Source organism: Pelodiscus sinensis, chromosome 5, assembly GCF_052426305.1.
Source record: "Pelodiscus sinensis isolate ZL-2025 chromosome 5, ASM5242630v1, whole genome shotgun sequence".
Taxonomy (NCBI): domain Eukaryota; kingdom Metazoa; phylum Chordata; order Testudines; family Trionychidae; genus Pelodiscus; species Pelodiscus sinensis.
In genome coordinates this window covers 87,706,891-87,848,695 of record NC_143056.1, presented here as the reverse complement: position 1 = coordinate 87,848,695, position 141,805 = coordinate 87,706,891, and the positions used below count along the sequence as shown (strand labels likewise).

Below are 141,805 nucleotides of genomic sequence, written 5' to 3'. Positions count from 1 at the left end.
AAAAAACTAGTTCGAATTAGCGTTTTGCTAATTCGAACTAGCATGTCCACACAGAGTGGACCCTGAACCAGGCTTAAGGATGGCCGGAAGCAGTGCCGGCAGGGCATCAGAGGAGGACTTAGAGCGTGGAGATGCTGTCTCAGGCTAGCCGAGGGCTGTGCTTAAAGGGTCCCGACCCCCACCCCGGACAGACAGTTCTCAGGGGTGCCCCGCTTACAAAGCAGTCCTGGCTTGGAGTGCCTGGACTACCCACACTGGGCACATCACAGCACTCGGCCATCAGACCAGCTGCACTTGCCGCAGGCTGCCATCTGGGGAGAGGGGGCAATTGGGGGGCTGCAGGAGAGGTTCCACCCCCAGAAGCCCGCAGAGCCAGCCCAGTCCTCCCCATAGGGGGCTCGTACCCCATTCCTCCCTCACCTCCTTCCACTTACCCTTCCCTAGCCCCCCTTCTTATTGATGTACAAAATAAAGGACAATTGTGTTCAAAAATAGAATCTGTCTTTATTGAACAAAACTGGGGGAGACTGGGAAAAGGAGGTGGGAGAGGGGAAGAGAGAGGCTGGAAGAGGGGAGGGCAACTACAATGATCAGGGGTTAGGAACAGGTCCCATATGAAGAGAGGCTAAAGAGACTGGAACTTCTCAGCTTAGAAAAGAGGAGACGGAGAGGGGACAGGATAGAGATCTCTAAAAGCAGGAGTTGGGTGGAGAGGGTGCATACAGAAAAGTTCTTCATTAGTTCCCATAAAGAAGGACTAGAGGACACCAAAGGAAAGGAATGGGTAGCAGGCTTCAAACTAATAACAGAAAGTTGTTCTTCACAAAGCAAAGAGTCAACCTGTGGAACTCCTTGCTGCAGGAGGCTGTGAAGGCTAGAACTAGAACAGAGTTTAAAGAGAAGTGAGATCAAGTCATGGAGGTTGGGTCCATGGAGTGGTATTAGCCAGGGGATAGGAGTGGTGTCCCTGCCCAAGGTTTGTGGAAGGCTGGAGAGGGATGTCACGAGACAAATGGCTTGGTCACTGTCTTCGGTTCATCCCCTCCAGGGTCCATAGGGTTGACCGCTGTCGGAAGACAGGCTACTGGGCTAGATGGACCTTTGGTCTGACCCAGGACGGCCATTGTAAGCTCAGGGCTCAGGGTCGGGGGTCTCACTGGACCCCCTTGATTTTCATGCACACCTGCTCCTGGTGCGGAGTGCGTGCCTAGTGCCTAGTGCGGAGGTCGTGGACGAGGTCCACGATGTCCGCACTAGCCCAGGCGGGTGCCCGCCTCTTGCGGTCCCAGGCAAGCTCCCGGGAGCCGCCAGCCTGGTCTCCGGAAGAGGGGGAGGGCTGGGGGGCATCGGGTGGGTGGCTCAAGCCGTGCCACATGCAGGGTCTGCTAGCTGGGTGCTGGCAGGCTTGCACCTGGCACGGGCACCGTAGCCAGCCCGTGCCCCTTTAAGGGGTCCAGGGCCGGGAGGGGGGCAGACGAGTTTCCCTGGTGTTGGCCAGAGTGGCCACCAGGGAAACCTGGGGAGAGCTAGCCTCCCACTAGTTCGAATTAAGGGGCTACACACCCCTTAATTCGAACTAGGAAGTTCAAACTAGGCTTAATCCTCGTGGAATGAGGATTACCTAGTTTGAACTAAGCGCTCCGTTAGTTCGAATTAAATTCGAACTAACGGAGCGCTAGTGTAGCACCTATGAAAGTTAGTTCGAACTAACGTCTGTTAGTTCGAACTAACTTTGTAGTGTAGACATACCCTAAGAGAATAGAGGAAGCTGTAGTAAAACAAAACAAGGATGTGGCTAGAGCAAGGGCTGTAAAATCCCATTTAAATGGTTCACAGATTACTTATTAAAGGGGGCCGTCAGAGCAGTCCCTGGCATGTTGCAGGCAGGGGGTGGTCTGGATGTCCTGATCAGCCCCTTTCTGTGCCAGGCCCCCTAGAGGGCTGGAGCAGCCCCCCCACCAACAGCAGGTGGGGAATTGCTCCTGCTCCCACCAGTTAACCAGAACTGGTAAGCATCACCTGTTAAGCCTTTTACAGCTAGCCAGAGGTGTGGTTCTCAACGTTTCCAGACTATTGTACTCCTTTTGTGAGTTAGATTTCTCTTACATTCCCCCAAGTTTCACCTCATTTAAAAACTCAGAGAAAAATGAGTGTTACAGCACACTTTTATTGAAAAGTTGCCTACTTTCTCCTTTTGCCTGTATGAAATTTTAGTATGCACTGACTTTGCTAGTTCTTTTTTGTAAACTATTGTAAAACTAAGCAAATATCTGAATGAGCTGACATATCTGCTAGAAGACCTGGTTGAAACCCATTATGACAGCAGGTAAAGGAGACCTTAAAAAATATGTTATGATTGTGAAGCCCCACGTACAGGGTAGGACTTAATTTATATTAATATATTGTACTGCATGTAAAGCTTCAGGGCAATACTTTAACTACTGGTCTGAGGTAATGAAGGCCAGGATTAGTACATTTGTTTGATTACAAAGAACCACCCAATCCCCATCAAATTACCTAGCATATGTTTTCTATTCCTGGATTGGAATCAACCCAATTCCCAATCATACACTTTCAGATTGTGGGCCTATTTCTAAATCAGGCCCAATAGAGGTAACATAGCTTCCTGGATAGCTGAGTAATAGAGAAGGTAACTTATTATACAGGTAGAAAAACACCATTTCTTTATCTTCAACAGTTGTGCAAAAGTCAACTTGTATAAAATTACTATTGGCATGTACATCAGATGGACTTTCATGCTGAGTGTAGTTAACAAATCTATCTCATCTATATTTTGTAGTGCGTCTGTGAGTCTGTTTGTTCAAGAACTCCTCCTAAACCACAAGAGCTAGTTTACCAAAAGACCATCAAATTTGGTATGCCGCTTCTTTTTTCCCTAACTTAAACCAAAGTCACGGTTTGGTTGTGCCTGGAAAACAGGAAATGCAAGGAACAGGACTGTTTTCAATAACATGAAAAGGGAAGGGACAGAGAACAGAGGGACACAAAAGGAAGGGGCACAGAGAAGAGGGATGAGATTCTGAGAGTGGCCACTGGGGGCATCTGCAGGACAAAGAGGCTGTGTCTAGACTGGCTAGTTTTTCCGGAAAATCAGCTGCTTTTCTGGAAAAACTTGCCAGCTGTCTACACTGGCCGCTTGAATTTCCGCAAAAGCACTGACTTCCTACTGTAAGAAATCAGTGCTTTTTGTGGAAATACTCTGCTGCTCCCGTTTGGGCAAAAGTCCCTTTTGCGCAAAACTTTTGTGCAAAAGGGCCAGTGTAGACAGCTGAGCTTTGTTTTGCGCAAAAAAGCCCAGATCACGAAAATGGCGATCGGGACTTTTTTGCGCAAAAGCATGTCTAGATTGGCCACGGACGCTTTTCCGCAAAAAGTGCTTTTGCGGAAAAGCGTCCGTGCCAATCTAGATGCTCTTTTCCGAAAATGCTTTTAACGGAAAACTTTTCAGTTAAAAGCATTTCCGGAAAATCATGCCAGTCTAGACGTAGCCAGAGAGTGGTCAGCAGGGCTGGGGCTCTGCCATCTTAACTGGCTCCTGTTGTGGCAAGCCTTGGCTACACCCTTATTCTGGGCCAGGCCTCCTCTTCTCTCCACCTGCTTTGTTTGCAGCTTCTCCCTCACCCCAGCTAGCTGTAGGAACTGCTGGGTGTGTGGTGGGCCTCTGCTTCCTTGCCCGTGGGTGGAGAACCGCCTTTTTCCATCTTTTTGGGGGACTATCTGCCCCCACGACCACGTGGTAACAGGCAGCGGAGTTGTCTTCTTCTCACAGGAGGTTGAAGCACTTGGCTTGACCCCGGCTGCCTCAGAGGGGGGTCATCTTGTCCTGGAGGAACAACAGCTGCCCTCTTCCTCTCCCTGTGATCTACCATCCTCACTTCTCTCTGCTTCCAAGTTGCCCCAAGGTGCAACCACCGCCCCGGCCGTGAGCAGCACTTTGACTGTGGCCACTGAGCCCCATGGCACTTTTAGTGGGCAGGAGTTCCCGTTGTTTCCCATCACCTCCAGTGTTGAGGCCTCCAGTGCTGCACTCCCTGTGGCATCGGGGCCTTGTTCTGAGGAGACCCTACCTTCCCCTACAACGGTTACTGGTCCCTTGCCCTGTGAGGAGCCTCCGCTGGTGCCTCTTCCACTGAGGCTGCTGTTCCTGTTCCTGCCCCCAACCCCTGTTCTACTCCTATTCCCTGCTTAACCTCTCTCCCAACCAAATGTTCCACTCCTCCTGTAGTTCCCCTGCTACCCCTTCCTCTTACTCCTTTTCCTAATCCCTCTCTTCCCCCTCCCTGTTCTCCCAGAATCTACAGCCTGAGGTGCTAGGGACTGCTGAGGTCATGCAGGGTCACCTGCTGTACCTCTGATTTGGGTGGAGAGGCTGATGTTAAACCTTCTTAATGTCTACACCCCGACATCTGGCCTAGAAAGGCTCCACTTCTTCCAGCAGGCATCTGCCTTCCTCAGCTCTCGGGATCCTCATGAGTGCCTGGTCCTGGGCAGGGATTTCAACTGCACCCTCAAGGAGCGGGACTGCATGGCATCAAGCAGTTCCAGGCCACCACAGACATCCTCAGGGAGTAAATAGATCAACGCTTCCTGGTGGATATCTAGCACAACCACCGCCCAGACAAGGTCACTGAATTCACCTTTGTCCGGGTGGTGGGTCAAGAGTCGTTTCACTTCTGGTTGGACCACATTCATCTTTCTTATCATCATCTTTCCCAGGCCCACTCCTGCAGCATTCAGCCAGCCCCGTTCAAGGACCATCACTTGGTAGCCATGATGGCCTCTCTTTCTTTGGAGAGGCTGGGGCCAGCCTGCTGGCATTTCAACAATAGTTTGCTGAAGAACGTGGGCTTTGTAGCGTCCTTCTGGGAATTCTGGCTGGCCTGGTGAGGGCATTATTATTATTATTATTTAAATATTTTTACCCTGCCTTTCTATTTAAAATATTCAAGGCATTAGTGTGCCTTTCCCTTGGCACTGCAGTGGTGGGATGTTGGGATGGTGCGTTCATGGCTTTTCTGCCACAACTACATCCAGGGTGCCTGTCGGTAGCAGGATGTTGTGAGAGAGCAGCTGCAATGTGAGGTTTTAGAGCTAGAGAGGCAGCTGGTCACCAGCCCCAGAAATCCATCCCTCTGTGGAATGTACCAGGAGGCGCTCTGGGCCCTTGATGACCTTCGGGCCCTGGGGCACCTTTGTTCGATCTCGCACCCATCTTCTCCGGGAGATGGACCACAGGCTCCCACTTCTTCTACGTCCAGGAGAAAAAGAGGGGCTGAAAAGCACATCATCTGACTTGTAGGGTAAATTGAGGCAGTCCATGGTATCTTGCTGAGAACTGACAAACTCAAATCTGAAAGTAGCAGGCCAACCCTGGGAAGTATACAGTTCAACAGTTACTGTGACCCTGGTTCCCCTAGCAACTACATTCCAAGGGGCCTTTCTTACTCTGATAAGGCCTGGCTGGTATCAGCCAGGCTGCATGGGTTCTCACTGTCTCTTGTGCTTTCAGATTAATGAGCCTGAGTCCCAAGGACTGTGCCAGCGCGAGAAGAAGTCATTCCGCCCTAGACATCACAATTTCAGCTAACAAGCTTACAGCAACATATTCATTCTGGGAGCTGCCATCCTGTTTATGTTGGCTTATTTAGCTTGTTAGGAATAACTACCTGCATTAGTGATAACATGTTAAATTGGCAATGGGCGGAGATACTGTGTAACTGTGGGTATGGCTTATGTGCATATCTCACTTCCGCTGCTAGACCTATCAAATCACTTCTCCTCCGTCCATTTGCTACCTATATAATCTAATGTATGTTTTGGTTAAGTCAGTGCTCACCAGGTTAACTCCTGATGGGTACTCCACCAGCTGTGTGAACCAATAAATCCTCTGCTTGTTTTCACCTGCACCCAGTGTGTCCAAGAAATTATTCCCTACATGACTTCTGATGGAGGATAGCACAGAAAAGCACCTCTCACAGATCTGGTGGAAATGCATGAGAGGCCTTGAGTCTTCTATGCCTCCCTGTTCTCCTCAGATCCAACGGGTGCTAAGGCTCGCAGAGCTCTCTGGGATGAACTCCTGACGGTCAGTATAGGCAACTGGGATTGGCTGGAGCTGCCTCTCTCTCTAGCCTAGTTCTCGGAAGCCCTCTATCTCACACCCTCCAATAAGTGTCCAAGCATAGACGGGCTGACCATCTATTGCGTGTTCTGTGATGTCCTCAGCCCCGACCTGGCTAGCGTCTAGGCTGAGTGCTTGGACAGCAGGGTCCTCACTTTATCAGGCAGGCAAGCTGTGCTCACCTTGCGTCCTAAGAATGGGGATCTCCATGATCTGAGGAATTGGTGTCCTATCTCACTCCTTAGCACGGACTATAAAATTGTTGCCAAGGACATCTCACTGAGGCTGCAGTCCATGTTAGCAGACTTGGTCCATCTAGACCAGACCCACACCATCCCAGGCCATAACATCTTTGATCATCTTCATTTGGTCCAGGATCTCATAGGTGTCAGGTGTGGGGATGGTCTGTCATTCACACTCCTGTCCTTGGATCAGAAGAAAGCATTTGACTGGATGGACCAGAGGTATCTCCTGGGCACTTTGTGGGCCTTTGGCTTCGGGCCCATTTTGTAGAGTTTCTCCAGGTGCTGTACGTTTCTGCAGAGTGCTTGGTAAAGCTCAACTGGACCCTGACGGCACCAGTCAGCTTTAGGCAGGAAGTGTGTCAAAGCTGTTTGCTGTCTGGTCAGCTGTATACTCTGGCCATCAAGCCCTTCCTTCAACTCCTTCGCAAGAAGTTGACAAGGCTGGTGCTCTGTGAGGCAGAGATATGGCTGGTCAACGGTTGTTGGGGCTGTGTGGCAGATGAGCTCCCTCCCACCCAGGCTTCATTCCATCTGGTGGAGCGCAGGTCCTCTGCTCTATCTTGGTGTTTTCCATTCTGCCATGCATCCCACCCTGCTGGAGAACTGGCAGGGTTTAGAGTCCAGGGTGGCTGAGCAGTTGCAGAGGTGGACAGTGCCTCTCCCTGCATGGAAGGGTGCTGGTGCTTAACCAGCTAGTCCTGTCCATGTTCTAGCACTGCCTCAACACTCTGCTCCTGACCCCGGGTTTCCTGGCCCCCATCCAGCAGCTGATGCTGCGGTTCTTCTGGCCAGGACTGCACTGGGTCTCTTCAGGGGTTCTCTATCTTCCCCTGGAGGAGACAGAACAGGGCCTGATGTGTTGGCGCATGTGGGTTCATGTCCTCCACCTCCAGGCCCTGCAGAGGCTCCTATTTGATTCAGGTAGTCCGGCATAGAGCACGCTGGCGCTCACTTTCCTTCGCCACTTCCAAGAGCTCTGATATGACTGGCAACTCTTTTATTTGAGAGCGTTCCGCGAGACTTCTCCGAGCTGCTGGCCTTCTACCAGCACCTCCTCCAGATCTGGAAGCTGCTTTCAGTGACCAGGTCCTTGGAAGCCACCGTGGGTGTAGACCTTGTGGAACTCCTGCTACGCAATCCCCATCTCCATGTTCTGGTGGTGGAGTCCCCCTCAGTGTGCCAGAGGCTGGTCTTGGCAGAAATCATCAGAATTGGAGACCTTGACTGGGGAGACTGGTTGGATCCTCCAGCACTTGCCCACCACAAGGGGATCTCCACCCTTTGTACTCCCTGGCGCGTACTTCAGGAAGTGAGGGACGCTTTGCCACCCATTACTCGGGTTTACCTCAACTGGGTCCTGCAAGAGGGTGCACCCTGACCACCCCTCACTCCTTGCCTTCTAGGTCCCCAGTCCCATTTGCTCCATGTGCCTTCCCGACAGTCTCCTCCTCATCTCCCAAGCCAACTGCACACATTGGAGCTGGTCCCCTTTCAAAACGCTTCAAAAAGCCATCTGTACATGCTCATGCTTCACACTCTTCACTTCCCCACCCTTGTGTCCCACCCAGATAACGAATGGTGAGATCTCTTACCTCCAATAGAGGGAGGGGAGCTCCGGTGGGCCAGTCTTTACTCCACTTTGGTTCAGTGACCTGCCAGGGACATCAGCTGGAGAATCCTCCACTGCACCATGAGCACGGGCTTGCATTTGGCACTGTTTACCCCTGTTCCCGACACTTGCCCCTTCTATGGCATGAGGGAGACCCTGGCGCACATCTCTCTCAAATACACCAGGTTACAGCCCCTCTTTTGGCTCCTTCCACTTCTCCCCAGCCTTGGTTGTAATTATGATACAATCAGGGCTTGCCCGAGCCCCTTTGGGGCCCTGGGCGCGGGCACACAGTGCTGCTCTCGGGCGCATGGCGCATGCGCGGGCCCGCCCCCCCAAGGTGCACAGGCCTGCCCCAAGGGCCCACAGCAAATGAGCACGCCAGCCACGGCTGCTTGCGTGCAGCCTGGGGCCCACCCCCGGGGTGCACGGTGCATGTGCTGCCCAGCTCGGCCTGGCCCGGCCAGCGCTGCTGGTGCACGTGAGGGGCTGAGCCGTGGGGGGAAGGGCACTGTTGGCCGGCGCCGCGGGGCCAGTGCTGCGGGAGCTGGGCACACAGCACCTGATGGCAGCTGTAAGGGACACCGCGTGTCCCTCATCAGTTGACACCCCTGGCAGCTGCCCGGCTCTCCCATGCCTCCAACCCTGGATATAATGATAGCTCAGTCAGCAACCCCTGCACTGACCCTGCTGGGAAAGATGGGAAATGACTGAGGTATAACAGACAGAGATTGTTTTCCCTAGCAGCCAGGCTTGAAGGAAAGGTCTGGCACATAGTCTGGAGAGGCACAGAGAAGTAATTCTATCTCACATCTGGGAGAACATCCAATTGAAGGAGGTGGAAAGCAAGAAGTCAAAGCCTTGCTGTACTGTCACCCGTGCCCAAGGTCTAGTTCAGTGTTTCTTAAACTGTGTTCTGAGGCACATCGATGTGCCGTGGAGAACAACAGAGTTCAAACTGACTGCCCTTAAAGGGGCAGGCAACTTTTTTTTTTTTTTTTTTTTGCTCAACAACTTCCCCCCTGAAGCATTCTTCAGTCTTAAAAAGTTTAAGAAACACTAGTCTAGATAAAGCAAGAGGCGAAGGAAGGCTGTGCTACTGTCAACTGCCAGGGCTTCAGCTATCCAGAGAATTCACTCCACCACTTCTCAGCTGGAATACCAGATCAGTAATTTATTTGTCCCCCCATAATCACTTGGTTTTCTGGACTGTTTGGACCATAGGCTGGGGGGAGGTCCTTTAGATGTGTGTGGGCTTAGACTCGCCCATCTCCCAGAATCCAATGGGACAACAGAAGTAGCTCCCCCCATCCCTCCCAAAAAGGAAGAGAGGAGGATGTAAGGGGGAGGATATGTGACCAACTCAGATCAGCCATCTGCTGCTCACTGGCAGAGGAAATGCATGCTGAAGCTTGGGTGAACAGCTTTCTCCTCCCTGAGTTAAAAAAAAAAAAGGCCAAGTCTAAGGGCAGCATAATCAGACAGGCACTTGGGGTCAATTAGAATTTGCTAGAACCTACAAGCTAATTAGATACAAGCAACCAATTAAGGCCTGTGGTGCTATTTTAAAAGGTCTCCCCCAGGCAAGGGAGGAGGCAGTGTGGTGTAGAAGAGCTGGATGGGTGTGAGATGATGATTGATAAGCAAGTATGAAAGGAAAGATGCTGGAAGGGATTGCCTGGGGGAAGTGGCCAGGGAAAAGCTGCCAGACTGAGAGGCACTGTTGCCACTGCCTTAGGATCTCTGGGCTGGAACTTGGAATAGTGGGTGGGCATGAATTCCTTCCAAACCTCCCTGTGACATCACAAAATCTGCCCCTGAGAAGGGAGATCAGGATGCCAGAGGGAAGTTTACCCCTAATTCCTGAACTAGCCTGTTATGAGTATGGCTCAGTAGGCTGCAGCTCCTGCCTCTAGTAAAAAGAAATAGGCCATGTGGAGGGCTCTAGCGAGCCTCTGAGGTTAACACTATCTGCCAGTAGTATGAGACCCATGGGGAACAGATGGAACTTTGCCACAATTTATATAAGAAAAGAGGAAATAATAGGAACCAATAGCATAAACAACCTGGCTACGTCTAGACTGGCATGATTTTTCGCAAATGCTTTTAACGGAAAAGTTTTCCGTTAAAAGCATTTGTGGAAAAGAGCGTCTAGATTGGCACGGATGCTTTTCCGCAAAAGCACTTTTTGCGGAAAAGCATCCGTGCCAATCTAGATGCACTTTTGCACAAAAAAGCCCCAATCGCCATTTTCGCGATCAGGGTTTTTTTGCGCAAAACAAATCTGAGCTGTCTACACTGGCCCTTTTGTGCAAAAGCTTTTGTGCAAAAGGACTTTTGCCCGAATGGGAGCAGCATAGTATTTCCACAAAAAGCACTGATTTCTTACATGAGATCATCAGTGTTCTTGCGGAAATTCAAGCAGCCAGTGTAGACAGCTGGCAAGTTTTTCTGCAAAAGTAGCTGCTTTTGTGGGAAAACTTGCCAGTCTAGACACAGCCCCTGAGTATATCTCTATCAGGCTGTTAGCAGGCAGGCAGAATCAGGGAAGCTGAGAGATCAAAAATAAACTCTAATACTTGACTTTCTGTTTTTATCATAAGGAAATAGTTCTGCTGAAGTCAATTCAAAACTCGTATTGTCTGGACTTGGTCCAGGAATTGGCTATGTATAAGAAAAGACTGTCATACTGGGGGGAAAGTTTTCAGATCCACAAGACTCAAAAAATAACCCATTTGTACCCTTCGGCTACGTCTAGACTGGCATGATTTTCCGCAAATGCTTTTAACGGAAACGTTTTCCGTTAAAAGCATTTGCAGAAAAGAGCGTCTAGATTGGCATGGATGCTTTTCCACAAAAGCACTTTTTGCAGAAAAGCGTCCGTGCTAATCTAGACGGGCTTTTGCGCAAAAAAGCCCTGATCGCCATTTTCGCGATCAGGGCTTTTTTGCGCAAAACAAATCTGAGCTGTCTACACTGGCCTTTTTGTGCAAAAGCTTCTGTGCAAAAGGACTTTTGCCCGAATGGGAGCAGCATAGTATTTCTGCAAGAAGCACTGATTTCTTACATGAGAGCGTCAGTATTCTTGCGGAAATTCAAGCGGCCAGTGTAGACAGCTGGCAAGTTTTTCTGCAAAAGCAGCTGCTTTTCTGGAAAAACTTGCCAGTCTAGATACAGCCTCTAAGTTATTTTCTGCCTCATATTCCAGATTTGCCAAACTATTTGTGCTTGAACAAAAGCATTGCCCCTCAAAAGCTCCTCTTCTGTAGTAAAGTCACTATCCTGAATTTATAACAGTAACAGTAATTTCCATAAGCAAATGAAAATGGGTCAGTGACTTCGCTACAGGATTAGAAGAAGCAGCAGCGTATGTGGGCAGAAAAAAATAATTGATTACTACATCTCCAATACCCGATGTTGCCCCTGTGGATTATGACATCCACACAGGGCTCGTCTACATTGGCCCCTTTTCCGGAAGGGGCATGGTAATTTTTGAAATCGCAATAGGGAAATGCGCGGGGGATTTAAATATCCCCCGCGGCATTTAAATAAAAATGTCCGCCGCTTTTTTCCGGCTTTTGGAAAAGCCGGAAAAGAGCATCTACATTGGCCCCGATCCTCCGGAAAAAGCGCCCTTTTCCGGAGGATCTTATTCCTACTTCAAAGGAATAAGTAGGAATAAGTACTTTGAAGTAGGAATAAGATCCTCCGGAAAAGGGCGCTTTTTCCGGAGGATCGGGGCCAGTGTAGACGCTCTTTTCCGGCTTTTCCAAATTCGGAAAAAAGCGGCGGACATTTTTATTTAAATGCCGCGGGGGATATTTAAATCCCCCGCGCATTTCCCTATTGCGATTTCAAAAATTACCATGCCCCTTCCGGAAAAGGGGCCAATGTCAACGTAGCCACAGTGTTTTTTGCCCTTACAATGTGTGGTGAAAAAGCTACTCCAGCACAGGAGATATTACTATATGGACCTGGGCAGGAAAAAAAAATGGGTGTCTGTCCTACTACATATATGGGCCAACAACACTACCCTTGCAGGATAAAGACACCCTTGAGCCAGTATGTGTGATCTTACAACCCTCTAGTGGCTGCACATTAAATAGGCCAGGCTATTGTCCATTCCTTGTCGTGGTGAGATGGCTTGTGTGTTTCAATGACCAGAAGACCTATGCCAACGGGAGCTACAGCTTCTGGAAAGGTCACCCAAACTGGACAGGTCAAAGGATAAAGACCAGACAAATTTGGGTCACCTCTCCCCAAGGTAAAAGGCTTATTGTTAACAACCCTATCCATTAAAAAAAAAAGTTACAGAAACATCTACAAGGAAACTTATAACTACACAAGTCTTGAGAGGAGTGGGCAATTGAGTATGAAGCACAGATTGAGTATGAAGCATGGTAGGGAAAGCCGAAAGGAAGCTGCTCCACAGATGATCCTTCTCTCATCCAGGACAATCACCCAGTTTGGTACGTGGAATGTTCGGACCATGTATCAATCAGGGAAGACAGCACAGATTGCAGCGGAGATGAAACAGTACAAGGTTGCAGTTTTGGGCTTGTGTGAGACAAGATGTACACAATCTGGGCAGCTGTGCCTGGCAGCAGGTGAAACTGTCATCTACTTGGGCCATGAAGAAGAGGGCGCACTACACACGGAAGATATGGGCTTGATGTTATCACACAGAGAGGCATCTGATGCAGTATCATCATGCATCATCACAGCCAGATTCTACACCAAAGAATGGAAGGTACTGATTGTGCAGTTTTATGCACCAACCGACGAAGCAGCTGAGGAATGTAAAACAGGTTTCTATGAAAAACTACAAAGTGTTGTGAACCAGGAAGCAAAGAAGTATATCTTGATTTTTACTTCAATGCGAAAATTGGAAGTATAAATACAGGTAGGGTACGTCTAGACTTCATTAAAATAAAAACGGCCTCCTTTGTCGACTGCGCCGCGTCTAGACTGCTGCGCTGTGCTGGCTCAGCTGATCTTCGGCACAGCACGGTGGCCATTTTTATTTTAATGAAGCAGGGATTATTTAAATCCCCGCTTCTTTGACTATGCCGAGTAAACTACTTTACATGGCTCCATCGACGTAGCCATGTAATCTAGACATACCCAAAGTGCGTGAGGGTAGAAGAGTAAGCAGGGCAGGGCTTCAGGGAAGGGGCAGGGTAGACTCTGGGTTGCCCTTAAACACAAAAAGTTATTTGGGGCATAAAAAGGTTGGAGACGACTGACCTAGACTATCCCTGAGAGCTGTTTAACTTGTGCTTAAAAACCACCAGTGACAGGGATTTCACAACCTCCCACGGAAGCCTGTTCCACTGCTTAACTATCATTAGCTAAATTTTTCTTAACTAATCTAAATCCCCTGGCTGCAGAATAAGTTGATTACATCTTGTCCTATCTTCAGAGGCCATGGAAAACAAACTATAACCGTAGTGTTTATAACAACCTTTAACATATCTGAAAATTGAGATCAGATTCCCCCCCTTTACTTCTTTAAGCAATTCTAAACATGTCCAATTTTTGTAACCTTTCCTGTATGGGTCAGCTTTTCTACACCTGCAAAAATTGGTGTTGCTCTCCTCTGGCCTTTGTCCAATTTACTCACATCTTTTCCAAAACTGGAGCTATTAATTAGCCATTTTTAAATTAATTTAATGTGGGCCATATTGGTTTTGCAATGTTTTAGTTTCTTAACTCTAAGGCTATGTCTAGACTACATTCCTCTTTCAAAAGAGGAATGTAAATGAGGCAAATCGAAAGTCCAAATGAAGTGCAGATTTAAATATCTCATTTTTCATTTGCATATTTGCATCTGAGCACTTTTTCGAAAAAGGGTTTTTCGAAACAAAGTGCAGTCTAACTGGGGTTCTTTAAAAAAAAAACCTTTTTCAAAAGAACCCGTACTCCTCATTTTTTCAGGTGGGGTTTTTTTTTTTTTTTGAAAGAACGTCGTCTAGACTGCGCTTTCACTCTCCTCTGGCCTTTGTCCTCTTTACCCACATCTTTTCAAAGTCCAGAGCCCAGAACGGGAGCTATTAATTAGCCGTTTTTTAATTCATTTAATGTGAGCCATATTGATTTTGCAGTGTTCTAGTTTCTTAACTCTGTCATGTGCTACCAAGTCAAATGCCTTGCAAAAGTCTTTTATGTCAAGGAATCCTGCCTCTGCCTATTATTTTTATCAACCAGACTTGTAATTTCATTAAAAATATTAGTTTGAAAATCTATTTTCTCTTATTGGCAAATATTGAATTGGCATTAATTATATTATTAATTATATTATATACACCATTAATTCTTTATTAATAAAGTCCATTATTTCGCTCAAAATTAGTATCACGCTGATAGGTCTATAATTACCTGGGTCACTTTGTTTTCCCTTTTAAAATATAAGCACAATATTAGCTCTCTTCCAGCCCTCTGCAATTACTCCAGTGGCCCAAGGTAACTCAGAAATTTTGTTACTATGCATACTCTACTGTGTATATAGCTATATAAATATCTCTACCAAGGCTACTTAACATGTGGCCTGTGGGCCACATGCAACCTGCGGCCTATTTGTTTGCAGCCATGGTGCAGTTTGGGTTTACACAGGGCCAATGGGAGCTTCTTGTTAGAATAATAGGCACTATGAAGATCTGGCACTCCTATCTCATGCCCCAGATCACAATCCCCTCCGACCCTAGGTCACATGCCAAACCCGTGCACTCCAGTCCCCTGCCCTAGGTACAACCACCTGCTTCATTCCAACTCCCTCCTGCACCCCAGTCCCTTACCCCAAGCTCCCTTTTGCAGCCAACCTCCATCCCAGACCCTGCATCTCCTCCATTAATATCACTGAAGAGTGTAGCCCTCAACCACTTTCCAAAATTTGGGAGTGGCCCCGTCAAAAATTATTGCCCACCCCTGATTTAAGTGTTCATCATCTTTCCAACAACAAGTGGTCTGGAATAGCCTTGGTTGGGCAGTTTGGCAGCCGGGGGAGAGTGGTAAGTGGTTCCACCTCTTTGAAAATGTACTCAGTACCTAGCCCAGCTAATAGTCTGAAGTTAGGCTCATAATTTGCCCTTTAATGTAGAAGCTCCAGGATACCCAGCAGAACAGAAAACAAAGACAGATTTAATGCCTGAGAAAGATGAAGGGAAGGGTTAACAGATTCAAGAGACTGTGCTTTAACTGTAAACTCTGTCACAGACTTCCTGAGCAATCTTGGACAATGCTCTGAGGCCCAGATGCACAAAGGTGTGTAAGTCCTAGTTTGGCTCCACTGTGAGCCACAAAACTGACGCCATCCCTCTTAGGGGCCTAAGTTTTGGGAAGAGACCCTTTTTGGTTCATTGGTTAGTGCACTCTGCTAAAGTGTGGGAGACTCAGGTTCAATTCGTGCCTCTTTGCCAGATAGGAACTGAAAGGAGTCTGAGAAGAAAGCTTTAATCCCTGAGCTATAGGATTTTCTGATGTGGGGCTCTTTGAAATCTCTCAGGTTCAAGCTATTCCACTGTGGATAAATAATGAAAGAATGATTGGAGCAGAGGAACTGGATTCAGGGTGCTTCCTACCTTCCACGTGAGTGCCCCACCACCAAACTGCAGAATGTCTCTCTCTGGCCCAATGTCTAAGTAAGTATTTATACACAATGCAACAGACACTGAACCATAGAGATTTCTTTTAGCCTGAATCTCCCACCTCCTAGCCAAGCACTTTACCTCCCTCCCTTGTCTGTTTTGTGTGGAGTAAGGCACGCATCTAACGCATTCCCGTAAGAATCATCTTAGGCACCTAAGCTATCTGACTCCAGACAGCAGGTTGCCATTTGTGGATCACTAAACAGAGCTAGGCACCTGCCTCCAAAAGTGGGTCAGGGCTTCTCTCTCATCCACCTGCCTGCATCTCCTCTTGGCTAGCTTAGGTAACTCCCTGCCTTGTGTATTGTCTCTTCTGGATTGCATTATAACGCACCTTACTCTTCCTATTCTTTGTATAGAGAGCCTCAGCACCTAACTTGGCTTTGTGGATTGCAGCAATGCTCCTATGATTTTCTTAGCATACAAAGGTGTGCTTGATGTCCTACTCATAAACCTAACAGAATGCTTAACATGGATTTAATTAAATTACTCACAGCTGTAAGTTGTCCTGTCTTTCACTGGGTTTTCAGTGTGGGGAAAGGCACATGCAGCAGTCTCTGGGGGTGGAGTCAGCACTGGGCACAGAGGCTGTTGGGAGTGGAAATCGGTGTGGTCATGACACATGTTGACACTGACCCACTGGGCTGGATGGCATGCTGAGTTAAGTCATGGAGTGGCGCTCCCTCCTTCTTGGCTCTCTGTGCCATGTGACTTGGGCCTACTGCATGGGCCTGGCAGGAGCTGCCCATGGCTCACCAAACATTCCTCCACAACTCTCTAGGAGGTGTGTGCCCCAGTTTAACTAAGGAGGATATGCTAGAGTTACAAAATCACGATTGATGTGGAGAAAGTAAATAAGGAAGTGTTATTTATGCTTCAGAACACAAGAACTAGGAGTCACCAAATGAAATTAATAAATAGCAGGTTTAAACCATGCAAAAGGAAATATTTCTTCACATTCAACCTGTGGAATTCTTTGTTGGAGAATGTTGTAAAGGGTTAAAAAGAGAACTAGACTAGTTCCTGGAGGATAGGTCCATCCGTAGTTATTAGGATGGGTGTAAAACATGCTCTGGAATGTCCCTAGCCTCTGTTTTCCAGAATCTGGAAATCAGTGATAGGGATAGATTGCTTGATGATTACCAGTTCTGTTCATTCCCTGTGAAGCGCCTGGCATCGGCTGCTATCAGAAGACAGAATACTAACCACTGGTCTGAGGCGGTATGGCCATTCTTATGTGTGTCCAGGGTGAGATGGCTCAAAAGGGGCAGTATGGAGTCTATGTAGCTATATCAAAGTTCAGATTTCTGTGTGGTACACTTTTAAATGTAAAATGAATCCCAGCCTATGTCGTGAGGAAGTACAAAATGGCTATCGCCCAGCAAAAGCTTTCTCTGATGGAACTCCTGGGATCCACCCTATGGTCACCAGGTTCAGCCAAATTCATAGAAACACAAAGATATAAATATGGAATGGGATTATATTGCAGGGCTTCCTGGAGTGATAATTTACATTGTGCCTGCTGGGTATCCACGTTGTTTATCTCAGATGCCTTGCTGAAATCCAGACAGAGTGGAGCTACTGCATTTCCTTTGTTTAAAAAAAACAATTGTCTCAAAGGAGAGCAGGTTGAACTGAGAATGTACCTTTTCTAAAGCTATGTTGCATTTTATCCTAATTACCATTGAAATTCGTTCCAAGACCTTATATACAGATGATGTCAAACAAACAGGGCATATGTAGTTTCCAAGATCACTACAAAAAATGTAGATGGTATAAGAGAGTTACTCACTCTCTGCAGTAACTGACATTCTTTGAGATGGGTGTCCCTGTGGGTGCTCCACCTTAGGTGTTTTGGTGCTGCAGTGCGCCTGGGCAGAAGATTTATAATAGCATTGGCTTTGATAGCTAGCTCGCACATGTACAGACATTCTATAGCGCTGGATGGCTAATGCGCATGCGCGAGATGTGATCCCTTCAGTTCCTTCTCTGCCCCGGAGAAAAAAGGGAGAGCACCGAAGCAGAGGGGAGGAAGGGTGGGTGGTGGAGCACCCACAGGGACACCCATCTTAAAGAACATCAGTTAGTGCAGACGGGTGGGTAACCCTCTCTTCTTCCTGGAGGAGTGTCCCGTTCCAGACAAAGAGCTACAATAGCTGTGGAGACAGCGTGAAGAGGCAGGGCAAAGTTGTTGAGGAAAAAAAAAGCCACGCTGGGGGAAAATAGGTGCTGGTATACCATCCCACGGCTTTTTTTTTTTTTTTTTTTAAACATCTTTCCCCCAGGTCTTTGCGGCCTTTTTTTTTTTTTTTTGGTCCTGGCTCTTCACGCTGTCTCCACTGCTATTGTGGCTCACAAAAAAGCACTGGGAAGGGGTGAGAGGTGCAAGCTCTGGGAGGGAATTTGGGTGCAGGAGGAAGTAGAGAAGAGGATGCTGGCTCAGGGAGGGAGCTCCAGGCTGGAGAGTGTTGGGATCAAGTGGAGGGTTGGGATACTGAGCAAGCCGCAGGCTTGTGGCTGTGAGGGTGCAGGAGTTTGGGCTGGGATGCATGAGGGGCTCAGGGCAGGGAGACTGGGAGTATGATGGGCTCAGGATACAGATTTGCAGTGTGTGGATGGTGCAGGAGTGTTGTGGCAGAAGACTGGGGATGTGGGGCTGCAGGAGTTTGGGTATGTGAGAGGCTAAGGACAGGGGGTTCCAGTGTATGATAGGCTCAAGTTTGGGGCCTACGGATACAGGAGTGTTATGATGCTGCGGCCAGATGGGGGCTTGGCACCAATTGGAGGCTTGTTGGCCAGGCTTTATTTTTAAATAAAATATGTCAAACACAAAATGTTTCAGCGTTGTCTTTATTTATGAGAAGGGCAGGGAACCTGTTTTGAGTCAAAGGTCACTGACCCACAGAAAAGTCAGTCGGGGCCAAACAAGTGAGATACAAAAAACCAACCCCTCCAAAACCCCCCAAGTCTTACTAATGTGGCCCCAATTGTACTCGTGGGGGCAGCGGACAGGGTACTGGGGCAGGGTGCTTGTGGGGGGGAGTCTGGCCAGGGGGAGGGGACAGAGACAGCTGGGACCAGTACCTGGGGATCCCCGGTCTCAGGAAGCGTGCGGGTTGCTCTTCCCCTCCTCTAAACAGCTGGTGCGCTTCCTGAAATGCCCGGTCTCTCACTCCGCCAGGGACTTCCTTCCCCCCCTGCCTGCCTGCCTGCCTGCTTGCGCAGGGGTTGTGTGTAGGAGTCCCAGGTCTGCATGCGAGCTCCAACTTCTCAGGAAGCACGTGCTCTTCCTCTGCTCCCCATGACAGCTAAGTGCTTCCTGAGATGTTGGAGCTGGCATGCAGTCCCAGGATTCCTACTCCCTCCCCCTTCTCCCACCACGTAGGCAGGCAGCAGGGGAAAAGTCCCGGTGGTGCAACAGACCCTGCATTTCATGAAACGTGCCAGCTGTTTAGGGGAGGGGAAGAGAAGCCTGCTCTAACTCATTCCCCCTCTCCTTCCCCTTCCCCAGAGCCAGGCACACACAGCCCCCAGCCCAATCCCCTTCCCCCCACTCTAACCTAATTATCGGGTCCAGGAGCCACCGCTACAGCCGCATGTCTCCCTCCAGGCGCTGGGGCATGTGCACTGAGCAGCTGACTTTGAGCAATTGCTGGCTGGGACACCGTGTGCAACCCAATCCTCCTTCCCTTCACTAGAGCCAGACACCTCCCCTCCCTGCTATAACCCAATTCCCCTCCCCCCCAACCTTATGCTCGGGTCCCAGAGCCACAGCTGCTGCGCCTCATCCAGGACACCATGCGCCCCCCGCCATACCTGATCTACCTCCTCTCCCCTCCCCTTCTCCAGAGCCAGGCATCTCCCCCCCACCCCAACCTTATGTCTGGGTCCTGGAGCCACTGCCGAAGCTACTGCCTGTGCTCAGCGGCTGACTGCTAACAAGTGCAGGCTGGGATGCTGTGTATGACCTGGCCTGCACATGCAGGATATGATGCAGTGCACTGGGGGACGTGAGTGGAACAGCGCGAGCCATGAGCACGCATGCAGCTCACAGGGGCCCGGCCGTGAGAGTGGCTGACCAGAGCAGTTCTGGTTCTGTCAGGAGCCACAGTTTTTTTCTTGCGGCTTGCGAGCCTCAAGTTGGCCACCTCTTACGTAGTGCCCTTTTGGGCTGTGGTGAGGATTGTGTGTCCGAATGCTGTTTCTCTGGACGTGTAAGAGTCCAGTGCATAGTGAGTAGTGAATGTGTGAGTGGAGGACCAGGTGGCCAATTTGCATATATCAGACAATGAAATGCCTTGTGTATAAGCCATAGGTGTCACCATGGCCCTAGTGGAATGTGCACAAAGTTGTACAGGTGGGTCTTTGCCAAAAATCGAGTATGCTAGTCTGATGCATTCAATGATCCATTTGGAGATCCTCTAGGAGGAGCTGGGGAGTCCTTGGGATCATTCAGCAATTGACACGAATAACCTTTTGGTTTTCTGTGTTCACTCAGTTCTTTCCAGGTAGAATGCAATGGCCCTCTGTAAATCAAGTGTGTGGAGTGTGGCTTCTGTCTGATTGGCATGAGGTTTTGGAAAGACGACTTGTAAGTTATTAGGGTCATTGCAGCGAAATGGGGAGAGCACCTTAGGCAGGAACTTGGGATTAGGTTGGAAGACTACCTTGTCTTTATGGAAGATGGTGAAGGGAGGGTCTGCCATAAGGGCTGAAATCTCACTAACTCTCCTGGCAGATATTATTGCCACTTATAGAGTCACCTTCATGGAAATGTGAAGCAAGGAACAAGTCGCCATAGACTCAAACGGTTTCCATGTTAAGGCTCTCAGGACCTAACTGAGGTCCCAGACTGGAGCCGGGGTTTTGATGGGTGGATAAATGTTCTGCAATCCTTTGAGAAACGTTTTGGTAGTGGGATGTGCAAACAGCGAGTTGCTGTCTACTGGCTGATGTAAGGTGGTAATAGCGGAGAAGTGAATCTTTAGGGAACAAGTGCAAGTCCTGAGTTTTGAAGTTCAGTTTTGTATTGTAGGATCACAGATAATGGAGCAGAAGATGGGTCGAGGTTGTGGAGGTGAGCCCAGGTGGAGAATCGATGCCACTTGTACAGGTAAGTTTTGCGTGTTGATATTCTCCGACTGCTAAGGAGGATCTGTTGGACTTCCTCTGTGCATTCCATTTCTAGGGAAGTGAGCCATCAAGGAGCCAGGCCTAGTGGTTCAGGGTGTGGAGATGAAGATGTTGAAGGCAGTCACGAGCCTGAGTGAGGAGGTATGGGAGCTGTGGGTGACGCTGTGGGCAATTGACTGACATCTGGAGCAGGTACGTATACCAGGTCGCTCTGGGCCAGTCTGGTGCTAACAGGATAACATTGGCTCTGTCCAAGCGCACCTTTGGTGACTACTTGATGGAGCAACGGTATGGGGAGAAAGGCATATAACAGAGCTGTCTCCCAGGGTATGATGAATGCATCTCCTAGGGATTGTGCTCCAATGCCCACACGTGAACAGTAGCGCGGACACTTTTTGTTGGCACTGGTGGCAAACAAGTCAATGAGGGAAGCCCCACTGTGAAAGACAGTGGAGTCTAACTCCCATTCATGGACCACAAGGAAGTTCCTGCTGAGACTGTCTGCGGTTATGTTGTCTTTGCCAGAAAGATGTGAAGCAATTAAAGTTATGTTGTGCTAGATGCACCACGTCCATAACCAGATCTTGCCCCTCCTTGCTGGTTCATGTAAAACATCGCCGCTTGGTTGCCTGTAAATATCTGCACTGTGGAGTTGGAGATACAGTTTACAAAATGTTGGCAGGTGTAGTATACTGCTTGGAGTTCGAGCACATTGATGTGCATCATGCTTTCTGTTTGGGTCCACCATGCTTGTGTGGTAAGTGTGCCCAGGTGGGCTCCCTAGCCCTCATGTGATGCGTCTGTGATGATTGTGAATGATGTGGCTTGTCTGTGGAAGGGGACCCCAGTACACACGTTTTGTTCCTGAGACTGTCACTGAAGGGCATGCCTGACTGCATTTGGTGTATGTGAGGTACGTACACTGATCTCAGCCAGTGTTGTAGAGGCCTCATGTGTAGTCTGGCATGTGGGACAACTACAGTTGCTGCTGCCATATAGCCTAGTAGTTGGAGACATGCTCTGGCTGGTAGTTGTGCCGCAGTGGTGTGAAGTTCTACTAGTTGTGATACCTCTGGTGGGGTAGAGATGCAATTGCACATGTGCAATCAAGATGAGAACCTATAAACTCTAGTACTTGGGTTGGTTGGAGCTGACATTTGGAGAGGTTGATTTGGAGGCCAAGTGACCTGAACAGGGACATAGTAGTGGTCACCAAGTCCTGAGTCTCTTGGAACGAGTTGCCTCTTATGACACAGTTGTCTAGATAGGGATAGATCAGTACATTCTGTTTCCTCAGATGGGCCACCACTACCAGCAGGAACTTGGAAAAGACCCTTGGGGCTGTGGAAAGGCCAAAAGGTAGGACTGTGTATTGGAAATGTTGCCCTCCTGCTGTGAATCTTAGATACCTTCTGTGAGCAGAGTGAATGGAAACGTGGAAATATGCATCTTGGAGGTCGAGAGTCACCAGCCAGTCATCTGTTGAAGGAGGGTATGATGGTGAAGAGGGTGACCATCTTAAAGTGCTAATACTACATGTTTGTTGAGAGCTCTGAGATTGAGTATGGGTCTCCAGCCCCCTGACTTTTTCTCTGAGAGAAAGCATCGGGAGTAGAAGATGGTATTCAGGTACTGGTGTGGGACCCTTTCTACTGCATTGATAAGGAGCAGGTGATAGATCTCTTGGCATAGAATAGCCTCATGAGATGGGTCCCTGAAGAGGGACAGGGTGAGTGGTTGGGTTTTGGGAAAGGATAGGAATGCATTGCGGCACCCGAGTTTTATCACGTCTAGAACCCAATTGTCTGGTAATGAGGCACCACTGTTGGTAGAATGGTGCTAATCTGTGGTTGGATAGAATGATGGTAGGCGGCTTGGGTGAGGGAAGACGAATCTGACGGCTCTTGACCAGACCTTCACAAAGTTTGTCTTGAACTTGAGGACTGGGATGGGGTAGGTTGGTCAGTTGATTGTTGCCTCCTCCCCTGATGCTGCCACTTTCTAGAGTCATATTGTCTCTGCACGGGACCAAAAAAAAAGAAGGTCTGTACCTCTGAGTGTAAGGTTTATTTTACTTTCTTTTTGGTGCAGGAAGCTGGCTGCCCAACATTTTGAGTGTGGCCCTGGAGTCTTTGAGGGAATGCAAGGAAGCATCGGTGCCATCTGCAAAGAGCTTCAGACCTTAGAAAGGGAGGTCTTCCACCTTCGTCTGGACCTCCTTTGGGAAGCCAGAGAGATTGAGCCAGGAGGCCCTTCTCATCAGCACTGATGTGGCCAGGGCCCATGAAGCTGTGCCTGCTGAATCCAATGTGGCTTAGAAGGCTGTTCTAGATATCCACAGCCCTTCATTGGTGTTTGCTCTCATTAATTCCACTTTGTCATCTGGAAGGAATTGAATAGTCTGTGATTTGTTTAAATATGTGGTGAACGTATTTATCTAGCATTGCGGTGTAATTAGCTATGCGTAGCTGTAAGGAGGCAGAGGAGTATGATCGTCTGCCCATTGCATCTAGCTGTTTCCACTCCTTGTTCGGGGGAGTGGATTTAGTGATGTTTTGTTTGCTCCTCTGGCTCGCTGCCTTAATCACTATGGAATTAGGAGCAGGGTGTGATAGTAGATCCCTTGTGGAGCTACATAGTATTTCCTGTCCACCCTGTTGCCTATGGGTTGAATGTTGGCAAGTGTTTGCCAAAGTTGTTTGGCTGGGTCCATAAAGGCAGAATCCATGGTGAGCGTGAGCCTTGTGGTAGAGAGGCATGGAAGATACTGGTAAGTTTGTGTTGGGTCGCTGGTGCTGTTGTTAAAGAGACCTCCATGTAGGTGCTCAGCTACCCTTTTGAAAAGGTCTTGAAAGGCCTTGAAGTTGTCCCCAGATGAGAGTTGTGTAGGCATGACTGTATCTCCTGGAGAGGGAGGAGACGTGTGAGAGTGGAAGTAGTGGATTCGTCATCACTTGATTGATTGAAGTCATCCTAGTCTCTTGAGGTATTAAGGGACACAGTGGATGTGGGTCTCAAACAGCGCTGAACAGCATGTTGATGTTGCTGCTGCTGAGCCCTGTAAGGTGCAATGGGGTCACAGTAGCTACTTGTGGGAGGCACTGGCATAGGCGGCGGTAGCCACTAGGTAGGTTGCCAGTGTGGTAAGGCTGGCTGAGAACGAGAGAGTTTTCACCTCGGCGTGGAATGTCTGGGAGGGGTTGCAGTCATTATGGAAGTTTGATCCTCCTCACCATAGAATGATGGTATGTCAGACAGAGATATGGAATGCCCCTCTACCTGGGGGGAGGAGTCAGTGCCAAACAACAGTGTCTGGAGCACTGAGGAAATCATGGAGTCATCAGTCAATGTGTAAGGGCAAAATGGTGGCACAGATGGTAAAGAACTTTGTGCGTGCGCTATAGCACGTCTGCACATGTGCGAGCTAGCTATTAAAGCCACTGCTATTTAAAATCTTCCAGATAAGCACGCTGTGGTGCCAAAACACCTAAGGTAGAGCACCCATAGGGACACTCCCCAAAGAAGAACATGAGCTTTCATAGGCACGATACAGTCTATATTTTTGTTAAGTCTCCAAGGTGCTGCAGGACCATTCATTAATATTTTTCGGTGACATACTAACACGGCTACCCCTTTGAAAATTCAAAACAAAGTATTTCTTCACACAACATAGTCAGCAGCCTATTGAACTCTTTGATAGAGGATATTGTGATGGCCAAGACTGTATCAGGATTCAAAAAGAACTAGATAAATTCATGGAGGATAGGTCCACCAATGGCTATTAGCAAGGGTGGGCAGGGATAGTGGCCCTTGCCTCTGTTTGCCAGAAGCTGGGAATGGGTAACTAAGGATGGATCACTTGATTACTTGTTCTATTCATTTCATCTGGAGCACCTACATGTGGCCACTAGTATGACCCCCGTGGAACTGTTCTTAAGTTCTTGCAATTTCTTGTGCCAGATCATTCTTAACTGGAGATGATCCAGGCCTCCTCTCTCCACCATTAAATCCCTTTAAGCTGTTAGAAATGACTACACCTGAAGCAGAAGTAAAATCCAACCTCCAGATCCTTGCTGTCATTCACCACCCTGCACAGTTCCCTGAGTTTTTATGATTCTAAGAAGGAAAATTATTTGTTTAGATGTTGGGCCACGTCTATGTAATCTTTACTCTTCACCCCATCCTCAGTGGGTAAGGCCCACTTCTTTCCTTGTTTGTCTTACAGGCTATAGATTCTTTATTATTATGGCAGACTGAGGGTGTTGCAGGCCCTGTTCACAGCCCCTGTTCACAGCAGCCCCCCGTGGGGCAGGAGTAACCCACTGCCTGCAGCATGTGGGGAGCTCCCCTAGCCCCCACAAATTCACTGGAATGAGTTAACCCTTCCCATCTGTATTGTAAATCACACCCTACCTTTGTGTCATCTGCAGATTTGATCAGTATTTTCTTTATTCCTACATCCAACTTGTTGTTAAAGATATGAAACAACAGATCCCGAACAGAGCCCTGTGGAACCCTGCTCGAGGTGTCCCTCCAATTTGACATAATTCTGATAATATTAATTTACTGTTGTTTATCCAGTTATGTAACCTCCCAACGGTAGTTCCAGTGATCCCACTTTTCTTCAGCTCCCTTATCAGAATGTAAGGTACGACTATGTCAACAACCTTGCTAAATTCAAGGTATAACATGCCCACCTTAGTCCCCCTATGCACTAAACCAAGTAGTCTGTCAAAAAGAGAAATCCAACTGGTTTGGCATGTTTTGTTAAATTTATGCTAGTGATCACCCCTTCCTGCCCCAGGTACCTGCAAATTCAATGTTGTATGCATAGCTCCAGTAGTTTCCTGGGTATCAAGGTCAACTTGATGATTCTGTAGTTCATCAGCTCTTCCTTCTGAAAGGTGGACACTATGTTAGACTGAAGGAGAGTTGCTAGGACTTCTCCCATCATCCATGAATTTGAAAATACTATTGTTAGTGGCTCAGATTTCTTCAACAAACTTCTCCAGCAGCCTCAGATGAATACAGGAGGCCCTGCTGGCTTGAACAGGAGACGAGCAGTACTACCATCACCTGCAACTTGCATACTATCCCTCTGTTAAAACTACCCAAAATTACGTTTTCTTTTTTGCAACATGATGCATTTCATGGTAGTTGGTTCCTCACCTTTACTATGTAGATGGCCTGTGTATTACCTTGGATTGAGAAAGATCCCTTCCCCTGCACCTCTCTGTAAGACTCCACATCTATCTTGAGATTTCTCTGCACTAGAATTCTCAGATTCTGTTAAAATAATCAGCTGCATCTGTTATTTTTATATAAACTTTGTCACCACCAAAATATTATTGCTCAGTCCAAATGATTCAAGTGACAAAATGGTTTAAGAGCAGAAAACACTTGGGGAAAAAGAGTTCTGATCAACCAGAAAAATCACAGTGCTTTTAGAATCTGACCAAAGACACAGTAGCCAAGCTGAAATGAATTGATTAGCATAGGTGACTGGATGGAAGATGCCAATGATCTAAGAGGAGGGACTTTAGTAATTCACCTCACCCTCTCTCTTAGGTAGGGATGTTAAATTTTGATTACTTGAGTACCTGAGTAAGCAAAATCACTGCAGGGAGCACGGGGCCAGCAAGATAGTCTCCCCCAACCCCATGCTCACTACGGTGTTTCAAAGCGGCACAAACACATGGAGCCAAGGATCAGCTCTGGGGACTCCTCTGCTGACCCTGGTCTCCATGTGGTGCTTCTGCTTTGAAATGCCACAGGGCGAGCATGGGTCCACGTGGCATTTCCAAGAGATAGTGCCACACAGAGCCCAGGGTCAGCGGGGAGGAGGCAGCTGATCATGGGCTCCATGCGGCACTGCTGCTTTGAAATGCCAAATGTATCCTGGGGATACCTTAACTGGCCCCAGGTTCAACACAGCGCTGCCACTGTGAAGCACTCCCCTCCACGCTGCCTCTTTCCGATAGAGACAGCTGCAGGGGGGAATGACTAGTCGACAACTGGGTTGACTATCCAATAAGCATTGGCTCATCCAATAGTCAGCTACTCGACTGGTTGTTCACATCCCTATTCTTAGGGTGTGTCTCATATTTCAAAATTGCTTATTTTGTCATTTGTCATTTTGTCTACACAGCTACAAATTTCAAAATAAAGTGCTATTCTGAAACATCCCTTACTCTTCGTGGATGGAAGTTTACAGGGACATCAGAATAGCGAGCCCAAAATAAACAGGCTTGCTATGAAGACACGGAGAGCTATTTTGGGATCTTCCAGTATCCTGCAATAGCACTGCAGTGTAGACATACCCTAAGAGAAATAAGGGCCTGCTTCTCAGTATATTTACAGTTCAAAGAAAAGAGAGAGTAGAACTACAGAAGTCCTACAGGAATAAGAGAGGGACTGTAAACATTGAGTTATTACACTTTATGGAAACAGACTGTCAAGAGTTATTTAATCTATAAGCATGCTGTGCATTAACAGCTACAAAGCAGTACCAATTATATAACTGTTATTAAAAGAAGCGGACATAACTTCTAATATGGGGCGTTAAATAAGAACTTTACCAACTTAAGAAAGTGCTTAACACCATTGAAAAGCTGTGTAACATTACCGTGAGTGCAAAAATGACACTCAGAATCAGATCAGAGATATTAATGTCACTGTAAGCAAGAGACAGAATTTACTTCAGAGAGAGATAATTGTAACTTTTGTCAAGAACTTGGAGTTATCTACCACTTCAAAGTATACTTTGCTTATATCTTAACAGTTTTTCAAAGCGTATTTTTTAAGTCAGATTTCTCATACAACTGTGCTAGGCATCATAAATTTTTTCAACAATACACAGCATATTTATATGCTGACATATAAGTCAATACGTATTTAAGTGAAGAAGATTGCTCCCCCACCATCCATATTAAAAGCAGAGTATCCAGATCATGGTGATCGTGAGAGTGATGCTGAAGACTGCTTCACTAATCATCATGGTTGGACTTATGTTACATAGGGGGTTTTGGCAGCATTTGAATTTAAACTTGGAAGTTCTGAATTCCTCTTCAATTGCATGTTTATTGCATTTGGAATATTTGTAGCAACCATGGAGTCTCTCTTTACCTTTAAAAAAAAATAAAGGGAGTTATGCAAAATTACTAGCTTTCTCTTGTAAAAACTATTTCACAAGATAACATTAGATATTCAGAGATTTTCCTGCCTTTGTTTTTTATTATAACAGGGTGCTTTTCTTATGAGCTCTTTGGGACACAGCAAACAGAGAAATCCAAAGAAGAAGTTACTCACCCTGTGAGGTAACGATTGTTCTTCGAGATGTGCCCCGTGGGTGCTCCACTCCAGGTGTTGGGTCCCATCCCAGCGCCGCGAATCGGAGAGCTATCAGAGCCGTGGTCCGCCGGACTGCGCATGCGTGGCTGCCCGAGGTGGCGTTCGCGCCTTTGATGTGTTGTGCGCGGTCCGGCTTGCTCAATTCCTCTCAGCCGCTCCCTGAAATGAGAAAATGAAAAATACCGGAGCGGGGAGGAAAGGCGGGTCATGGAGCACCCACGGGGCACATCTCGAAGAACAATCGTTACCTCACAGGGTGAGTAACTTCTTCTTCTTCGAGTGGCCCCGTGGGTGCTCCACTCCAGGTGACTTCGGAGCAGTACTCGAACACTTGAGCGCTCCGGAATTAAGGTTTATGGACATGCGAAAGTACTGCCGTAGCCACAGAGGAATTGGCAGCAAATTGGTTTACTACAGCGTAATGCCTCATAAAGGTAGAATGAGAGGACCATGTTGCTGCTCGACAAATGTCTCGGAATGGAACACCTCTAAGAAAAGCTATAGTCGTGGCTACTGCTCTCGTAGAATGGGCCTTAGGAGCACACACAAGAGGTTTGTTACGTATGGAGTAGCAGGTTGTAATACACGACACTATTAACCTCGCAATCCGTTGGGAAGTGATGGGTTGTCCCTTGGTTCGATCCGCTAATGACACTATTAGACGGTCCGATTTCCTAAAGTGTCGCGTTCTTTCGATATAAAAGGCTAATGCCCTCCTCACATCGAGCGTGTGCAACAGTGCATCTTCCCTTGAAGCATGAGGCTTGGGATAGAAACAGGGGAGAACAACTGGCTCGTTGATGTGAAAATCCAAACAAACTTTTGGAACGAAAGCTGGATGAGATCTCAACGTTACCAACTCTTTAGTAAACACCGTGTAAGGCGGTGATGACATGAATGCAGCTATTTCACTCACTCTGTGGGCTGATGTAATGGCAAGCAGAAAAAGCAATTTAGTGGTTAGAAGTTGCAACGGTATCGTAGCCAAGGGTTCAAAGGGGGGGCGTGTCAGGGAATCCAGAACAAAGTCAAATTCCAGGAAGGTGGTGGTGGTCGCCGTGGTGGGTTGAGATTTGTAAGTCCTTTTAGGAACCTCCTTGTGATGGGATGAGCAAATACAGAAAACCCATCCTGACCCTGATGAAAAGCACTAATTGCTGCTAGATGCACTCGCAGCGAGGCTATTGCAAGGCCCGTGTCGTGGAGGTGTAAAATGTAATCAAGTATCTGGGATATCTCTGCGACGTAAGCATCCCTACCATCACTGCTACACCACGTTTCAAATCTGGCCCACTTGGCGAGGTAGGTCTTTCGAGTGGAGTCTTTTCTGCTGTGTACTAATACTTGCTTGACTCTCTGTGAGCATGAGCGTTCGACTGGATTGAACCAGCGAGCATCCACGCCGTGAGGTGTAATGTTTCGCGTTTCGGATGGGAAAGGGAGCCGTTGTCCTGAGTCAAGAGATCTGGAAGCAGAGGAAGGGTGTACGGTGTCTTGATGGACATCTGGTGGAGTACTGAATACCAAGGCTGCCGTGGCCAAGCTGGGGCTATGAGAATTACTCGAGCCCTTTCTACAGTGATCTTTTCCAGGATCTTGGGAACTAGGACGATCGGGGGAAAGGCGTATAGCAGTGACGTTCCCCAATTGTGGAGAAAAGCGTCTCCCAAGGAGCGATGTCCAATCCCTGCCCCAGAGCAATAATAGGGGCACTTGGCATTGGCAGCAGTAGCGAACAGATCTATTGAGGGAAACCCCCATTGGGCGAAAATACCGTGTAGAATGTCCGTGCGAAGTTCCCACTCGTGGTCGTGGGGAAACAGCCTGCTGAGTGAGTCCGCAATAGTATTCTGGACACCCGGCAAATAGGAGGCTGTCAGGATGGTATTGATGCGGGTACACCAGTTCCACAAGTGCATTGCTTCTATACAGCGAGATCGGGATCGAGCCCCTCCCTGTCTGTTTACATAATACATGGTGGCAATATTGTCCGTAAGGATTCTGACAGTCGTGTTCCTTATATGGGACTGAAAATGCTGACATGCAAGACGTATTGCTCGTAACTCGAGAATGTTGATATGTAAGAGCATCTCCTGCGGAGACCAGCGACCTTGAACCGTCATGTCGTCCATATGCGCTCCCCAGCCAGTAAGGGACGCATCTGTTGTTATTTGCTTCGACGGTTGTGGACGGTGAAAAGGAATGCCTGCCATAACATTGGTCGGCTTGGTCCACCACTGTAGGGATTGTTGTACATGTGATGGTATCGCCACCACCTTGTGAATGCTGTCCATCGGAGTGTATACTGTACTCAGCCAGTGTTGAAGGCAGCGAAAATGTAACCTTGCGTTTTGAACAATAGTTGTTGAGGCGGCCATGTGTCTCAGCAGTTGTAACGGCACTCTGACGGGAATCGTTGGAGCATACGTCAGCGTGTGAACAAGATCTTGAATGGCGGCAAAACGTTCGGCAGGTAAATAAGCGCACGCTGTTCTCAAATCGAGCCTCGCCCCTATGAAGATCAGATCTTGTGTAGGTTCTGGCGAGGATTTCTGCATGTTTATGAGTAGACCCAGAGAGTGAAAAACCTGAGAGGCTGCTGTCACCATGTGTTTGGCCTCTGAATATGTTTGGCCTCTTAGGAGGCAATCGTCCAAGTATGGGAAAATTGTCACTCCCAGCCTGCGCAAATGGGCAGCCACTACCGCTAAAGTTTTGGTGAAAACTCTGGATGCACATGCCAAGCCGAAAGGTAGTACTTTGTACTGGAAATATTCTTGACTTAGCTGGAAGCGGAGAAAACGCCTGAGAAAACGCCTGTGTGCCACATGGATCGCTATGTGGAAGTAGGCATCTTGCAGGTCGAGGACTGCAAACCAGTCTCCCTTGTTCAACGACGGAATGATGGCATTTAGGGTCACCATCTTGAAGCAATGTTTCCTGAGGTAGCAGTTTAGCTTGCGTAGGTCCAAAATGGGTCTCCACCCTCCTGTCTTCTTTGGGGTAAGGAAGTACCGGGAATAAAATCCTTTTCCCCGAAACTGACTTGGTACCCCTCTCTATAGCACCGATATTCAGTAGGCGCTGAACTTCCTGTTTCAGCAAATGTTCGTGAGAGGGGTCCCTGAAAAGGGACGGGGTAGGAGTGGTGGTGGGGGGAATGGATAGAAAGGGGATGGAGAGACCAAATTGTACCACCTCCAGAACCCACTTGTCCGTGGTGATACTGGACCAGTGAAGGAGGTACTGTTTTAATCGATGGTGAAACATGTGTAAAGAGTCCTGTGGTACGTTGAACGTGGGGGTCGTGCTTGCGTCCTCGACGGGAAAGTCAAATTTGCTGCTTAGGTGCAGGTTGATTGGATGAACGGTTCGTTTGAGATCTCTTACGTTGAGAACGCTGCCGGAAGCACTGATTGTCTTGGGGACGTGCTTGATTCTTATTGAATGCATAAACTATCCTTACCAACGGAGGTACAAAACGTTTACGTTTATAGGGAGGTGTGTACATTCCCAAGGTACGTAAAGTGGTACGGGAGTCTTTGCCAGAATGAAGAACTTCGTCGGTGTTACTAGCGAAGAGCTTCTGTTTATCAAAGGGTAGATCTTCTACTATATTCTGAAGCTCCCGTGGAGTTCCGGCAGATGATAACCAGGAAGACCGCCTCATTGCGACCCCTGTAGCTGTGGTCCGTGCAGCTGTGTCGGCCACATCCATGGCCATCTGCAAAGTAGTACTGCAGGCTATATATCCTTCTTGGACTATGGCTTTCAGTAAGGGTTTCTTGGCATCAGTTAGATATTGTAGTAGCTCTGTAAGCTTTGAATAGTTATCAAAATTGTGGTTAGAAAGGTGGGCCGTATAATTTGCGATTCGTAACAATAACGTAGCCGAAGAGTAAACCTTTCTTCCAAACACATCCAATTTTTTATTATCCTTGTCTTGGATTGTATTCTTATATTGAGGAGCCTTAGCCCTCCGCTGTACCGCATCAACTACAAGAGAGTTGGGTTGAGGGTGGTTGAAAAGGAAATCCAGTCCTTTAGCAGGTACGAAATACTTTCTATCAACCCTCTTACTAGTTGGGGCAGCCGATGTAGGGGTTTGCCATATTTCGTCTGCCACTTCCATGATGGCCTCATCGATAGGGAGGGCGATTCTTGCCCGTTGTTGCTGTCGCAAATTCTTCAAGAGACGATGTTTCTTCATAGGAACGTCTGTTAACTGTATTTCCTGTGTGTTTGCAACCCTTTTGAATAGGTCCTGGAACTGCTTCAGGTCATTCAAGGGAGAGGCGTCATCTGGAATCATTGCTTCATCCAGTGACGACAAGGAACAGTCAGCTGGAGAAATGTGTGGCTGAGGATCTTCTGTCTCGGACAGTTGGCCCTCTTCTGCTTCTGAGAGATCCTGATGGATGGGTAAGTTTTCTGATGGAGGTGATGAAAACAATCTTTGTGGACGCTCTCGTAAGTGCTGCGCACTGGGTGATAGACGGGTACATGAAGAACCCCTATAAGATAGAGTAGCGTGACCAGGGTGGGGGGCGATCATATACAGCCCTATGGTAGCGCCCATAGTAACAGTCAGACCGTGCTGGTGAGGAGTATCTGGAGGATCCTGAACTGCGGATGTAGTAGATCCGCCGTGGCGACCGCCTAGGTGATCTATGCCTTGATGACCCCCTTGGGGAGCGAGAACGTGATGGGGGGCATCTTGTTTCTATATAGACTGTGTCCCCATGGGAAGGTCCTCTAAGCACTTGATAAGATGGAGAAAGGCTATAGTCCCGGTGCCTTCGGTACCTGTGTGGAGAAGGAGATGGTCCTGGAGAGAAGGTAGGCGAGGGGGAAAGCGCCCTGTAAGTTTCTTTCTCTGCGGCTTTGTAAGGCAGTGAAGCCTTGTCAATTTCTTCTGTTGGAGGAGAGCTCGGTGCTGCACGCGGCTGTAATGCCTCTGTATCGCCACATGGGGGCAGCGTTGACGGTGCCGAGGAAGAACCCGGTGCCGGCAGATCAGCCCGTGGTGCCGCCTGAGAGACTTGGCGGCTCGGCACCGAGGGGTTTAAAATCGCCGCCGCCGGCGCCGCTTGGGCAGCAGTTGGCGGTGCCGGCTTTCGCGCTCCTGCTGATGCCAGCTTCTGCGTGGTTTTTGGAGCTGGTGCCGGTCTCGTCTGTCCAGGAGCCCATTTCTGCCCTGGGATTGCTGACCCAGATGCCTCGTCAGGGCATCTCATTTTGGTGGTGTCTGGCAACGATTGAGCTGGGGACGCCTTAGTCTTTTTTGTAACGGCTGTCCCGGGAGACGTTGCCCGCCGTTTCTGGGCTGCTGTGCCGGAGGCAGGGGTGGCATCAGACTCTAGCGCCTTTCCATAAAGGATCAGCTTCAGGCGCAAGTCCCGATCCTTTTGAGCCCTCGCCGTCAGTTTGCTGCAGTGGATGCATTTTTGGGGGACATGCGTCTCACCCAAGCACCTGACGCAGGAATCATGCCCGTCGGATGCCGGCATGGGTTCTCGGCAGACTGAGCATTTTTTAAAACCGGGGGACGCCGGCATACTGAAGTAGTGGGGAGAGAGAAATTGACATGTACAATCTCTCCTATGCCCGTCCCCCTCAGGCCGCCGCAGAAACTGTCCAAAGTCTGTAGAAAAACTGTTTTTTTTTTTTGTTTTTTTTGTAGAACTGGTCAATTTAACGCAAAAGTAAGGAAGGAAGAGTTCTGAACAATTTACCAAATGTGAAGATTCTGGGAGAAAACAGTTGGAATGAAACTGACAAGAAGGAGCTCTCGTCTGCGACCGAGGGCAGCTGAGAGGAACTGAGCAAGCCGGACCGTGCACAACACATCAAAGGCGCGAAGGCAACCTCGGGCAGCCACGCATGCACGGTCCGGCGGACCATGGCTCTGATAGCTCTCCGATTCGCGGCGCAGGGACGGGACCTGACATCTGGAGTGGTGCACCCACGGGGCCACTCGAAGAAGAACCTGAACTTTATATGAGATTCTGAATTTCACAGATGGACTCATTTCAATAGATGGCTAGAACAGACACGTGCACACACAGGATGTAAAAGTTTAACCAGTAAACCAATAAGCATCATCTTATCTGTTTCTGTTATGGTTAAATTTTGCCCTCTTAGTGAGCGCTGGCTTCACCCCCAGGGAGCTGGCTGCCACCCTGTGCTGCAAGTTTTGCAGTACAAGGCTTATATTGCTGAGCCCACAGCAAGGGGAAGTAACCAGCTCTGCAGGAGCAAGGATGGCAACCAGAGCAGGTGAGTACCAGGTGTAGTAAGTTGAGGTCAGTAACATGGAGTCAGCAGGCCTAAATAGAGACCTGTAACATGAAAACAGCAACAGGCCTGCAATCTAGTGAGCAAGACTTTGGTTCAGTAACAGGAGCCAAGAAAGAGGCCCTATTGATAACTGTGCGATTGTGTAAGTTAGGTCGAGCATGGAAGGACACAGGGAGGTACTGGGTACAGACTGTAAGCCAAAGGGGAGTATTGGAACATCTTAATAGAAATGTCTTGGTACAAAAACTCCCTAAAAACTAATGCACATACCGACCTAGGTTCAGGACCGGGTCGAAATTGACAGCATGAAGGATAGTAAGTAAGCCCCCCTTCCATAAGGTGAGGGGTGGTAACTAGGCAACAGAGGGTGGTAACCTGGTACGTAAAGAAATGATGTAAGTTGTTTGTACCTGTCTATAAAAGGACACCGCAGAGGGTGCTCTCCGGCCGACCTTGGGGGGGGCGCACTAGGCGCCTGAACGGCAGGTGTCATTGCCTAAACTTACAGAGTGCACAGTAGCTTAACTTTGACTAACTGCTGTTAATATTTGTTATATGGCAATAGGCCTGCCCGGTGTTGGTACCTTGTCAACGCGGGCCATAGTGCCCAGTGGTGTAACATTGTACTGATCTCTGTTACCATCTGGTAGAGCTTCGCATTTGACAATAAACCTGCTCGATTGATTTCAAACCTTGCCTGCATCTGTCGTTTCCGGGGCCTCTCAGAGATCTCTTGTGTTGACCCAAGTGCACGGGGTCTAACACTCTAGATAAAGGGAGTACCGATTGTTACGCACGCAGCCGAAAGTTTAACAACGGAGTAGAGGTCCTGTCAGGAGCGCGCCAGGACAACCTTGACCAGACGACGCTGACACTGACAGTCCAGACCACCAAAGGTACCGAGGTACGAAAACACCGAGGTACGACACCAGGCGTGGTTTGCACTCTCCAGCTACCAGCCCTACTCCCAGGGAGCTGGCTGCACAAGGCTTAACTGCAGACTCCACAGCATGGGGCGGTTTTAAAGCTTTTTTTACAGCCTCAACACAGAGAGTTTTGTGGCTCTGGCTCATCTTTCAGACAAAAGTACTGCAAGACGCAGGCAAGTGGCTCTTACACAATATAAAACCAGTGCAGGGTGGAGACTGCTTCCAATACCTGACCTGGACAAAGGGGAACAGCTGTGAAATTCAGGCCTTAGTTCCCGGAATTCTCATTTGCATTCATTCCTAGCTGGAATGTAGAGTAGGGAACAATACTGGCAGGCATAAAAAAGCCTACAACTCAGTTTCCAAAATGAACTGCAGTGTAATTCAGTCATTTGGCATAAAGAAGCAATTTATACTCCAATCCTCAATCAGGAAAATGGAGAGTGCTGGCCCCCCCACTTGGTACAGTAAAACTCCGATGGTCCGGCATCTGAAGGTCCGGCACTCCTGATGGTCCGGCACCATCAGGAACTCAGAAGTGCTCCGGGCAGCCGGACCATTGGAGCTGCTCTGCCCCCAGCTTCGCCGATTCAGCCACTGCTAAAACTGACCAGCGACTGAATTGGGGAAGCCGGAGGCAGGGCAGCTGGGGCACTGCCGGGTAGGTCCCCTAGCGCTGCCCCTCAGGGCTGCGGGACCAACTGGGGAGCACCCCAGGTGTCCCCGATTCAGCAGCTGCTGAAACTGACCAGCGGCTGACTCCAGGAAGCCCGAGGCAGAGCTGCTCTGCCCCGGGCTTCCTAGAATCAGCTGCTGATCAGTTTCAGCAGCAGCTGACTTGGGGACACCTGGAGTAGAGCAGCTGGGGTGTTGCCAGGTTGGTCCCCGCAGTGCCGAGGTGTGGCACTGCGGGAACCAACCCGGCAGCGCCCCAGCTGCTCTGTCCCAGGCATCCAGATTCAGCCGCTGTTGAAACTGACCAGAAGCGGCTGAATCTGGACGCCTGGGACAGAGCAGCTGGGGTGCTGCCAGGTTGGTCCAGTAGCACCGAGAAGCAGCGCTGCGGGACCAACCCAGCAGCACCCCAGCTGCTCTGCCCCAGGTGTCCACAAGTCAGCTGCTGCTGAAACTGATCAGCGGCTGATTCCAGGAAGCCCGGGGCAGAGCAGCTGGAGTGCTGCCGGGTTGGTCCCGCCGCGCCAAGGGTCGGCGCTACTGGACCAACCCGGCAGCACTCCAGCTGCTCTGCCCCAGGCGTCTCCAATTCAGCCGCTGCTGGTCAGTTTCAGCAGCGGCTGAATCAGGGACGCCTAGGGCAGAGCCGGACTATCGGAAGGGGGGGCTATGAGGGGTTTAGGGTGGCATCCCCCCCCACCCCAGACCCCTCATATCCCCCCCTTCCGATAGTCTGGCATATTTGATAATCCGGCACCTCCTGGGTCCCAAAGGTGCCTGATTATCGGAAGTTTACTGTAGTGAGATTTCCTCCGTTCACCAGTTTCCCACAAGCCCACCAGACATGCAATAGAACAGTCTGTTAGATATTAAACTGCAGAATGGGATCTTAAGTAAAAAACTGTGTCCCTTTGGAACATCCACAGATGTTTTATATAGTTCAAACTGTATTCATGCACATAATCCTATATACAGCTGAAGGAGTTAACAAGGACTTCATTAAGAGTGCACTTCAAATGGACATTCATACGCAGATTGTAGAAATAAAATTTCTACACTTGATTACATTGGAATCATTAAAATTAAACCTTATTTACTGTACTTAAAGCAACCAAATTTGGGATTGTAAACATACCAATTTTAAGCCGCAAGCAAGAATCAAGGCCACTTGCACAGGTAATATTTGTCTTACATGGCCCAACAGTAAGTGAACAGTTGTAACAATCCAGCATATAACCTGAGAGAGAGAGAGAGAGAGAGAGAGAGAGTTTATTACTTAGTAAGCAGCTTCTTTCTCCTTCTACATTAGATGTTCTGACAATTGACTTTTCAAGATTGTTAGATCAAAACAGTGATAAATCCCTAAATTATAACCTAACGATAATCTGGTTTAAATACTGAAGCACCTTTCAGTCAGATCACCCAATGCTATAGTATTCTAATTCCAACAGTGAAGTTATATTTAACTCCTAATGCATTCACAAGAATCCAGGGAGATAGATTTACATAACTAGTGCTTCCTGTTCCAAAAAGATCCTCAATTGCAGCAGTTGGCAGGGAGTTCTCTCCGGACCTGACTCCAACAAGGTCCAGAACAACTGAGACTGGATTTAAACAGATTATGTAATTGCTGCTCCATATTCTTGGGGACTGCAGCCTCCATTCCATTAGTATCATTTTCTCCTTTGTTTTACCAGTGACATCTGTACTGCCCACACCCACCCACTTCATCAAAACTTCCTTAACCCTTCTCTCCTCCTAGTTCTATTGGTCTCACCCCTCCTTCTCTATTACCTTCCCATTTCTGCTCTCATGAATTCTACCTCTTACCATCCCCTCATTTTACCAGTCTTTTCCTTAACTTAATATTCTAGCAAGTCTTCAGTTCTCCTTAATTCCAAGCCCAGGTGTCTACTGGAATACATGCTATAGCACAGGTTTTCCCAGCCTATGGGTCTGGACCCAAATATGGGTCGCCAAGTGTTTCCCCAGGTGGCTCTGCCCTTCCGCCACCCCCCATTTTTTAATTGCTTTGGGTCAGCAAGTCTTCCTGAATTGTCAAAATGGGTCCCCATCTGGAAAAGGTTGGGAACTGCTGAATATGCATAAAAGAAACAGCAGTATAACCAAAATATGCTCACAAGTTGTTATAGACTCATAGACTTTAAGGTCAGAAGGGACCATTATGATCATCTAGTCTGACCCCCTGCACAGTGCAGGCCACAAAATCTCACCCACCCCTCCTAGAATAATCCTCTCACCTATATCTCAGATATTGAAGCCTTCAAATACTTTGAAGACCCCAAGATGCAGAGAATCCTCCAGCTGTGATCTGTACCCCATGCTACAGAGGAAGGCGAAAAACCTCCAGGGCCTCTGTCAATCTACCCTGGAGGAAAATTCCTTCCCGACCCCAAATATGGCGATCAGCTAAACCCAGAGCATGTGGGCAAGACTCATCAGCCAGACACCCAGAAAGTTCTCTATAATAACTCCTATCATCCCTCCATTGACCTATTTCCCACTGATAATGAATGGTCAATTAGTTACCAAGATCATGTTATCTCATCAAACCATCCCCTTCATAAATCCATCTAGTTTAATCTTGAAACCAGATAGATCTTTTGCCCCCACTACTTCCCTTGGAAGGCCGTTCCAGAACTTCACTCCTCTAATGGTTAGAAACCTTCGTCTAATCTTAAGTCTAAACTTCCTACTAGCCAGCTTATATCCATTTGTTCTTGTGTCCACATTGGTATTAAACTTAAATAATTCCTCTCCCTCCCTGGTATTTATCCCTCTAATATATTTTAAAAGTGCAATCATGTCCCCCCTCAGCCTTCTTTTGGTTAAAGTAAACAAGCCTAGCTCCTTGAGTCTCCTTTCATAAGACAGGTTTTCCATTCCTCGGATCATCCTAGTGGCCCTTCTTTGTACCTGTTCCAGTTTGAATTCATCCTTCTTAAACATGGGAGACCAGAACTGCACACAGTATTCCAAATGGGGTCTCACCAATGCCTTGTATAATGGGACTAACACCTCCTTATCCCTACTGGAAATACCTCGCCTAATACATCCCAAGATCATATTAGCCTTTTTCACGGCCATGTCACAATGGCGGCTCATAGTCATTCTATAATCAACCAGGACTCCGAGGTCCTTCTCCTCCTCCGTTACTTCCAACTGATGTGTCCCCAGCTTATAACTAAAATTCTTGTTATTAATCCCTAAATGCATAACCTTACACTTCTCACTATTAAATTTCATCCTATTGCTATCACTCCAATTTACAAGATCATCCAGATCTTCCTGTATGATATCCCGATCCTTTTCTGAATTGGCAATAGCTCCCAACTTTGTGTCATCTGCAAATTTTATTAGGACACTTCCACTTTTGGTGCCAAGATCAGCAATAAAAAGATTAAATAAAATTGGCCCCAAAACTGATCCCTGAGGAACTCCGCTAGTAACTTTCCTCCAACCTGACAGTTCACCTTTCAGTATGACCCGCTGTAGTCTCCCCTTTAACCAGTTGCTTATCCACCTCAACTTTCATATTAATCCCTATCTTTTCCAATTTAACCAATAATTCCCCATGTGGTACTGTATCAAATGCCTTACTAAAGTCGAGGTAGATTAGATCCACTGCATTTCCTTTATCTAAAAAATCTGTTACTTTCTCAAAAAAGGAGATCAGGTTGGTTTGGCACGATCTACCTTTTGTAAAACCATGTTGTAATTTGTCCCAATTGCCATTAGCCTCAATGTTTCTAACTACTTTCTCCTTCAAAATTTTTCAGGATCTTACATACTACAGATGTCAAACTAACAGGCCTATAGTTACCCGGGTCGCTTTTTTTCCCTTTCTTAAAAATCGGAACTATATTAGCAATTCTCCAGTCAAATGGTACAACCCCTGAGTTTAGAGATTTATTAAAAAATTTTGCTAATGGACTTGCAAGTTCATGTGCCAGTTCCTTTAATATTCTTGGATGAAGACCATCTGACCCTTCTTTTCTCTCCCTGCTCCTAATGCGTGACTCCCTCCTGGGCAGGGAACATATCCTTTGTTCTGTAACATTCCTACCAAACTTTGAGCACTATGGGCTGAAGCTTGCTCTTCTAAAAGTGAACGGTTCCCTGCAGGACCTGGCCAGATGAAATCAGACGCTTAATAAGCAAATCTCAGATACATCCTATTCAATATAAATCCAATTCAATATAAATCCATTTATACCACATTTTAACATATCCACCAACCACATTATCCCCTCCCCTTTTTACTGCAGCCAAGTTAGTCCTTCATTGATGATTAGCAAATGAATAGGCCGTACGAAATTCATCGTCCATTATTGACAATTTCACAGCCATAGGATTTCAAAATTGGTAAATTTCACATTTTCAGCTGTTTAAAAACGGATACAAATATTTACAGGTGTTACAACATTTCAGGTATTCTAACTATGGGATCCCAACCTAAAGGATCACAAACTGGTTGAGGGAGGGTCATAGGATTTCCACCTCATTTCTGTGCTGCCTTTAGAGTTGCAGAATTTTCTGCAGCTGCAGGAAGTTCCAAGAGGTAGGTGGCAGATCTGATGTCCCCTGTCATGCTGGGAGCATCCCAGGTAGGAGTGACCAGGGTTGGGAGGGACTAGCTAGGACAATACTTGCTCTCTCTTTCCACAGCTGTAAAAAGCTCTGCACCTCCTGCCCCATTTTCACTTCTTGCCCCTGTTCTTTCCCTATGCAGTCAGACCTAGGCACCCCATTTTGATGGGGTACTCCCAACAGCACAGGGAACATAAAATCCAACTTCACAAGTCTTCTACAGCTGCAGTAACCTGTGGCTAGGTCTACACTAGAAGATAAGTTCAAATTAAGATATGCAACTCCAGCTACGTTAATTATGTAGCTGAGTCAAAGTTTCTTAAACTGCATTTTGTCGCCATCCACACAGCAGGAGGTTGACAGAAGCACACTCTTCCTTTGACTTCCCTTACTCTTCGTAGGAGCAGGACTACTACTGCCAAGAGAACTGGCCTCTCCATTTGAATTAGTGAATTTTCATGGACCCACTAAATTGAACCCTGGAAGATCAACTGTGGCAGCTTCGATTTTCTCTGCAGTGTAGACATGGACTTAGTGTTCTGACGTGGTCCTCTCTCCTCCTCCTCGCCTGAAAGATAATCTTCGTATGTGCCAGCATGTGCAAGTGCTCACTTGGTCTCACTCATCTGTCTTTCCCTTGTGGTAGAGACATTTGAAAAGACTTCATTTTTTAGTTTATAAACCTGCAAAGTCTACTTCAGAATTAAGATTTTAGTAATAAGAAGAGTTAGAAATTAATATCCCATGTAGGATGACCTTAGAGATTCCTCTATAAAATTTCCACATGCCCCCTACTTAAGACAGATGTGTAATAGCCTGCACCTTTAATGCTAGATACAGCCAAAACATCCTATGCAGCTTGGCATTCCAAGCTCTTCATCTGCTTGCCCTTGATTTCTTCCATATTAATATTTACCTAATTCAAACTTATGCTGATGGTCTATTGCTGAAGAAGGATTCTGTTATTGCACTGGGCTACAATTGGTTTGTTGTCTGGAATACAACACATCCCGCATAAAAAAAAGCAGATTGTCAGACCACAGAGCAAAACCAGGTGTAGCTAAACTCAGCAAGGGGAGGAGTATACTTCCCAGGGCTAGACAGCACCACAGATCAGTAAGCATAGCGTAGTGAGTGGGTCAGAATAGGTTTTGGGAAGAAGTTCTGCCATGTGAAAGAAAGTGTAGAGAGGATTCTCCCCCGAATAATTGCTCTGCACCACCATAGCTAATTGAGTCTGTTGTGGAACTCGTGATTTGGCCTTTAAAGTAGACTCTCTCCAGTACACCTACCAGAACTGCAAAACAGAGCCAGAATGAAGAAGACAGTGAGGAGGACACAATTCATTTTGCTCCCATTCATGTTTCTTCCTTTATCTGGAAGCAAAAACACAGTCATTACATGCCTTAGCTCATAATATTGAATGCTTACAAAATATCTACAAAACCAACCTTTCTAAGGTCAACAGGACCTAGAGGATCTAGTTCGGGACCAAGGTGCCAACGTGGAGATAATGATGCTCCAATAGCTCACAGGGATGTTAGGGAAATAAAGTCATTAGCATGAGAGATACATTGACTTTTACAGTGATATGGCTGATTGCTCTAATTTATGTGGCCCCTGTGACAGATACAGATTCTTCAGAGAATCCCAGCTCTCATTAATAAAGTTAATTTCTCCTAGGGTGACCAGATGTCCTGATTATACAGTGACTGTCCCGATATTATGAGTATCTTTGATAAGATCCCCTTTGCCTTCCCTGTCCTGATTTTTCACACTTGTTATCTGCTCAGCCTAGTTTCTACTTATCGGGTGATGAATAAACAACATTCAAAATGTCAATGAAGTGGGTAAAAAAAGCAAAGTGATGAAGTCTGCCAGAAAATGCAGCCAGCTTGTTAAAGCAAGTTTTCTACCTCCATTCATTTCACTAAATTCTGAAGCCTAATGATACTTAAAGTAACACTGTTACTATTTCACTTCTGATCATTTTAGCAGAAATGCACGTGGTCAGCCACAAATTTCAGAGAGGAAAACTGTAAGTTGCTGCAGAAGTGAAAGCAAACTGAACAGAAGGGACACCGTTAGCAATGAAGATAAAGGAGCTTGGCAAGCAAGAGCATTGGTGAGAGAGTTCTCCAGGTAAAGGAGGAGTGATGATCATGGGTAAGTGGTTGTCTCTAAATATAGTGTGCTGAGCTTGTTTGGCGGTTCATGTATGGAGCTTTTTAAATGAGGCTGAGACACAAACCATTTCATACCTATCAAGCCTTAATCAGTGGACAAGTGGTACTCAGAAGGCCATGAAGAGCTCACTCCTAAGTGGGGAGCTTAGTAAATGGGGGAGTTTGGCAAGGGAGCTTGGAGGGGGTGTTTGAAGCAGGCAATATGAACTTGGCAGTCTTTAAACACTTCAACTAAACACAAAACCACCAGATTTATTAAAAAAAAAAAAAAACCCTCTATCAAGAAACTAATTAGCTGAACCAGTAAAAGAGAGATTGAAGGCAGAATCCCAGTAGCAGAGTAGTGGCTATCCTGTTTATTGCACCCAATGTAGTACCTGCCCTATAGACAGATGGTGTAAGTGTACATTCAATGCAGAGAGTGGGCTTTCCAGACCAAGGTGACTGAATTGGAGGAGCTGAGAGAAGCAGAGACACACACAGACAAGACCTTCTGGGACACAGTAGAACAATCCCACCCCTGGTCACCTCCTCTCTGCTGTTGAGGAGGGTGAAAGCCTCAGGGAAGGACAACATCCGACTGTAGCAGAGGGAAATTATCCCATAGCTGGGACTCTCTCTCCAGCTGATATTGTGGTATTCTCTTGCACTGAAGATAACTCTCCAGGACAGCAAATGCAAATTATTAGGAAAAGGCAGGTGTTAGTCATAAGGGATTTGATCATTAGAAACAGGAATCTGCATTTGCTACCACTGGGAGAACCGTATGGTGACTTGCCTGCCTGGTGTGAATGTTGAAGCTCTCTCGACACATCTGGATAGGCATATCTGTCATACTGATGAAGAGCTGGTGGTCATGTACATATAGGTACCAAAGACATAGGGAAGGATAGGAAGAAAGATCTGGAGGCTAAATTTAGGCTGCTAGGAAAGAGACTGAAATTCAGGACCTGAATGGCAACATTCTCTGAAATTATTCTAATTCTACACTCAGGACCACACAGACAAGCAGAACTGTTGGAGCTCAATACATGGATGAGACGATGGTATAGGGAGGAGAGGGTTTAGATTTATCAGGAAACGGGAAGCCTGGGTTCCACCTAGTCCAAAAGGGAACCAGTTTGACGACACCTAAAATCAAAAAGGTTGTAGAGCAGTTTTTAAAACTAAGAGCTGGGGAGATGCCGATGGGTGCTGAAAAGCACATGTATCAGACAGACATCCCTTGGGGAGGATCAAAAAATAGAGATTCTCTATGTCCAAGTAAAGAAGCGAGGATGGAAAATATGGGAAAGATCAGATGAGAAACAGTCAAATAATAATAAAAAAAGGCCCATTCAATCACATCAGGTAATGGCAATCAGGTAAATAGTAATCAGGTAAATAGTGACAAATTTTTGAAGTGCTTATTTATTTACAAATGCTAGAAGTCTAAAAAGGATGAACTAAAGTGCCTTGTATTGAGTGAAGATATAGATGTAATAGGCATCATAGAAACTTGGTGGCATGATGATAATCTATGGGACACAGTTATACCAGGGTACAAAATATATTGAAAGGATAGAACAGGATGTGAAAGAAAGCATATCAAATGAAGTAAAAACCTTAAGTATGCTAAACTGTTCCATAGAATCTTTAACGTGAATATAGTAACGTGAATATAGTAGTAGGGATATATTAATGACCACCTGATCCGAATATTGAAAATGACTGTGAAATGCTAAGTGAGATTAGAGAGGCTATAAAAATAAACTCTAGGGGGAATTCAACTATCCCCATATTGACTGAGTACATATCACCTCAGGATAGGATGCACACAAAGTTTCTTGACATCTTAAATGACTGCTGCTTGATACAGCTAGATCTGGAACCCACAAGGAGAGGCAATTCTTAATTTAGTCCTAAGGGGAGCACAGGATCTGGTCCAAGAGGTCAATACAGCTAGACCACTTGGAAATAGTGACCATAATACAATAAAATTTAGCAGCAGCTCAACACTATGGCATTTCATTGCAGAAAGGGGAAACCACACAAAAAATGTAGTTCAACAGAAATTTAAAAGATATAGTGGCAGAAATAAAATACCTGCAAAGACAGCATAATAGAGGCTCAACTTAAATGTATGTCCCAAATTCAACAAAGTAACAGAACCAAAAAAGTGGCACCCTGGCTTCATCACCAAGTTTAAAAAAAAAGAAGTGAGAGATAAAAAGGCATTGTTTAAAAAGTGGAAGTTGAAACCTTGTGAGGAAAATAAGAAGGAGCATAAACTATCAAATGAAGTGTAAAAATATAATAATGAAGGCCAAAAAAGGAATCTGAAGAACAGCTAACCAAAAACCTCAAAGTTAATAGCAAAACTTTTAAGCAAGTCATAATCAGGAAGTCTGCTACACAACCAGTGGCCCCATGGGATGATCAAGGTGCCAAAGGAGCACTCAAGGACAAAAAATAATAATAATAATAATTGCAGGGAAACTAAATGAATTATTTGCATTGATCTCCATGGCTGAGGATGTTCAGGAGATTTCCAAACCTGAGCCATTCTTTTTAGGTGACAATCTGAGAAACTGTCCCAGATTGAGGTATCATTAAAGGAGGTTATGGAACAAATTGGTGAACTTAACAGTAACAAGTCACGAGCACCAGATGGCATTCACCCAAGAGTTCTGACAGAACTCAAATATTGAATTGCAGGATTACTAACTGTGCTTTGTAACCTATGCTTTAAAGCATCTTCGGTACCAAATGACTAGAAGATAGCTAATGTGATGCCAATCTTTTTAAAAAGCTTTACAGGTGATCCTGGCAATTACAGAACAGTAAGTCTAATGTCAGTATCGCGCAAATTGGTTGAAACTATGGTAAAGACTAGAATTGTCAAAAACATAGATACACATAATTTGTTGGGGAAAGTCAACATGCTTTCTGTAAGGGGAAACAATGCCTTACTGGAGTTCTTTGAGGGGAGAGTTAAAAGACAGGAAATAAAGGGTAGGAATAAATGTTCAATTTTCAGAATGGAGAGAGGTAACTAGTGGTGTCCCGCAGCGGTCTGTATTGGGACCAATCCTATTCAACATATTCATAAAAGATCTGGAGAAAGAGGTACTCAGTGAGGTGGCAAAACTTGCAGATGATACAAAACTGCTCAAGATAGTTAAGATCAAAGCATACTTTCAAAAGGAGCTCACAAGACCAGGTGACAGGGCAACAAAATAGCAAATGAACTTTTAAGTTCATAAATGCAAAGTAATGCTCATTAGAAAACAGTCCCACTTATGTACAAAATGAAGACTAAATTAGCTATTACCACTCAAGAGAGAAATCTTGGAGTCATTGTGGATAATTCTCTGAAAACATGCACTTAATGTGCAGCAGCAGTCAAAAAAGCAAACAGAATGTTAGGAATAATTAAAAAGGAATAGCAAAGAAGACAGAATATCATATTGCCTCTGTATAAACCCATGGTACATACACATCTCGAATACCATTTACAGATGTGGTTGCTTCATTCCCCCCCCCCATTCAAAATCTCTTGCATTGGAAAAAGTTTAGAAGTGGACAAAAAAATGATTAGGGGTTTGGGACAGTTGCCATATGAAGAGAGGTTAAAAAGACTGGGACTTTTCAGTTTAGACAAGAGGAGACTAAGGGTGTGTGTGTGTGTGTATTAAAGAGAATTATAAAATCATGACAGGTGTAGAGAAAGGGAATAAGGAAAAGTTATTTACTTGTTCCCATAAAATAAGAACCTAGAGGTCACCAAATGAAATTAACAGGTAGCAGGTTTAAAAACAACTCTCTCTTCACACACCACACACTCAATTGTTGGAACTCCTTTCTAGTCCATGTTGTGGTGATCAGGACTTTTAATAGGGCTCAAAAAGGAACTATATAAATTCATGGAGGAGAGGTCCATCAAGGCTTAATAGCCAGAATGGGTAAGAATGGTGTTCCTAGCCTCTGTTTGTTAGGGGCTGGGAATGGGTGACAGGTGAGGGAATCACTTGATTACCTGTCTTGTTTATTCTCACTGCAGCACCTGGCAGTGGCCACTGTGGGAAGACAGGATACCGGGCTAGACGGACCTTTGGTCTGGCCCAGTATGGCCATTCTTATAATGAAAGGACAGAAACAGCATTGATCCTGAAGCATATTTTTTGCATCATTCAGTGGGGGCAACAGCAATAAGGCACTTAAACAGTAAATATAGCAACTAGTAAGTTAGCTACTACAGGAGAGCCATGTCCCACTCTAGGGGCCTCCTAAGCATCCAGACTGGTGGTCTTAAACTCAGTTGGTGGTGTTCTGCTTGTTTCCCCCACCCCTTAATCTATTCGCACACACACAGTTTTATCCATTTCCATCCCTCCTGGGCTATGTCTACACTGGCAGGTTCTTGCACAAGAATGGCTGTTCTCACTCAAGAACCCACAGAGCATCCACACTGCCCGCCCGCTGTTGCGCAATAAGTTTTACAGTACAGCGTCAGAAGACAGGGCTTCTTGCGCAAGAGTTACACTCTTTTCTAACAGGTATAAGTCCTCTTGCGGAAGAGGGTAGTGTGGACGCGCGGCAGGGGTTTCTTGTGCAAGAAAGCCCTATGGTTACAATGGCCATCAGAGCTTTCTTGAGCAAGAGAGCATCCACACTGCCATGGATGCTCTTGCACAAAAGCACATGGCAGTGTGGACGTGTTCTTGCACACGAGTTCTTGCACAAGAACCCTTATGCAAGAACTCACCAACATAGACACAGCCCTTGTGTTTTGCTTTATTAGGTTAACAAGCATTCAAAATAGAGTTTAAGGCCATCCATTCTCCTGGGTCTTTCCCTCCTGTTGTCTCACTCCCAAAGTTTCAAGTTTCTCTACTGGAACCAATTAGGTGAGAACTCCGCAGGGTCACTGGCTTCCTTCTTTCTGCTGTCACTGTGGAACCTGGCAACTCCTGCTCAGGAACAGTACTCCCTTAGTAATCAGAGTTTTCGACTGCAGGGCAAAGTCGGTGAGACTTTCCCACACCAGCCTTCTATACTCCCTATAAGCTCTCTAAGGACAGGGGCTGCCTCATGGAGCAGTTACTAAAATAACTGATTTTTAACATCCCTAGTAATTATATTGCATTATTTTGACAAATAAGCACATTTTTAACATGGCCACAGACTTTCCCCAGGGAGTATTTTAGAGCTGACTTGACAGATTTTTTTGCTCTTTGGCTACCTTGCAGCAACAAGAGGAACACAGCCTTATCTACCCATTCCAGCTGCTTTATGCTTCCCTACTTATAGAGAAAACACAGGCCCAATGCCGGAGGCTGCTAATGCAGCATTACTGTTGAGCCAAGAGGGGGGCAAGTATTACAAACCCTACAGGGGCCAACTACAGCAGCTCTGTTGCAACGAAGAGGCGCTACTATAGTGGGCGCCAAGTCCTGGATCAGCACAAGGCTTGCAGAGGACAACACGCTGAAGAGTCACGCAGCCGGCCCGGCCATTTCCAGGCACAAAGGAGGACTGGAAAGTTTGGGTGAAACCTGCCGTTCAAGGAGCCAGAGCTCGAGGCAGCGCTTGGGGGGGAAACAAATTCTGTAGCCCAGGCGCCTCGGTTTCCGTCCTGGGGCGGGAGAGGGGCCGCACAGCCCCCGCCTCATCAGCCGTGCGGGGGACGGAAGCAAGGAGGGAAAACGCGGGGCTCTGGCCCAAACCGTTATGCTCCGGGAGCCTCGCCTGACAAGAGGCCACGCCCCGCCCGCGGACAGGCGCCCCCGCTCCCCAGCTGCCGGTCTCGCGCCACCTGCCGAGAGCTCTGCCTGGGGAACTGACCGGCTCGCAGCCTCCGCTTCTCGCAGCGCCCCGGAAAAACGCAGCGAGTCTGCCGAGCTCAGACACTGCTGGAATAGCCCGAGCGCCCCACCCTGTTGACTCCTACCCAGAGACTGGAGGCAGCCGCTTCCTGCGGATGATTGAACAGCTGCCCGGACGCCGTCCAGAGGTCAGGGGCAGCGGACATTGGTAGGGCGACAAGAGGAGTCTGAGCATGATTGGCGGCTCCTCGCCCTAACAGCCCCCAGTCCTGTGGCAGCCCCTCATCTGAAGCAGTGGGTTTTGCCCGCAAAAGGTCATGCTACTTACTCTCTTTCTCTAGACATCGTCTCTGAAGTCCCACAGGACTATTGGTTGTTTTTAAAGTTACAGACTAACAGAGCTACCCCCTCTGAGACTGGAAGACTAACAGTGTCTCTACACAGCTCCCTAAACTCCAAATTGCAGATCTTATCTCAAATTGATTTTGAAATTTAGCACATCTACACGGTGCCAAATTTCAAAATAACATACTATTTCATCTAACCAAACACATGTAATAATCCAGGCCTTCATTACCTCAGACCTGAGCCTCCCCCTCTTTTCTGAGTTACCCCTTGCCACACAGAATTTCACTGGTCTATTATTAAAGGACCACCCAATCCCCATCAAATTACCTAGCATATGTTTTCAATTCCTGTTGGAGGAAAGTCAAGACAGAGGCCGGAGACCTGATGAACCGAACTTTAATACACAGCGGTGTAGAGAAATCACAAGGGGATTTCTACTGGACACAGCCAGGGGAACTCTTTTATACACCAGCGCAGTAAACAACCACTACCTGACATGCCAAACCTTATTGCTGGGCAGGATACAGCAGCTATCATGTTTGGCTGAGAGCCAAACATGTTACAGTTTTTTCTTTTCCCGCCTAAACATGCTTATCCTGCCCCCACTCAGTATTCCCCTTTGACCTGCCTCCACTTATGTTAGGAGCCTGCTTCCACAGAATCAACTCAATTCCTAATCATACACTGTCAGATTGTGGGCCTACAGAAACTATTTCTAAATCAGGCCCAATAGATGTAACATGGCTTCCTGGATAGTTGTGTAATATAAGATATAACATACTGTATAGGCAGATAAACACCATTCCTTTATCTTCAACAGTTGCGCAAAAGTCAACTTGTATAAAATTACTATCGGCATGTACATCAGATGGACTTTCATGCTGAGTGTAGTTAACAAATCTCTCATATCTATATTTTGGAGTGCATCAGTCTGTCTGTGAATCCATTTCTTCAAGACTCCCCCTAAACCACAAGAACTAGTTTACCAAAAGACCGTCAAATTTGATATGCAGCTTCCTTTTTCCCTAACTGAAACCAAAGTCACGGTTTGGTTGTGCCTGGAAAACAGGAAATGCTGGGAACGGGACTGTTTTAAAGGGAGGGGACAGAGACCAGAAGGACACAAAAGGGAGTGGCACAGAGAAGAAGGATGAGATTCTGAGAGTGGCTACAGGGAGCAGCTGCAGCTCAAAGAGAGTGGTCAGCAGGGCTGGGGCTCTGCCATCTTGCCTGTCTCCAGACTGGCTCCTGTTGTGGCAAGCCTTGGCCAGGCCCCCTCTTCTCTCCACCTTCTTTCTTTGTAGTTTCTCCCTCACCTCAGCTATCAGTAGGAGCTGATAGATATGTCGTGGGGGGCCTCTGCTGCCTGGCCTCTGCGTGGAGAACCTCCTTTTTCCATCTTCTTGGGGGACTGTTGCTCCCCCTGGGACAGAGAGGTAAGGGGGCTGCTTTAGGGCAATGCCTGGGGCCCTCTCTCCCCACAGCTTTCTCTGTGGTAGGGGAGTGGGGGAAGTTTGTAAGGGGCCCTCTCTCCATCTGGGTTCCTGGGGTGGTTGGTGTAGTTTTTTTATGTGGAGTGCTGGAGGTGGTTCCCTCCCACATACACACACATCCCTGCTGTTGCTGCTGCTGCTCCCTCCCCCGGCCTCAGTTGCTGCAAGGGCCTTTTTCCATTCTTGGCCCCATTGCTTGTTGTCCCCCCTCCATTTGCTCTGGTTGGTCCTGCAGCAGGTGCTATGGACCTGCTACTCAGGCGCCATGGGCACACCTGCTCTCCTCCCTCCCCCAACAGTGTCTAGCTGCCCTTCTCCCCCCCCTTCTTCTAGCAACAGACCCTTCCCCCCCTTCTTCTAGCAGCAGACCCTTTCTCACTGCCTGCCCTCCCTCTCCACTTCTTTCCCCCCTTTCTATGTGCCCATGCCCCCCCCTTTATTTTATTTTGTTTGGCATCTGAGCCTCCCCTTCTTTTCTGAGTTACCCCTTGCCACACAGGATTTCACTTACCCCATGTTGCTAATATAATTTACCCCCTCATCTTTCCAGTGCAGCCCAAGGAGCAGGTCTTTCCTTCCTGTGCTGGAAGTTGTACCTCTTGTCTTTCTACCCCCCTCCTTTCTGTATTGCTTCCCTTCCACTCTGCTTCCAGCCTGGGGTGAGGGAGTGCTGAACCTTCCTCTTCCCCTTGCTCCCTCCCCTGAGACTTTTCCCCCTCCCCCAATTGCTGTTCCTGTCCTTCCCTCCCCACCTAGGACAACAGTGGAGGAGCTGTCATGTGATACCCCTGTCACTCTCTCCCGCACCTGTTCTTCCATCTACCTCTGTAAATGCTGTCCCCTCTGAGGCTGCCAGGCTACCCACTCATACAATGGAAGCAGTGGGCATGGATGGGGACTCCGGGACCTCCACTGCTCATGCTGTGGCACCTTCTGCCAGTGTCACCATTAAGAAGCCCCTCCTGAAGGGCAGGAAGGGCCAGGGGACCAAGAAGAGCAAGAGCTCCACCTGGAAGGCAAACCCCCCCATGCTGTAGCCCTGGTGTCAACCACAGCTTCCCCTCTTTCCTGCCCCTCTGTTCCCTCCACCAGCTCTTGGGGAGTGGGGGGAAAGAGACATTCTAGCTTCCAGGGCATATGCCCAGCTAGCTGCCACCTCCCCCCTCCGCCCCTGCCACCTCTCAATCCACGCAAGCCACCTCCTGGAATTTCATTCCTGACAGACATGGCCCCTTTCCCACCCCGACCAAGAGGCATGGAGTCCATTGCCTCCTGGTGTTGGCCTCACCCCACGTAGAGACCTATGTGAGGACACTGGAACATGTGGTGGGGTCCGTGGCCATAGTGGCGGCCTCTAGGATGTTTGGGAAGGTTCTAGTCTTTCTGGCATCTGAAGCCGCCACCCAGGAGATGGTAGAGAGGTTTGGTGGTGGGGGAAGTCCACATTCCATAGGAGCCTCTGCAGGACCTGGGCATATGGGTGGTGTTTTCTTCCCTTCCTCCCCAATGCCACCCTACTGCCATTGCTCTCCGCCCTGGGGAGGCCCTTGTCAGTCCTGGGTCATTTTCCTCTGTGCTGCAAGGATCCTGCCCTCTACCATGTCCACTCCTGTTGGCAGGTCCAAATCCAACTGCTGCTGGCATGGCATACTGGAGAATTTCTGATGCCCCATCAAGAGGCCCAGTACTGGGTATACTACAGTGTGGGGGAGGCCCGGTGCTTTCTCTGCCGAGTGATGGAGCACATCTGAAGGGATTGTCCCCTGGTTTGGCACCTGCAGCTCCCACTGGCCAAGACTAGGGAACTATGGCCAGTGGGAGCTGAGGGGGAAGTAGTGGCATACATGACCTCTAGGGGCTACAGGGTACATTGGCCTCTTCCCAGAGTGGTGTGGGGCCGGGGCAGGAAGGGAGCCTGCCTTAGTCTTGCTGCACTGCCAACCAGGAACTGCTTGTAGTAAGTGCCTCCTGACAAGAAGTTACACCCTATTTTCTAGATGCCTCCCATAACCAGCACCCCATACCCTCCTATACCCCAAGCCCAGGCCTGAGCCCCTTCCCAGGGTTAGCACCCCAAACTCCTTCCTGCACTCCAGTCCCTGAACCCAGCCTTGACCCCCACTCAGAGCCAGCACCTTGTACTCGTTTCTGCATCTCAACACTCTTCCCCAGCCCAGACCCTCCTCCTGCATCCAACCCCCCTCCCAGAGCTTCCACCCATCACCCCCTCCTTTACCCCAAACCACCTGCCCCGGGCTCAGTCCAGACCATCCTCTGACACTGCAAACCCCTTGGCCTCTGTCCAGAGCCTGCATTCCCTCCTGAAACCCAACCTTCTGCCCTGGCCCAATGAAAGTGCATGAGGGTGGGGGAAGAGTGAGCAGGGCAGGGCTTCAGGGAAGGGGCAGGGTAGACCCTGGGTTGCCCTTAAACACCAAAAGTTATTTGGGGCATAAAAAGGTTGGAGACGACTGACCTAGACTGTCCCTGAGAGCTGTTTAACTTGTGCTTAAAAACCACCAGTGACAGAGATTTCACAACCTCCCATGGAAGCCTGTTCCACTGCTTAACTATCATTAGCTAAATTTTTCTTAATAACTGCAGATAGTCCCCGATTTACGAACAAGTTATGTACCAAGCACTTGGTCGTAACTCGATCTGTTCGTAAGTCGGACCCCATTCATTTCAATGTGACGGCACAGTTCGTAAGCATGAATCGCGTTCATAACTTGGGGCCGCGCTTAATGGGAGGTTGGTCGTAAGGACGAACGGTGGTAAATTGATGCGTTCGTAACTTGGGACTACCTGTAATCTAAATCCCCTGGCTGCAGAATAAATTGATTACAGCTTGTCCTATATTCAGAGGCACTGGAAAACAAACTGATGACCTTAGTGTTTATAACAACCTTTAACATATCTGAAGATTGAGATCAGATTCCCCCTCCATTACTTTAAGCAATGCTAAACATGCCCAATTTTTGTAACTTTTCCTGTATGGATCAGCTTTTCTAAACCTGTAAAAATTGGTGTTGGTCTCCTCTGGCCTTTGTCCAATTTACCCACATCTTTTCCAAAACTGGAGCTATTAATTAGCCATTTTTAAATTAATTTAATGTGGGCCATATTGATATAGCAATGTTTTAGTTTCTTAACTCTAAGGCTATGTCTAGACTACATTCCTCTTTTGAAAGAGGAGTGTAAATGAGGCAAATTGAAAGTCCAAATGAAGCATGGATTTAAATATCCCACGCTTCATTTGCATATTCATGTCTGAGCAATTTTTTGAAAAAGGGTTTTTTGAAAGTGAAAGCACAGTCTAGACAGGGTTCTTTTGGAAAAAAAACCTTTTTCGAAAGAACCTGTACTCATTTTTTTACTTTTGAATAGTCGATTAACCTCATGAATTCTTATTGGTTACTCTCAGCTATTCTATAGTCCCTGAGGGTGAGGCTGGCAGCCAATGTGCTCCGGCCCCACTCCTGAGGAGCCCCCTGCCACTCTGTGCTGCTGCCTCTGTTCAGAGGCAGCTGTGTGGGGTGCCAGGTGGGTACTGAACCGTGATGGGTGCCAGTTGAAAAACCAGGTCCCCTCGCTGATCAGCTGCCTGCTACCACCTCTGATGCAGAGACAGCAGTCCTTGTCCAGGGTGGGTCTGAGCTCCCAGACCTGGTGCGAGTCGCAACTGAGCCAGTCTGCTTGCCCGCCTGGCTTCTAATACACTTTAAATGCAGAGGCATAGTGGGGGTAGGTCCCAGACCCAACGCAAGCCTGGACTGAGCCATGCTGCTGACCAGCCTGCTAAAAAATGTACTGGCAAGGGCAGAGAGGGGAAGGAGAATGCATGTAGTCTATAACATTAACCTATAAGCTTTTGCTTATCAGTTAATCGACTTCACTATTATAAGCTAGTCTGTCTAAGGTAATACATTTATATGTGGGGAAAGGAATCCTGCCTCTGGAGTTCAGTCTTGCTTGCCAACAAAAATAGCGTGGTTCTATTGTGCAAGGACAGAACAGTGCATAGAGTGCAATCCACTTGTTTGCCATGAAGCTCAGTTCAAAGGGGGCAGTAGTGTGGGGAGGGATCCTTCTGCCATCCCTCTTGATATCACTTCCTGCAGGAGGAGGAAGTATTTAAATCAGGCCTGGGCAAAATATGGCCTCCGGGCAGCATCCGGCCTGCAGAGGCAGCAGGAAGCCCCAGGCAGGCTCCCCAGCTTGCCCTGCAGCCATGCAGAAATGTGGCTGAAGGGCTCCATTTCTGTTTTGGAACTGGAGGGAAATGGGGAGTTTTAGAAGCCACCCCCAACATATTCTCATTCGCCAGTTTCTGGCAGAAATCAGCCAATGCGAGTTGCTTCTTAGAATAAAAGGCAGCTATGAAGAATCATGCCCCCCTCTCCTGGGCTCAGTTATTCATGAAGCACAGGGCCAGGCAAGTGGGCAGGCAGGCTGGCTGGGAAACATTTTAAGCTCTGCAGGCAGGCAGGCTAGTTTGGCAGCTGACAAGTAAGTCTGTTGGCCACAGCCTGCTTCTGGCACCCCAGCCCTCTCCTGCCCCACTCAACATACCCAAACCCTCTGTCCCCCTCTTACACCCATACCCAGATCTGGCACCCTTATCTCCTGCCCCAGATCACAATCCCCTCCTACCCAACATCACATCCCAAACTCCTGCACTCCAATCCCATGCAGAACAGCAAAACACAGAGGCTACGTATATACTGTGCATTGTTGTGCAAGAAGATATGCAAATTAGGCATGGGGATGAATATCGCTGTGCCTCATTTGCATACCTAATGAGCTGCCATTTTGCAGAAGGGGATTTTGTCTACACTGCTCCTTATTGCGCAAAAAAACCCCTCTTGCACAGAAGCCATTCTTCCTGAAAATAAGCGGCAGAATAGACGTAGCCAGATAGATTTAATACCTGAGAAAGATGAAGGGAAAGGTTAACAGACTCAGGAGACCCTGCTTAAACTGTAAGCTCTGTCAAAGACTTCCTGAGCAATCTTGGACAAGGCTCTTAGGCCAAGATCAACAAAGGTGTGTAAATCCTGTTATGGCTCCACTGTGAGCCACAAAACTGACACCATGCCTCCTAGGGGCCTAAGTTTTGGGAAGAGACCCTTTTGGCTCATTGGTTGGTGCACTCTGCTAAAGTGTGGGAGACTTAGGTTCAATTCATGCCTCTTTGCCAGATAGGGGAAAGGAACTGAAAGGAGTCTGAGAAGAATGCTTTAATCCCTGAGCTATAGGATTTTCTGATGTGGGGCTCTTTCTAGTCTCTCAGGTTCAGGCTATTCCACTGTGGATAAATAATGAAAGAATGATTGGAGCAGAGGAACTGGATTCAGGGTGCTTCCTACCTTCCATGTGAATGTCCCACCACCAAACTGCAGAATGTCTCTCTCTGGCCCAATGTCTAAGTAAGTATTTATACACAATGCAACAGACACTGAACCATAGAGATTTCCTTTAGCCTGAATCTCCCACCTCCTAGCCAAGCACTCTACCTCCCTCCCCTGTCTGTTTTGTGTGGAGTAAGGCATGCATCTAACGCATTCCCACAAGAATCATCTTAGGCACCTAAGCTATCTGACTCCAGACAGCAGGTTGCCATTTGTGGATCACTAAACAGAGCTAGGCACCTGCCTCCAAAAGTGGGTCAGGGCTTCTCTCTCATCCACCTGCCTGCATCTCCTCTTGGCTAGCTTAGGTAACTCCCTGCCTTGTGTATTGTCTCTTCTGGATTGCATTATAACACACCTTACTCTTCCCATTCTTTGTATAGAGAGTCTCAGCACCTAACTTGGCTCAGTGGATTGTAGCAATGCTCCTATGATTTTCTTAGCATGCAAAGGTATGTTTGTTGACCTACTCATAAACCTAACTGAATGCTTAACATGGCTTTAATTAAATTACCCACAGCTGTAAGTTTAAAATGCACAGTACTTACCAATGGCACAAGCAAGGTTTTCTCAGCAGTGGAACTATTTCTATGCTGCAGACTGCAATGCTAGGGCAGGGCCAATACTTACCTGACCTTCATTGGGTTTTCAGTGTAGGGAAAGGCACGTGAAACAGTCTCTGAGAGTGGAGTCAGTACTGGGTACAGAAGCTGTTGGGAGTGGAAATTGGTGTGGTCATGACACATGTTGACACTGACCCACTGGGCTGGATGGCATGCTGAGTTAAGTCATGGAGTGGCGCTCCCTCCTTCTTGACTCTCTGTGCCACCTGACTTGGGCCTACTGCATGGGCCTGGCATGAGCTGCCCATAGCTCACCAAACATTCCTCCACAACTCTCTAGGAGGTGTATTCCCCAGTTTAACTAAGGAGGATATGCTAGAGTTATAAAATCACAGTTGGTGTGGAGAAAGTAAATAAGGAAGTGTTATTTGCACCTCAGAACACAAGAACTAGGAGTCACCAAATGAAATTAATAAATAGCAGGTTTAAACCATGCAAAAGGAAATATTTCTTCACATTTAACCTGTGGAACTCTTTGTTGGAGGATGTTGTGAAGAGTTAAAAAAAGAGAACTAGACTAGTTCCTGGAGGATAGGTCCATCCGTAGTTATTAGGATGGGTGTAAAACATACTCTGGAATGTCCCTAGCCTCTGTTTTCCAGAATCTGGAAATCAGTGATAGGGATAGATTGCTTGATGATTACCAGTTCTGTTCATTCCCTGTGAAGCACCTGGCATCAGCTGCTATCAGAAGACAGAATACTAACCACTGGTCTGAGGCGGTATGGCCATTGTTATGTATGTCCAGGGCGAGATAGACTCTATACTGCCCCATTTGACCTATGTAGCTTTATCAAATTTCTGTGTGATACACTTTTAAATGTAAAATGAATCCCAGCCTATGTTGTGAGGCAATACAAAATGGCTATCGCCCAGCATAAGCTTTCTCTGATGGAGCTCGTGGGATCCACCTTATGGTCACCAGGTTCAGCCAATTCACAGACACACAAAAATATAAATATGGAGTGGTATTACATTGCAGGGCTTACTAGAGTGATTATTTACATAGACAGCCTGGATACCAAGGAGATTGCATGTGTTAACCCAAAACAGACTGCATACAGCATATCTAAGCTTCTGAATACTTCAGGCCAGAGTCCAATAGATAAAGGCTCTCAGCCCAGGCAGATTTCACTCCTCCCTGGAATGTAGGGTTCCTTCTGTAGCCCAAACTATTGCATTTTAAAGACCTGCTTTGCTAATGAGGCTCAGGTGTCATTTCCTACCTTCAAGCCTGATTTCTCTGTGTTCAGCCAAAAAATTGTTTTAAAAAAGTATTTTTTTCTCCTTTACTATACTAGGCAAGTAAAACTTCTTCCTCTTGGAAATGAGGAGTTGTGCCTCACCTGGCAGAAGGTGGAATTCCTACTATGTGAGGTGACAAGAACATTTTTCCATAGGTCTGGCATCATAGGATTTGAACTAGAATCCCTTTCATTTGGCTTCGCTGGGAACATACAATGGACTGTTTCTGCTCTTGACTCTGTGTTTATTAAGGGCGAGGAAAATTGTTTATTTAAAAAGAATGTCATGGAATTGCTTTCTGTTTGGAAGCAGGAAGGTACTAAAAAACAAGTGAGAGTAGGGCCTTGGAACACAGGCTGATGATGCCATGAGTTTGCAAATGGAAATGTAGCTAAGTCTCTTTCCTTGGAAAGGAAAAAATTATGCAGAAGCAGAAAATAGCTCTAAAAAGAAAGGAAAGCAGGTTTGTTCCAAGAGAAGCAAGATAATTAGAGGCTTGCTTCTGGCCTTTTGTATATATTTCATATAGATTTCGTTTGAAGTCCAATATGTACATTGTGTTGCTAACTGGGACCTAAATGAAATGGCTGATAACTAAAATAGTAACAGCAATTAACAAAAATGTTGTTACCTGAATCAGTTATGAATTGAAACCAGTATATTCAGCATGAAAGAAAAAGATTAAATTATGAACTAAAAAGAACAGAGGGAGGATTTGGTTTAGAAAGCCAATGATTCATGTAATGTAGGGATGAAAAACACCTATGAATCATCTAGCCTACTGTCCCTTGCAGGGTAGGATTGTTCTCTCGTCTATTGTATATTGTATTGTTAGTTTACCCCTACAAAAAAGAGGTAGTTTGAAACCTGAAGTTAGATTAGAAACCCTCACCATTTCCTAATGAAATAGCCCTTCCTGGCCCACCTAACAGCTCTGGACACATTGATTGATTGGATTGATTGAATGTAGTCTCTACTTCCTTGTGATGTAAGACTAGGTTTCTCATTTCTTACCATAAGATTATTTTGAACTATAACAAGCATTCTGGTAAATAACCATACTTAACTCGCAGTTTTGTTTATTTTTGTCCTTTTTTATTAATGAAAAACCACGGTCACCACTCATGTTCAGAGTGATCAGATAAATACCAGACTATCATAATAGCTTGAATCATTTTGGCCAAATGAAACTAAAATCAAACAGTCATATGTTCTATATAGAATGATACGGTATCTTCATCTGGCCCTAGCTATGGCAGCAAAGCAGCAGTGTATAAGACCAATCATCATAGGAGACTCTGGTTACCACAGACCATGCATCTCAGAAATAAAAATATCTTTGGTAACTGACCCCCTTCCCTGCAGCAAGTAGGTAGTATACCCCTAAGGAAGCAGAAGAAGATTTGATATTACAGAGTACAAATTAAAAGCAGGGCCACCAAATATAGTAAAAGCACCTACACCTATGCCCATCACTTAGTAAGACAGTACAACTGGCAGCAAGATGAAGGCTGTGTCAAAAGCTATCTTTCTATATATAGAATGCGCATTTTTCATTCAATACATGTTTATTAGCAGCAATAATAAAATATTGGCAGTTATAAATGTTGCACAAAAGTTCTACAAGTCTTTCTGGAACATCCACATTTAGAAGCTGGAAGAGTTAGTTGCATTTGCTGAATCTGTTTTCAAGCAGAAAATATATAAAGCATATCCAAACTGAAAATTCTGCTTTTAAACTCTTAACTGTTTTTCAGACAAAAATATCAGGTTGAAGCCAAAAGATTTCACACAACTCTGAATATACAAAGTTAACTGCTGTGCAAAGAAGCTGTTCAGCTTAAATTTTTGTTGTGAAAGCCACCATGAGCAAAAGATAAAATTTACACAAGATGTTGAAGCAGCACATACATGTACCTACATGTTCATAGAACTCTACAGAGAGGCAAGGCATTCCTCATGTACTTCAAATGCACCTCAATTTAATTTTCAGTTGTAACACACTCAAAATATTTTCCCCAAAATAATGCAATTTCAGTGGCTACATAATTTATTTCCAATCACAGCTAATCATATTTCAACAAGAACTAGGATTTCAGCTATGTTAATAAGATCATAAATTGTATTTTGAAACAGCAGGAGAATTCACTGGATAATATGGATTCACTGAAGGCTAATAAAACATATTGAACAAGAGAGAAAAACATAACTGCAAATTCATAGAGCGTTGAGAAATTACAATTTTTAGCAATTAATATGTATTTTCCCATTCCTCCCCCTTATATACAGATTTTTCTAAAAGATGACATTTTCCTCCAACTGAGGCAACACAAAATGTTCTTTCTGACTGATCATACACAATATGCCTCTCTTTCCAGAGAGCTCTGGATAGTAATTTATCCAATAGAGAACATTTTGTGAATCATGATTTATAAATCAGAGGACAAAATACTTCACCACACTATTGGTAGAGATCTAGGAAAATATTTAGCAATACAAACAGAAAAATATTTCTTTTTGTTTCGAGATTAAAAGAGTATCCAGATCATGGTCATCACAGTCACAATGCTGAAGGCTGTTTTACTAACCACTGTGGCTGGACCCTTGTTGCAAAAGTCCTTTTGGCAGCAGAAGAAATGAAAGTTGTCAACACCAAAATCATCAGCAATCTCATTCATGTTGCATCGGGCGTGTTTCCAGCAGGTATAGGTTTTCAAATTATCTTTCCAAAAAAAGTAAAAAATAGAAAAAATCAGAAGCAGGATATTAATCATAAAATTGGAAGGAACCTTGAAAGGTCATCAAGTCAAGTCCCCTGCTATCATGGCCAGACCAAGCACTATCTAGTCTGTTCCTGACAGATGTTTGTCTAACCTGTTTGTAAAATCTCCATCATTGAAGATTAAGATCTCCCTAGCCAATTTATTCCAGTACTTAACCACCTGGTTTTTCCAAATGACCAATCTTTTTTTTTTAATAAAGTACCCCCTTTGAAAAACAGTATAAGTACTCCCAGTTCCTGAAGTTTTCAGACACAAAATTTTTTTCTACCATTGCAACACATTTGTTTAAACAACTTAATCGTAGTCGGACGGGCGATGAAATTTTTGGGTGTAAAAAGTACAGAAATAATAAAGCACTATAAAACTTAAAACAAAAATTCAGTTTTCTCCAAATTTCAGTTGTGTTGACATACCCCCTCCCAGACTTCTCTCGAGTACCCTTGAGGGTACTCCTACCACTGGTTAAGAAACACTGGTCTAATCTAAACCTCCTTTGCTGCAATTTAAGCCCATTGCTTCTTGTCCTATCATCAAGAATGAAGGAGAATAATTTTTCTCCTTCCTTTGTGTAACAACATTTTAGTACTTGAAAGCTCCTGTATCCCCTCTCGATCTTCTCTTTTCCACACTAAACAAACCCAGTTATTTTAATCTTCCCTCACAGATTATGTTTTCTGGACCTTAAATCATGTTTTTGTTGCTCTTCTCTGGACCTTCTCCAATTTGTCCATCTATTTCCTGAAATGTGGTATCCAGAATTGGACACAATACTCCAGCTGAGGCCTAATCAACACAGAGCAGAGTGAAAGAATTACTTCTCATGTTTTGCTCACAACACTCTTGTTAATGCATCCCAGAATCTAGTTTGCTTTTTTTGCAGCAGTATCACACTGTTGACTCATGTTTAACTTGTCATCCACTATGACCCCTAGATCCTTTTCTGCAGTACTCATTTCCCTTTTGTATGTGTAAAACTGATTATTTCTTCCTAAGTGGAGTACTTTGCATTTGTCCTTATTGACTTTCCTCCTATTTACCTCAGATGATTTCTCCAGTTTGTCCAGATCATCCTGAATTATAATTCTATCACCCTAAGCACTTGTTAGCCCTCCCAGATTGGTATCATCCACAAACTTTATTAGTATTCTCTCTCTGACATTATCTACATCATTGATGAAGATATTAAACAGAACTGGTCCCAAAACTGATTCCTATGGAACCCTACTTGTTATGGCATTCCAGCATGACTGCAAATCATAACTACTCTCAGAGAACAGTTACCCAACCAATTATGCACCCACCTTACGATAGCCCCATCCAGATTGTATTTCCCTAGTTTATTAATGAGAAAGTCATGCAAGACTATATCAAATGCTTTGCCATAGTCTAAGTATACCAGATCTACTGGTTTCCCCTTATCCACAAGGCTTGTTATCCTAACAGGGAAAGCTGTCAGGCTGGTCTGATATGATTTGTTCTTTACAAATCCATGCCGACTGTTACTTATCACCTTATCTTCCAGATGGATTCCTTAATTATTTTCCTATTTTAACTTCTGAACCTACCTAATTTTCATACTGGAATGTTTGCTTCTCTACAGAAAGAAGAAAGACTGCTCTAGTCTAAACATACCCAATTCTTGTTGTTCAAGCTCCTTTCAACATGTTCCTTTGCTCTTCTCTGAGCGTGCACTATAAATATGCGGATGGGAACACAACATGTGAGGTGACAATGGGCGTATCTTCAGCTCAGTAGTAGCTTGAGACATGAGCAATCAGTGAAGGGAGGGCTGGGGGAGGCAAACCCCCAGCCCCAACCCCACCCGCTGTCCTGCCCCTTCCACTGAGGCCCTCCCCCCCGGACCCAAGCCTCCTTCCCACCATGAGGATGTCAGCCAGCATACCGTAGGCGCGCCCCCGCACCACCATGAGGAGGAGGAGAGTGTGGGTGGGTGCACACACACTCACCCCAGCCTCCCTGGCCCCTGAGCACAGGGAGGGAGGGCAGCGAGTGGCTCCAGCCTCCACCCTCTGAGTGCTCCAGAGCCAGGGTCCCTGAGGGAAGCAATGCTCCATCCCCAGAACACCTACAGTAGGCATTCTGGGGGTGGAGTGTAGGCAGGGCCAGGCTAGCAGTTTGCCAAGGCAATGCCTTCCCTTGCTTAGCATACCAGCTGTCCATAGCTTGAGATATGACTCTAGTATTCCCTCTAACTTAATGTCTACATGCAAATCTCTAGCTTAGCTGAAATAGTGAGTGAAATAGTGAAAACTTGAGCTAGATGGTTATCAGGGCTCTGCATTCAAACTCAAGCGCTGCTGTCCCTCAAGCTAATAATGCAGTGGGGATGCAGTTACGTTGTGTTAGCAAAACTCATAAGCTGCACGTAGTGACTGGATTAGTAGCTGGAGTGTTCTTTTAAAGGGAAATCTGGGATAAACTATTCATTGCTGGATAGTGCCCAGTTCGTGCTTAGTTCTCATCACAGCTTCAACAGGTTAATGAAAAATACTAATACTGTCTCTTTCAGGGTGTACCAGTGAAGTTTCCTTCATGCTCATGAATTCACGGCAATGCAGCTTTAATATTTTTTGGCAATGATGGAACCAAGAGGCATTTAAAGAGTTCCCATTATCACAAGACACCATTCCTGTTTTGGAGAAAAAGAATGAAATGGGGGCAGGGAAGAGGGAGTGTGTGTGGTGGAATCTAAGGATAGTAGAAACATATTTCAGTCTGGCAGTCTTTGTTTTTACAAAAGAAGTTAGTGCAACTTCCTCATGTAAATAGTACCTAATTCACAAAGGCAAAATGTTCAGCTGATGTGAAAGAATACATGGAAACTCGTGTATGGCTTATTTCAATTTTAGTTTTCTAAAAATATACAAGATTTTCTACATAGCCTTTTGCATTGCTTTAATTGATTCAATTTCAAATTTCAAATACAGTTAAGATGGGGCTTGTCTACATGAGAAAGTCACACTTAGTTAAAGGCTCCATTTACAGCTTACCACATGATATCCCAGCCAGTCTTGTAAGAATTCTAACATACAAAACATAAGAGGCAAAGCCACCATTTGGTTTGGTTTGAGCACTATGGGATCTCTGACTAAGAAGGCTGTTGTTTACGCAAGAGTCTGTAACCTTTAAAAAGTTAGATGTGGAGTAAAACCAGATCCAAAAAAAAACAAAAAAAACCACCTTGTAGTCACTGGCTTCTTTTAGTTTATGCTTAAAGAAATAATTGTAGACTAACTTGCTCCAATGAAGTCCACATTGATAGCACACTTAGACCATGTCTTCACTAAATGGAAGATTAATGCTGCTGTGATCGATCTTCCGGAATTCAATTTAGCCTGTCTAGTTAAGACCTGCTAAATCAAACTGAGGGCACCCCCTTCAGCAGCTAACCGATACTCCTGCTCCTGTGAGGAATAAGGGAAGCCAATGGGAGTGTTTGCTCCTGTTGGCCTTCCACTGTGGGAGCAGTGGGGAAACTCGAATCAAGTTATGTCGACTTCAGCTACATAATTAGTAGAATTGCATATATTGAACTAGCCTTGCCCTTTAACGCAGGCCTTACTGAGTATGTAGTTCTGTGCAGTTTGACCAGCTGCTTCGGTTCTTAGCTTCTTTATCAGGAAGAACATTCTATCCCTTAACAATCCTCTCTTTTCTGAAGGACTATCATTTATAAGAGCTTAACCATTTATGCTTTCCTAGCATTCTCTTAGCATTTCTCTGACTACTAGAAAGTATAAATCATATAATGGAAAAATATGATTAAGGCCAGAAAACAGACATTCTTCCTATATGGTTTCCTACAATTCCTCATTCCTTGCTGTTTCTCAGAAAAAGTGAAATGTTCGTGTTATCTACATTGAATATTAAACATGTGTTAAAAAACCCAACCTTGTTCCTCAGGCAGATTCATGTTTTCGGGTCTAACTTCTACAGCTAGATTATATATATTTGGCATTTTGCTATTCTTCAGTGAAAAGCGTGTACCCAATATTCTAGGTGCCCATGACAATTTTTGAAAGACATAAGTAGATATGACATTCTGGTGTCAAAAAAATTGTTAATTTTTTTGAAAAATGCTTCAGTTCTAAATTTTTGACCATAAGTTTATTTTAATATAAGCTGTATTTATGATGAGAAGAAATTATGTGAAGTACACTTTATTCACTAGAGTTTTATGCAACCTTGCTGTTAATTCATTCACTTGAACAACTTCAATTTGTTTTATTTACCTGGATATAAGACAAATGTGTGTATCTGATGTACAATACTGCTGTCTAGCTTCATCAGGTGCTCAAAACACCAAAATGTACTGATGGTTATTATCAGGGCTTGACAAATGCACTCGCCCGCTCGCCCGTGGTGAGTAGATTTTGCCAGCTGGCGAGTGCAGGGGCGGACTGGCCCAGTGGGCAGTTGTGATGGGCTGGCCGAAGCCCGCACTACGGGCGGTGCTGCCCCATCCAATCCGCCAGCCGGTGGAGGAGCAGAGCACTGCTGGGGAGGGGAAACTGCGGCCATTGTCAGCACTGGGCTGCCTGCGTGCAGCTGTGGCGCGAGGAGGCGGGGCATCGGCAGACGCCAGGACGCTGGTGTGATGTGGTCCGGCCTGGCCAATTTTAAAGGGCTGCAGCAACTCGGCTCTGGCTGCATGTCCCTGCAAGCTGGCTGCAGCACGCAGTGGAGCCAGGCCCCGCCTTGCCAACTCCAGTCCTGCTACGGCCCCAGCCCCAACCCCTCGCCAGCGAGAGACCGCTCCCAGCCGACCGCCCGGCTCACTGCGCCCGCCCCGCGCCCCATCTGGCTCCTGCCACCCATTCCCCACGCTGCCCCTGCACCCCAGATCCCCTGCTCTCCCTCTGGTTCTGCGCCACCCTTGCACCCCGCACTCTGCTCCCCCCAATCCCTGCTCCCCCCTCCAGCTCTGTGCTGCCCATTCCCTGCACTGCCCCTAGACCCCGATCCCTCTGCCCCTCCCGTTCCCTGCGTCCCATTCCCCGGGCCTCCACTGCACCCCGTACACTGCTCCCTCCGATCCCTGTGTCCCTCTGCCTCCATGCCTCCTGTTCCCCGCGCCACCCCTGTCCCATTTCCCCCACACACACACTGTTCCCTGCACCCCTCTGGCTCTGTGCTGTCCCTGCATCCTGTTTCCCCTGTGCGTTGAGAGTGAGGGGTGCTTGTCCATAGGGAGGAGCTGGACAGGGCAGGGAAAAGGCTGCTGTGACCCACAGCAAGTGAAAGGGGGAGTTCACTTGAAGCGCCTTTGCCTTTATGGGAAAAAAATGAATGAAAATGCTATTTGCTATTTATACGGCTAAAATGCTGGGACAAAAATGAAAACAAACAAACAAAAAGCATTGCAAAATGCAAACGTGTAAAAGACAAGAAAAAGGGGGGGGGAATGTTTTGCTTGGCCCTGAGGGAGGGGAAGTGGCTGGGCTGGGGTGTGGGGAGAGGAGGGGAAAAATATGGGGAAAGGGGCTTGTGCTGAGGGGAGGGGAGGGAAGGGGAGGAGGTCAGGAGAAGAAGAAGAAAGGGGAAGGCACCAAGGAACAGGGGTGCAGGAGAGACAAATCCCAGGGGGCCAAGTGCAGACAATGAGGAAACGGGCAGAAGGGGAGGTGTCAGTGGGAGAGGGGAACAGGCTGATGCTGGGAGAGGAGAGGGTACGGTCACTGGGGGCTAGAGGGAGGAGGGGGAGGTGCTGGGAGAAGGCTTGAAAGAAGGGGTGGGCATGAGGAAGGCGGGGACGAAGCAAGGCATGTGTGAGGGCACAAGGGCATGAGGGGAATGGGGGCAGAGGGTGTTGAGGGGGTAGGTATCAGGGAAAAAGAGGGCAAAGGGGGCGGGGGCAGTGAGGGAAGGGGGAGGAACCAGGAGGGTGCAGGTGCCAGGAGATTCTGCTGGTGAAGCAGAAGGGCAGACACCTGCAGGGGAGGGACCAGCATCAGAGGAGAGAGGCAGGGAAGGTGTGTAGAGGGAGGTGTTAGGAGAGGGGATGAGGAGGGGTAGCTCATTTGATCAGAGTGGGGCTACTGGAGGAGTGGGCACAGGGGGGAGAGAAGGGCTGGTGGAGGGGGGCAGGTCTCAGGAAGGCTGAGGGCAGCGAGAAGGGCAGGAGTCAGGACAGCAGAGAAGGGTGAGGGGTTGGGGGGCAGCAGCCACCAGGGGAGCTGATGGAGCAAAGAGAGGAAACATGGCAACAGAGGGAAAAGGTAGAAGTTTATTTATTAATAACTTGGGTGATATTTATTAAGAACGTACTAGTAATTACTGTTCTTATTCTTATTAGGAATTTATGCCATTAAAAAAAAACACTTTTTGGGGGGTGGGGTTGGGGGGAGGGTGGCGAGTCCCTTTTTTGTCTGGCAAGTAGGGTTTTCCATAATTTGTCGAGCCCTGGTTATTATCATCAAGTTATTAAAATAGTCTTTCATCCTGACCTGAATTAACAAATCAGACACTTCCAGACTGCAAATGCACAGACTTTGAATGAGTTAATGTTACTGTATTTTTTTCCCCTGTGGGACAGGATACATACGAAGCTTGATCTGTAAGCAAGTATCATCTCCATGGGTGCAGGTAGCATTGGTTGAACACAGCGAAGGACTATTTGCACAAGTGTAACACCTCAGAGCATATCCTAAACAAGAAAAGAATATTTGTCATTACATGCGAACTAGTTACTTTCCTAATACAAATTCAAAATTCTCATAATGAAGGACTTTTCAATATCTGTTAGACCATTTTAAATCCTCAAATAAAAAAGACTATACTACTTTAAGTAGTGCAAGAGCCTCTTAGATTGCAAATTATTTATAAGTCTCTCAGTTTTTCACCCCAAATTCAGAAAAACAGCAGCTGCATATGAATAAAGCAAATTGGGACTGCAGCCAACTGCTGCAATGCATAGATTCAGCCCTAACCTTTACCAGTCCAGGGATGTTAACCTTGAGTTCGCTACATCTTTGTTTCACTGGTGGTATCAATGCAGAACTTCTCATCCTTTTAATCAGGTGATTTGTCCTTTCTCGTTGCTGTTTGCCCCACACCTCACCCCTTCTTTCTTTCCATCATCCCATCTCTTCAGTTCCCATGCATGTGCCCATAAATCTTCAACACCATGATAGTGACATTTTTCCTAATCCTGACTGCTAGCACATCCCCTTCCTATCATTAACCTTTTTGTATCTCCTGGTCTAATTTCCTTTTTCTATCTAAATTATCTTAGGCATGAAGTAGGCCTTAATCCTGAGGCATGGGTTATCTGTAGTGGTATAAGGAGGATCTTATGTGACAAGTGAGGCTTTTTTTTTAATTCCATATTAGGGGGCTGCCCCCTGCTCACTATGCTCACCAACCCCCTGCTCTCTGGCTGTGAAAACTCCCTGCTTGTTACACTCACCAGACCCCCTCTCTCTGACTGCTTTAGTGGCTAGAGAGCCTGATGAAGTTATTGTGTCATAGGAAAAACTTTTTTTTAATTAATTTAGAGAGAGAGAGAGAGAGAGAGAGAGAGAGAGAAGTTGCATGATAAGCCTACATTTGAGCAAAGAGCGAAGGAAAGATCTTGAAAGGCAATTCACTATAAAGTTAAACCTCATTTTTGGACAGATACTTATTTTAGCTTTTTCTGTTCTCCTAGATATAAGGATAGAGGGAGGAGACACCACTTTTCTATGTCCCTGGAAATTTCTTATAATAAACACAATGTTGGGAAGATTTGGGATTTTAATACACGAATAAGTTATTTCCTTGCACATTCAAAGTGCAAAATGTTGAAACTGAGAAGAATCTGGTCTTTTGGATATATTTATCTCTGATTTAGTCCAGTCAATGCAAAACCCAGAGATCTTTCCAAAATCATCAACTACAGGCAGTAATGATGGAAAAATAGGTCTTCTAGTTCAGTCCCCTGCACTCAAGGCAGAACTATGTATTAACTACTAGACCATTTCTGGCAGGTGTTTGTCTAACCTGTTCTTAAAAACCTCCAGCAACAAATTCCAACACCTAGGAGGCAATTTGTTCCAGTGCTTAACCACTCTAACAGTTAGGAAGTTTTTCCTGATGTCTAACCTAACCTTCCCTTGTTGCAATTTAAGCCCTTTGCGTCTTTTCCTAGCCTCTGAGGTTAATGAGAACAATTTTTCACCTTCCTCCTTATAAGTAATCTTTTACAGACTTGAAAACTATTATGTCACCCCTTAGTCTTTTTTTTTTTAATCAAAACTAAACAAATTTATTGTTTTAGTTTTTCCTGATAGAAAACAAGACCTAAATAAGGACTTTTCAGCTTGGAAAAGAAGAGACTAATGGGGTATATGATAGATGTTTATAAAATGATGAGTGGTGTTGAGAAAGTGAATAAGGAAAAGTTATTTACTTGTTCCCATAATATAAGAACCAGGGGCCACCAAATGAAATTAATGGGCAGCAGGTTTAACACACATAGAAAGAAGTTCTTCTTCACACAGCCAACCTGTAGAACTCCTTGCCTGAGGAGGTTGTGAAGGCCAGGACTATAACAGGGTTTAAAAGAGAACTTGATAAATTCATGGAGGTTAAGTTCATTAATGGCTATTAGCCAGGATGGGTAAGGAATTGTGTCCTACCCTCTGTTTGTCAGAGGGTGGAGATGGATGGCAGGAGAGAGACCACTTGATTATTACCTGTTTGGTTCACTCCCTCTAGGGCACCAGGCATTGGCCACTGTTGGCAGACAGGATACTGGGCTGGATGGACCTTTGGTCTGATCCAGTATGGCCATTCTTATGTTCTTAAGCCTTTAATCATTTTTGTTGCTCTTTTCTGAACTTTCTCCAATTTGTCCAGGTCTTCCCTGAAATGTGGTACCCAGAATTGTACAGAGTACTCCAGATGAAACCTTATCAGTGCAGAGTATATTGGAAGAATTACTTCTCGTGTCTTGCATACAAGATTTATTTTGATATATCCCAGAATGATCAGGGTTTTTTTGCAATTGTGTTACACTGTTGATTCATATTTAGCTTGTAATCCAACATAACTCCCAGTCCTCTTTCCTAGGCATTGTTCATTTTGTACTCCTAGGTGGAGTACTTTGTTTTGTTTTCATTAAAATTCAAAAGGATCTGGACAAACTGGAGAAATGGTCTGAGGTAAATAAAAATGAAAGTTCAATCTCTTCTTCTAAAGCACTTGAAACTCAGATTAGTATTGTCTGCAAACTAAGTGTATTCTCTGTGTCATTATTTAAATCACTTATGAAGATATTGAACATAACCAGACCCAGGACCAGTATGCCCTTCCAGCTTGACTGAACCACTGGTATCTGCTCTCTGAGAATGATTTTCTAATCAGTTATGCACCCACCTTGAGCTATCTTTCCCTAGTTTGTTTATGAGAAAGTCATTCAAGACAGAAAAAAAAAAGGATAAAGGATAAATTCTGTGGCCTTTGTACATAAGTGTTTCAGCTTTTCTGGCAGCATTCATTAATGTTATATTATCTTTGAACTTCAACGTCTTGAATATGATGGGTTTGAGACTGTCTTGCACTAGGCATTTGAGACACTCTTTCATTATCTAATGGAGGCAACTGTGGTGCCAATTTAAATACGTCAGAGAGCAGTTTCTGAAGGAAGCTGATAATATCCTTCTCCTCTAGTCTCTCAGCAATGCCCAAGAGGCAAAGATTGTGTCTTCAAGATCTGTTTTTGAAATCATCCTATTTATCCTAGTCTAAGCTTTAAGGAGGCAGTTCCTTCTTTAATTTCCTTAATTTCAATGGCAGCCTTTTGTAGCTAATTTTCCAAGTGAGTTATTTGGGATTTTACATCACATGCATCTTGAGAGAGGCCACACATATCTTTTGAGATTGAATCCAATATATCAGTTCGGCAGGGCTCGCCAGGTGGCGGCGAGCTCTGTTTGTGTGCTGTGTGGAATAATTTAAAATCGAGGGCAGAAACTTATTACCAGTTTGCCAGGAAAGTAACTGTTAGAGATGAATTGATGTGTTTTGGAGGTCTGAAACAAGGCAGCCATTCTCCTGCCAGGTGCCATGTGACCCACTGCTTCTTCCTTTCCCCAGTCCTTCTTGGGGAAGGAAACAAAAGCTCCAAACCCAAATTTCTTTTTCCATAGGTTGCCAAAGGACTAGATAGAAAAATCAAGCAAGAAGGGAAAGGATGGGAAGGGCTAAGAAAAGAATGGAGCAGGAAAAGTGCAAATCCTACCCTTAAAAAAAAAAAAACCCATACCCAGTTCACACAGAGAGACAGACAACTTTGAAAAGTCTATTTTTAAAAGTTTTTTTTTAATTCACAATTCAGATTTTTAAATAAAAAAATTAATCTTGACCACACCAAAGGATGATCTGTAAGATTTCTTTAGCAAGTACCATCCTCCTGAAGGCAAAGTCTACTCTACACAACAGAAAAAATTATCCTATTTAAAAATAGAATCTAAAAAAAATAACTGAAATTTAAATTTGCTTCCACCAAATATTGTTTTTATCCCGTTGTCCCCCAATTCTGCCCAATACTTTGTATCCAGTTTATACTTGGCAATCTTCTGCTGATATTATATCAATGAAACAGGATATTTTGTTCCTATACTGTGATGGGATGCTCGCTGTATATTTGCATTCCTGCTTCAGCTTGAAAGCTTTCTGTTACAGAAATCCACCTCCACCCTTGGACCTGCCCTCACCACAGAAAGCAACACTGATATGTTTATATAAGCTGCACTGCTCTCTCCCTCCCCAACTATCAGTAACCACATTTTGTACTTTTGTAATGTGTTCATTCAAAATCTGCAGGATACCTACCAGAATTGCAATAAGCAATCAGAACAATGAAGACAGTGAACAGGATACAGTTCATTTTGTTCATATTTCTTCCAGATTCTGGAAGTAAGAATAAATGAAAAATGGTTATATGTTCCTTAATTTATAAAACTGAAAACCAATGAAAGTTCTGATTCAAAAAAAGACTAAGGTCTAGTATTCTGAACATGTGAATAGGAGTCAGGAAGTCCCAAATTCTAATCTTGGCCCAGACAGATTATTTTTGTGACATTGGGCAAATCACATTACTTTTACATGCTCAGCTTCCTTCATGTGTAAAACGGGGATGATAGTCACTTACCTTACAAAAGGGATGTACTGAAGAATAATTCACTGGTATTTGATACAAAGTTTATTGACATCAGAAGGCTTTGGACAAAGCCCTTGACATTTGCAAAACATTAAGATATCACATCTGCAAAGAATTATTGGATACCAGAGACAGTTGTGGCAGATACCCAGGAAAAGAACACTAGAACATTGTGTCATCATGAGGCAGTGCCCAGACATGCCTAATTTACTGACGTCTGCTCTCTGCGTTTTCTATTTTTTTCTTGATAGCCTACCAGACCCAAATTAGACTTGCCTGTTGGAGCACAATACAACTCCTGTTTGTAGCACATTTCCCCCCTCCCACCCATCTTTTCATCTCAAGTTGTTTGGCTGTTTGAGTATGTGTCACAGAGCACCAGGGGCTTTTTTTTACAGCACATCTCATCTTTACTAGATGCATCATTTCATGAACAAGCTTTTAAGGCTCAGTACAATTCCAAAAAGAAAAGGGGAAGGGAGAAATAAGGGGACATCCACATATATGTATCCCTAAGACAACTGTGCCAAAACCAATGGCACAAGATTTCATGGGCAAAAACTAAGACTGGCAATTAGTAGGTGTTAATGCCTGGGATTAACACAGGGCAGAATTAATGTGTTAAAAAAATTAACTTGCGTTAATCACAGATATCTGCAAACCAGCATGAGCTGCTCCAGAGCCTCTCTGGAGAGGCGTAGTAATGCAAACTGCCACCAGGGGGAGAATGGAAAAACGAAGCAGCCAAAAAGGAGGAAAAAACCCTGAAGCTCCAATAGAGGAGTAAACAAGAAAAGTTTACCCAGAATCCCTTACCCAGCTGTTCTGTTCCTCCTGTGCCTGGCTCGGGGGCGGGGCTCGTTCAGAGGGAGGGGTGAGTTCATTTGGATGGAGGCTCTGTGGGGTCTGGCTCAGGGGGAGGGGTGAGTGCTTTGGGATGGGGGGCTGGCTCTGTGGGAAGTGTGAGTGCATTGGGATGGCTCTTGGGAGAGAGGTGGGTGCATTAGGGTTACTTATAATTTTTTAAAATAAAAGATACTTTATACCACTTTATACCAAAAAGAACAACTTTAAAAAATAATCCGGTTACATTTTTAAAAGACTAACAAACATATAGATCAGGAATGTCAAACTTGAAGCCCACTGAGGGGCACAAATTAAAACTGATAGCTTTCAGGGACACCAAAGAAAATGTACTTCCATTGGAAAATTGTAATTATTTATTTTTATAGATTATGTTTTAGGTATATTTTATAATACTTTTCAGGTCTTGTTTTAATATAGTACAATAATTTGATGTGTAAAATTGTTATTTACTCAAAATAATTTTTAATTTAAATATAAATTTAAGGTACTTTTAAATTTTGTACATGATACATAATTCGTTTTGTTGAAATAAAAACAAGTATAGACCATGGTCAATCAAATAGAACAGGCTTCTGTAAAAATTTCAGATACTTTGTAAGTTTGAGATTTTGCATAAACATAATTATTCGTGCAATTGCAAAAAATTGACATATATTTGATATAAAGTTAATATACATTTTGTGATTTTATTTGGAAATAAATAAATAAAACCCAAAACATTAACAAAATATCTCCCTCCACTGCCCCAGAGCCAGGCACTCCCAAATCCCCGTTCTAACCCAATTCCTCTCTGTTCCCCCAAAGAACACCCCTCTAACCCAATGCCTTCTCCCTCCCCCCCAGACCCAGGCACTCCCAGCCCCTCCCCCCATACCTAATACCTGGGTCCCAGAGCTAGTGTCGCTGCTGCCACACATTCCTTCCTCAGGCACTGGGGAGGTGTGAGCACAGCAGCCAACTGTGAGCAGGCACTTGATGCCTATGCCAAGCAGCTCAGCTGCACTCGGCCATGTGCTCCAAGTGGCCAATGAGCCGCACTTTATTCTTTTATAAAATCTTGTGGCAGGCACAAAAAATTTTGATTGGGCCACATGCAGCCCGCCAGAAGCCTGTTTGACATGCCTGATGTAGATGGTATCATGAGCTTTTGTAGGCACAACCCAGTCCCACCCATGAAAGCTCATGATACCATCTACAAAGGTTGGGCAAAATTTTTTGCCCAGGGGTCACTTCAAAAATGTTTGAAGTAGCCCTGGATCACCACGGAAGGGGTGGGCACTAAACAGGAAGGGGTGGGGCTACCCAGACCATGATTGGTCTGGGGTGGAGGAGCCCCTTTGCCTCCTCCTTCCCACTAGGAACCCATGTCTCTAGTAGGGCAAGAGGAGGCATTGTGCGCTCTCCCACCCTAAGGATAATCAAGACTTGAGGGCGGGGGAGCGCGGGAAGCCTCCTCCTGCCTTGTGAGGAGTACGTGGTGCTTGGAAGTGCCATGTGCTGCTTGCTGGGTGGGGGCAGAGCAGAGAAAGCTTCATGTGCTCTCCCACCCCAAGCCCTAATTGGCCTGGGGCGGGGGAGCAGCAGGGCCTCAGCAGACCAGATCCGACCCATGGAAGCCCTTTTGCTTACCTCTGATCTACATGTTTTGTTAGTCTTTAAACTACTACTAGACTGTTTTGTTGTTTTTTTAAGTTTTTCCTGTTACAGATTAACTCAGCTACCCTTCTGAAGCTTATAAAAAGGGTTCTGTACTATTACATTCCCTTTTGCCTCCCTGTTTCCTTTCTCCTTTGATGAGTTGGGCAGGCAGGAGTTTTGGTAAAAATTTATCAGACATGCACACAGTGCCCGCTCTGCCTCAGCTGGTGCTGGATAATCAGAGCCTCAATGCTAAAGGAGTTGGAATTACTGAAGTGATAGATCGCCCCACGTTTTGTTGCCGATTTTCCATCTCCCAGTCATAGCAGAGACTTGGGATTATCCTGGCTTTCTCATCTAAAAGTCTTATACATGTTTGGATGTTGTGATTGTGAACACCTGGAGAGGCAGTCTGCTCAATGCAAAGTTGGCCTTGAATCTTGATATCTATGGCTTCAGTTGAATGGCTTGTGTGAAATTTGGAAGAGTGGCTCAGAGACCTCTCTCCTGTACTTAAGGATAGAATTTCATGGCAGCCTGAAGGAAAAAGTCCTCAGGGCAGACAGAAAGCCACGCGTGCAGGGTATCCTCAGCCTTAGGCTACTTATTGCTTCAAGTGCCTTCAAGAAAGTGAGGGTGTGTGTTAGTTTTATTTAAAAGTTTTTTGGAGTGTTATTGTAACAGGTAAGTTAATCTCTTACATTGATAACTCTTGTGTAGTTTTTTGCTGTACGATAATGTGAAAAAATTAGATTAACTAGGTAAGTAAATGGGCAGTTAGGAAACATTACAGATTGCTTATAATAAATTTATTAGGTATCTTGTTAGTATTTAAAGTGCTACTTAACTTTTTTCTTTTTGTTTTACCAAGATTTGACTAACACCGCTACCTCTCTATTACAATACATTTGATATGCTCAAAATCTTTTTTACTTTTATTCTTTAAAGCAATGTGTTACCCATTTGCTATAACAGTGGTTTTAAATGCTTGAATGAAATATAGTGATGAAATTCATATTTAGGTTGTATAACATTAACTTCTCATGTTTTATAAAACTTAGATATTTAAGAATTTGACATTTTTTATGTAAAAGACATGAACCTAATGAGAATGGGATATGAACAAATTAGAGAGAAAAAGATATTTAACAGAATGTAAACCACAAAACTATATAATTTATATGTCTATAGTTAGGATATTTATTGTTTAATTAATTACTTATTTTACTAAGAGGTGGATTATTTACAGTGGTGTAGTGAGGAGGGTGCAGGGAGGGGAAGTGGCCGCTGCGTGCCACACTAGTCATCCCTCTGCTCCTCCTCTGCTTGCCACCACCGGCTGGAGCTATCTCCTCCCCATCCTTCTGCCCCCAGTCTGACTCCCTCCACGTCCGCCAAAGGATTAGTGCATGCAGGACCCAGCCCCAAACTGGAGGGGGTTGGGTAAGACTCGGTACAAGCTCCCCCCACTTCTCCCAGGGTCGAGCTTAGCTATGCGCCAGGTTTGGGGCCCTACCATTTGGCAGGATGGAGCACCAATTTTGCCTTCATGGGCGCATAAAACCCTCGCTACGCCTCTGGCCTCGCTCCTAGGGGTGTGAAAATCAGTGTGGGGACCTCTGTACTACTTGAAGAGTGGGAATACCCAGTGCTTAATTTTTGCCTGGGCTTTGCCTTGGCTGAATCCCAGCACCTGTAGGCTTGGCATTTCATAGCTAGAGTCCTATAGCAATACAGGCAGTCCCTGACTTACGCGGATCCGACTTATGTCGGATCCGCAGTTACGAACACAGCTTTTCTCGCCCCGGAGGACACGGACTGCGGGACCTCGCGGTCCCGCCGCCCGTGTACTCCGGGGCGAGAAAAGCTGCTCCGCGTCTCCCTGGTCTGCAGACCAGGAAGACGCGGAGCAAAGCCGCGGAGGGGCTCGGGCAGCCGGGCAGCCCAGGTGCGCGGTGCTCGGGCAGCCCCAGCCCCGGGGCACATGCAGGCGCGCGGCGCCGGCCCCAGGTGCGCGGCTTGGGTGGCGGCAGCGGCACCAGGCCCACGGCACAAGGCGCTCGGGCGGCTCCAGCCCCGGGGCACATGCCGCAAGGGCATCCCCGCCCCTGGCATGCCCCAGGACATGCGGCCTCACCCCCCTGGGCACCCGGCGCGTGAGTGTCCCCGCCCCCGGGAGCCTCTAAAGGTTGGGGGCCACTGCTCTAGAGCAGCAAGGTGGTGATTTCTGGGGGACCCAAATCCCATCCCACCAGGTCTGAATCGCTGCCTCAGAAGCAATGGGGTAGAAGGGACAGACGGGAGCGGGGAGATGGGGTGAGGATGGCCTGGAAGAATGGGAAGAGCAGGCTGGATGGCGGAAGGAGGGTGAGGGGAGCGGCAGGGGGAGCCAGGGGTGGCGGGGTTGGGGAACAGGCAGGACAGTAGCATGAGGGGGAAGCTCCGGGACAGCTTGGACGGAGCCAGGCTCGATGTCCGCTCCCCTGCGGCGGAGTTTGCCCCTCCCCACAGAGAACTTTCTTCGAGGGCCCTTGTTCCCGCATGGCCCGGGGAGAGCCGAGACCCCAGCGGGAACTGGCCCTGCCTCCCCGCCCCGCCGCAGAGCCTCTGCGGCAAGCGCGGAGCCCCTCCCCGCCGCCCCCAGCTGCCCTTTTGCTGCAACGCCCGGAGAGGCGGGGGCTGCAAGCTGCCTCCCGTGGGAGGGGGCGTCCGGCCCCAGGGAGCGGGGCACGAGGACGGGCTGCCTGCTCAGCGATGAGGGGCAGGAGGCTCTGCTCCCACCACAACACAGCCTGTTCCCCTGCCTGGGGCAGCCACCTAGCCCGCCCGCCCGCTCCCGGTGGGAGAGGGGACTGGGAGGAAGAGCACACTTCGTGGGCAGCTGCAACCCCCCCCCCCCCCATCCCCAGCCCGCGATGCGGCCGCTGCGCCTCTGCCCCGCGCTCCGGTCCCGGAGCCTCTACCTGCTCCTCGCCTCCACCCGTGCAGCGCCCGGCGCGTCCGCTGCGGAATGCGCTGCCCGGCTCAGTCAGCAGAGCGCAGCCAGCCCCTTGGCTTGTGCATCCCTCCCCGCCCCCGTTAACCCTCACACTGGCGCCACAGGGTAAGTCACTCCGCATGCGCGCAGAAACTGGGCTCTCCCTTTCTTGCCCAAAGGCTGGCGCAGGCGGATAGGTTCCTGCGCTGTGTGCGCGCCTCTGTGCCGGGGTCTCTTTCCCTCCCGCTAGCTGGTGCAGGGGTAGCCCTGGCCCCTCCAGGCAGTTTCCGCACTCCCTGCCGCCGCGGGGCACTTTGTCAAGGAGCCGCCAGGAATGCATTCTGCCCTCCACACACAAGCACTGTAAGAAGTGGTACCCTGGCCTGGGGTCGCTGCACTCTAAGAAGCATCTCGTCCTTCTATCCCTTGCAACTAGTCCATCTGCTCCTACTTAAAGTAGTGGTCAAGGAGCTGAAGAAGCAAACAGCACATAGACGAAATTGATAGATGAGGCTAATGCATGTGAGAGAGAGAGAGAGAGAGAGAGTGTGTGTGTATATGTATATATATATATATATATATCCATCCAATTGCTTAGGAGACACCGACCGATGACATAATGCAGTGGTACAAGCAGCCCCACAGATACATAGAGGTCTTCCATGAGGTACATCATCTCATCTAATTAGTTGACTAATTTAACAGACTACATAAAAAAAAGCATCAGCAAAGTCAGTCCAAACTAGAATTTCATTCAAAATGCAATCTTTATACATCTATATGTACACTACACTCTGGAATGTAAGTACAAAATTTATATTTCAATTTATTTTATAATTATACAGTAATTCCTAATTTAACACATGCCCGCTTAACACATTTTCACGATAGCATGATTTTTTTTTTAGGGAACATTTTTGAATTACACGACTGTCCCCGGCGTAACACGATTTCCCCAGCTGATCCGTCACCGGCAGCAGAGGGTTCACCACTTGCCGTGCTGTTCCCCAGCAACCCTCCCCCCTTCCCCGCACATAGTGCAGGTCCCAGCACAGGGGCAAACTCCCAACCCAATTCCCCTCCCATCCCCTTCCCTAGAGCCAAACACCTCCCCTCCCTGCTGTAACCCACTCCCCTTTCTTCCCCAACCTTATGGCCAGCTCCCAACAGACACCACTGCTTGAAACACAACCCCCGCCTTTTCCATTATTTTCAATGGGAAAATGGACCTTGCATAATAGGTTTTCACTTAACACAATCATTTTCTGAAACATATCTATAATGTTAAATGAGGACTTACTGTATAGTAAAATGAGAACAAGAAATTTTTCCCATGAGAGAGAGAGAGAGAGAGAACTATTTGTTCAAACAGATGTAAAGTGAAACTTGGTGTACCCAAAACACATCAGACTCCTGAAAGAGGGACAGTCTAGAAAGATTGAGATCCACTAACAAAATGGACAAGTGAACCCTCTACAGGTGTAGACATGAAATCTGGAGATGTAGCACACTCATACTACACAAGGATATTACTGCAAGCAATAGGAAGAAATAAAATGTAAAAAATTCAGCTCACAGTGCAGTGCTTTATGCCAGGGGTTCCCAAACTTTTTGACATGGGGACCAGTAAATCCATTCACGAGCTTTTGGAGGACCAGTAACGTTCATTTGCAAATTCAATAAGCAAATGATGAATATTCAAATAAAGTTGTTTCTGGTCCTCCCAAAGCCCCCCAGTGCCAGCATTAGCAAAGCTTTTGATACAGTCACCCACAATATTCTTGCCAGCAAGTTAAGGAAATATTGATTGGATAAATGGACTGTTAGGTGGATAGAAAGCTGGCTAGATCCTAAACTTTTTACTTTAGTTGGAACCCGTTTTTTTTTTCAGTACTGTCTTTTGCAGCCGAAAAATATAAATGCATATAAAAAATGAAAAATTAATAAATTTTCAGTGTTTCACCCAGCTGCATCCTCCACCCAGCCTGGGCCAGGGCTTGGGGGACCCGGCGCCACATCAGCACTTCAGGAGGCGGGAGCAGGAGCACATTGGGGGTAGGGTATCTGGCTAAGAGGGAGGGTGCAAGGAAGGGTAGGGTTGCCAGGTGTCCGGTTTTGTACTGGACAGTCCGGTATTTCAAGGTTTTGTCTGGGAAAGAAATTGGGAAATTACCAGACACATAAAATGCCTGGTATTTTCTAATTAGGTACGTTTTATTATAATTAGGTGTATTAGTCCTTAGCTGCCTGGCTGGTAGATGTGCTCACGCTGTCTGAGTGTGTCTACCTGCCAGGCAGTTTTCAACTACTCCAGGGAGGGTATGTGGGGCGGGGAGGGGCAAAATGGAATCCCCAGCCAGACTCACTCGTCTGCCAGGGTCTGCATGTGCCCAGGTCAGTCCCGCTCCCCCCCCTTTCTCTTCCCGATCTCCCCAGTCCAGTCCTGCTGCCCCCATCCAGCCCTGCATCCAGTGGCCGGTCCCCCCCCCCCATTAATCTCCCCCCGACGACCGCCCCCCCCCACCAGCCCCGCTTCCAGCGGCCGGTTCCCCCCACCACTCCCAGCCCTGCTTTCGCCGCCTACCCGGATCTCTGCGGGAGACCCGTGCCGCTCCCAGCCCTGCTTTGGCCGCCTGCCAGTCTGCCCAGATCTCCACTGGGACAGCCCTGCTTCCCCCACCACTGCTTCCCAGCGGCCGGTTCCTCCCTGCCTCCTCCCAGCCCGCCCCGCTCTGCTCTCCTCCCGGCAGCCATGCTGAGGCCCGGTATTTTTTCCCCAATGGCCCGCTACCAGGCTGCGGCCCATAGTTTGGGAAACACTGCTATGGGAAAGCACCTCAACAAAAGTAGTAGAATCCCATAAATTTGACTTTTGTGAGCAAAACACTAGAACAATTAATGGATCAAAACTTCTTTAAATACAAGGTTAAACAACACTGAATCCAATATTCTAGCAGAACATGAATCAGTGTTGCCATTAGCCAATGTTATGAATAAGACTGTTATGGGTGCAGTTCCTGTTGCTCAGCAACTTTGTCTATCATGTGGCTAATGAGGAAAGTTGTCGCTACCTGGTTTTATCCAGTCACACACAGCTCCACTAGTCAGGAAAGGAGTCAGGTGCATGCTTACACAGTGCTAGCGCTAATGCTTACTCCAGTCTTTCCTGTAAAAGGTGCTGTTTTCCTAGATGATATTTCAGAGGACAATTCTGAGTATGCATGTTGATTTTAGAGTATTTAAGTATCAGTTCAAACCATAAGATAAGCTCTGAGGGCAGGGGTGGGCTATAATTTTTGACAGGGAGTGCACAAGAATTTGGAAAGTGGTTGAGGGCCGCACTCTTCCATGATATTAATGGAGGAGGTGTGGGGTCTGGGATGGAGGTTAGGTGCAGAAGGGAACTTGGGGTAAGGGAAGGAGTTTGGGTGAAGGAGGCAGTTGTAACCTGGGGCACTGAACTGGGGTGCAGGGGGTTGGATTGTGACCTAGGGCAGGGAATTGGAGTATAGGAGGGGGATGCAGGGGTTTGAGTTCTGTGCTGGGGTAGGAGGGGAGTGTGATCTGGGGCAGGGGATTCAGGTGCCAGATCTGGGTGGGGGGTAAGGGTGCAGGAGGGGGCAGAGGATTTGGGATGTGGAGTGGAGGGGCAGACAGTCAGGGAAGGGAGAGGCTGGAGTCCCAGAGGCAGCCTTTGGCCAGGAGCCTCCTGAATCAGCCTCCCTGCCTGCCCCACCCCTGTGCTCTGTGAATAACTATGAGTCCCTTGTGCCTCATGGCTGCCTTTTATTGAAAGAGGCAGCTCCCATTGACCAGTTTCTGGCCAAAAACTGACCAATGGGATTGTGCTGGGGGGCAGGAGCAGCTACTAAAGCTTCCCCGCTCCCCTCCAGGATCAGTTTTTAAAGTGAAACCACCCCGCAGCCACATTTCTGAGCAGTGTGCGGGCGGGGCAAGGCAAGCAGGGAGTCTGCCTGGAGCTTCCGCAGGCCAGATCCAGTGGCTTGGTGAGCCAGATCTGGTCCGCGGGCCATATTTTGCCCAAGCTTGTCGTAAGGTAACATTTCTATAAATCCTTGCCAAATACAGGCTGATGACAACTAATCTGCACTATACTCCCTCTCAGAAAGCTAACTTTCCCATAGCATATTGTGTCCTTCAGAGGTGCATAAATTCAGTCTCAGGGTTAAATAAACATTCTACAAACAAGATTCAGAATATTTGTGGATAGAATTCTAGTCATATGCAATTGGAAATATTATTCCTTTTATCATTCACTCTTCTCAATATCAGATCCTAACTAGTGTTCCCTATAAGCCTGTGGTCACCAACCTGTCAATCGCGATCGACTGGGAGGGCTCGACCAGTCGATCGCAAGGCATTTGGGCTCCCCCCCCAAATTCCCTCACCCACTACTTACCTCTGAAAATGGAGGTAGTGCCGGCTTACCTGTGGCGTGCCTGGAGGAAGTAGGAATCCTGGAGGAAGGCACATGCTGCAGCTTGGGGGCTGGGGGGAGGGAGAGAGAGGGGAAGGAAGGCGCACACCCTGGCTCCTCTCCTCTGTGGGGGAGGAGGTAGGAGTCCCGAGGGCAAGCATACGCTAGGGATGGGGGGAGGCACGCACCGGGGCTCCCCTCCTCTGTGGGGGAGGAGGGAGGAGGGAGGAGTCCGGAGGGGAAGTGCAGGCCGGGGAGGAGGTAAGAGTCCCAGGGGGAAGCATGCACTAGGGCTTCCTTCGGGGGGGGGGGGGAGAAGCGAGGCACACATCGGGGCTCCCTCCTCTGCAGGGGAGGAGGTAGCAGTCCCGGGGGGGAGCGCGCGCCAGGGAGGGGGGAGGAGGAGGAGGAGTCCCGGGGCAAAATGCGCACCGGGGCTTTCCTCCTTTGCTGGGGAGGAGGGAGCAGTCCCAGGAGGAGGCTCTTGCCGGAGCTTCCCTCCTGGGAGGGGGGTGAAGGCGCATGCCGAGGATTCCCTGTCACAGCCAACACCTTGCCCCCTGTTCACACTGGCATTCTGCTCCCACTGGCATCCTGGCCCCTGGCCATACCAGCACCCTGGCTCTACCCCAGCATCCTGTCCCTTGCCTCCACTGACACCCTGTCCTCTGCCCCAGAACCCACTGGCCCTCTGTCTCTTGCCCCAGCAGCCCCTGACACCCTTCCCCAATACCATGTCCCCTGCTCCCACCAGCACTATTGGGGCCACATTATTGAGGCTTGTGGGAGTTTTGGAGGAGATTTTATTTTGCATCTCACTTGTGTGGCCCCAATTGACTTTTGTGGGTCAGTGACCCAACTCAAAACAGGTTCCCTGCCCTTCTCAAATAAAGACAATGCAGAAACTTTGTGTTTGACATAGTATTTTATTTAAAAATAAAGCCTGGCCAACAAACCCCCAATTGGGGCCAAGCCCCCATCTGCCCACAGCATCATAACACTCCTGCACTCCCCCTTCGCCCAGACCCTTGATCTGAACCTATCATACACTGGAACCTCCTGCCCTGAGCACCTCACATACCCTAACCCAAATTCCTGCACCCTCACATCCGCAAGCCTGTGGCTTGCTTAGTACCCTAACCCTACATCTGACCCAAACACTGCCCAGCCTGAAGCCCTCTCCCCGACCCAGCGTCCCCTTCTCCACCTCCTCCTGCATCCATATTTCCTCCCAGAGCTTGCATCTCTCACCCCTCCCCACACCCAAATCTCTCATTCCCACCCCAGAGCCTACACATCCTGCTTCAACCCAGCGAGGGTAAGGCTAGACTGCAGAAGTTTTTCAGGATTCCGGAGATATCCCAAAAATACTCTTCTGCATCCAAGGATGCATTTGTTCTTCTGCATTTTTTAGTGGAAGAGCAAACATGCTCTTTAGGTAACCCCTATATTCCTCTTTCCACAAGGAATAAGGGGGCTTCCAAAAGAAAGGGGTTTTTTTTTGACATTTGGTCCAGTTTAGATAGGCCAAATGTTGGAAAAAACCTCTTCCTACAGAAGAATTGGGGGGAAAAGCAGCAGTATAAGGGTTGGGGATAGCAAGTGATGGAGAGGAGGAGAATAGAGAGGAAGGGGTGGGACTTTGAGGAAGGGGTGGGGCTATAGATCTTGGCTTGTTCTGTCATTTAAACAGTGATCTTGGGTGTAAAAAGGTTGGAGACCACTACTATAAGTTGTATGCTTGAGCTGCTGCTCAGGAGAGATTCAAATGCCTCCCAGCTGATCAGCAGAACGCCCACAGCTAGGTTCTGTTTCTACTGGTGGTGCACTTTCACACATGCCTCAATGCACATACAAATTATTCCACACACGGATGGAAAAGATTAAAGGGACCATTGATCCTAACCATTTGGGCAAATATATACTAACAACTGCATGACCACACATCCTCGCACATCAAAAGGCATTCATACGCCAAGTTTTTAGCAGTAAATGTCAAGCCTCTGCTAAGGTCACATTATCTACTATTGCTGTAGAATCCTGACCTACATAGGCTAGTATACGGAGTAGGCAAGGCTTATAAGCAGACACTTCAGAAAGGTGGTTAAAGAAACACACTGGCTAGGTCTACAGTGGCAGTTTCTTGCACAAGAACAGCTGTTATTGCGCAAAACCTTGCCTGCTGTCTACACTACACGAGCAAATTTACAGTATTGCGTTGTAAAACAGGGCTTCGTCCGGAAGAGTTATTCCTCTCCGCATGAGGAATAAGCCCTCTTGCGCAAGAGCTCTTCCACAAGAGGGCAGCGTAGACAGGCAACATGAATTTCTTGCGCAAGAAGCCGCTACAGTTAAAATGGCCATCAGAGCTTTCTTGCGCAAGAAAGCATCCACACTGCCATAGATGCTCTTGCGCAAAAGCACATATCTTGCGCAAAAGCACATGGCAGTGTGGACGCACTCTTGTAGAAGATTTTTTGCACAAGAACTCCTCCACAAAAGAGTTTTTGCGCAAGAAGCAGCCAGTGTAGACATAGCCACCATGTCTAGCACCCAATACTTTTAGAGACTAACAAACCTGGAGATGGTGGTATGAGCTTTCGCGGGTACTTCTTCAGATGAATGGAGTTATCAAAGGTCCAGTTTTTAAATAAATAAGGGATAGAACTGGGAAGAGAAGGAAAAAAGGAAAAAAATAAAATAAAGAACAAAGGGCCAAGAAATAGAGTGTGCATGCTACATGAAGCTACTCCTTGTTCTTAAGTACCCATTGTTTAGTTTTTTATGTCATTAGGATGTCATTATAAGAGATATGAATAAAGACATGGGCCATCCGCCAATGTCTTTATTCATACCTCTGTTTTGGAATCAAACTTGTAAATTAAGTTAAATTCTAAGGCTTCCCTGTGGAGTTGGCTTGTGAAATTGTCCTGAAACAACACGGTGAATTTGAGATCCATTAATGAGTGCCTGGGCAAATTAAAATGTTCCCCAACAGGTTTCTGTGTGTTGCATTTTGGATATCTGATTTGTGTAATTAATTCTCTTTTGTAGAGACTGTGCAGTTTGGCTAATGTACATGGCAGAAGGGCACTGCTGGAATTTGATGGCATAGATCACATTAGCGGATGTGCATTTAAATGAGCCTCTGATGTGGTGGTTAGGTCTTGTGATACCACTTGTATAGATGTGTAGACAGAGTTGATTTCAGGCATGGGTTCCTGGATGAGGATGATGCAGGTGTCCTGTGTGGTTACTGAAAAGAATTTGTTTGAGGTTAGGGGGCTGTCTGTATTAGGGTTCTGCAATTTTATCCTAGCTGTAGTGTAATTGCATAAGCTATCTTTATTCATGTGTCTGTTCCACTTGTGAACATACCAAGATCTTTGCTTTAAAAGCCTATAGAAGTGAGTCCCATGAGGAAGTGGGTGTGGCCCACGAAAGCTCATCACCTAATAATCCATCTTGTTAGTCTTTAAAGTGCTACATAGTCCTGTTTTTTGTTTCAAGTAAACTAAAAGTTAGCTTTAATAGCTGTTATCCAAGTTCAGCACTTCCAATACAAGAACTAAGGAACTTGTGTTATCTGCACAAATTTCTCTATTCTTTCCACACTTTAGGAACACACGCCTTTATCCAGTTCCTAGGGCTCAAGGTGCAACCCTGGTAATTTACACACACACTCTTACCCAATTCCTAGGGCTCAGGGCGTAACTTCCTGCAGGTTTGCAGGATCTTTTGCCACTGAAAGAGCCTTACACAATAATATTCTTATTCTCTATTGACAATTCCCAAGCAAGCAGAATACACATGTTAAGCACACACTGTCATGCTCACCAATCCTGATAAAGGCAGGCAGACTTCCCCTGTTGGCCAGGAAAGGTCAGTCTCTCTGGATCTTAGCTGCTGCACATTACGTTCGTGCAGAGGAGGCTGTGTCTTGGAGGTGAGTTTTCAGGTCTTCCCTCCTCCTTCTTGGTGTTCTTTTTTCTTTTTCTTTTCCTCTTCTTACTTTTCCCCCTTTACTTCTTTGTGTCCTTCTTGGACCCCAGTTTATATAGTGAAACTTTAATCCTGCTTAGCTATATCATAACCAATTATTTTAGTATAATTTTACTAACAAGTTATAACATACTGTAACAGAATTACCTAACCAATCATACCCTACCACCTTCGTTGATTTACACCTAGCAAAAATTAATTATCCAGCAGACAGAAAGAGTTACAAACCAGACAGATCACAGACAAACAATAGGACAGTGAGGACAATGATCACAGAATGCGAATTCCACAACCTCAACTATTGGTAAACAGCAGCATATAACATATGTTGGGGGAAATTTCACTCCCCTGGGGTACAGAGTCCCCAGGAGGGTCCGAGGCTGGAGGTCAAAGCAATGAGGCAGGAGAGAAATCTAGAAGGAAAACTTTATTATGCATGCATGCAGGCTGACAGCTACCAGAGTGAGAGCAGCAGCAGCCCTGACAGAGTTTCAGGGATCCTTTATACAGCATGATCAGACAGTTTAGTTGTTGATTGTTTTCTTTAACATATCAAAGTCTCAGCAGAAGTACTCTGAGATGTTTCTGTTCACACCAGAAGTGCTAGAAGTAAGTTTTACAGTACAAAGGCACATGATAACCAGAGTGAGGAGTCTACAAGGCAACTGTGACAAAGGTAAGAGTTTACATGACAAATTGTGACAGACTAGGAGTCTCCATGAAGTTGAGATAGGAGGCACTGTAAGGGTCTTGATTAGAGTTAAGATGATTTCTCTCTGTTACAGGGAGAGAGGCCTGGAAAACTTTTAACCCTTACAGCAGTTTTCTTTTAGAGAGTTTTGATTTCCTGCACAGTCCCCCCATAGACACAACTGGAGTTACTTGATTTTTCTCCCACACATATAACCTCAGTCATGCAGAACACAATACTATACACAGCTTCAAAAACAATTCTAACATCATAATCAAAGAGGGTAATGTAACAGAACAGATTATGACCAGGAGGCAACCAGATAACTCACCAATATCAGATTCTATAAGCCTCTTTCTTGTGATCCCACTAAAGAATACCAAAAAAACCTGAAACAACTGTTCATGAAGCTCCTTGATCCAGCTCAGGACCAAAATTACACCAACACCCCCCCAATCTCCGACCAGGAGTTTTCTATACGCTACCCAAGATAGACAAACCTGGAAATCCCGGATGACCCATCATCTCAAGCATTGGCACACTTACAACAGGCCCTATGCCACCAGCACTCCTAGCTACCTTTGCGACACCACCGACTTCCTGAGGAAACTACAAAACATCAGTAATCTACCTGAAAACACCATCCTGGCCACCATGGATGTAGAAATCCTTTACACCAACATTCCATGCTATCAGGAAAAACATCCCCGATGACAGCACTGAAAACCTGATTACAGAGCTCTGCGACTTTGTCCTCATCCACAATTACTTGCAGTTTGGAGACAATCTGTATCTTCAAGTCAGCGGCACAGCCATAGGCACTCGAATTGCACCATAACATGCCAACGTCTTTATGGCTGACCTTGAACAACATTTCCTCAGCTCTTGCCCCCTAGCACCTTTACTCAACTTAAGCTACATGGAGAACATCTTCATCATATGGACCCACAGGAAAGAGACCCTTGAAGAATTTCACAAGGATGTCAACAATTTCCACCTCATCATCAACCTCAGCCTGAATCAGTACACATGAGAAATCCACCTCCTTGACACTACAGTACAATTAAATGAAGGACAAATTTCCACCACCCTATATCGGGAACCTACTGACCACTACACTTATCTTCATGCCTCTAGCTTCCATCCCAGACACATCTGTCGATCTATTGTATACAGCCAAGCCCTATGATACAATCAGATTTGCTCCAATCCCACAAAGACAAACACCTTCAGGATCTATATAGAGCAGCCATGGCCAACCTGAGGCTTGCAAGCTACATGCTGCTCTTCCCCCCCACACACACCCCTGTGGTTCAAAAGCCGCCCCCACACCCCAAAAAACGGCGCTCTCCTCCCGACTCCCTGCGCTGACCTGGGCATGAAAGCTGCAGAAATAAACCAAACGTGACTGCGGGGGGGCTCCTTTTAAAGGGACGGGGGGGGGGTTGCACTCTTGCTCAACAACTTTGCCCCAGCTCTTCGCACTGGATCCACTATCTTGGCTCTTGCCCAGAATGGGTTGGCCACCCCTGATATAGAGCGTTCTTAGAACTGAAATACCCACCCAGAGAAGTGAAAAAACAGATTGACCAAGCCAAAATAGTACCCAGACGTGAACTACTTCCAGACAGGCCCAAAAGAGAAAAACAACAGAATTCCACTTATCACCTACAGTCCACAACTTAAACCCCTCCAATGCATTATCAACAATCTACAACCTGGAAAATGACCCCTCACTCTCGGAGGCCTTGGGGGAATGGCCAAGTCTCGCTTAGAGACAACCCCTGAACCTGAAACAAATTATTTCTGGTAACCACGCAACACACCTCCATCATAAGCATCCAGGAACCTACTTCTGCAATCAGCCCCAGTGCCAACTCTGCCCACACGTCTACACAAGGAATTTCATCACTGGACCCAACCACATCAGCCACCAAATCAGAGGCTCATTTAACTGCACATCCACTAATGTGATCTATGCCACCAAATGCCAGCATTGTATATTGGCCTGACTGGGCAGTCTCTACAGGAAAGAATTAATGGACACAAATCAGATATTCGAAAAGGCAACACACAAAAACCTCTTGGAGAGCACTTTAATCTTCGTGGACACTCATTAATGAATCTCCAAGTTGCTGTTTTGTTTCAGACCAATTCCACAAGCCAAATACACAAAGAAGGGTTGGAATTTAACTTCATTCCCAAATTTAATTCTCATGCAAATGGTATGAATCGTGATATCAGATGGCTCACACATTATCAATCAACCGAACAATGAAGGTGCTAACCATTCTTGATGTCTGTGTAGAATTTGGTGTTTGTCATCTTCCTTTCCAAGTCCTAATGGTTCTTATCAGCCTCTTGTAACTATTTAGTCTTTAAGGTGCTACTACTAGACTATTTTTTGGTTTTTTACGTTTTTCCTGTTAGACTAACTCAGCTATCCCTCTGAAGCTATTGGTAAACAGTTTCTTGCCAGACGAAATGCTGTTAAGTTTTCTTTGCCCATCTTGATATCCATTTCTTTATCTGGTGACAGGGGGGCCCATTAGGACAGGATCCTCTTCTCATAGCCTAGTGTGACACTATTTTAATGCAATTTAGATGGAATGTGAGTATAACTCCAGGCTTTACAGCTAATGGCTGCTGCTCTTCAGTCTGGCTGCAGAAGGCATTAGTTTTTAGGCCTTCCAATATGGCTACAGAAAAACCATATTGTTACACTTAGAGCTGTACTGTCTTCACATGCCAGGAGCGAGGCTGAGTTATCAAGATAGGATGTTAGGGTTTATAAACATACCATATTCACATTTAGAAAAATACTGCATTTGTAATCCTGATTTATTATCCCATATATCCCATTATGCAAATAATGAATATGCAAATATTAAAAGATGTTACCAGGCCACCTCTAGGAGTTTGTCACCCCACCCCCCCAACCCAATGCACTGACCACAGGGCTGCAGCCACACACTGCCGCACTGCAGGGCCCCTTGACTCCACCTCCCCTGGGCTGCTTCCCCCTCTGCCCACAGAGCTCAGCCTGGCAGCTGCTGGAACCACCACTCCCCCTGGGCTTGTGAATCTCTGGCTTAGAACAATCCTTACAGCCCTTGCAAAGTCCCTCCCTGCCATTACTTTTTGTCTTCCTGAAGCTGAAAATGCTGTGGATGTGCACATGCTTTTCTGTGCCGTGACACTATAGTTATCCCACCACCAGCCATTCCTGCTAAAAGCCCATCATTACTTTTTTTGTTCAGGAGGGATGGTGATGTCCCAGTTGAAAGTTGTTACTCCAGACGCTAAGGAGCCATTTTCTGGTTTGATTTTTTCTATTGTTTGAGTTTTACTTATTCCAGGCACTTTGGGTACTGAGCCAACAGACCTGCTTGCTTTCTTCATTCTGTGCCGCCTCTTCGTGATGCATTTACAAACATTAGGCAGTGCTGCCTCCACTCTTGCCTCCTCATAGGGGAAGCTGGGGCTGCTCCGAGATCTGACCTTGGTTGGGGGAGGTGGAGAAAGGAGATGGGGGAGTCACAGCAGCAATCATCACTCCCCTCCCCCAGAGTGATGCCACCACACAGAAGCTAAGCAAGGAAGCCCAGAGTGGGGTGGGGAAGGGGCAAGGCTGAGACTACACAACAAGCGCATTGAGAAAGTACATGTGTAGCAGCTAGGGGGGTTCCCGCACTTTAAAGGCAGACATGGCCCATTTGTTTGGGCCATGCCGCGGGGGAGGTGTGCTGGAGGGAGGGAGGGGGAGAAGAGAGGGGGAAGCTACAGTCAGACTTGTCCTGCAGCTCAGCCCCATGCCAGCCCTGCCCCCAGAACAAACAGCCGGCTTCAGCTGTGGCAGCTGCCAGGGCCCAGCAGCCAGAAATTCATGGACTAGCACCGGTCCACCGACTGGCAGTTAGGAATGATCAACCACAATGGGAATTCTTTTTAACAGTCTTGTTCTTGAGAAGACTTGAGATTCAACACAAATAAAGCATTAAGCACTCAAAAGGTATGAAATTATTTTCCTTCCTAAGACACCACGGGTGCGTCTAGACTGGCAAGTTTTTGCGCAAAAGCACCTGCTTTTGCGCAAAATCTTGCCATCTGCCTACACTGGTCGCAAGTATTTGCGCAAGAACACTGACTTTGTACTGTACAAAATCAGTGGTTCTTGCGCAAATACGCTGATGCTCCCACTCAGGGATAAGCCCTCTTGCGCAAGTATTCTTGCACAAGAGGGCCAGCGTAGACAGGCAAGTTAATTTCTTGCGCAAGAAAGCCCGATGGCTAAAATGGCCATCGGAGCTTTCTTGTGCAAGAGTGTCTCTACACTGGCACGGATGCTTTTGTGCAAAAGATGTCTTTTGTGCAAAAGCATCCGTGCCAGGCTCTTGCGCGCAAATACTTTTAACGGAAAAACTTTTCCGTTAAAAGTATTTGCGCAAAATCATGCCAGTCTAGATGCAGCCCACATCTCTTCTATCAGTTTCTTGCTTCTCTTCTTCCACATCATTCCCTTTGAATGAAATGGTCTCCCAGCTCCTCTTCTTGAATCGCTATTCAAGGTTTATTTTTCCCATAAGACTTGAAAGGTGACTCCTTTTCATGCAGACCAAAACAAATTACCCCCTCCAAACCGCCCCTCCCCCCTGCATTTACTCACTAGTTCATGATATATAGCAAAATGCACTGGATTTGAGTGTTTACAGCACAAAACTCTCTAAAACCTGACTTATTGGTGTGTGTAATATGATCATGGGGCATCTCAGTTAACTGGTTTCCTCACCTGTAAAGGAATCTAATACAGATGTCTTGCCTCACAAAAGTGTTATAATGCAATGAATGTTCATATCACAGTATGAAGTGTTACCTGCCTTCCCTATAGACAGCTGTCATAAGAAAATTTCCTCTTAGCTGTCAGATAGTTAACAAGAGTCCTCTCAATCCCACTGTCATCACTCTTCTTAATCTTGCAACTACTGCTGATTGAGCTCAGTGCAACAGCAAAATGCAACAGGCAGCCTTTTATTGATGTAGCAGAAAACCCACCAATCCTTGATAGCAAAACAGAAGATGCTAATTAGAGGCTCAATCTGATCAACAGCACTGCCATACAATTACAGTCATCTTAGCAAATAAGCGCTCCCTGGATGACAACACAGACAACCTATCCCACCATGGGGACTAGGAGTTTTTCCAGCTTGGATTTAGCTCCACTTTTCCCTTCCCTGATCCACAGCTGCCTAAGCATATTTAGGACTGGTCTAGGGATGTTAAAATGCATGTATTTTTGTAAAAGCGTAAGCGCTGAAATTTTCAGCAGTTACACGGGGGACAAGGAAGGGAGAGGTTGTGCTTGTGGGAAGCTGGCTTTTAAGTGGAAGGGGCTCCGCAGGAGATGTCTTTTGAGCCAGCTCCCGTCATGGGGGCTGTTGGCTTGGTCAGAGCCGGTATGCACGAAGAGCCAGCCTGAAAGCTGGCTTGCTGTGTGCGGATATAGAGGCAGCAGCACAGGGTGCGTGTGCATGCGTGCAACCAGGAGGATTAACCGACAGGCACAGGCTCATTGTTTAACTGTGTACACATTCACATCCCTAGACTGGTCTGTATCATTTTAGGGCACCTTTATGAAAGCTATGTGTATGTAATATAGTGGATTGAGGTTCAGTGAACCCTTTTACACCTTTAACTGGCCACTTTTAGATATGTAAAGCTTGACTTCTTTATACACAAAAATTGTGTTTGTACTTTATCCTGACACTTGTAATGTTGTTTTAAATGAGGTAGTGCAAGGCTGCTATGTCACAGTTTATGTTCAGTGACTAACTTTACTTCATCTTGGACGCTTGATTAAAGACTGCAACATTTGTCACCCCATTGATTGCCAGGGTTGATTCAGCTGATCTGGCTGGCTAGGCGGGTTCCCCTTCCTCCCTCACCGCTCCATGTGCATCCCTTCTGAAGCTGTGCACTTGGTTGAAGAGGACAACTTTCCCAGAGAGAGGAGTACCGATCTTCGGTCAAGGGTATACAATAGCTTCACTCCCCTACTAGAACCTCCTTTCACTTCTGTTCATGAAAACCAAAAAATGAATATAGTTAGCACAATGTGACCACTCTACAATCCCATAGCAAAGGGATGGAAACTCGCTGGTTCCCCCTATATCACGTTACTCCCAATTTTTCCTAACAGGCTTGCTTATACCTCCATGGAATGAACAGGAGATCCACCTCCAAAACCAGGAGATCTCAGCTGCTGCAGTGACAAACTCCTTAGAAATTTTGGAAGATTTCAAGTCACATGGTTTTAAACAGGGTCCCACTGGCTATGCTAGGAAAGAAGAAACTAATTATACTCCAACAGAACAGAATGGTGACAAGATAAACCTAAGAGGTGGGATGAAAGGGCCTTGCTATCACTCTGAACTCTGAAGAATACAATTAGAAAGCATGAGCCAGTTTTCAGGTCATGTGACCTGGAAGAGTTCGTGTTCAAACACCACTCTCCTCAACTGAGAATGATTAAACTAGTTTCACAGTTGGACAGGAAATCATGTTCCCTTAGATCATCAATAAAGCTGTGAATTAGTCAGGGGTATTTTTAGTAAAAGGCATGGGCTAGTCACCAGCAATAAACAAAAAAGGTTAGTGCCATGATCTATCCATGACTTACTATAAACACCCTTGGATACTCTTAGAGGGGGCTGCTAACTGTAGGGGTGCCCAAGGGCCACCTCTGCCCCCAAAGCAGCAATAGCTGCTCCCACTGCGTAGGAAACTGCCAAGCAGTGGCTGCTCCCACCATCCCGAGCCAGCTGCATCAGCCACTATTCAGATGCTCCTGGGAGGCCAACTGTCTGGGGTTGCTCAAGCAACAATCAGTGCAGCTAGCTGAGGTGAAACCCAAATGGCTGGCTGCAAAGTTGTTCCAGTAGCAGCCAATGCTAGTAGCTGTTCCCAGGATCAGCCACTCTGGCCACTGCAGAAATCATAGAAAGTCATAGAATCCATGTCTTCCCAATCCTCCATGACAGACCCACCCCCCAAATCATCAATAGCAGTGGTAAGTTCTGCCCTTAATGAATATTAAATCTTTTCATTTTAACACTACAGATTTGCGGTTATGCTGGAATTTACTAGTCTCTAATCATTTGTTCACTAATTCTTTAAAAAAATTCTTGTATTTAATTGAAAGAAGTATCAAGGCTCTCTCCTATTACACAATATTTTCCTTTCATTCAATATTTAAGAGGTTATAATAAAAACAAATGAGCAGTTTCAAGTATTCCAATTGTTAGTACAGTTCATCAAAATCAATCAAGGGCCAAGCTCTGCAGATGTAAGGAGTTACATCTTTCATCCACTTCTATAGGCATTTTTTCAGTAACATTTCCTGGTTCTTCATTCTCTCTTGGGAATAACCAACTGACATGAAGACCAAAAACAAAAAGAGTGAACGTACCACACTGAAATCATGTAAAGGAAATAGCAGCCATAATCAGTAGTGGTTGCAGCCAATCTTTACTGAATGAGCTATCCAGCAAATGAGGTTTCTGTTGGGTCCACCAGTGCCACATAGTGGTTTCTCTCCAAACTGGAAGAAATTTGCTATGTAGGTGTGAAGGACAGGAGTAAAAAGTAACTGAAATTTCTTACAGATACCCCTTGGTGGGCTTCAGGACATGGGATTCCAATGACAGTACCTGCAAGAAAGCATGGGGTAGAGTATGAAGGGCTCAGGGCAGGAGTTTGGGGATGTGTGTGTGCATGTGTGTGTGTGTACTATTAATAGGTAACCTGTTAAAATCTTAACAGGTGATGCTTAGTGGATAATTGGTACCCAGGAGCAGTCCCCCGCCCAAAGCCCAGCAGAGGGTGGTGGGCTGCTCCATCCAGTCCCCATCGGGCCCCCTGCACAGGACTGTCAGTTCCCTGCCTGGGCTGGCTGGGAGCTATGGCAGCAGCCCCTGCAGAGGGGGTCAGGAGCTGATGGGCTGGAGCAGCCTCTCTCTGTAGCAAAGGTCATTCTAGCCCGACCCAGCTCTACCCTGACCCCTGTCAACCTCCCTTTTAAATTGGTTAAATGTATTGCATTTAACTTGTTAAATGGGATTTTACATCCCTACTGAGGTGGGGCTCAGGAGTCAGGGTACGGGTGGAAGAGGAGGGAGGGCAATGGCACCATTTAGGCAGGCCTGAAACCCCTCCTCCCCCCGATTCATACCAACATGTTGCTTGATTTCCCCTTCCCATCACTCAGGACATGAGAGGAAAGCATACAGCATGGGTCACTTACTCCTCTGCTCCTCCCTTCACCAGTCAGGAGCAAGAAGAAAGCAGGCAAGCTGTGTATTTCCCTGTAGTGATTTGATAGAGATATAAAGGGAATGGCCAAGCAGTGTCTTAGTAAGTCCTTAAAGCAGGGAGGAAGTGGGGAGAGGGGAGGAAGAGGAGAGAGAATCAGCACCTTCTGCACGCGCTACACAGCACTCTCTGTCCAAGCCCCCTTTCACCATCCTGGACCGGTGGGGTTGTACCCCCAGCTAGCCCCTGGTACCTACCTGGTTGCCTGCTGCTTATCACAGCAGCCTGCAGGAGAATCCTGGGAGCCCAGACGGAAGTGTGCTGCCCTGCCTTCAACAGAGCACCACAACCCGCCAGCTTCTTATCAGAGCAGCACTAAAGTTGCAACTTACTTTCATCTCTGAAGAAGGGCAACCAACTACAACATCGCACTAGTTGTGACTTTTCTGCAACTTGCTCTACTCGTATCAAGAAAAATAGTTCCAAGTAACATTTAGAATAAAGGAGGCAATATGTTCATTTTAATGGCAATGGAAACAAAATTAAATGATAGAACAAATATTTCTTTAAATAAGGCTTTTAGACATCTATGTATTGTTAAGCCTCAATTATGAATCAAGAATAATTACAAAAATCCACATAGGATTCAGGAAAACATATGATAATACTTAGTCTTGCACAAAATTTGTGTCACTTACCACAAAGTCAGACAGCAAACATATAAAGAAAAAACAAACAGTATTTACAAATTTATACTATGTAATAATTGAGAAATTGCTTATCAGTTAACAGCACATTATGAATTATACTACACATTCCAAAAGGCATATATCTGATCATCAGATATTTATTATAAACTAAGCCGAAAGACAGATTGTCTGAAAAATAAGTTTTGTTTCATTTCAAACTTATGCACTCAGTCATCAGAATTTTCTGGTATTTGTATGTTAATATAAAAATGTATCAGAGCACCTGAGCTAACACAATGGCGTTACCCAGGCCTAACTCCAAATTCCATTCATTCATAGCAGAAGTTATCAACTGGAAATCAGTGTGAAAGACCATCATGCACTATTTTGCAATCTGTTCTCTCTGTTGCTAAGTTTTAAATGCTTGTATAAAAACAAATCCCCATACCATGTTTGTAATATGACCATAAATAGGAAATAGTTAAAAAAATGTAAGATATGATTACCCCTATACTGTCACTGTTTTACACTTTGGAAAAAAGTGAACAGAACAAGCCCTTTCCCTCCCTCCCCTCTTTCCAGAAAACACAAGCCCTGTAGTCCTATCAGATGAAACTTGAACTGGCACCAACATTCATGCTAGTTGTCCTGCAGTGGAAAAGAAACAATTCAATTACAATATTCAGAAACTGTCTTATGTAGTAGCCCCACAAAGTTTAATTTGTTCTGTGACCAACAGTTTTTTTTAGAAGATTAATCAGGTATGACGTGGGCAGCGTCCAGAAGGGGCAGGAATATCCAAGACTCTACGTCTGTCTTCATATTCATCAGTATCTGTTGAGTCTTCATCTTCATCCATAGCATATTCATTATGATTAGTTTCCTACAAACAAGACACCTCCATGTTTAAGTATTTAAACACCTCCTAAATCTCACGCTGATTAAGTGCTCTAACAATGTAACCAAATTAAAACCAAGATGTCATTTACATCACATTTAAAAAGCCAGCCTCAGATAAAGTCTAATTACTGCAAATAGTAAATTACTGCTAAATCAGACTTGTTTTCATGTATCAGTTTTATAAAATCGTAATCTACATGGCAATTATATTTCTAACCTGTTAGAACTTTTATTGATAAACTAAATAGACCAGAGAGAACAGAATTTGGCTCACCAACTACTGGAATTGCACTGAATCATCAAGTACTGTGGTTGACAGGAGTTAGGAAAAGTTTGCTGAAGAATTCTGGAGGCAAAGGCTCCCCCCTCCCCTCCCCCCACACGTTAGGCTGTATGAAAACTTACTCGAAGTGCTAACACACTTCACTTGGACACTGACACTATTATGCACTTAGAATCTTTAAGTAGGGGCTCTGTGCGCACTTGTGCTGATGTAAAAAACACTAGATCAGTCAGCTGTGTTTATCAAACAAATCACAAAAAAGCATGAAAATGGTGAACTTAGAACTAACTGACCTGGGTTAACTAAGCCTGTAAAAACAGCACAACCATAAAAGCTAACCCAAAGAGTAATTAATAAGTTAATTATTAATACAAAAGTACGATGTCAGCCAGTCTTTAGCCTGTTCACATTATCCCTTTTAAAATATTTTTCACAAAAACAAGTTATAAAACATGAATAGGGTATATTCAGACTAACAAACCCCTCACAGAAAATGCTCTATCATTAGCCTACTACCAGCTTGACAGTCAGTGAAGTTCAACTCCTCTGTCCACTGAAACTGTAACAGAGTGGGAAGGAAAAACCTGGTTTGTCAAGCAGGAAGATCCCAATCTATTTAGGGTTTAATGGATACAAATTAGACATCTTAGATTTAAACTCTTTTAGATTCAAAATGCATATTATAGTTCCATATGCAACTGACAATCAAGCACTGCTTAAAATATAAATCGCTATTTCACACAAATTTTTCGACTGATTTAAGTGAAACCTTACATGGAGTGTACTGCAGTAATCCAATCATGAGGCAACATGAATACAGGCAGTCCCCGGGTTACGTACAAGATAGGGACTGTAGGTTTGTTCTTAACTTGAATTTGTATGCAAGTCAGAACTGGCGTCCAGATTCAGCCGCTGCTGAAACTGACCAGCGGCTGACTACAGGAAGCCCGAAGCAGAGTTTCTCTGCCCTGGGCTTCCTGGAATCAGCCACTGATCAGTTTCAATAGCGGCTGAATTTGGACGCCTGGGACAGAGCAGCTGGGGCCCTGCCGGGTAGGTCCCCGCAGCGCCGCACCTCAACGCTGCGGGGACCAACCCGGCAGCACCCCAGCTACTCTACCCCAGGTGTCCCCAAGTCAGCTGCTGCTGAAACGGATCAGCGGCTGATTCCAGGAAGCCCGTGGCAGAGCAACTCTGCCTCGGGCTTCCTGAAGTCAGCCGCTGGTCAGTTTCAGCAGCGGCTGACTTGGGGACGCCTGGGGCAGAGCAGCTGGGGTGCTGCCGGATTGGTCCATTAGCACCGAGGAGCGGTGCTGCCGGACCAACCCGCCAGCGCCCCAGCTGCTCTACCCCAGGTGTCGTTGGCGAGAAAAGCCTGGTCTGCTTTGGGGGGGGGGGGGGGGGGGGAGGAGGACTAGCTGCGTGTCCCCCCCCAGCAGACCAGGGAGACGCGGGTGGCAGGATCGCCGAGACGCGCCGCGGTCCCTCCTGCATCCTCCACGGCTTTGCTCCACGTCTCCCTGGTCTGCTAGGGGACCCCCCCCCCCCCACCCAGCAGACCAGGGAGACGCAGAGCAGCTTTTCTCGCCCCGGAGGACGCGGGTGGCGGGACTGCGGCGCATCTGGGCGTCCCGCCGCTCGCGTCCTCTGGGGCGAGAAAAGCCCCCTTCGTAACTGAGGATCCGACATAAGTCGGATCCGCGTAACTCAGGATTAAATGCAGGCAGTCCCCAAGTGATAACTGTTAGAGTCAATTCTATTTTGTTATATTCCCTTGGCTACAAAGATCACCTCAAAGAAGTAAACGGAACTCAAATTAGGGGATAGGATTTTTTTTGAGGTGTGTCTCACTCTCTCTCACTCTCCATATGAAACCATTTATCTCCAGGTTTAGTAATTCTTGTTTTTGTCCTTTCCCCTAATATGAAATGGTTTACATTATAAGAAGAAATAAAATAAAGTTATAAACTGGAAAAAGTATCAGCATTATTGAGTCTAGTAAGATCTATTTCTAGAGAATGTGTTTTCTGCAAAAAGGTTAGCCTAGCTCAAATAGTAATGCCAACTGCACCTCAGCTTACCATGCGTGCTGTAGACACCTTGAATGTTGGGCACACCATATGAAATCTGGGAATTATGACATTAAAGAACTTGTCCTTATAGTAGAGACAATGAAAGGTATAGTATCCTTCCATGTATCCTGAAGTAGTGGAGAAGGTAGTACAGCTGGTATATTCGTAAACTCTACCTGGGCTGATTATTGGAAATTCTCCTGGGGAGGGGAGGGAAAGGGGGGCGGGGGGGAGAGGAAAAAAAAAAAAAGCTATTTAGAGTTTTGATTTTTATTTTTTTTAAAAGAATCAATAGTACATACTTCCCCTTGCAATATAGAGAATTGCAATATAGAGAATTTCTACAGATGTTAAATTCAGTTAGCGTTCTGCTGGAGCACACAGGTAGTAAAAGTTTAAGTGCTTTCTGTAACTGGACTAATACAAATAGAAAAAAATAAACTTATTTTAACAAATTCTATTTTAATTAACTTTCTAGTGACTAATTACAGGTGCATCGTTTTCAGTCTCAAGTGAACAGCAGTTTTTTTTTCCTGAAGAACATTATTCACCAAATCTGAAGTGCTTAACTTGTTCTACAGGAGTCAGTATAATAATCTCAAAGGGTATGTCTACACTACTACCCTAGTTAGAACTAGGGTGGTTAATGTAGTCAATCGAAGTTGCAAATGAAGCCCGGGATTTAAATATCCTGGGCTTCATTTGCATCTTGCCGGGCGCCGCCATTTTTAAATCCCCGGTAGTTCGGACTCCGTGCCCGCGGCTACACGCGGCATGGAGTAGGTAGTTCGAATTAGGCTAATTTGAACAACCGTTACTCCTCATGGAACGAGGAGTGACAGTAGTTCGAATTAGAAAGCCTAATTTGAACTACCTACTCAGTGCCGCGTGTATTCGCGAGCACGGAGTCCGAACTACCGGGGATTTAAAAATGGCGGCGCCCGGCAAGATGCAAATGAAGCCCAGGATATTTAAATCCCGGGCTTCATTTGCAACTTCGATTGACTACATTAACCACCCTATTTCGAACTAGGCTGGTAGTGTAGACATACCCAAAGGGAGAATGCCCAAACCACATGATGAGGGGGAGAGTTTGGTCTTATTTTTTAAAAATCAAAACTACTGCTACTAATTATTTCTAAACACAAGAACAAGTACTTAAATCTTCTGACATGCACTTATGTTAACCTTAATACCTAGATTAAAAAGCCAGATGGCATAAGAGACTTCAGGACTCTTAGTATTAATTTGTATTATCAAAGTCCTCAGGAGCCCTACTATGCTAATTGGTGTATCAAAGGGCAGTTCCTTCCCAAAGAGCTGACCATCTATTTAAAAAAAAAAAAAAAAATCTTTAAATGGTTTGACTACTTACGTATTAAATACAGATATGCCCAACAATTTAAAATATTTACCCAAAAATTATATTAAATTATTTAAAATTGAAGTTAATGTTTAATAATTCATTTGCACCCCATATGAGAAAGTTGAACAGAGAACATGTTTGCTAAGATCAGAGAATAGCCACCATCTTGCATCATTACAGAGAATGGCTTTGCCAGAAATTACAAAACTTTCTTATCACTGGAATGCCCCAACTGTTCAAATGAAAAATCAAACTCTCAGAATACATACCAACAACTCCAGGACCCTGAACTTCTTCTACATCACCTTTGGCATTTGTTATTCTCCAGTACCGACTATCCAACTGACAGGCTCTCTCAGGAAGAGCATCTTTGGACATCTCAATTCTGTAAGCCAAATCAAAAATTGTTTACTTAAAAATGAATTACTTAAATGTCTAAGACGACCATAAAATGGTCAAAATACTATCCTATGTTCCCTACTGCTTAGAGAAAGCGTTAAGTTCTAGTGATGTCAACAGACCAAAGGAGGAACACAAAAGGTCTAATCCCAGTTTAAGTATACCTCTTAATTACCTATGTCTCCCTAAATCATGACGACATGTGACTGTTTGTGTTTGCCAAGTGATATGAACTATATATTGTTAGTGAAAAGAAACTTCCCAACTAGAACAATAAAACCCATTCCAAGTTTCAAAATAGTCAAGTAGCCTTTTATTTAAAGCTATATTAAAATATGTACATTGCATAGTATATGCCAAGCCCCTTTTATACATGGTATCTAAATTAGGTATGTGAAGGACTCGTCAACTATCCGGTAAGCAAATGTTTATTTGATAGTCGACTAGTCACCCCGCTCCCCCTCCCCTTTCTGCTTCTGATGGAGGCACCAAGGGGAGGAGAAATGAGGGGTACTTCAAAGCCGCAGTGCCACATCGAGCCTGGGGTCAGTCCCCAACTGACCTCAGGCTCAGTGTGGCACTGCTGCTTTGAAACATGCATGGAGCCTGGCATCAGGCTCCTCGTGGCATTTCAAAGTGGCAGCACCACGTGCAGCCCAGGATCAGCTGGGGACTCCCCGCTAACTCTGGGTTGTGTGTGGCACTGCTGCTTTGAAATGCCGCGGTGGTGTTCTAAAGCTGCAGCGCAGCGTGGAGCCTGGGGTCAGCGGGAGATTCCCCAGTTGATCCCAGGCTTTGGCGCTTTTGCCTTTGAAGTGTAGCAACAGCCCTATCGACTAAAAATACATTGACTATTTGATTAGTCAATTACCTGATACTTAACATTCTTAGTCTAAATATACAAATTTCATCATACTTTTGAGTACCATGCATTTGCTCAAGTCATGAAGCTTGAACCCCAGACAACTCTTCTCTGTTACCAGAAAAGAGAGCCAATTTGCTACTCACCTGATTCTGTAAGTGAAGAAGTAATGAGGTGGGTGTACAGAACTAAGTTCAGGTAGAAAAGATGTGGAGACTGAAACAGTAATATCTCCTGTTGTGGCCACACACTCCTTATCATGAACGTATCTGTGCAATAGAAACAAAAGAAATTTCCAACTCTTCATCATGAAGAAACTCAATTTCACACGTTCAATAAAAACGCTAAAAGGATATTTTTGAAGATTAAGTATTCATAAACTATGCTAATTGTATTCTGGATTATTAAACCTGAGATTTTTAAAAAATTAGTTATTCTATATAACATTAGCTCTAAATGAAACTAGTCAGTTTCATTTTTATGACTGCACTACAATATGAGTGCAATGCTTCCTTACACCAGGAGAGCAGGTCTGCATCCAAGCAAGGCTGTTTTGGTTGATTTCAGAAATGTCTTCATGCAATTCTTCATATTAGGTTGTATACACATTTATCCTGGAGACCCAAAATATGGTTCTCACAGCATCCCATTAACCTTAAGAGGAACTGTTATACACCAGGGGCTCTCAAACTTTCCAAACTACTTTACTCCTTTCAGGAGTCTAATTTGTCTTGAATAGCTAATAATCGCACAGAATAACTACTTTTTTTTTTTTTTTTTTTAAGTTTCAGGTTTAATAATCCAGAATACTTAAAAAGTGTCACAGAATGACTAAAAAAACCCCTCCTACTTTGGCATTTATCGTATAATTATAAAATAAATCAATTGGAATATAAATACTGTACTTGCATTTCAGTACACAGTATATAATACAGAGCAGCTGTCCCTAAACTTTATTATCTTCTCCCCTGCCCTCTGTTCTTGCATCATGGCATGGGGTTGGAAGCGGGGGAAACAGTGCACAACAGCTGAGCCTGCAGTCAAGTTCAGCTCCCAGCCTTATCCCCCAGTCTTGGCCCTGGACTGGGAATAGGGCTGGGATGGAGTCAGAAACAGAGCTGGGCATGCTGCTGCAGGGCAAGACTGGAGCAGAACTCAGGACACCACATCCACCAAACCTTCCTCCACAGTACCTGGAGGGAAGGGGCACGGACAGGCCCATGCCCCATACTTTGGGGACCTGATATAGTGCAGCATAAAAAAGTCATTATCTGCAGGAAATTTTAGCTTGTATTTACTTTGCTGGTGTTTTTTTATGTAGCCTGTTGTAAAATGAGTCTAATATTTAAATGAGTTGATGTACCCCCTTTACGTGTACTCTTGGTTGAGAAATACTGTTATACACAACCAAAAGAACATACTAGAGAAGTGTACTTTGAGCTTCAAAGTAAATCTATCTTGAAAGCTTGGGTAATTGAAGTGGAGTATCACAATTCATGTATTCAATACAACATTCAAAGTAATGGCAAATAGACGAGATCACTGCAAGAATCCCTTATTTAAAATTTCAAATGTCATTTGTTTACCAGTTTTGTTCTCAGGATATTAGATACAAAGTGGATAAGGTAATATTTATTAGACCAACTTCTGCTAATATAAGAGAAGCTTCTGAGCCACAGAAAGCTGCTCTTCAGTAAATTCCTAAATGATCTACAGTTGTATCTTCCTTATTAGCCCTCCCATTTTGCACCTCAAGTTCTAAGTAGTCAGATGGGTTGGAGCTGGCATTAATCACTATCTCTTCAATGTCATATTACTAGAATACTAGTTCTAATATTTCCAGTAACAAAGCAGGATTAAATTAAGCCTCTTGATCCTGCAGCTACAGCTGTTGTATATATTATATACGTCTTCTCTCCATCCGCATCTGTTAACCTTCATGCCAACCAATCCACACCCAGCTGTTTAGGGGTGATTTTCTCTGAATTGTAATTATGCTGCACTTAGTATTGCACTGCACTTAGCACATACTTAGTACTCTGCCTTTCATTATGCTGCACAGAGTAAAGTGACAATACCTGAAAATCTGGTCCCTGATGATGGGATAGCCACCTGTTACGACATTGTTTACATAAGATGTGAACCATTCCAAATAAGAAGTTCCTAGATGCAAAAGAGAGAACGTTTTTATTTCATCAGTACAGTATAATTTCATTTTTAAACATAGGTAATATAAAAGCAGTAAGCCTGGATATCAACAATTCCAAGACCACTGCAGTTCAACCACTCATTCCTCACTGCTCTATTCAAAACAATGAAGATTGCTTTTACTGGGAACTGGATTGTGGCTTAAATGGTTTGCTTGTTATCCTCCATTCACTTTGTCACTGCTAAAATAAGACTATAATTTTCAGGCCAGGAACCATGGCTTTCTATTTATATTGTGAAGCACTAGCACAATTCTGGATATGGTTATACTTCAATAACTGCCTTTTAGACCTTTCCTGGTGCTGCTATTAACTGATGTGGCAAGGTTGGTTTTACAAGTAATGTAATCACTACATCTATTTCCTAGGCTCTATACTCCACAGTTAATCCAACATTCTAGTTGCTAAGGCTGGTAGGTAAATTACTGGACCTACAAGCTTGGTTTTGGTTTACAGGTATCTAAGTATATACAGGTAAGGTATTAACATTTATAAGAAGTCTACCAAATGTTAAAAGTTTGTGTACTCACAGTAACAAAACTGGAAGAATGTGCAACATGCATACCTCTTACCACCACAAGCTCAGAGTTCTGGGTTTGTAAGTCAGTCAATAGAGAAACTGAGATTTTAAAAAACCTGCAGTCGCCACTTTGTGAGCAACTGGATTTATTGGGATTAGTAGAAAATTTAGTAATTGGACGGATTCAAACCTGACAGACTCGTTTTAATGAACCAAGTCCTCAAAGAAGAGACATTTTCTGGTCTGTCTACAGGGGAGGCAAAGTAGGTAGCTGCCCTGGGCCCCTGTGATCCCAACCAACACCACTGTTACTGCAGAACTGATGGCAGCCTGAACCCCAGGTCCTTTAAATTGCTGCTGGAGTGTTGCAAGGCATGCTCCAGGCAACTCCAACAGCTGTCTAGGGACAAGTCACATGGGCTACGTCTACATTGGCCCCTTTTCCGGAAGGAGCATGTTAATTTCACGAGTCGTAATAGGGAAATCTGCGGGGGATTTAAATATCCCCCGCGGCATTTAAATAAAAATGTCCGCCGCTTTTTTCCGGCTTTTAGAAAAGCCGGAAAAGAGCGTCTACACTGGCCCCGATCCTCCGGAAAAAGTGCCCTTAACTTTGAAGTAGGAATAAGATCCTCCGGAAAAGGGTGCTTTTTCCGGAGGATCGGGGCCAGTGTAGACGCTCTTTTCCGGCTTTTCTAAAAGCCGGAAAAAAGCGGCGGACATTTTTATTTAAATGCCGCGGGGGATATTTAAATCCCCCGCGGATTTCCCTATTACGACTCGTGAAATTAACATGCCCCTTCCGGAAAAGGGGCCAATGTAGACGTAGCCATGGTGTACTGTAGGCAGAATTGAAGGTTGGCTGTCCCCATCCCCACGCCTTCTGGGAGCATAGAACTGTACCCGTCCCCATTTCCCTCGGCCCCCTTGAAAATAAGTGATGTGTAATTCCATTAATTCAATCAACATATTAAGTGTCTTAGTAATGGAAAATAATAACTCTTTAAATTTTGGTTTATATTACTGATGTGAAATATCAAATAGAATCACAGCACTGCAAGAAAAATTGAGGTCATCTAGTCCAGTCCCCTTCACTCATGGCAGGATCAAGTATTCTCTCCATCATCCCTGACAGGTGCTTGTCTAACATGCTCTTAAAGGCTCCAATGATAGAGATTCCACAACCTTCCTAAGCCATGTATTCCAGTACGCCATCCTGATAGAAAGTTTTTCCTAATGTCTAACCTAAATATGCCTTGCTGCAGTTTAAGCCCATTGCTTGTTGTCCTGGCCTCACAGGTTAAGAACAATTCTTCTCTCTCCTCCTTCTAAGAACCTTTGTATGTACCTAAAAGAAGTGTTACGTCCCGTATCTTTTCCAGACAAGACAAATCCAGTTTTTTCCATCTTCCCTCATAGCTCATGTTTTCTAGACCTTTAATCATTATTGTTATTCTCCTCTGGACTTTTTCTAATTTGTCCACATCTTTCCTGAAAAGTGGCACCCAGAATTGGACACATTATTTCAGTCAAGACCTAATCAATGCAGAGTAGAAACAAAGAATTACTTTGTCTCTTGTTCATAACACTCCTGCAGTGAACGCATCCAGAAAGAAGTTTGCTTTTTTTGCAACAGTATTACACTGACTCATTTAACTTGTGATCCACTACAAATTGCAGATCCTTTTCCTCAGTACTCCTCCTTAGGCAGTCATATCACATTTTGTAAGTCATATGTATACATTTATTATTAAATCATTAACTTAAAATATTCTATTTCTCCCAAGCTATACAGAGTTGCTTTGGCACAAAGAGGAGTAATTTACTCATCTCTTGTTCCTAATTTTGCCCTAAAAAGTAAATTATTCATACTGTCCTGACATCCTTGGGGCTGCTCCAATAATTTCTCTTATCCTTTTTCCGTCTTCTGTCACCCACCCGATTATCTTCAACATGTGTCTTGGCCTTGAAATGATGAACTTTAGGGTGCTCAATTGCTGTATTGAGTCATTCTTCAATTTAAACATGTATTTTTATACAGAAATGGGAACTACTTTGTTTAATCTTCTCATCTATATGGAATGTGCTATGACAGAACACTGGTCTACAACAATTGGAAGTCATTAGTTCTATAACCAAGCCAACCAAAAGTGGTAATTAACAACATCACTGTAGTCACTATTTTCAAAACAGTTCCTCCTCCTCACAAGTACAAGATGCAAATAATTGATCAATGTTCTGAACTTCTACAACATCTTTCACCTGAAGATTTCGAAGCACAAAACATTAAACCTCAACACTTTTGTGAGGAAGAAGATAGTGATTTCATCACCCAGCAGTGCAAATACAGCTACCTCTGGAGTAGAATGAGTGATGTGTTTTCCGATACACAGCCATTGCAAGTCCAAAGTTTAGGAAGTTTTAATGAGTTTCTCACACTTCTCCTTTTTCCCCATTAAAAAAAGCATATGGCATGGCATCATTGGTGCTGTACCCAAAACAACCTGTAATTCATATTACCATGGATATAAATAATTTATACGTCCATTAAGGCACCTTTTTCAATCAATAGGAAATCATTTCAATTAACTGGAGTCTTCCTTCAGTAGAAGAGGTATAAAAAGTATGAGAAACTTCTTACAATAGTCCCCAGCCCTATTATATAGCCATGACTCTGAAATCGTCCTCTCCCCTCCTTTAGGCTTTGAATGATACAGTTAGAGAGTGCCAGAAGAATCCAGGAATGTTTTCTTTTTCAGGTATGATTATGTTTAGTTTAATTGAGGGCACAATATATACGAACTTCTGACATGGTTGCAAAGGTTACTAAAAATTTCTTCTCCAAGGCTACATTCAGGCTGTTTTTAAATCACATATCTGACAGCTCCTCTGATGGGTATCCTAAAAAGTGCCGCGTGTTTTGTCAGACTGACCAGTGGGTTGAATAACTCAAAAAACAGAGGTAGAATATGACAGGCATTAATAGGGAAATAAAATGGTTTTATAAATTTTTATTTCAGTTAATTGTTCAAGTTCCAATAGAGGCTAAAGGCCTGAGCAGTAAGAATACATGTACAAGATTAGTGCTTACTTTGTGCAGGTCAAACAGTGTTCAAATATGCTAATCATATGTACAATTTTTCATGAACATATGCAAATCAAGACAGACTGAAGTGGCTCGACATGCTGACATCTCTAAATAAGGTATTTTTAGAAAGAATATTTTCCCCCCAATACAGCATGCTCTTACCTGTAATGAACATATCAATAGCAGATGGATTACGGGCCATCTGATCCTAGAAAAAGGAAACAAAATTATGTATGTTGAAAAGAAGATTGATTTTTTTCTTGCCATCCTCTACACCTGAATATTTTCCTAATATTATCTAGGCCCAAACCTAGCTTCTTCAATAGAGCATCCAAATCCCACCAACTGATGTTCAAATAGACATTTGTGCCTTTAAATATTGAAGTGCCAAATTGAACATTCAAGCACACAATTGGGACACTCCACTAAGATGATCACATTTGAAAATTAGGCTTTATGTATCATTTTAAAAAATGAATCAACTTTAGAAGAATAATCTGCAAACTTATTCAACCTCATTTCAGAACACCTATCTTTACATTCCCCTTCCTGATGAAGCCGTACTGTCTCCAAATGAACAAAAACATTAACATTTAAAGGCCTTCAATTTTTCATAATATAATCAAGGCAAAATAGACATTTAGAAGAACAAAAAAAGTGCATAGGATTTTTTCAATGTCCCCATTGAACTCCAACTGCTACACATAAGGAAAATAGCTAGGAAAATCTGAACAGCTAAAGTTCTAGAATAAAGTTTACTTGAGAGTTCCAAACTCCCTGAATCTTTCTTCGCAAATACGCAGAGAATTGCATGGACATCTAGAATTATATCAGCCGTTTCAATAACCACTTGAAAAGGGGTTTTAATTTTTTAATTGAAATTAAGACTCAGACTATAGCCAAGGTGTATCTATTGTTGCCTGTCATTGCAGGCATGCTGTGATGTCAAGTAATACGTGCTGCAATAATTTTAGTATAGAGATATTTAATAGTTTAATCTTGAATGTGAGTGACCTTACTTTTAAGGGTTCCAGACAACCTTGACGTATGTTTTTCAAATGCATAGTTTAGTAAATAATACACAATCTGACCAATTAGGAAGTTCTGAAAAGACATTTTAAAACCTAATTTATAATTGGCAATGCTATAAACTCAACTTTGGTATAGGGAAGTTCAGGAAATTTGTGTCTGAATTTTCTATAGATTACTAAATTCCAATTGGGGATTTATGCTAAGAATAGTGTTGGTGACAATGGACAAGCAATTCTAATCAGAACAAGAAAATATTTTTATCAATGAAATATAACAGATAGCAGAACCACTTATTGAAGAGATATCTTGACAAACTCTTTTTAAAACTATAATCCCACTTTAATCCCTGAAAGAGACAAAGCTGTTCAGAAACCAAGAGCTTGAGTCTCTCCTTTCACTAGTGAGACTCAGGCATAAACTCCACTGAAATCAATGGAATTACACCAGTACAAGTGAGAATAACCAGACTCTGATATTAAGGTGGCGCCATCGCTGTAGTATCAAAAGCAATTTTTATAAATCTTTAAAAAAAGATTAAATTGATCTCTCAAAAGTATCAGAGCATGTCTATACTAAGTAGTTATTTTGAAATAACTCCCCTCATTTCGAAACAAGGTGAGCATTCATACTACCTAGTTCGTTATTTAAAAATTTTTGTTTTGGGAGTTATTTTAAAATAATATATTTCAAAATAACTGATGTATACACTATGGAGTTATGTCAGACTGATATTTTGGTTTTTTTTTCATTGTAGAGTAAGCATTATATATTTCCCAAGAAGAGTACCATATCAGTTTTTCGATTTTGTTTGTCTTTGTTTCTAGGAAGTAAACCTGTAACTTGATACTGAATACAAAATCCCCCACTATGCATAAGAAAGTTTAACAGTGAAAAAGTTGTGAAAACAAGTGAAAATTTGTTCAAGCAGACTGGGACAAATTCATGCCTTGCACAATTCTACCAAATTAAGAAGATTACAGTTTTACCATTTATGACTTAATCTGCAAAGAATTTGCTATAATCACTAACCGCATCACACACTAAAGTCACATCACTGTTGTGTTAAATATTCTTCTTGGGCAATTTGCTGTACACCTTAGAGATGTTAAGTAGCGATTAATTTGCGAGTTGAGTAGTCAATGGAATTTCCATTAACTAATCGACTCGTCATTAGAGAAAGGCTGACTTTCGGGTCTCAGCACAAGATACACCCTTCCTCCCCCCACACACATACCTGTTGCCACTCTGCACTTTTAAAGGGACAGAGAGGAGTGGTGCACAAAGGTGCTGGCTCAGTCTCTGTTCCTCCCCAGAATCTCAGGACAACCCTCCCCCGCGCTGCCACTCTGCATTCTGAAAGGCACAGAAAAGCGGCAGCCGGTTCTGCAGGTCTCTCACTTTAAGAGTGCAGAATGGCAACAGGGGAAGGGGGGGGGGGGGGGGGAAGACAGACTTGTGCTGAGAGAAATCCACAGGAAGAGCTGCCACTGCTCTGTCCCTTTAAAAATGTAGAATGGCTGCCAGGGGTGTGTGGGGGAGGAGAGAGATACTTGTGCTGAGAGATCTGAGGGATCAGCTGCCGCTTCTCTGTCCCTTTCAGAATGCAGAGTGGCAGCGCAGGGGAGGGTTGTCCTGAGATCTGGTGGGGGTCCAGAGATTGAGCCAGTGTCTTTGCATGCCAGCTCCTCTGTCCCTTTAAGAGTGCAGAGTAGCAACGGGTTGGAGGGGGGAGGGTAAAGTAGTTGATAGTGCTACCCAGTAAGCTCCTGTTTATCAGGTAGTCGACTACTCATTCACATCCCTAGTACACCTGAGGACAGCTCCTCAAAGGCATCATCATTTATTTACCAGTTAAATGCTCTCATATACAGAACATTCATAATGTAACAGTTTAATGAGTATTATATCTGTTGCATGTCTTATGACAGGAAACAGATAAGTGCCAGTTTTATCTAAAAAATACATCTATAAACATTTCTTCCTTACTGGACATTGGTAGAAGATCTCATATTTATTACGACCCTCCACGCTTTCCAGAGCCATGTACTGACTCAGGCCAGTGTGAATGCAAAAGGTTAGAGGAAGGCATTGTTTCAAACCAAGACGCTGTTGAAATCCCCCAGCTGCTGTGTCAATATCCAATAAATCCTCTGAACGATAGTGATTGGACAAAGCCATACTGCCCATCAACCTTAGAAAGGACAACAAAAAATAGAAACAATGAGCACTTGAGTAATAATACAAAGATAGCATCTACCTTTACCGCAATGAATAACTTATTCTAAGGTGATAGAAATGTAGCCGTGTTAGTCTGGGGTAGTTGAAGCAAAATGCAGGACAATGTAGCACTTTAAAGACTAACAAGATGGTTTATTAGATGATGAGCTTTCGTGGGCCAGACCCACTTCCTCAGATCAAATAGTGGAAGAAAGTAGTCACAACCATATATACCAAAGGATACAATTTAAAAAAATGAACAAATATGAAAAGGACAAATCACATTGCAGAACAGAAGGAGGATGCGGGGGGGTGGGAAGGGGGAGGAAGGAAGGTAAGTGTCTGTGAATTGCTGATATTAAAGGTAGGGAGAGTGGGATGTTTGTGAGTTAATGGTATTACAGGTGATAATTGGGGAAACTGTCTTGATAATGGGTGAGAAAGTTCAAAGACTTGTTAAGTCCTTGTCGGTAAGTGTCGAATTTTAACATGAATGACAGTTCAGAGGATTCCCTTTCAAGTGCAGATGTAAAAGGTCTTTGTAGCAGAATGCAGGTGGCTAAGTCATTTAGAGAGTGTCCTTTCTGGTTAAAGTGGCAAGAAACTGTTTTCTCTTTGTGATCAGAGAACAGCTACTCGGGAACAAATCCTCACAGAATCACCTTCTGACCCCCGACCAGGATTGTTCTATCTACTTCCCAAGATCCATAAACCTGGGCACCCCGGACGTCCCATCATCTCTGGTATTGGCACGCTCACTACTGGTCTATCCAGCTATGTAGACACTCTTCTCAAACCCTTCGTAACCAATACCCCCAGCTATCTCCGAGACACTACTGACTTCCTAAGGAAATTACAAAACATCGATAACCTCCCCAATAATACCATCCTTGCCACCATGGATGTAGAAGCTCTATATACCAACATCCCACATGAAGACGGATTACAAGCAATTAGAAACACTATCCCAGAGGACACTACTGCCAACCTGATAGCAGACCTATGTAACTTTGTTCTCACCCACAATTATTTCCGGTTTGAGAACAACTTATACCTCCAGATCAGCGGCACAGCCATGGGTACACGCATGGCCCCACAGTATGCTAACATCTTTATGGCTGACCTAGAACAACGTTTCCTCAACTCCCGTCCCCTTTCACCCCTCCTCTACCTACGGTACATCGATGACATCTTTATGATCTGGACACATGGCCAAGAAACACTGGAGATATTCCACAGAGATTTCAACAACCTACACCCCACCATCAACCTCAGCCTGGACCATTCTACACGAGAGATCCACTTCCTGGACACCACCGTACAAATCAACAATGGAAAATTAGACACCACTCTCTACAGAAAACCCACTGACTCATACAGTTACCTACATGCATCCAGCTCCCATCCAGAACACACCACACGATCCATCGTCTATAGCCAAGCCCTTCGATACAACCGCATCTGCTCTAACCCCACTGACAGAGACCAGAAGCTTCAGGATCTCTACCAAGCATTTATAAATCTCAACTACCCACCCAGAGAAACAAAAAAGCAAATTGAAAGAGCCAGACGAATACCTAGAAACCATCTACTTCAAGACAGACCCAAGAAAACCAACAATAGAACACCACTTGTCATCACCTACAACCCCCAACTTAAACCTGTCCAACACATTATCAAGAAACTACAGCCTATATTGGAACAGGATACCATACTCAAAGAGGCTCTGGGAGACAGACCCATAGTCTCCTATAGACAACCACCTAACCTCAAGATGATTCTTACCAACCACCACAGGACATACCACACTAATACCAACCCTGGTACCTTCCCTTGCAACAAACCCCGTTGCCAGCTTTGTCCACATATTCATTCTGCTGATACCATTATTGGACCTAACCAAGTGAGTTATAAGATCAAGAACACATATTCCTGCGCATCCAGAAATATAATCTACGCTATCATGTGCCGAAAGTGTCCGTCTGCTATGTACATTGGACAAACATCTCAGACACTTCGCCAAAGGATTAATGCCCACAAAACAGATATTAGACAAGATCACAAAGAGAAAACAGTTTCTTGCCACTTTAACCAGAAAGGACACTCTCTAAATGACTTAGCCACCTGCATTCTGCTACAAAGACCTTTTACATCTGCACTTGAAAGGGAATCCTCTGAACTGTCATTCATGTTAAAATTCGACACTTACCGACAAGGACTTAACAAGTCTTTGAACTTTCTCACCCATTATCAAGACAGTTTCCCCAATTATCACCTGTAATACCATTAACTCACAAACATCCCACTCTCCCTACCTTTAATATCAGCAATTCACAGACACTTACCTTCCTTCCTCCCCCTTCCCACCCCCCCGCATCCTCCTTCTGTTCTGCAATGTGATTTGTCCTTTTCATATTTGTTCATTTTTTTAAATTGTATCCTTTGGTATATATGGTTGTGACTACTTTCTTCCACTATTTGATCTGAGGAAGTGGGTCTGGCCCACGAAAGCTCATCATCTAATAAACCATCTTGTTAGTCTTTAAAGTGCTACATTGTCCTGCATCTTATTCTAAGGTCTACTTCTGCCATTGCTAGGCATACTTATACCCAGAGACACACAAATATATCTGCTACAGAATCAAGTCTTCAATTCGTAATACCAGCCTTACAGACTTTTCTGTAAGAAAAAAAATGATGTGGTTTTAATATTGTCTTGCTCTTTTTCCACATTTAGCACAATAAGAAGGGAGTTCTGGGACATTCTGGTGATTGCCAATTGCCCAAGAAGTTAAAGCAGCCTTGAACCATTTGCTCATGACTAAAATAACATAATGGAGCAGCTTCGCAAGGTAGAAATTGGAACTATATTCTGCACTTCAAGTTTTGCATCAACTCCTTTCAGTACTAAAAAGGAACATTCATGAATACTTCATTTCTATAAGCTAATAAGCATCAACTTCAGTAACGTAACTACTTAACAGACATGGTGTCACCTAGATTCATCCACAAAATGTGTTGAGACAGAAGTTAGGAAACTAATAAAATTTAACAACTCTGCTCATCCCTTAAGAATAGTTACTGAAAAACACCAGCAATTATTTTAAGAGATGCCTATTTATGGATCTGCATTTAGGGTTTACTTAGCCTTGAAAGTTATTCAGTTACATTTGGAAGGAAAAAGAAAACCCACATGAAGCATGCTTCTCTTTTTCCATCAGTAAAACCTGTGAAAATTAGTTTGCATTAACCGGCCAATCTGCTATAGGTTATTAACGCACGCTAAATACAAACAAAGCAGACACCTAAAATAATAATCAAACTTTGATATGTTGCCTTCTGATAGTTTTTTCTGGCACAATTTGATAGAGCTACTGGAAGATCAATGCACAAATGACAATTCTCCATATCATAAACAAGTGAATAAACATGATTGCATATTGTCCAGCCAGAGAACCAGTGCACTTTCAGGCCTCTCATGGTTAGCAATAGGTGTACATCTTTCAATGCAGATAGGGTGGTGAAAACATGTTTGCGGGAAGACATTGGAAAGTGCTTTAATTGTAATGCAATGTAACTGGAAGCAAAGAGCAGGGGGAGAGAAGGAAGAAATCACACCATGCCCAGTTCAAAGCAAGTATTACAGATGTGACAGGTAAACAGCTTTCGAAATTTCTGAAGTGTCAAAAGCAACATAGATCAGATGCTTAAATAAACTGTTTTAGGTCTTTCAAGATTTCCACTGAAAATGTGTCGTCTGGATACTTCAGTAATATTAAGCCAGGATAATAGGTCTTACGGTTCACACGGAATAGCATTTCCAGAAGTTTTTACCATTTCCTGACCAATACTATTACATCAGGGCGTGGCACTTTGCTTTTGTTAAATTACTTTTTCCAAGGGCAACATGGCCTTTCTGTGAACATCTCAAGTCACTCCCACTGCCTAATTCCCTTTTGAAAAATCTCTTCTAGGATACCTGCTTATATGTGAACAGTCATCCTCATGAATAGGAGGAATTCGTCGGTTACTTTTTAAATGCCTGGTGTTAGGATGAGGATGTGAAGACATCAAAAAAGGCTCAAGCTGCCACCTAGTGAGAAGCCAGAATATGGCAAGGCCACAAACATGCAAAAGCCAACTCAAATATGCTCTTAGATTCCCCACATTTTACCATTCATGGCAATAGTAGTTCTAACACTCCTGTCATTTTCCTCAAATACAGTCCAGTGTGCTAAACTGGACAGATTTTAAAATGCACTGGTCCCATTGCTGGACAAATATGCAACCATATTTAGTTACTTGTTTAAGGCATGAATAGTTGTCAAATTTTACATTTCAGAAAGACTACATATTTTTATATGGAAAATTTAAAAAATATTTTTATTTTGTAGGGTTTAAGAGTTTCATTCTATCCTTCTACTTTTCAGGTAATTCTACCTCTCTCACTTAAAGCTATTCTTGTATTGTCAGGTCCAGAAATTAGTTCCCAGACTATTTTATCTGAACTAGGTATTTTGCAAATTCTGATGCAAAACAGCCTAATTTGGCTCTCAGAACAACAGAGAATTCAGAATAACTCTGTACATATGGCTGTAAATGAGGGCCATAAATATCCAGAGCTAAAATTTTGCAAATTATGGAATGTATAATTTTCAAAAAGTGTCAGTCCCATTTTCAAAAGTGACTTGGGCATTTAGGATCCTAGATCTATTGGCAAGGCACTTAGATGCCCAGGTCTCACTGCTAAAGCACTGCTGATGATAGAACACAGCTATTATAGTGTTTGGGGAAAACTTTTAAAAGAACCAAACTTCTATACTGTATATAATATTGTGCATAGCCTGCTTAGCAGGCATTCCAAACCTCACTCATGTCTCAGTTTACCTGAAATGTCCACAATGAAGAGAAATAAACAAACAAACATAATTGATAGAATGTTTAACTCCTTACCCAGGAACAACTAGCTTCTGTCCATTATGAATACGAAATGAACATCGATAATCATCAGGGAGTTTGCAACCTATTTGTGCTTCCACGGCATCTAGATCTTTCTCCTGCACACTATCTGGAAACATTAAAAACATTTTTAGCGTGGCAGCTTCAGACAACAGAAACAAGAACCGTTGCTTCAAAAAAGTCTCTCAGTGAATTGAGTCCTTCTTAAAGTACTTTATTATGTGTAAACCCCACCTCAAATTAAATTGACAAAATTTGGTGCATCTCTTAAGACAACAAGAGACAAATGTTGCTTTCATTTACACAGTCACTTGCAAACCTCATTGGTTTCAATGCCAGCTACATCATTTCAGTGGAGCTGCACTTCTACATGTCAGAGCAGAATTTGTCCTAACTAGATGTCAAATTTTTCTGTTATGCTTTAGTAGCAATGGAAAATGCACACTTAAAAATAAAAATCAGCTCATTTAAAGCCCCCTTCTAACCACCACCAGGACTAGATGGTTTCAACATTTAATGTTGTCATGATTATGAGGGTTAGCCAGCAGCCTGGGGATTAAGGGGTTAACTACACCTAGCCAGGTGGAGTGACCAATAAGAATGTAGGTGGGATTTTTCAAACTGGGACAAAGGAATTTGGGTTTTTTTCCTTTTCTCCCTTTTGTCTCTCAGTGAGCGCTCTGCAGCTACAGAGAGGGACAAGCATGTCTCTCTCTCTCTCCAAGACACCATTCTTCATTTTCTGTAAGTAGGGTAAAGTTTAGGCAGTTCCGTTAGGTTTTATTGTTTTAAGGATTGGGTATGGGATCTGAGATCTGGCACTGTTTAAAAGATGTTTTGGCTTTTCTTTGTAACTAAGTTCTAGGCCCATGGAGTTTCTCCATGAGTATATTTTGTTACCTCCCTATCTAGTCATTATGGTTGCAACAGGAATATTGTTGTCATAATAAAGGTTCTTTCTTTTCTTTTTATTAACCTGGCAGTGGTTAATTGTGTGCCTTGATTTTTATTTTAGGGGTAAGATTTCCCAAATGATCTTTCCCCTGATTTCTTTATCAACATTTGGGTGGTGGCAGCGGAAGTTTTATTCCCAAGATCTAGGTTTTTAAGATCTTGGGGGGAAGTTTTATACCAAAGCCTGGTAGATAAGGCTTTGGGGTACACTTGCTGGCCCCCACTTCTGCATTTATCATGCCAGAGTGGGGAAGGAGCCATGACAAATGTTACAAAAGAAGAGTGAATAAAAAAATGTTTTAAGAGCAGCCCTACTAAATACCCAAGAGAAATTCAGAATTATGGTTCTCATTCTCCTTATTCATCCCATTGTGACGGTCAATTCAAAAAGTTGCATTTTTAAGAGACTCTTGATAATAGTACAAATAATATTCTTTTTAAAGTTTTCTTTTATATACTACTTGTCCTTATTCTCTGTATTATGCCTAACAAGTACCATTAACTCCTTGTCCAAGCAAAAGGGAGTTCATTACTTGATACTAATCCCAAAAGTATGCTAGTGTGTTAGGTAACACAGACTACCTGTATATCACAAAATTCAGATCATGATATAGAAGTAAAGTAAACTTCCGATAATCCGGCACCTTTAGGACCCAGGGGGTGCCGGATTATCAGATATGACGGACTATCAGAAGGGGGGGCTATGAGGGGTCTGGGATGGGGTGGGGGGATGCTACCTCAGACCCCCTCATAGCCCTCCCTTCTGATAGTCTGGCTCTGCCCCAGGAGTCCCTGATTCAGCCGCTGCTGGTCAGTTTCAGCAGCGGCTGAATCTGGGACGCCTGCAGAGCAGCTGGAGTGCTGCCGGGTTGGTCCCGGAGCCCCGAGGGGCAGCTCTACTGGACCTACCCGGCAGCACTCCAGCTGTTCTGCCCCCTGCTTCCCAGATTCAGCAGTGGTCAGTTTTAGCAGCGGCTGAATCGGGGAAGCTGGGGGCAGAGCAGCTCCAATGGTCCGGCTGCCCGGAGCACTTCCGGGTTCCTGATGGTGCAGGATCATAAGGAGTGCCAGACCGTCAGATGCCGGACCATCGGAGTTTTACTGTAGTCTGTTTCTGCTTCCTAAGAGATTGTAAAAAGACTATCAGGGTGAGTTTCAACAGCACTGACTAGAGAAACAAAGGGATTTACTTTTAGATCTTCCATGAAACTAAAGAAACATTTCCCCCATCACTGTAAGTTAGTTGACTTAGACCTGACTCGACCACTCTCGGCCAACCGTGTAATAGCTCCTAGTTGCTATCATAAAAGAACGGCCTGTTCAGATGTCCTTTTTTGATAAATACCATACAGGTTGAACCTCTCTAGTCTGGCATGATTTTATTAGCTCAATGGCCACTTATCATGGGTGTGGTCAAGTTTTCCTTAGTCCCATAAAGTTTATTTGCAGCCATCAGTTCTGGCTCTCAGTGTACTGTGCTGTTATTTAGCTCTAATTCACCACTAAATGTCTTGTAAGAGCCTAGTCAGCTGTGGAAGTGTTGGTAATGCTGCTAGACAATATGGACCTCCCATGGTCTGGCAAATGCTCTGACTCAGCACCTGAGGGTGCTGGACTAGAGGTTCAATTTAGAAATTTTCACTGAAGGAGGAGATAGAGTCTTTAAATGTCCAGTTAAAAGACAATGAAAAAAATGAGTCTCAGAGATTCTTCCATTACTCTAAGTTCCTGATACAATGTCTATTTCAAAATACTAGAAGACATCTGCTTTTCACACTATATAAAATTGTGATTACACTGCACATAATGTATATTTCTTATGTTATGAATTCCTAGGTCTAGCCAATTATTTTCTCAATGGGACTATATCCATTTAATTTCAGTAGAGTTACTCCTGAACTTGGCCTGGTGTTTATATAAGTCACATTAAAGTTATTAGGCTCAATTCAGGAACAAGATGAAATTCTATAGCCACTATTATACAGGAGGTCAGATTTTATGATCTAATGGTCCTTTCTGGTTTAAAAAAATTATTACTGAATTGAAGCATACTGAGACTAGGGATGTTAAATTTAGATTAATTAACTAGTGAAATAGTCAATGGGATTTCGATTAACTATTCGATTAGTCTATAAGGATGGCTACACCTTTGAAGTGTAGCAAGAGTCTTGCCGGGGCTGAGGACTGGCCCTGTGCTCTCTGCAGCACCTGAGTCTTTGAAATGTACTAGAGTGGGGCTCTTGTACGTTTCAAAAGCAAAATCGCAGCAGAAATGGCATGAGCGGACACTGCTTCAGTCTCTGCTCACGCCGTTTCCCTCTGTGCCTCTACTTCCCCTGTCCCAGACAGAGACAGTGCTTGGGGGAACCGGCTCTTAAGCCGGCTCCCCCAGCACTGGCTCCTGCTGCCTCTGACAAAAGCAGCAAGGGGAGGGGAGCGACTAATCGCATCAATAGTCGACTATCCGATAAGCTTATGCTTATTGGATAGTCGATTAGCTGCTTATATCCCTGAGGCAAATGAGGTAGCAAAACCACAAAATATAATAGTCACTGTAAGTATTTGGAATGAAATATGTTTAACTATTCGTAATTTAAGAAAATATCACAACCTAGTGATTAGACACGTAAAAATCGCCCAGAATAGTTAACCAGTTAAATTATTTGTTTGACTAGTTAAGCACCGGTTCTGGGCAGCAGGGCCCAGCTTGGATCCACCTCTGATCCAGATACATAGTTGTGAAAGACTAGCCAGATAAAAGAAAACACAGAAACAAGAAAAAGTAGTTAACATGAAGTTAAGATTTCAGAACCTCAACCCTATTTTATGTGAAACGTGGCACTTATTACTGCAGCATGCAAGTGCCTTGATCTTTAATGTATTTATCCTCAACACTTCTGTGGGGTAGGAAGTACTATTATCCTCATTTCACAGGGAGGGAACTGGCACAGACACAAAGTGACTTGCTCACACAGGGAGCATGTGGCATAGTAAGGAATTGTCTGAGCATAGAAGCCTAGTCATCCCTTCTTCTACACTACCCCGAGCTATTTGAGTCTTCTAGAACATAGAGGAGTTGGGATTTTCAAAGCAGCCTAAGACAGTTAGGCAGCTGAGTCCCTTAAAAATTCCCTTAGGTTCCTTTGAGAATCCCAGCCTAGATTCCTAAAATTAAAAAATTCCAAAACAAAGACATGTAGAGTTAAGAAGATTAATATAAGAAAGAAGAAACCATATTAGAAAAACCAAGAAATGCAGGGTGACACTTCCCACATAACAGTCATGCAACTTGAACTAAGCCCTTTTATCCTTGCCTGAAGTATTTGCTCAAGGAAATCAGAATACCTCACCCCCATCTCAGACTTCTTAAAATGTAGCTGGGTAGCATACATCATAACTATTCCTCAAGATAATGGTGCTGCAGCAAACACAGTAGGTGTCTGCAGGAGTTCCAGGTGTTGAGGAAGGCATATAAGTAGCAGCCAGGTTTTTGTCAGTGCTTTGGAATCTGTGCTGTCTACAAACAGCTCCCCTGTTGAATTTATGACACTTTGCGGACATGACTACTTAATAATTCACCTTCTCCCCATAACTCTTAAAACATGTACACTAATGTAATAAAGACGGACCTGGGCAGCCAAGGTCACTCACGAAGACGATCAATTCTGAACTTCACTTCATGCCTTGGTTCACTTGACCCTGGATTTGAAGGCCTTCAGGACAGACAAGATTCCCATATGTTTTCTCACGCTTGCCCAACAAGTTTGGAAATTCAGTGAAGGAAAGGGAAGGTCAGGACCACTTTTAAGATGGGGTAATATTTTTGGAGTTGAGTTTAATAAAAGTTGGCTTATGCAGTAAACCTAGATTGTGGAATAGGCGTAAAAGTTGAAGAGTATCTATCTATCTAGGCTTTAAAAATTAAAGAAGCGTTTATACGGTACCTTTCAAAGAACCAATCATCCGGGGACACCGCTGTCCCAAGTATTTCTCTAGATCATCCCAGGCTTTTTTAAGAGTAGCATAATGCTGAATATACCTTCCTAAATCAGAGTAAATACTTAGGAAGATAGCCTTCCAGCTCTGATTTCGCTGTGTCTTCTCTGCCCTGAAGAGACAAGAATAAAAATATAAGTTTCTAGTCTAACAAATTTACATTCGAAAAAAAAAACTTTTGTGAAGCAACATTAGGTCAGGGGTGGCCAACATGAGCCTGAGAAAGAGCCACTGTTTACCAATGTACATTGCCAAAGAGCTACAGTTATGGAGCTACAGAAGTCACCATCATCTTTTGCCCACTAGCAGCCCCACCGATCAGTGCCTCCTCTTCCTTCTCTGTACCTCCTGCCCACAGCAATCAGCTGTTTCATTGCACTCAGGAGACTCCGTGGGGGAGAGAAGGAACAAGGGCACAATACACTTGGAGGAGGTGATGGAGCCAGGAATTGAGCACTGGAAAGTTGGGACCTGTAGCTGCAGTCCCAGAGTCCATGCCTGAGCAAGGAGCCATGTATTAACTTCAGAAGAGCTACAGGTGGCTCCAGTGCCACAGGTTGGCCACCCCTGCATTAGGTTATAAAAGTGTGCATAGATACAACTTCAGTTCTATGAAGGTATGGATGTTCAATTACTTCAAGAACTATGCATCTTTTAAGTTTATTTTTCAGGTAACTACATTTCAGCCATTTTTCTAGGATAACTCAGATATGCTGCTTCGTTAGTCACCCTTTGGCCATTTATTAAGCCCAGGAACTTGTAGAAAACCAAATCAGATCAATTTTATTTGTATGCACAGAGGTATTTAAGTAAAGAAAAAGTCCAATCTTGCAGTCCTCTCTCAATTCTGCCTAAATAAGGACTGCAAGACCAGAAACCAGGTCACAAAACAGAGGTGTCAACTAAAATAAACGTTTCATGTGTAGATTAAATTTGCACCTCCTCCCTCCCCAAGAGCACCTCCTGCAATAAAAAACAAATATCCATTATAAATTGAGACAAACAAGCTGGGGATTCAGATTTTATTCATTTATAGAACAGCAATGAATAGATCAGCATTTAAAGATACAACCTCAGTCTTGCAAGTGTTCACAATCTAAAATACATACAGAGGGAACAGAACACATTAAGAAACAGAAGAGGTAAAAATGTGGAGCGTTTCTTAATAATCTCTTCATTCTTCTAGGCAAAAATAAGAAGTATTTAGAGGAGCAGAGTGAGGAAAAGGTGGTCAGAACATGGTAAGGGAAAGCATGTGTCCTTACTTAAGTTTTCAAAATAGCTCCCATAAAAATAAGACTTAAAAAACAACCATGCCTCAAAGTAAGTAACACTGAAAATGGACTCCCAAAATAATTATCACCTTATATCTTTTAATACAAAGAAGTTTAAGATCAAACCAGCATGCTTGGCACTGCCAGTTAAGAGCCTCGGATACAATAGCTTGGCCCATCCACTAAGGCTACTTCTTATAGACTCAGACTCTAAGGCCAGAAGGGACCATTATGATCATCTAGTCTGACCCCCTGCACAGTGCAGGCCACAGAATCTCACCCACCCCTCCTAGAATAATCCTCTCACCTATATCTCAGATATTGAAGCCTTCAAATACTTTGAAGGCCCCAAGATGCAGAGAATCCTCTAGCTGTGATCTTCCATGCTACAGAGAAAGGCGAAAAACCTCCAGGGCCTCTGCCAATCTACCCTGGAGGAAAATTCCTTCCTGACCCCAAATATGGCGATCAGCTAAACCCTGAGCATGTGGGCAAGACTCATCAGCCAGACACCCAGAAAGTTCTCTATAGTAACTCCTATCATCCCTCCATTGACCTATTTCCCACTGATAATGAATGGTCAATTAGTTACCAAGATCATGTTATCTCATCAAACCATCCCCTTCATAAACCCATCTAGTTTAATCTTGAAACCAGATAGATCTTTTGCCCCCACTACTTCCCTTGGAAGGCCGTTCCAGAACTTCACTCCTCTAATGGTTAGAAACCTTCGTCTAATCTCAAGTCTAAACTTCCTACTAGCCAGCTTATATCCATTTGTTCTTGTGTCCACATTGGTATTAAGCTTAAATAATTCCTCTCCCTCCCTAGTATTTATCCCTCTAATATATTTAAAGAGTGCAATCATGTCCCCCCTCAGCCTTCTTTTGGTTAAAGTAAACAAGCCAAGCTCCTTGAGTCTCCTTTCATAAGACAGGTTTTCCATTCCTCGGATCATCCTAGTGGCCCTTCTTTGTACCTGTTCCAGTTTGAATTCATCCTTCTTAAACATGGGAGACCAGAACTGCACACAGTATTCCAAATGGGCTCTCACCAATGCCTTGTATAATGGCACTAACACTTCCTTATCCCTACTGGAAATACCTCGCCTAATACATCCCAAGATCGTTATTAGCCTTTTTCATGGCCATGCCACAATGGCGGCTCACAGTCATTCTATAATCAACCAGGACTCCGAGGTCCTTCTCCTCCTCCGTTACTTCCAACTGATGTGTCCCCAGCTTATAACTAAAATTCTTGTTATTAATCCCTATATGCATAACCTTACACTTCTCACTATTAAATTTCATCCTATTGCTATCACTCCAATTTACAAGCTCATCCAGATCTTCCTGTATGATATCCCGATCCTTTTCTGAATTGGCAATAGCTCCCAACTTTGTGTCATCTGCAAATTTTATTAGGACACTTCCACTTTTGGTGCCAAGATCAGCAATAAAAAGATTAAATAAAATTGGCCCCAAAACTGATCCCTGAGGAACTCCGCTAGTAACCTTCCTCCAACCTGACAGTTCACCTTTCAGTATGACCCGCTGTAGTCTCCCCTTTAACCAGTTGCTTATCCACCTCTCAACTTTCATATTAATCCCTATCTTTTCCAATTTAACCAATAATTCCCCATGTGGTACTGTATCAAATGCCTTACTAAAGTCGAGGTAGATTAGATCCACTGCATTTCCTTTATCTAAAAAATCTGTTACTTTCTCAAAAAAGGAGATCAGGTTGGTTTGGCATGATCTGCCTTTCGTAAAACCATGTTGTAATTTGTCCCAATTGTCATTAGCCTCAATGTCTCTAACTACTTTCTCCTTCAAAATTTTTTCCAGGATCTTACATACTACAGATGTCAAACTAACAGGCCTATAGTTACCCGGGTCGCTTTTTTTTCCCCTTTCTTAAAAATCGGAACTATATTAGCAATTCTCCAGTCAAATGGTACAACCCCTGAGTTTAGAGATTTATTAAAAAATTTTGCTAATGGACTTGCAAGTTCATGTGCCAGTTCCTTTAATATTCTTGGATGAAGATTATCTGGGACCTCGATTTACTCCCATTAAGCTGTTCAAGTTTGGCTTTTACTTCGGATATGGTAATATCTACCTCCTTATCTTTAGTCCCATTTGTTAACTTACCATTATCCCTAAGCTCTTCATTAGCCTCATTAAAGACTGAAGCAAAGTATTTGTTCAAATATTGAGCCATTCCTAGATTATCCTTAACCTCCACTCCATCCTTAGTAATTAGCGGTCCTACTTCTTTCCCCCCCCCTTCCTATTTATATGGCTATAAAACCTTTTACTATTGGTTTTAATTCCCTTTGCAAGGTCCAACTCTATCCCACTTTATCCCTACATGCTCTAACCTCAATAAGGTAGCTTTCTTTACTGATCCCTCCCATTTTCTACTCCTTATATGCTTTCTGCTTTCTCTTAATCACCTCTCTGAGATGCTTGCTCATCCACCTTGGTTTAACACACCTGCCTATAATTTTTTTCCCTTTTCTAGGGATACAGGCTTCTGACAGCTTCTGCAACTTTAATTTAAAATAATTCCAGGCCTCCTCCACTTTAAGATCCATAATTTCTTTAGTCCAATCAACTTCCCTAACTAATTTCCTTAATTTACTAAAGTTAGCCCTTTTGAAATAAAAAACCCTAGTCTCAGATTTATTTTTGTTTATCCTTCCATTTAATTTAAACTGAATTAGCTCATGATCACTCGAGCCAAGGCTGTCTCCTACCACCATTTCATCTATGAGGTCCTCGCTACTCACCAAAACCAAATCTAAAATAGCATCCCCCCCTTGTTGGTTCAGCAACTACTCGAAGGAATTCATCGGCTATCACCACATCTAGGAAAATCTGAGCCCTATTATTATTACTAGCACTTGTTCTCCAGTCTATATCTGGAAAGTTGAAATCTCCCATGATTATGCAGTTTCCATGAGTATTTACTTCATTAAAAACATTAAAGAGGTCTCTATCCATATCCAAATTGGATCCTGGTGGTCTATAACACACCCCAAGCACTATCCCAGGGGAGGATCTGATAGTTTTCTTCCCCAATGTGATTTTTGCGCAAACGGACTCCGTCTTCTCCATTCCATCACTTTTTATTTCTTTACAAGCTACCTCATCTTTGATATACAATGCGACTCCACCACCTTTACCCTTATTTCTGTCTTTCCTAAACAGCACATACCCTTCAATACCTGTACTCCAGTCATGCCTAGTATTCCACCAGGTTTCTGTTATTCCTATATTATCTGGTTTCACTTCCTGGACCAATAGCTCTAGTTCCTCCTTTTTGTTCCCTAGGCTCCTCGCATTGGTGTACAAACATCTTAATTTTTGCTGTTTGGCCTCATTCACATTCTTTACCCAATTTCGCACGGACGTTATACCTCCAATATGACCTATTAGACTAGTATCCACCCTACCCTTCCTCATGTTCATTCTCCTACCCCCAGCTATATTGTTTCTTACTACGTTTTCCTCCCTCAGTGTTAAAATCTGGCCTAGACATTACCTGGGCATCTCCCAACCGTCTCCCCCAAATTCCTTTAAAGCTCTCTTAACAAGTTGAGCCAGCCTCCATCCTAGAAGTCTATTTTCCTCCCTACTTAGGTGAAGTCCATCTCTAGAGAACAGTCCTCTGTCCATAAATGCCTCCCAGTGACCATACATCCCAAAGCCCTCCTTATAGCACCACTGCCTAAGCCATCTATTGATTATCATAATCCTGTCACATCTTAGTTGTCCTTCTCTAGGAACAGGCAGAATCCCACTAAAGATCACCTGAGCCTCATTTTCCTTGAGCATCCTCCCCAGCCTAGCATAGTCTCCCTTAATTCGTTCCAGCGAGAATCTAGCCGTATCATTTATTCCTACATGAAGGATGATCAATGGATTCCTTCCTGCTCCCTTAATCCTCTTCAACCTCAGTTCCACATCTCGTATCTTAGCACCTGGCAGACAGCACACCCTTCTATTCTCTGGATCAGCTCTGGTTACAGGCCTATCTATTCTTCTCAATAAGGAGTCCCCTATCACATAGACCTGCCTTTTCCTAGTGACAGTGAAATTCTCTGGTCTATCTCTAGCTTCCTCTGGCTGCAAGTCCTTGTCATTCCTATTTTCCCTTGTAATCCTCTTTAACCCATCCTGTATCCTCCTAATGCTCATTATTGGTGTTGTCTCCATTAAGTCTTCCCCTTTATCTATGGGACTAGCCACTCTTCTCTTCTTCCTTACCCTTCCATCTTCATTATCTACCTGCTGTACCCCTTCTTCATTTTCCAGCTCCACATACCTGTTCTTGAGCTCTATTTTTCCTTCACTGACCCATCTTTTCCTCTGCCTGGCCCTCTGAGTCACATGCTTCCACTGTCCATTTTCTTCGCCCAGCAGTCCCCCCTCTGAGGCCCTTGATCCTGCTTCCATCTGCATATCTAAGCTTTCCCCTTCAGCCACGTCATGCCTTTGCCCCATCATCTGCTCAAACCCCCTTCTAAACTCCACCAGAGTTTCCACCTGCATCTCCAGTCCTTGGATCTTTTCTTCCATCAGCTCTATCAGGCGGCACTTCATACAAACAAAACTCCTTTCAGATACCCCCTCCAGAATCATGTACATACCGCAGCTACCACATCCAATCATCCTCCTTGTGTTCTCTACTACTTGGGCCATGGCCACTAATGCCTCTGTGTTTTATCTACTTTCTCACCAAAATCCTATTAGTCCGGTGAACACAAGAACAAACCAAAACACCCTCTCCACAGCAAAAACAAACTCCAAACAAGTTCCAATATGCAAACTCCCTTTACAAACTCCCACTCAAACTCCCATTTACAGCTCTGTTTGTTCGCTCCTGTGCCGCTGCAGCTATCTATGCCGCTGCCTGACTAGAAGGCTACCTTTATAGGACCCCTAATCAGTGAAGCCCCGCCCCCTAATCTGCCAACATTGAGTGTCCCAGAGCTGCCAGAGGGTTGGGACCAGCAGCAGATTAACACAGGCCCAGGGGTCCCATGCCTCCCCACAGAAGCACTGGAATGTATGTAGAAGTGAAAGCCACTGGTGCTGGAATTGTTGCCCTACCTCCTGCTCCTCCTCTTCTTTCTGGGATCAAGCCCTCTGTTCTGGCTGGAAGGCAGATCATGTTAAGAGCTGCTAGGCAGCCCAAGCTACTGCAGAGAACCTCAAACCCTGTACCTGACCTGGGTGCCCAAGAGCAGCCCCACCCCTAGGGTACACACCCAGGCTAGATGGAGGCTCCAGGGCTCCCCACAATCTCCGGCTCTCTAGGCAGTTCTTACTTAGGATGTTAAATATCCATTAACTTACTAGTATAGTAGTTGATGGAATTTCCATTGACTACTTGACTAGTCGATAGACACTTCTGCATTCCACCTTTGGAACTCCAGATGGAGCCTGGAGTCAGTGGGACTTCCCATTGGCCCCAGGCTGCACACAGAATACCAGCTTTGAAATATACAAGAGTCCCCGATGTGTGTGGGGAGGGGGAGCTCTAGTGCATTTCAAAGTCGCAGCACCGCAGGGAGCCCAGGATCAGCTGAGGAGTCCCCAGCTGACTCCAGGTTCTGTGGAAATGCAGCACAGAGCACTGGGTCAGGTAGGGAGTCCCCAGCTAACCCCAGGCTCCACATGGTGCTGCTGCTTTGAAACACCATGGCGGCATTTCAAAGGGGCAATGCCGCACAGCTGACCCCAGGCTTCACGCAGTGCTGCTGCTTTGAAACGCCACCATGGCATTTCAAAGCGGCAGTGCCGCACAGAGCCCAGAATCAGCTGCATAGATCCCGTACCCCAGGCTCTGTGCAGCACTGCCACTTTGAAGTATCCCTTCTCCCTCCCCCTTTTCTGCCTCTATCAGATAGAGGCAGCAAGGGGGGTGAAGCGACTAGTCGACTCGATTATCTGATAAGCATTTGCTTATCGGCTACTTGACTAGTCCTTAACATCTTTAATTCTTACCACTGCTGGGCTCGGATTTCTGTCCTGGTCAGGGCTCCCTGGTGGTGGTAGGGGCTACAGCTCACCTCAGCACTTTAATCAAGTCAGTGGAGTATCATCCATACAAAACATTTGCAGGATCATGGTCTTAGTTTTAAGTTCTTTGGGACAGGGTTTTTGTCTGAAAAAAGTACCACACAAAATGTGGCACCAAGTAAAAGTTATATGAATGGCTCTCTGATTCCATCTCAAGTAGGGAGCTGAGGCATTCCCACAGACGAGGTCAAATCCACCATATAACATAAGAGTAACAATATTAAACAGATCTCTGGTAGTATCTTCTATAACTGAAATTAGCTTTGTTCAGTTTATATCAAAGTGCAGCTTATCTCATCTTCTGGAAATATTGTATCTATAAAGCATTACTTAAAGACCACAAGAGGCTACAAAGCAATGTTAGTCTGAAAAATCTTATGCAAAACTAGTGCTATTAGCCAAATGAACTAGTTCAAAAGGATTACTGCAAACTAAACGTTTTGTTCTTAAGAAAACACCCGTACTTACTCAGATAAAAGCCAGTATTTCTTGCAGTGTCTTTTCCACAATGGATCATGACTGGATAGCTGATTTAATCTTCGACTTACATGGCAACAGCTATAAATACAAGCCTGTGTTAAGTCTGATTATAAATAATAGTAACATTAAAGGACAAATGCAAGTCAAGATATTAACACATTTAAGATTATGTCATGAAATGAATGTTAGAGCTTTAAAATGTTACCAAATTTCAACTTTTTTTTTTTTAAAGAGAGCACAAACCATTTAAAATGTAATATAATTGTCATTAACACATTGTAACAAGGCCATCTTGTCTGTCTAAGTAAGGAGAGGACAATAAATGTTACAGAACAAGTCAGAAAAGCACATTTTTAATCCTGATAAATACGCAAGCAAGAACAGGATTCTAGAAATGGTGGAAGGGTTACCCTCTCCAGCTACAGAATAGTGTTATGTGTGGTATCAACTGGCAGTCACTATAATCCACCACCAGCATCACTAAATAATGACAAATTAATCTGGCAAATGTCTTCACTACTGCTGCAAAGTGGGTGAGACTTGCTAGTGTAGGCACAGCTCTAGAGTAAAGATGTTAAATTGCGGTTAATTGAGTCCCCAGCTGACCCTGGGGTGTTGCAAAGGGGCAGCACCGCACAGCCGAGCCGCGGATTAGCTGTGCGGCAGCTCCCCCCTTTGAAACTCCATCTTGGGGTTTCAAAGCGGCCACACAGCTGATCCCCGGCTCAGCTGTGCTGCCGCTTTGAAGTACCCCTTCTGCTCCCCCTCTGATAGAGGCAGCAAGGGAGGGGAATCAACTAGTTGACTGACTGTCCAATAAGCATTTGCTTATCAGATAGTCGACTAGTCCTTAACATCCTTGGCGACTCCTTATTCCTATTCTCTCCCATCCCTGTTTATATATCCCAGGGTTGCATTAACCTTTTGGCCACCGCACTAGGAGTTCATACTCAAATGCTTGTCCACTCTGATCCATATAACTTGCAGTCCCTAATGTTGCAAGTACAGACCACATTCCTTTTTCCTAGATATGTCTCTTTGCTTTTATCTTTATTTAAATATTTGTTTGACTGGACCCAGGTTACCAAATGGTCCAGCGATAGGACAAGAAGCAATAGGCTTAAACTGCAGCAAGGGAGGTTTAGGATGGACATGAGGGAAAACTTCCTGTCAGGGTGGTTAACCCATGGAATAAGTTGCCTAGGGAGGTTGTGGAATCTCCATCACTGGAGATATTTAAGAGCAGGCTGGACAGACATCTGTCAGGGATGGTCTAGATAGTGCTTGGTCCTGCTGTGAGGGCAGGGGACTGGACTAGATGACCTCTCAAGGTCCCTTCCAGGTCTACTGTTCCATGATTCTCAGTTTCTATGATTCTCCTCTTTTCATTATTTATCACTCCCCCCAGTCTGTCTTCCACAAATTTTATCCACACTGATTGTACATTTACTTTCCATCATTGATAAAAGTGTTGAATAGTGCCAAACCTGGTACCTATCCCGGTAGACCTCCACTAGGATCATAGCCACTCATTATTCCACAGTGATAGCTACTTAGAGATCTATTATTTAGCCAGCTCCTAATCCATTTAATATATGCTTAATTAATATTGTACAGTACTTCCTTACACAGAAAGTCATGCCACATGAAATCATATACAGATGTCTACATATATTACATCATCTACACAGTTCCTATTATCTACCATTATTTTCCATAAAGCCATGTGAATTTGCATTACAGAGTTATAGGCTAAGAATATAATTATCAGTTAAATCCTGTATCAGCTAGGGATGTAAGTGACTGTTCGACTATCCTCCAAGCATATGCTTGTCGAGTAGTGACTTGACTAGTCGCTTCCCCCTTTTCCCCCCACACTGCCTCTATCAGAGAGAGGCGGGGGGAGGGGAAGCAGAAGCCAGTACTGGGGCTCTCCCCAGCACTGTCTCCAGGGTGAGGGGGGCAGAAAAGGCAGAGCAGGGGACCTGGCGCAAGCCTCACGACTCTTAACTCATTTAAAAAGCAGCAGCACAGTGGAGAGGGGTTGTGGGTGGGACTGGGAGCAAACTGGGAATCTCAGCTAACCAAGCTAGCTCCTAGTCTTCCCTCTCCTCCCTCCTGCTGCACATCTGCTTTTAAAATGAAATGCTGAGGGGAGGGGGGAGGAAGAGAGCAGGTACTGGGATAGAGCCAGGACAGCTGATTCCCAGTTCGTACCTAGTCCCCCAGCAATGCCTCTGCCTTTTAAAGGTATTAAGAACCTGGTGGCTCTAACTACCTTTAAAAGGCAGAAGCACAAAGGGATTAGCTCCCAGGCTAGGCAAAAACTCCACTGGGGCTCTGCAATTTCCCCCTTATCGACTACTCAATTAGTTGATTATGCACAATTTAACATCCCTAGTATCAGCTCTCACATTAGTCTGTCAAGGATTGATATCAAACTAGCCAATCTACAGTCACCCAGCTAATCCCACTTGTCCTGTAGGAATACTGGATTTTTTTCAGTCTTCTGGAATTTCCAACGTATTCCAAGCTATATTAAAATTTTACATTAGCAGACAAGAGATATCCTCAGCCAATTCTTTGGCACTCTTAGTTGCAAGTTACCTTGTGTTTAGATTAGATTAGACTAGACAAGACAGAACTGGAAAACATTTGATCCTCATATGACATAATCATATCATCCTTCTTAATTCCACTTATAAATATGTATGGCATCTGTGTGGAAAACACAACACACATAGACTTCTGTAAGGCAGTTTATTTAGTGGGGCATGATGTTCTGTTTAAGAACACACTACGCAACATTCAACACATTAAAGGGATTAAGAACTGGCTAAATAACCCAAACTCCCAGCAATCACACCTGAAGAGCTGAAACCGTCTTCTCCGTACCGTGTTTGCCGCACCAATGTCCTGTGCTCACAGCACGCTGAGCCTCAACTTGCACTAAAGGTTTCCCTGCAGCGCCCCGGGACGCTCAAGCGAGGGGAGCCATGTCTGAGGCCAGGCGGGGCGCAGGGCTGGACAGCAACCCAGCGCTGCTGTGCTGAAGCCAGGAGAATCCCCGGGCGCGGGGGCAGCAGCTCAGGCCGGCGCTGGGGGCACCACGCGCAGGCTGCCAGCCCCACCCGGGGGCGCGGCCAGGGAGAAGACACCTGTTGGCGCAGCACGGGGCGGGGGCACCGTAACATCCCCTCGCTGCGCGACTCTACGTCCCTCCCTCCCCTGCGCCGGGAGGCGCCGCACGGGCAGCGAGAGCCCCGGCTCCGCTGGCCGCCCACACCTCCAGGGCAGCTACCGCCGGCCGAGCCGCATCAGCGCCCGCCCGGGAGGCGCCGCCCCAGCCCAGCAGCTGAGGGCAGGTAGCGGCTGAGGCGCGTCTGGCCCCCGGGGAGCTGCCCGCAGCGCAGAGGCGCCCGGAGCCCCCGCGCCTACCTCAGGAGGTCCCGGTAGTCCAGGAAGCTCAGGATGAGCAGCAGCGGGTCGGTGGGCAGCAGCTCCAGGCTCAGGGGCTGCGGCTCCGGCTCCACGGCCGCCGCCATCTTGAGAGGCCGCCCTCCCTCCGCGCCTGGCCGGGCCTGCCCCCGCGCGCAGCCCCGCCCCTCGCGCCGGCTTGCTATCAACCGCCGCGCAGGGGAGGGCGGCGAGGAGGAAGCTCTTGACGAAGCCGCGCCTCAGCCTGGAGCGCAGAGCGCCCTGCGGGCCAGCGCCGGGACTGCAGCCTGGGCGGACTCCTAGTTTTCATAGGGTGGGGGGCGGAGAGCCCCTGAACCAAACAGCAAACCCCGTATATGCTGGGAACCACGTCAAGCCAAGGGGTGCAGCCCCCCAGCCTCAGCCCCTCTAGACCCAGCGCCTGGCTTACCCCTGGAAGGGGGCCTTTACATGGAGCTGAAGTCACAAGGGTGGCCCCTTAGCAGGGGAGAGCTCCTGCCCCTGCCAGACGTGTCAACTCTCACTGGGCGTGCCAGTCACTGGTCAGCTTGCAATCTCATGCTCAAAAGACACATTCCTAAGCTTAGCTCACTAGTAAATAGCTAAAGATTTAAAGTATTGCTACTCAGGGCTGAAAGAGACTGTAATATACAGGCCCAGACGCAGGCATTTCTGTGGGGGCTGCTTTTTTTTGTAAATGTGGACCACAAGGGTGAGAACATTCCCCCTGGTTCCCCAAGTAAGGGTTCTCCAGTTGGGGGAAGGCTGGGGCTGATTCCCCACCCCAGGGCGAGGCCCAGCCCTTGCTCCTGGGGGAGGAGAGAAATCAGCCCCAGCCTTCCCCCGCGGACAGGAGCAGGGGGAAGGAGGCTGAGGCAGTGCACCACCCATGTCTTCTCCCAGCCAGCTGGAGCATGATTATTTGGCAACTATGGGAGGTGTCTTTGCACACATACCACCTACATATGAGCATGATATATCCAGAGCCTCAGGCATGGGGTTTCGCGCTTGGAAAGATGCTTTGGTACTCTGGTAAACATAGAGGTTGTGTCTACATTGGTGCGATCTTATGTCTACATTGGCGGTCCCATCAGTACCGGCATGACCTAGCAAGGCACCCCACTTACCATGAGGCTTCTAATGGTTCCTGTCAGTCGGACCAAGGCACACTCAAAAGAAGGGAAGGGGATAATGGGAACAGGGCAGGTGAGAAGAGGATAACAATGGTAGATGTGGAGTGACACAGGTGGAAGAAACTGTGAGGGAGGGGAAGAGTTGGAACAAACAGCTAATTAGTATAGGCCAAAGAAATCCAGTTAAAACTGAAGATGGTTCTGCAAATACCCAGGGAACCCTGCTGTAGCTGCTTCTTGGGTTGCCAGATGTTTCAACATAAATACCTAACGCACTTGACATTACATCACAATCTACATTACATCTTATTTAGAAAATACCGGACATTTATATTTTCTCATTTCTGTTGGTTTCCTGAACAGAAAGCTCAAATACTGGATTGTCCGGTTCAAAACTGGACAGCTGGCAATCCTAGCTGCTTCTGGTCCTTCTCATCTCTGACTTACATTTCTTTTACATTGGTGTAATCCAGGGGTGGCCAGCCCGCGGCTCGCAAGCCACATGCAGCTCTTCAAAGGAAAAATTGCGGCTCCCGCACCCACAGCTGTTCTGCGTTCCCCTGCTCTGACCTTTTTCCTTGTCTGGTCAGGGCTCTGCTTAGGGCAGTGAGATCTGACGCTGCAGCCGATGGAAGCCTGGTTGGGCCACACGTGGCTCTTAAAGGAATACGGGTTTTTTTCATTTATTTGTTTTTTTGCTCAACAACTTCTTTCCCTCAGCTCTTTGCGCTGTAATGGGTTGGCCACCTGTGGTGTAATCCCTTTACTTCAGAGAAGCTAACTCCTATTTATACTGGTGCAAATGAGAAGAGAATCATGTCACTTTTGTGCTGAGGACAAAACACGTCAGAATGTCAGATAACCAGAAGTTACAGATAACTGGGTTCAGATGATCGAAGCTGGACTCCAAATTAAATTGTATTTTGCTTTTAAGGGACATAATGATTACACCCCCTCCCCCCAAATTAAAATGTATAATAAATTGGTCTCTGTGGGTATGTTTACACTACAGTGTTATTTCAAAATATCTTATTTTGAAATAGTTATTTTGAAATAGCTTATTTCAAAATAACGTGTCTACACACAAAATGCATTTCGAAATAGTATTTTGCTATTTCGAAATAGCGTGTCCACACTGAGTGGACTCTGAATCGCATTTAAGGCTGGCTGGAACCACTTCCAGCAGGGCACCAGGTCAGGACTCACTGTATGGGGCTGCTGCCTGAGGCTATCTGAGGTCTGTGCTTAAAGGGACCCCCCCTGAAAAGCCAGTTCCCAGGTTTCCCTGCTTGCTTGCCTACCTCGATGAGGGACAGCAAAGCATTTTGTCTCTGCGTGCATTGGTTGCCCTCACTCGGGACGCCACAACACTCTGCAACCTGGAGCCAGAGCAGCACCTGGGCACTCTGGTGCTTCTCTTGGACACACTTTCTGCAGGCTTCACTTTCTGCAGGCTGCAATCCGGGAGGTCCATCGGGGGCTGTCAGTATCCAGGTGGCCCTGTGGGAGAGCTTCCACCCTGAGGAGCACTAAGAGCCTCCCTGCTCTGCCCCACTGGGGGCTTGTGCCTCATTCCTCCCTCACGTCCTTCCTTTACCCCTCCCTACTCCCCCTTCCTGATGTCAAATAAAATACACGTATTTTCATGAACACAAACTCTCTTTATTTAACAAAAATGGGGGAGAGGGAATGAAACTCTGGTGAGACTGGGGAAAAGAGGTGGGAGAAGGGAGAAGAGAGGGTGGGAGAGGGGAGGGGGAAACCTGGGAGGAGGGACCTGGAAGGGGGAAGCAAGGGGAAGAATGGGGAGGGAAAGCTGAGGGCTCAGGGTTGGGGGTCTCGCCGGACCAGCTTGATTGTCATGCAAACCTGCTCCTGGAATCACATGTGGCCTTTGGTGGCCAGGCTGGCAGCTATCCTGCCATAGATGGCCACATTCCTACATGTAGAGCAGAGATCATGGATGTTGGGGGCATCCCCCCCAAACCTGAATAAGGTCCATGATCTCCACCCTGAACCAGGAAGGCGCCCACCTTCTTCAGGCCATGGCAGGCACCTGGGAGCTGGCAGACCGCTCCTGGGAAGCGGTGGAGGGCTGGCTGCCAGTGGCTCATGTTTTGGGGCCACTGGGTCAGGGGCAGTGACTGTGGCCAGAGTCTACCCCTTTAAGGGCTCTGGGGATGGGGGAGTGTTCTTGGTTGAGGCTGGAGTGGCCACCAGGGCACCCTGGGAAGGCTGAAGGCCCCCTATTTTGAAATATGTGTCTACACAGCACTTATTTTGATATAGCTTTTTCGAATTTGGCGTTATTCGTCATAGAATGAGGTTTACCAAATTCAAAATAAGTGCTCCGCTATTTCAAATTTATTTCAAAATAGCGGTTTGGCTGTGTAAACGCTAGGAAAGTTATTTCGAAATAATGGCTGTTATTTCGAAATAACTTTGCTGTGTAGACATACTCTGTGGGATTATCTGAGCCAGTGAGCGTGCATACTCATAAAAATTGGTAGAATCAGACCCATTGGAATGCTCACCATCTCCAAGAATGTGCTCCATATTAGAGCACAAAGCCACTCATATTGCTTCATAGCATTATTCCTATATTTCGCACAGCAACAAGAGTAACCCTGTATGTGGTACTGATGGTGGTACAGGAGAACTAGAGTGTCTAAGGAATTGCTGTATGACTTCTTGCTAGCTTATGTAGTGAATAGAAGTGCTCTTTGTGACTGGTTTGGGTGTGCTTTATAGTAGAGGACCTCCTGTCTTGGGCTATAAATAGCTATGTCTCTAAGCAATTCATCCTAAAATGACATTCTCAGCAATGACCCCTGAAAACTCTCCTTTATTACGAGCAGCAATACCATTTTCCCAGGAGTCAAGGGATGGGAGCAAGGCCGGCTCTAGGTTTTTTGCCACCCCAACCAAAAAAATGTTTGGACCCCCTCCCGGCTTTTTTTTTTTTTGGTTGGTTGGTTTTTATACATTTGCACTTTGGAATAAGTTTGTTTGTTTGTTTGTTTAAATTTTTTTTAAATGAAAACAGAAAATGTGTAGTTAGTGAAATAAAACAATTTCCTACTAGTGTACTCATTTAATTTTAACAAAATCACAATTACCAAAACCAAATTGATAGATCAGAGAGGGAGATCCAAAAGCCATGCTTACAGAAAAAGGCTAATAAGGAGAAGTCCTGTGGCACTTTACTAACAGATTTGTTGGAGCACACGCCTTCATGGGCAAAAGACCCACTTTTGCCCATGAAAGCTTATGCTCAAATAAATCTATTAGTCTATAAAGTGCCACAGGATTTCTGGTTGTTTATGCAGATACAGACTAACAGGGTTACCCTTCTGATTCTAAGCCAGGCATGTCCAAAGTCCGGCCCGCGGGCCAATCGCGGCCCGTGTTCCGGTTTAATACGGCCCCACAGGTAATTTGCAATATCTATCTTTTATGGCCCCCAACGAATCCATATGTATTGAGATGAATACATTGTAAAATCTCAGTTAATGTCAGTTGGTCTAAATCAGTTATAAATATATTTGGACACAACATGTATACTTGGTGTTATGTTCCTGTTCATATTTTTTGAACTTAAAAGTTGACAGACAACCTTTATTACCAATAATATGTAATGTACTTTACAATGTTCCTGACATATTTCAGCTTCCTGGATTTTTTTTTCATCTGGCCTTCAGATATGAAAGGCCGAGTGATTTAACACCTGTGTAGATTTGTCATCCATGTGACGAAATGAAAAGTATGCTGTTTGCAATAAACTTTGCATAAAATAGTTAATTTGCATTTAATTTTAATGGTTCAAAGAACGTCAGGCAAAATGGTCGGCCCTCGCGCATGTTCACTTCATCAAATCTGGCCCTCTTTGAAAAAAGTTTGGACACCCCTGTTCTAAGCTAATAAGGATTGTGAAACCTATTGTGTCAAATGTATTGGTAAACTCCTTGAGGGAGACTATATGGATTTTATATACCTGGTATATACAGTGCCCAATAGAGAATACCTCCATAGTTTATCAAGCACAACAATAACAGCAATCCATAATTGCCCATTAGAAGGCGAAGAATAAATTTACCACCCACGTAGAGATGTTTGTAGGCGCAGCTCAGGATGAATTCAGTGGTTATAAAGTCCTGTAGACTAGCTGCTTTATCTTCTCATTTAAAAGTATATTGGTTGTCTTGCTTCTCTGAAAGACAAAGAGTGTGTATGAGTTTTAGCTGGAAGGTTCCCTAGGCTGTGTAGGTGTGTTTCTTTCTAACCAGCTCTTAATCATTCACAGGAGGAGTGATTTTTTTTTTTTTAACGGAGGGAATTGGCTTGCCTAGCAACCTTTTCCAGGTTGTGTAAGTCTGGAGAATATTTGGGCTTCTACTTCCGAACTCCGAGTAGTGAGAGAAAAAGGAAGTAAGGTATATCCCGGGAGCCATAAATCTGTGTGCACCAGAGCAGAAAGCTCCTCTCTCTCTCTCTCCTTCTCTCCCTACGAGGCTGGGGATTCACTTTCACCCAAAGCATCTCTGTGTCCAGTACAGAAGGAAGGGCTGGGAAAAAGGTGATGTTACTGCTGAGGCTGAGCGCCCTGTATTTACACAGGACTCTGACTTCTCTTGTTCCCTTGCATCCCACCCCAACTTCCCCACCTTTAGCTAGGCTGCTGGAGAGACACCCGGGGAAGTAGAGGGTCGGGATTGCGTGCGTGCCTGGCCACTATTCGCTGTCACCCTGCTCCCTAGCCGCTTCGCAGTGGCAGGAACGGCTGTCGTTACCACTCCACTCGCTGTGGCTTCCCTCCGAATTAGCGCGTTCACACTGTGCCTGTGCGACGGTGAGAGGCGAACGGGTCCTTTTATAGTACATTCTTTCGCCTCCCCCTCCCCTGGCTCTCCCGCCCTTGCGGTGTCACCTTTGAAAAATGACGAGCCTGCCTCCAGAAGGAAGATCCCTGCACCTTTGAGCCGGCGGGCAGAGTAGAGGATCCACGGCTCCTGGTTCAAGCCGGCCAGCTTGGGACCGCATGTGGGTGTGGGTGTGTGAGGGGGAAAAGGGCTCATGTGCATACGGGAGAGAGCAAGCCAGACCCAGCCGCCCCTGGGGCTTTGGCAATGCCTGGGATTAGCCAGCTGCCTCGCCCTCCCTCCAGCCAGAGCAGAGAGTTTGTGGAGGGCACGCCGGTGTATAGGTGTATACAGTGCGGGGATGAGCTCCTGCAGCCAGTCAGCTGGGGGAACCCGTTGCAGTCCACAGGCCCTCTCAAAGGCACTGAGGAACCCGTCTATGTCACCCATGTCCTTCAATTGGGCCACCACGGGCCTCTCCAAGCATCTGGCAGTCCTGGGACCCTGGGGCCCATCCACACTTGGCGCAGCCGGTGCCCCGCCGGTTCTCCGCTCTGCCATGGCCAGCTCATGCTGCCGCTGCCTCTCTCGATCTTGGCGATCCCTTTCTCGGTCCTCTACTTCCAATTCCTTGATCCGCAGCTGGATCTCCAGCCGCCGCAGCTCTGCTTGGCTGGCCCCTGCCCTAGATGGGCTGCAGCTTGCAGGCCTCCTGGGGGAAGCTGTCTCATCTCTCCTGTGGGTTCCAGCGCTCCTCCCCCTCTCTGAGCCTGACACACTCTCAGGGGGGGTCTGGCTGCTTCCCCTGGGGACAAGATCCTGGCCCTGTGGCTGGTCGTTCTCTTCTAGCTGAGCAATCAGCTGGGCCCGGCAATCAAGGATCCCCAGCGGGGAGCAGAGGCGGCTGCTGCTGCATGGGGACCCATTGGAAATTAGCAATTCCCCCTTTCCCAAAAATAGTACCAGCCCTCTCTTATCCCTCCCCCCCCCCCATTTTTCTCTGCTGCTGCTTTCCTGGCTGGAGGGAACCGCGGCGGAGGATGGCACCGCGGAGCAGCTGCGATCGCAGCTCTCCCCCAGAGCAGGTGATGGCTGTCTCCAGATGCTGGTTCCTCAAGCACTTGGCGGGCACCGGGCAGGAGGTGGCTTTGGCGACGGCGGCAGCGATGAGAACCGGCTGCTGAGGGGCAGCCGGGGGAATGTGCCTGCCGCCTGCCTCGAGCCGGAGCGCAGGCAGGTGGCACCCATGGTGGGGGGCCCATGCAGTGACAGCGCTGGGCCACAGGTGCCCCCCGGGTGCATTTGTGGCTGAAGGAGCTGGAGGAGGGTCTCGCTTGCTCCTGGCACTTGGGGGATGGGGCCCATCGAGCCCCTGAACTCCGCTCCAGTGAGCTGGGAGCTGGCTGCCAGGAGCAGCCACCATGGCCGCAGCCTGCCCCACTGGGCTCAGCGTCACCAGCAGCAGCCGCAGCTGCCCCACGCCGCCCTTCTGGAAGCACCCCAGCAGGGGCCGCGCCTTGGGGCTGCCTGCGCAGAGCTCCCAGTGTCCCGCGGCCAGGCGCAGGCTCCAAGCAGCCAGGCGCGGGGCTCTCAGGTCGGGGCAGCCTCCGCAGGGCTCCCTGCCTGCTCCTCCTTCGGGCAGGAATGCAACCCCCGGCAATGCGCCAACCCAAGCACCTGCTTGTTTTGCTGGTACCTAGAGCCAGCCCTGGATGGGAGAGCAGAAAAAGCCCAGCAGCAGCTCTCTTTTCCCCCTCCCCTCTTATGAAAAAGGGTCATGTACCCCTCATCCGTCACACTTCTTTGTCTCCAGGCCTGAGATGTGGGAATAGACAACTGCTGCTGGAGCAGTCTTCTCCCTACTGCTCTGAAAGGTGGGTGGAGAATAAGGAGCTGTAGAAGCAAAGGTGTGCTGAAGCACAACATTAAACAACATGGGAATGAGGGGACACATAATTGGTGTGAATCTAGGGGTGAATAGAGATGGGGCTAGAGGCCACAGAATTAATTATTTAGCATTTTGGGATTTGAGGAGACGCTGGGAGTTTCCCACTCGTTTGAAGCAAGTAGTTAGAGCTCAGTTGGGTCTAACAAGATCTTCGAACAAAATCTCTGTCATTTTGTGAGAGATGGCAACACCAAGGCCTTATCTGCACTAGAAAGGGTTTGCCACTAGAGCTGAACTGACAAGCCCTCCTAGCGAAGGTAAATTTTATACCAGCAAAATAATTTTTGTTTGCCAGTACAATTTGTACTAGTTCTCTAGTAACAAAATAGATTATACTGGCAAAAGACATGTAAAGTATTAAAGCAGTCACTGATGGGTGAGCTGGAGGATTGTGAGATTTCACTGGGAGGACTAACTGAAAGACTGCAGCTATTATTGTACCAATAATTTCTATATGCTCTGGTACTGCAGTTCTTTAATCTCATTCAGAGCAAATGCAATCACAATTGCATGAACAGTTGTGAACTAGTGGGAACACTTTGTGGGAACACTTTGTGGGAACACACAATATGTCATGTAAGAAAAGGTCAGAGAATGTATAGACAACACAGTGGTAAAAATGCCAGTAGGCACCACAAGCTGGTCTATCCTAGAGATCACACCATTGTTGTCAAGACTGTTCCCCTCTCTGGCACTTCGAGTGCAGAAAGAAGGGGCCTGCAAGAGATTTTAAAAAAAATACCTTACCTCTTTCTGCCATCACCCAACTACAAAATCCCCTTTTAAAACTCATGAAGACACATTTGGGAATTTTTTCCCATGAGATACCCCAAGCTCTTTAACCCTTCCCTAGGAGAGAGCTTGAAAACAAACCATTATTCCTAATAGCTGATGTTCAGTGTTGGGCACACAGAATCTCCTGCCTTCTAGGACACAGGAACCAGATCGTAGTCTTAAAAAGGTAATTTTATTAACAAAACAAAAAGATATATTTGGTAAAGCTTATTTGGTTGCTAGATGTCACAGAGCAACAGAAAAAAGACTTGCTTCTCTGGGATTCAATTCAAAAGATACAGTATATGGGGCGTACATCAGCCAGGACAGAGGAGTTCAACCAAACCCAAAATTAAAGAAAATAATCGGATTATGTCTAACTAAACATTCCCCATTCATTTACAATATCTGTTGTTCCAAGATTCGGTCTTTTTCTTAGGTATGGATATCTCTGGAAAATCTATGTCTTGTTCTTGGTTAACTCAACTCTCCTAGCTCCTCCTCTCACAAAAAGACTGAAGCAGGTAGAACCTGTTTTGATTCAAATCTTATGCTCTCTTCCCATTGACTCTCCTGGCTCCCTGCCAACACTTCCTGGAGATTCTCAGGGATGCACTACCTCTGGGTTTTACCCTTTATAGGCAATTTAGTTAACTTAATGGCTGGGATGTCTGAAAAAGGTAGTCACTTCCCATCCATCATAATTGCTACAACCAGTGGTGCTATATGAGGGCAGTCCTGTGTAGATGAGGCCTAAGTTTACAAAGTGCAGCTTCCAATCCTTGCCTTCTCTGCTGAGATAGACTGCCACTAAAATAGCAAGTTTGGATATTGCACAAAGAAAATGCCTCTTCTTAAAGCTGAGAGACAAGATGAGTCAGGTGATATCTTTTATTGGACCAACTTCTGTTGGTGAGAGTGACAGGGTTTTGAATTCAAACAGAGCTCTTCTTTAGGTCTGGACTGTAGAAGTATTAATTAAACTAAGAACATTTTAGCATGAAAGTTTTTCCTTCAATGAGCCTTGAATTCTCTATCAAAGCAACTACAATTGCCTAGGCTAGAGAAAGGGATAATTAATCATGTTTTTTTTCTTTTTGAAGACCAGTCTAGGCAAAGAAGGTTCATCTTCCTTGAATAATTTATTAATTCATCACAGTTTTCCTTTCATTGCTGTTAGTCTTATCCTTATCCTAAAAAAGACGAACTACATTGTCTGAGTCATTTTTCAAACTGAAAGTGTTCAGGTCATTTCATATATCTCATGTTTAATCTTAGAAAACTGATATTGATTATAATATGTTTCCTTCTACTTGTTGGAAATCTCATAATATGACAAATTAGGGCCCAGTTTTACAAGGTGCTGAATGCCTCTTTAGACTTCCTCAGTGCCCTCAGAGTGATCTCATCAGTCATTCCTCATTTCACAAGGTCAGATCTTTAATCCCCTAAATGATAAGAAATGAACAGAATGATTGCTTTAGGGGACTGTATGGCTCAGAGGATTGGTAACAGGACAAAGGACATAGAGCCTGTCACAAAGTCGCCAGTTTGAAGCAAAAGCAGTTTAATAGCTTTCTGAAATGTTTGATGGGTCTCTATCCAATTCCTTTTGGATAGGTACTCACAGCACAAAAAACACCACA

At 45.4% G+C, this 141,805-nt stretch overlaps 3 protein-coding genes across 9 annotated transcripts; all 3 read right to left on the bottom strand.

Moving 5' to 3' along the window:
• Window positions 1-27,195: 27,195 nt before the first annotated feature.
• Window positions 27,196-51,138, bottom strand: LOC102443421 (CD59 glycoprotein-like). Of its 7 annotated transcripts, none has more exons than XM_075927675.2 (4): window positions 50,983-51,138; window positions 41,930-42,013; window positions 37,162-37,263; window positions 27,196-27,897 (listed from the first exon to the last, which is right to left on the bottom strand). In XM_075927675.2, exons 2-4 carry the CDS (start codon window positions 41,997-41,999, stop codon window positions 27,701-27,703), a joined length of 369 nt encoding a protein of 122 aa, XP_075783790.1. In that variant the 5' UTR covers window positions 42,000-42,013; window positions 50,983-51,138; the 3' UTR covers window positions 27,196-27,700. The 7 variants fall into 7 exon arrangements, with proteins under 7 accessions (XP_075783790.1, XP_075783785.1, XP_075783788.1 ...); XM_075927670.2 differs by lacking the exon at window positions 50,983-51,138 and adding an exon at window positions 49,306-49,446; XM_075927673.2 differs by lacking the exon at window positions 50,983-51,138 and adding an exon at window positions 48,756-48,914.
• Window positions 51,139-58,815: 7,677 nt separating this feature from the next.
• LOC102451598 (CD59 glycoprotein-like) lies at window positions 58,816-77,313 on the bottom strand. The gene is made up of 4 exons (XM_006127307.5): window positions 77,166-77,313; window positions 71,370-71,447; window positions 67,099-67,200; window positions 58,816-60,472 (listed from the first exon to the last, which is right to left on the bottom strand). The coding sequence occupies exons 2-4, from the start codon at window positions 71,431-71,433 to the stop codon at window positions 60,279-60,281; spliced, it is 360 nt and encodes a 119-aa protein (XP_006127369.3). The 5' UTR covers window positions 71,434-71,447; window positions 77,166-77,313; the 3' UTR covers window positions 58,816-60,278.
• A 17,803-nt stretch (window positions 77,314-95,116) lies between these two features.
• On the bottom strand, window positions 95,117-131,616 carry FBXO3 (F-box protein 3). The gene is made up of 11 exons (XM_075927668.2): window positions 131,446-131,616; window positions 127,996-128,085; window positions 120,110-120,273; window positions 115,206-115,320; window positions 110,022-110,226; window positions 107,166-107,211; window positions 103,267-103,351; window positions 101,335-101,457; window positions 100,197-100,312; window positions 98,571-98,761; window positions 95,117-96,189 (listed from the first exon to the last, which is right to left on the bottom strand). Exons 1-11 carry the CDS (start codon window positions 131,550-131,552, stop codon window positions 96,064-96,066), a joined length of 1,368 nt encoding a protein of 455 aa, XP_075783783.1. The 5' UTR covers window positions 131,553-131,616; the 3' UTR covers window positions 95,117-96,063.
• Between the last annotated feature and the right edge of the window lie 10,189 nt (window positions 131,617-141,805).

What these genes read in the sequence shown, in the direction of transcription:
- LOC102443421 (XM_075927670.2), bottom strand. An exon ending in GGCTCTGTTTTGCAGTTCTG is followed by an intron (nt 37,264 to 41,929) that starts GTAGGTGTACTG and finishes TCTCTCTCTCAG; the next exon opens with GTTATATGCTGGATTGTTAC. An exon ending in TTGCTTGCGGCTTAAAATTG is followed by an intron (nt 27,898 to 37,161) that starts GTATGTTTACAA and finishes TTTTTTTTAAAG; the next exon opens with GTAAAGAGAGACTCCATGGT.
- LOC102451598 (XM_006127307.5), bottom strand. Translation starts at nt 71,433, where the DNA reads ATGAACAAAATGAACTGTATCCTGTTCACTGTCTTCATTGTTCTGATT. An exon ending in GATTGCTTATTGCAATTCTG is followed by an intron (nt 67,201 to 71,369) that starts GTAGGTATCCTG and finishes TTTCTTGTTTAG; the next exon opens with GATATGCTCTGAGGTGTTAC. An exon ending in TTGCTTACAGATCAAGCTTC is followed by an intron (nt 60,473 to 67,098) that starts GTATGTATCCTG and finishes TTTTTTGGAAAG; the next exon opens with ATAATTTGAAAACCTATACC.
- FBXO3 (XM_075927668.2), bottom strand. Translation starts at nt 131,552, where the DNA reads ATGGCGGCGGCCGTGGAGCCGGAGCCGCAGCCCCTGAGCCTGGAGCTG. An exon ending in CAGAAGCTAGTTGTTCCTGG is followed by an intron (nt 110,227 to 115,205) that starts GTAAGGAGTTAA and finishes GTCCTTTCTAAG; the next exon opens with GTTGATGGGCAGTATGGCTT. An exon ending in TTCTTCACTTACAGAATCAG is followed by an intron (nt 100,313 to 101,334) that starts GTGAGTAGCAAA and finishes TTTGGCTTACAG; the next exon opens with AATTGAGATGTCCAAAGATG.